Source organism: Anomaloglossus baeobatrachus, chromosome 4, assembly GCF_048569485.1.
Source record: "Anomaloglossus baeobatrachus isolate aAnoBae1 chromosome 4, aAnoBae1.hap1, whole genome shotgun sequence".
Classification (NCBI taxonomy): Eukaryota; Metazoa; Chordata; class Amphibia; order Anura; family Aromobatidae; genus Anomaloglossus; species Anomaloglossus baeobatrachus.
The window spans coordinates 518,810,437-518,925,797 of record NC_134356.1 but is presented as its reverse complement, the minus strand read 5'-3'; the positions used below and the strand labels follow the sequence as shown (position 1 = coordinate 518,925,797).

The window sequence follows — 115,361 nt, the reverse complement described above, 5'->3', positions numbered from 1 at the left end:
AGTTGTGTACTTGTTAAATGGTTATCTAGCTCCATTATAACCTGAGTATATCACATATTAATTTCACCTTTTGCTACTCTAATTGGAACAGCCTACATCATCATAAAGTTACTGAAGTGCTGATCAAAATATATATATATATATATATGAGACACGTATTTTTTTTTTCCTTCTATATCTCCACTGCATTGTGGGGATATGCACATTTTCCTTTTTACCAATGGGATGTTATCAGACATGTCTTCAGGATGGGGGGGGTTGTGCTTTTTTCCCCTCTATAAAGCTGTTCAATAATGTGTGCAGTGTCATGCAACTTTAAGGGAAAAAGTCTTTTAAAGGGAATCTGTCACTAGGTTTTTGCTACCACCCATCTGAGAGCAGCATAATGTAGGGACAGAGACTTGATTCCAGTGATGTGTCACTTACTGAGCTGTTTGCTGTCGTTTTGATAAAATCAATGTTTTCTCTGCTGCAGATCTAGCAGTTATACAGAGCTCAGAAATATACTGCACTACCTGGCAGCACACCAAGTAGCCCTCTAATGGTAATCTACTGCTGATTTAAACAGTGATTTTATCAAAACTACACTAAGTTATGCTGCTCTCAGATTAGGTGGTAAAAACCTGGTGACCTATAACCTTAAAGTTCTTCAGGCACTTTATGATGAGGTACATAGTTCAAATCAAAAAGTAGTGAAAAGTCCTCTTTTAGAAACTGTGCTTTTAACTGACAGATGAGGATGACTCAAGAACTTTATTTTAGCCAGAAATGCTCTTTGAAGAAATTTACTGGTCAATACAGGTGATATATGTGTGTGTATAATGGCTTTGCATCCATATATATCTACCGGACTAAGTTGTAAGATAGACCAATCAGTAACTACTCACAGAACCCAATTGAAAGAAAAAACTATCTTAAACTCAATAATAATGAAACCTAGTGATTAAAAAAAATAACAAAAGGTTTATTGGATAGAAGATATGGTGTGCAATGGACTAACAAAAAAAGGAAAAGGGCGCACACCGCACCACACGTAAACTATTCTATAGATCTGGATATAGGCAGTACCAGAGTGAGATGCAGGTTGCAGTTATATGGTAAATACAATGCATATGGGGCAACAGGACCCCCTGGGTAGGTGGCGCCCACCCCTATGCTTGTTTCGGCAGTGCCTTAATGAGGATTGGGCGCCACCTACCCAGGGAGTCCTTGTTGCCCCATAGGCATTGTATTTACTATATTACTACATTACTTGTATCCAATTAAGCTTTTGTTATTTCGGTACACTTGGTTGCATTATTACTAACTTCAGGATTGTTTTTTCTTTCAATTGGGTCCCAAGAAGAAATTTTAGAACTTTTTCCACCTTTTTAATATAACCTATAATCTACAGTATCCAAATTCATTGAGACACAAACTGAAATCAGGGGGAAATAAAAATAACAAAGATATAAAATATTTTTCTAGTAAACATTTTTTGACATTTTCTTAGTTCCATTTTACAGCTAAAGCTATGGTCCATAAACCACCATCAACAATGGGATCTCTTTGTGTTGTAAGTATAGATGAGCGGTCCAGTGGACATTCGGTTCGGTGGGTCCATAGGGACTTTAGATTAAGTTCTATTTTGGGACCCATACTTGACCCAAACCCCAATGGAAGTCAGGAAGTCACTAATTGCAAAAGTTCGAGTCTCCGACCACATGTAGCCAGCCATAAACAGATCACTTCCAGGGGTGAGTGGGTGGGATGCTTCTTCTTTTTTTTTTTTTCTTATAATGTTTGGTGCACACTACATCCAATTGCGCTGTTATTACCCCCTTTGTGAGCCGTTCCAACACCGCAAGCATCTCGCACTAGGCTGAGCACCAAGCGTACCCGAGCACAGTGATTATTTTTTTTTGTAAAGTCTGTATTTGGTATGAACAAGGAACCTCAGGTTCGCTCATTTCTACTTGTGAGCTGTTAGGAGAATTCAAAAAAATTCCAAGGCTTTACATCAGCACTTCACAACAAACAGTCCACGGCTGCATGCAGCACGCCAGGGGATCTTGTGTGGCCTGCGGCGATCTTCCTGCATTCAACTACAGTACAGACCTAAAGTTTGGACACACCTCATTCAAAGAGTTTTCTTTATTGTCGTGACTCTAAAAATTGTAGATTCACATTGAAGGCATCAAAACTATGCATTAAAATATGTGGAATGAAATACTTAAAGTGTGAAACAACTCAAAATATGTCTTATATTCTAGATTCTTCAAAGTAGCCACCTTTTGCTTTGATTACTGCTTTGCACACTCTTGGCATTCTCTTGATGAGCTTCAAGAGGTAGTCACCGGAAATGGTCTTCCAACAGTCTTGAAGGAGTTCCCAGAGATGCTTAGCACTTGTTGGCCTTTTTGCCTTCACTCTGCGGTCCAGCTCACCCCAAACCATCTCGATTGGGTTCAGGTCTGGTGACTGTGGAGACCAGGTCATCTGGCTTTACACCCCATCACTCTCCTTCTTAGTCGAATAGCCCTTACACAGCCTGGAGGTGTGTTTGGGGTCATTGTCCTGTTGAAAAATAAATGATGGTCCAAATAAACACAAACCGGATGGAATAGCATGCCGCTGCAAGATGCTGTGGTAGGTATTCTGGTTCTGTATGCCTTCAATTTTGAATAAATTCACAACAGTGTCACCAGCAAAGCACCCCCACACCATCACACCTCCTCCTCCATGCTTCACGGTGGGAACCAGGCATGTAGAATCCATCCGTTCACCTTTTCTACAAAGACACGGTGGTTGGATCCAAAGATCTCAAATTTGGACTCCTCAGACCAAAGCACAGCTTTCTACTGATCTAATGTCCATTCCTTGTGTTCTTTAGCCCAAACAAGTCTCTTCTGCTTGTTGCCTGTCCTTAGCAGTGGTTTGCTAGCAGCTATTTTACCATGAATGCCTGCTGCACAAAGTCTCCTCTTAATAGTTGTTCTAGAGATGAGAAGGTGTGTCCAAACTTTTGGTCTGTACTGTATATTTACGTCTTACGGAACACTGCAGAGATGGGCTGAGCTGAAGAGCGCTGATCAGGTCTCCACCTCAACGTCCAACGGCGTGAATCACATTACAGACCTCATCATGCTGCTCCTGTCGACGCAGTGCCGCAGTTAAAGTTGAATAGTTAGCGCTCCATGGATGAGCTAAAGATTAAGTCATATTTTGTAGGTTGAGAAAGGAAAAGAAAAGCACTTTGTGTGAACCGGCTGAGAAGAATAGGATACCCTCAGCTTGTTGGAGAGGCTCACCTGATGGGGTTGTGCTTGCCAGACACAATGCTTGTATGCACAAAGAAGAAAATCCACCGGGCTGCTGCTCCGATCGCCAGACCAATTTCAGGGCACGGGACCATGATGAAATCCAGATAAGAGTAGAGACAGAGATGCCAGTGCCCTGTCGCAGGGATAATACGCAGGGTAAAGAGTTCAGATTTATGCCGTTAAAACAATGCATTTCTGAGACTATCCGTCCCCTTCATCAGGTATGTGAGACAGACAGACTAGTCACACTTTTACCCTCACAAGATTTCATGAACAGAAAGAGAAAAACATTCTGTACAAACAAAAAAAAAAGTTAATTATACAGTACATATAAAAATATATACATATAAATAACTATCATATATTAAAAAGGTAGTGCTGTAAAAATATTCAATACTACACCAAAAATGTACTATTAAACTTCATTTCTAGAACCAAAAAATTAGTAATTTTGTTCAGACCTTCCTGGGATAATGTGGATAGTTTGAAAATTGAAAATGATTCCCTGTTTATTAGTTTTTGAAACCTATTAAAACATTTATAAGAGATCTACTTTAAAATAATTAATCGTACGCCCTCAGGATTTTTTTTGGGTGTGTGTGAAAATCATCATACCTGATGAAGGTCATGGATCGCCATAGAAAGGCGTTGTTTTAACTGAATAAATCTGAATTCTTTACCACCCTGCCTATTATTCCTGCACAGCAGTCTCTACTCTTATCTGGATATTTATTGTAGGTGGGGGTTGTTTTGCTTTGGAGATGGGGCAGTAGTGAGAGCTGGGGGACATTTTGGACTGGTGAGGGGCAGTTTGGAGATGTGGGTGCGTGGAAGGACAGCATGAAGTTGTGGGAACACGGAGGGACAGTATGGAGCTGTGGGAGCTTGGGGTAACATGAACTTGTGGGGGCATGAGGGGACAGTATATATTGGTCGGAACATGGGGGGCATTATGGACTGGTGGGAACATACAGGGCAGTATTGAGAAGGGATCGATGGGGGGGGAACACTGAGGATGGGGACAGCACAAGGGAGGACAGTCTGGAGACCATTGTTCGCAAGGGGCTTTGTAATGGTACTATTATTTCTAAAGGCACGGTGTCAAAGTGTGGCAGAAGATTGTAAAAGGAATTCTGTAGAATTGAGCTCTGGGCATGAAATCTCATCATGGCATCTCCATCTGCATAGAGACAAAAGGGATGAGTATGATCTCAATCAGAACATGTCGCCTATAAGGCACCTGAATGTAAATGATTATTTGTGATATTACCTGCATGTCATCACTTTTGTGGTTCATGTATGGTTCACAGTCTGGTGATGGCTAATAACACCAACTCCCAGTATCTCCTTATCATTAAGGACATACTGGGAGTTTTAGGTTCATGTGATACAAATGCATATGGGGCTGACCTGACATTGCAATTGATTTCGGTACTAAGCTTGTTGATGTATTCAAGTACTGATTGTAGTTTTGGTGCTATTTTTCTTTACTGAGGGTGGTTCTTCTGTGGCAGTCATGTGTTGACTGTGGTTCTGGTGTTGCATTTGAGTACTGACTATGTTTCTGGTGGTCCATTTGTATACTGACGGTGGTTGTGGTGTTGCATTGATGTACTGACGGTGGTTGTGGTGTTGCATTCATGTACTGACTGTGGTTGTCTTCTTGCATTCATGTACTGACTGTGGTTTGTGGTGTTGCATTCATGTACTGACAGTGGTTCTGAGGCTGTATTCTAATCTTTCACACATATAGCAATCCATAACTGGTCAGATGCTATATTACAACTCAAAAATCCTCAAAACTTGGTATTTTGAGATTGATAAGCATCTGTAGAGTTTCTGCTCCAAAAACCATGAAAGATAGTGTTTGACTTTTTTTTTTTGCGCAGCAGTACATAAAAAGATGTGTACTCCTGCATTAAATATACCATGAAACACTGTGAAAATGGTAATCAAAAATGTGTTAAATTGGCACAACCGTGACATTAACTAGAACTGGATCTCCCTCAAAAATTGATAGAAAGGCACGTGAAAAATTGGTTAGGGAGGCAGCTAAGTGGCCTACAGTAACATTTAAAGGAGATGCAGGATTTTTTGGCAAATACTAGTGGTGTACTACATGCGAAAAGTCTCCTGTATTCTTTATATGTTTTGTTTATAGGGTAAAATGGTACAAAGAACACTATCGAAGCCCAGCGATATTTTGCCTAAATCTACATAGTCTGCCAAAAGCATGTGGGGAAACTTATGGTCTGGGGAAACCAAGGTTGAAATTTTTTTTCGTCATCATTCCAAAAAGTATGGTTGACTCAAAGCATGTCACCAAAGAACATCATACCCACAGTAAAACATGGTGGAGGCAGAATTATATTTTCAAACCTGGAACTTGGGCTTTTGGTCAAGGTGGAGGGAATTGTGAACAGTTCCAAATATCGGTCAATTTTGCAACAAAACCTTCAGATCTCTGCTACAAAGCTGAAGATGAAGAGGAATTTAACCTTTCAACACAACAATGACCCAAAGCATACCTCCAAATCAGAAATAATGGCTTCAACAGAAGTAAATCAGAGTTTTGGAATGGCCCAGACCTAAACCAATTTGAAAGTCTGTGGGTGACTTGAACATAAGAGCTGCCCTCACAGTCTGACATTTTTAGATTGCTACTGCTAGGAAGAGTGGGCAAATATTGCCAATTCTAGATATATTATGCCGTTAGATGTCTACCCCAAAAGACTGCATGCTGTCATAAATTCAAAGGGTACTTCAACAAAGTATTAAGTTAGAAGTGCATATGTATGCAACCACTTTTTTTTTGTGTTTTGTTCTTTGAAATCTTTCTGGTGGAAAAAGAAAAATAGCATATTTTTCAATTAATTGTACTGATTATGGCTGACCATAAAGGTGGACAAAGTTCTGAAATGATTCTCCTTGGTATAATTTTTTCTTTTACGTGACAGTAACCTGCCATTTTAATGGAGATGTGTAGACTTTATATCCACTGTATCTGTGGGCCCAAAGTTGCAAAATATGAAACTGTGCAATCTACTTTCTATACGGTTTCCTCTTATTTATGTATGCTGATGATGCGTCTATAACAGTGACACATGAGGTGAGTGCAGTGGTCACATTGGTGACTTTACTTTTGACAAAACCTCACTGCTGTGACCACTGATTGGCCCACACTATCTGATGTCACCGAATACATGCTGACATTTTGCCTATAGTGATGATACATGTGGGGTGCAGTATCTGAAGTAGTATTTTCAAATACAAGAGTGGATCGGAAAAAGAAGAATCAGACGCTTCTCCTTCATGATCCGCTCCTGGGTTTGGCTCCATAGAAATAATCCTATGTGCGCACGTTGCGTAATTGCATGCGTCCTGCGTCCCCTGCATAATCTATGGAGATTGTGCAGGAGATGTGCGCACGTGGCATATTAGAGCGCAGTGCTTCGGCTGCTGCCCGAAGCGCTCGTTCTAAGAAGTGACGTCACTTCTTTCGTGCGTTCTGCATGCAGTCCCTGCTCTGTCTATGGGAGGGGCTGGGAGGGGCTACATGCAGAGCACATGAAATCGGCTTTTGTTTCTGCAGCGATTTGAAGCGCACGTGTGCTGTTCAAATCGCTGCAGAAATTTCTGCAGGGCCAGTACGCAACGTGTGCACATAGCCTAAAGCTGCACATGTGCTTCCACATCACAATTTTGCATTGAATATAGTTTGTGTTCAGATTATGATCTTCTTCGATAAGTTACATTTTTGTACCTTTCGTAAAATAGGCTGTAATTTATCTTCTACTCCTGCTAATGTCTGAGTCATCTGTGCTAATAACTATGAATTTCTTTTTGTATATAGCGTCTATGGAAAACTTGCATGCACCAAGTGGTGAACGTGTCCTTAGCCAAATAATTGAGCGCATTCCTTGCCCAACAAACAAAATCAGGTACCTGATTTACTAATGTGAAATGCATGTTCTAATTGGTACAATTCCAGCAGCGACACAGATGGTCAAAGCTATTTATTAAAAGAAATTTGGCTGGATTCTAATTTCTAGTAAAACTGTAAAAATTCTGATAATAGTAGGAATATAGTTGCTTGTTTCATTATTTTTAAACTCTGTTCTATTTCTTAAAAAAATATTTTTCACCAAATCTGTTATGTTGAATTGGACTCGCCATGTAATAGTGGCTGCAGAGCGTAATAAAACTGTTGTTTTGATTTTTTTTTATTTATTTTTTTGTTATTCTGCCATTCTGTTGCAGCGTTATTAGCTGTCAAAGTATTTGACACATAATGAGTTAATTTTTATTAAGTCTAAGTGGGCGTTACCAGAGTTGTTTCACTGGGGGTGTGTACTTCTTCTCCCTGTATGTGTTTGACCAATCGTACGCAAGCACCATCACACAGGAGAAAGCAGAACACAACCCCACAATAGCTCACAACAGGCAGCTCCTGTGTGAGACATGTAAAGACAGACAGTCTGATCTCAGTGCAGAGCGATTACAAGTTGCTAGTCGCACAGCAGACCTGAGTGTCATTGCTAACACCTTTTTGAGCTTTCGTTTTTAATATGAAACAACTAAACACAGCTGTACTGCTCCTCCTTCCCACATTGACTGCCAGGAGATGAAAGCTCAGAAATGCGAGTAACGACACTTGGGTCTGCTGTGTTCACAGCAACTTGTAATCACTGTAGTGGGAGCAGAGCAGGGTGACATTATGTGCATGCTTTGATGTTTTTGTTTTTTAAAGTAAAAATGGACATTTGCATTACTTGCAGCATTTTCAGAACATAGGCATGATATGCAGTGAGTGAAGCTCTGCGCTGTTACATACAGTTTGTATCTCGAGATCATTACAATATATGGAATGCAATGTATTTATAAAATCTACGGAACCTGTCATGTTGATAAAGTGTCTGTGGTTGGTAAAATAGTATTTCAATCTGAACAAAATCTTTAATTGTGTTTTATTATAAAGGTACAGTTTTATCTGGGGATAGGTTACATCAGAGACGAGGCACTTCACAATTATAGGTCTAATACCTGTTGTTATGATAATTATAATGCTCTATATTTCCAATAATAGATGTTACATTTCCTTTTTTTTCAGTGACCTTAACTGTGAAGAAAGTAATGAAGTCGAAGGTGCGGGTGACTGCAGCACACAGTCACTACAAGCTGAAGGTAACTTTCCATGATCTGCTGTGCTTGCAGTGGGCATTGTCTGAAAGCCAGTTTTGTTGTACTCACGTCTTGACTTTACAACCACGAGAAGTTATTCTAATTTAAAAGAAGAGCTGTGGCAGAGTGACACCAACTCTCCAGGGCCATAGAAGAGTTCATTGTTGCAGTAGGAGGAAGGAAATCTTAGTACTCCTGTTAGAACGTACAGTAAATCTAAATGGCACTTCCAAATATCCACTAGGGTATAAAAATATATTGAGGTCATTGTTGTGTAATTTATTTTTTCTTTATCGTTCCTTTGGGAGACCCAGACCATGGATGTTTAGATTCTGCCTCCGGAGGACACACAAAGTACTACACTTAAAAGTGTAGCTCCTGCCTCTGAGCTTATACACCCCCTGGTAGCCAGTCCTAGCCAGTTTATTGCTTTGTGTCAGGAGGCATACATCCACACATGCATTCTCATCTGATTTGTTTGACTTTTGGAAAGAGTTTGAAGAAAAGCGGGTCCATGTCTGGACTCCCGGCATGTCCCTTCTCACCCCACTGTGTCGGCGGTGTTGTTAAGGTTGATTTACAAGGCTGCAGCCTTACATGCCGCGCTCCTTCACCATCCCTTCTGGACTCTGGCTTGAATTGGGAGCCAGCACGGTCTCCATGCCTGGCAGGAGTCCGGTCTCCATCCACAGCCCCTTGAGGATTCTGTTGGATCGGAGCACTCATCCCCAGGGACATGGCCCTGCGTCTCAGCAGCTAAGTACCTGAGACGTTTATGTTGGGGGTCCCGGTTCTTTATTGTAAGGGGAGAGTATGCTGTATGCGATTGTTTTAACTTTTCCGGCGGGTTCTCTAGCTTTTGCCTGAGAACCGCGCCGATGGTGCCTGCTTGGCCTCGCCGCTTAAATTTAGGCCCTGGCTTCGCCGGAGGCCTAGTTTCATTTTCCTGCCCTCGCATGTCACTCATGCAGAGGGACAGGTTCGGCTCCTCCCGGCGGCCGTTCTACACAGGGGAGGGACACTCCCCACTGCTGGGGCGTCCCTCCTTCCCTGCAGGTCTCTATAGCCCTCCAGTTCCCGCTCTTTTATAGGAACGCCCTCTTCTCAGGCAGAGTTCACTCTGCTCTGGGACATCCTGCATTCTGCATATCTGCTGAGGTGCTGTGACTGGGGGACCGGGCTTCGGGATCTGGAGGGCACACAACACCACTCTCAGCGGTCTGGTAAGCCACAGCCGGTCTCCGGTTGTGGACCTCTGTATATACTCTCTGGGGTTCATTCTCTGGCAGAGCTCCCACTCCAGCAGCATGTCTCACACAAGGAGCAAGGCTCCAAAGCCTTATTCTGCATGCACTGCATGTAAGCTCCTGCTGCCTGAGCCGAGCACCTATCCACATTGTGATGTCTGCTCTAACTTGGCGGTGCCACAGCCTGGAGTCTCACCCCCAGTGGTCTCTCAGGCTGCTGCTGCACCTGTGATTGAACCCCCGGCCTGGGTAGAGTCCTTTTCTAGGTCCATATCCGAGTCATTTGCTGAGTCCATGGGGCTTTTGTCCAGGACTTTGATGAATATGCATCAGCCCCCCTCACAGGGTGCCTCTAATACTCTTGACAGAGGACTCCTATCCTCTGACCTCCGTCCATCGGAGCTCACGGAGGATTCATCATCTGATCCCAGACCCCGTCCTTCTAAGAGAAGGCGCAGGGTTTCCTCCCCCTCCCCATCCCACGGCTCTGTCTCAAGAGCTGACTCTCTAGATGAGGAGGATGCCCTCACTGGGGGCTCGGAGGCTATGTATCCCATCAATTTCTCTGAGGGTGACTCAGATCTTAGTGATTTGATTGCTTCTGTTAATTCTGTGCTGGATCTCAATCCGCCAGTGTCAGAGGAGCAACTCTCTTTGCCAGATAAACATCAGTTTACCTCGCCTAAGAGAGTGAAGAGTGTGTTCTTTAACCACTCCAGTTTTCAGACCGCTGTGACCAAACCCAGGGCCTGCCCTGACAAACGCTTTCCAAAGCGTGGTTCTGATGACCGGTTTCCGTTTCCACCTGAGGTGGTCAAGGAGTGGTCTCACTCCCCAAAGGTAGACCCCCGGTGTCTAGGCTCTCAGCCCGGACCGTTGTGTCGGTGGCTGACGGCACCTCACTTAAGGATTCCACTGACCGTCAGATTGACCTTCTGGCCAAATCTGTGTATGAAGCTGCGGGGGCCGCGTTTTCCCTGACTTTTGCAGCAGTGTGGGCTCTCAAAGCCATCTCTGCTTCTCTAGAGGAGATGCATTCCCTCACCAAGGAATCTATGCCTGAGATGGTTACCTTAACTGCTCAGGCTTCAGTTTTTTCATCCTATGCCATGTCTGCCATGCTAGAGGCTGCTCACCGCACTGCGGTGGCTTCAGCTAATTCTCTTGTTATCCGCAGGATTTTGTGGCTTCGAGAGTGGAAGGCAGATGCTTCTTCCAAGAAGTTTCTTGCTGGGCTCCCTTTTGCTGGTTCACGGCTGTTTGCTGAACAGCTGGATGAAATCATTAAAGAAGCTACTGGCGGGAAGAGTACTTCCATGCCACAAACCAAGACCAGGAAACCCGCCCAGGGTAGGAATCAATCGAGGTTTCGTTCCTTTCGTTCCTCCAACTGGTCATCCTCTAAGCCTTCCGCCTCGTCCGCTAACTCAGCCAAGGATCAGAAATCCAACTGGCGCCCAAAAGCGCGTCCGCAGAAGACCGCAGGAGGTTCTGCCACTAAGGCAGCTTCCTCATGACTCTCGGCCTGCTCCAGCCACGTCCTTAGTCGGTGGCAGGCTCTCCCACTTTGGCGATGCTTGGTTAAAGCAAGTCTCCGATCAGTGGGTGAGAGACATCATATCTCACGGCTACAGGATAGAATTCTCTTCCAGCCCTCCAAACAGATTTTTTCTCTCAACTCCCCCCTGCTCCAAGGCCGCCGCCTTCTCGCAGGCCGTGGCGTCCTTGCAGGCAAACGGAGTGATTGTCCCAGTTCCCGCTCAGGAACGGTTCAGAGGTTTTTACTCAAATCTCTTCCTAGTTCCGAAAAAGGACGGTACCTTCCGGCCCATCCTGGATCTCAAGCTTCTCAACAAGCATGTCCGGGTGCGGCATTTTCGCATGGAGTCTCTGCGATCAGTCATTGCCTCTATGACCCAAGGGGAGTTCCTGGCGTCCATCGACATCAGAGATGCCTATCTACATGTGCCAATCGCAGTGTCACATCAGCGTTGGTTACGTTTTGCGATAGGAGAGGATCATTTCCAATTCGTGGCTCTCCCCTTCGGGTTAGCCACGGCCCCTCGGGTATTCACCAAGCTCATGGCGGCAGTGATTGCGGTCCTGCACCTCCAGGGGTTAGCAGTGCTTCCTTATCTGGACGACCTTCTGGTCAAGGGTACATCCAGCGCAGACTGTCAGCGGAGTGTTTCGCTCACTCTCGCCACCCTAGCCCAATTCGGGTGGATTGTCAATCTTCCCAAATCCACTCTGACTCCAACCCAGAGTCTCACGTACCTAGGGATGCAGTTCGAGACTTTGCCGGCACTTGTGAAGTTGCCCTTAGACAAACAGCTGTCACTCCGGTTGGCGGTGCGCTCTCTCCTGAGGCCCCGCCGTTATACCCTCAGGCGTCTGATGCAGGTGCTGGGTCAAATGGTGGCCTCCATGGAGGCGGTTCCCTTTGCCCAGTTCCATCTGCGTCCTCTGCAGCTGGACATTCTCCGCTGTTGGGACAAGCGGCCTTCCTCCTTACAGAGGTTAGTGGCTCTGTCCCAACGGACCAGGAGCTCTCTTCAGTGGTGGCTTCGACCCCTCTCCCTGTCTCAAGGGCGCTCCTTCCTGACTCCGTCCTGGGTGATTCTCACCACGGATGCCAGCTTATCCGGCTGGGGAGCGGTACATCTCCACCACAGAGCTCAGGGCACTTGGACTCCGTCCGAGTCAGCCCTTTCAATCAATGTGCTGGAAACCAGAGCTGTGCTTCTAGCTCTCCTAGCCTTTCACCACCTGTTGGCAGGCAGGCACATTCGAGTCCAGTCAGACAACTCGACAGCGGTTGCCTACATCAATCACCAAGGCGGGACACGCAGCCGCCTGGCAATGTTGGAGGTCCAACGCATTCTTCAATGGGCGGAGGACTCCAAGTCCACCATATCCGCAGTCCACATCCCTGGCGTAGAAAACTGGGAGGCAGATTATCTCAGCCGTCAATCCGTGGACGGTGGCGAGTGGTCCCTGCACCCGGCAGTGTTTCAGTCAATCTGCCGCAAGTGGGGCACTCCGGACGTGGACCTAATGGCATCCCGTCACAACAACAAGGTTCCAGTTTACGTGGCTCGCTCCCACGATCCTCAGGCCTTCGTCGCGGACGCTCTGGTTCAAGACTGGTCCCAGTTTCGTCTGTCCTACGTGTTTCCCCCTCTAGCTCTCTTGCCCAGAGTCCTGCGCAAGATCAGAATGGAGGGCCGTCGAGTCATCCTCATTGCGCCGGACTGGCCCAGGCGAGTTTGGTATCCGGACCTGCTCCAACTGTCCGTGGAGATGCCGTGGCATCTTCCGGACCGTCCAGACCTGCTCTCGCAAGGTCCGTTTTTCCGCCCGAATTCTGCGGCACTCAAATTGACGGCGTGGCTCTTGAGTCCTGGATTTTGACGGCTTCTGGTATTCCTCCTGAAGTCATCTCCACTATGACTCGGGCCCGTAAGTCTTCCTCCGTCAAGATCTATCACAGGACTTGGAAAATTTTCCTGTCCTGGTGTCGCTCTTCCGGCCATTCTCCTTGGCCATTCTCGTTGCCGACCCTTCTGTCTTTTTTACAGTCCGGTCTGCAGCTAGGACTGTCCCTCAACTCTCTCAAGGGACAAGTCTCAGCTCTATCAGTGCTGTTCCAGTGGCGTCTCGCCCGGCTGGCTCAGGTCCGCACCTTCATGCAGGTGCGTCTCACATCATTCCGCCTTATCGGAGGCCCTTGGATCCCTGGGACCTTAACTTGGTCCTCACGGTATTGCAGAAACCCCCTTTCGAGCCCCTTAGGGAGGTTTCTTTGTATCGTCTTTCTCAAAAGGTGGCCTTTCTAGTTGCCATAACTTCTCTGAGGAGAGTCTCTGATTTGGCTGCGCTCTCCTCGGAGTCACCTTTTTTTGTTTTTTCACCAAGACAAGGTAGTTCTCCGTCCGACCCCGGACTTTCTTCCTAAGGTGGTCTCTCCCTTCCACCTTAACCAGGATATTTCCTTGCCTTCCTTCTGTCCGGCCCCTGTTCATCGCTTTGAGAAAGCGCTGCATACTCTAGATCTGGTGCGTGCTCTCCGGATCTATGTGTCTCGCACCGCTGCGCTTAGGCGGTGCACCTCTCTTTTTGTGCTAACCACAGGGCGGCGCAAGGGTCTCTCTGCTTCTAAGCCGACCTTGGCCCGTTGGATTAGATCGACCATTTCGGACGCCTACCAGAGTACTCAGGTGCCTCCCCCGCCGGGGATCAAAGCACACTCGACCAGAGCTGTCGGTGCCTCTTGGGCTTTTAGGCACCAGGCTACGGCTCAACAAGTCTGTCAGGCTGCCACTTGGACTAGCCTGCAGACCTTTTCGAAGCACTACCAAGTGCATGCTCATTCTTCGGCAGATGCGAGCTTGGGCAGACGCATCCTTCAGGCGGCTGTCGCCCACTTGTGAAGTTAGGCTCCGCCTACTTCTTAGTTTTTTCTGTTTATTCCCACCCAGGGACAGCTTTGGAACGTCCCATGGTCTGGGTCTCCCAAAGGAACGATAAAGAAAAAGAGAATTTTGTTACTTACCGTAAATTCTTTTTCTTATAGTTCCGTATTGGGAGACCCAGCTCCCTCCCTGTTGCCTGTTGGCAATTTTCTTGTTCCGAGAGTTATCACCGGCTGTTGTCGTGGACAGAGTCTCCGGTTGTTCCGGTTCTTACTCGGTTCTACTTGTGGGTGGCTATTCTCCTTCAGCTTTTGCACTAAACTGGCTAGGACTGGCTCACCAGGGGGTGTATAAGCTCAGAGGGAGGAGCTACACTTTTAAGTGTAGTACTTTGTGTGTCCTCCGGAGGCAGAAGCTAAACACCCATGGTCTGGGTCTCCCAATACGGAACTATAAGAAAAAGAATTTACGGTAAGTAACAAAATTCTCTTTTTTTTCTGTGTGGGGTGGGGGATGATTGATGGGATTATTGACATTTGCTTACGGTTCTAATGTAATATACTGCATGCTGAAATTTAGTAAACCAGCATGGATCTTTGGCAGTATTTCTGTAGAGATGTGGAACCCCTCATAAAACTGTTCTCCTTATTTCTGGCTCCTTTTGTAAAACATAAATATCTGCAGTGAAGAAGTATGTCTCTGATATGGTCTAGGAAGCATAAATCACTTGACGGTTTCCTTTTTAAGGGCAAATTGTGGTGGTATGGAATTAGGTCAAATTCACTTTGAATGGGTAACACATACAGTACATAACCAGTTTCCCCAAAAATAAGACTTACCCCAAAAATAAGCCCTAATAGGACATTTGTTTCTTTTTTTTGAGAATGCTTCAATATAAGCCCTAGTTGCAGTTACATAAGAAGGTATCCAAGCAGCTAAAGGAGTTAAAGAATACAGCAGGACTCTTCATCAAAGAAAGTAGACACCCCCAAAAGAAAGTAGACCACCCCCTCCCACCCCCAAAAAATAAAATGAAAATAAATGCACTCACCAGGCCCCAAAAAATTACAGTTGGAAAGTTGAAAAGTGCCAATGGTGGTTGGGCTCTCCCACACAGATCTGCGTCTCTGTCAGGTCCTTTACTGTTCCAGCTGCATTGCACTGCAGCTCTCACAAACAGATCATGTACCAGTATCACTGCGCAAGTGATACTGCTTCCAGGCACCAGGGGGAGCCAGCCGCTGTAGAACACAGGGAGACCACACAGCGATGCAGATTTGTATGTGAAAGACCATTCACTGGCTAAATCTAATTGTTTGAGGTCTGGTAAGTGTGATTGTTTTAGGGAATGTCTTTCTTTTAGGGGTGACCTTATCAGTACATAGAGAATAATCAATTTAATCAGGTATTGTAAACCTTTGTAAATATGGTATGTATGCATCACTATAGGACTGGTTCTGCCCTATAAGAATAGACAATCAGATAAGAAAATGTGCATCTGAACCAGTAATTGGATGAACACAAAATATTGATGTTATGGAATGTGATTTTATTTTCGGGGAAGCACAGGAAAGAAGGGGCATATTTCTAAAAGCAGGGCATGATCATGGCTCACACTCTATGCATTCTTGCCAGATTCAGGAACATCACAACTGGCATTCGGAGTACTGGAACTATCCCAGAGCCAAGATTTTGAAGGCCAAAGCACAAAGGCGGAAGATGGAATGGTATTACAGGACATAACAAACGCTGAACCTCAGACAACTGAATGTAACCAAGCAGGTATAAGGAATTCTCTTTATTTGTGAAATGCTTCTCCTTGAGTGGAGGTTACCTTAGAATCCAGCTACTGTTTTTCTTTTTCCATCCTCTCTTTGAAGTAGCACTCACTGTTAATAGGAGGGATTGTACTTATAAATGTCTTAAAACGGAGGTTTTGTCCATATTGGGTCTATCTAGTACATATACACTGTGCAGACTATTAGGCAAATGAGTATTTTGATCACATGATAATTTTTATACATGTCATCCTACTCAAAGCTGTATAGGCTTGAGAGCCAACTACCAATTAAGTAAATCAGGTGATGTGCATCTCTGTAATGAGGAGGGGTTTGGTGTAGTGATATCAACACCCTATATAAATGGTCCATACTTATTAGGCAACTTCCTTTCCTTTAGCAAAATGGGTCAGAAGAGAGATTTCACGCGCTCTGAAAAGTCCAAAATTGTGAGATGTCTTGCAGAGGGATGCAGCAGTCTTGAAATTGCCAAACTTTTGAAGCGTGATCACTGAACAATGAAGCGTTTCATGGCAAATAGGCAACAGGGTCGCAAGATGCCTGTTTGGCTTAAAAGGCACAAAATAACTAACCATGAATTGAGGAAAATCAAGCGTTAAGATGCCATTTGCCACCAGTTTGGCCATATTGCAGAGCTGCAACGTTACTGGAGTATCAAAAAGCACAAGGTGTGTCATACTCAGGGACATGGCCAAGGTAAGGAAGGCTGAAAAATGACCACCTTTGAACAAGAAACATAAGATAAAACGTCAAGACTGGGCCAAGAAATATCTTAAGACTGATTTTTCAAAGGTTTTATGGACTGATGAAATGATCAGATTGGAGGCTGCAACTTTAGCTTATTTTGTATGTTTGTTCCTTTACCCCTCAAATAGTGTGTCATGATTATTGTGTATGATCAAGATTTCACTTTTCTCTTTTTTGTTTTTTTGGAACTATCTATGACATTGTACAATGCATACATGTATGTTCTGTACCCTGATTGTGAGGGTTTCTAATCTTATAATTTTGTATTTTCCACATGATGTTGATTAGATTGTTGTCCTTGAAGAAGAACTATTCGGTTCGAAACGTTTGACTATTTCTATGGACTTTCTTTGCACATGAAATAAAAAAACTTTTTCAGCACCATATTGTACCTCTCATACATCCTTTTTTAGTGTGCTGGAGTATGTTTTGTATGATTGACTTTTTTCTCCAGAGCACCTAGTCGTGATAGTGAGCCAGGTTTTATCTTACTCTTCATGAAATGAGAGTGACTCTTGATGGGCCAGAGGCTGGATCAGTAAAGGGCACAGAGCTCCACTCCGACTCAGACGCCAGCAAGGTGGAGATGGGGTACTGGTATGTGCTGGTATAATCAAAGATTAACTTGTGGGACCTTTTCGGGTTGAGGATGGAGTGAAGCTCAACTCCCAGACCTACTGCCAGTTTCTGGAAGGCAACTTATTCAAGCAGTGGTACTGGAAGAAGTCGGTATCGTTCAAGAAAAACATGATTTTCATGCAGGACAATGCTCCATCACATGCATCCAACTACTCCACAGCGTGGCTGGCCAGTAAAGATCTAAAAGATGAAAAAATAATGACATGGCCCCCTTCTTCACCTAATCTGAACCCCATAGAGAACCTGTGGTCCCTCATAAAATGTAAAATCTACCGGGAGGGAAAACAGTACACCTCTCGGAACAGTGTCTGGGAGGCTGTGGTGGCTGCTCCACGCAATGTTGATCGTAAACAGATCAAGAAACTGACAGACTCTATGGATGGTAGGCTGTTGAGTGTTATCATGAAGAAAGGTGGCTATATTGGTCACTAATTTTTGGGGGTTTTATTTTTGCATGTCAGAAATGTTTATTTCTAAATTTTGTGCAGTTATATTGGTTTACCTGGTGAAAATAAACAAGTGAGATGGGAATATATTTGGTTTTTATTAAGTTGCCTAATAATTCTGCACAGTAATAGTTACCTGCACAAACAGATATCCTCCTAAGATCGCAAAATCTAAAAAACCCCACTCCAACTTCCAAAAATATTAGGCTTTAATATTTGAGTCTTTTGGGCTGATTGAGAACATAGGTGTTGATCAATAATAAAAAAAATCGGCTAAAATACAACTTGCCTAATAAGTCTGCACACGGTGTACAAGTGGTACAAATGTGACAAACTGACACTAATAGTGAGAAATATTTTTAGCACATAACAAAGGTGTGAAAAGATGGGAATATATTTGGCTGGGAATTTCTTACACGTAGCTTTAAAATTTTTTTTTTTTTTTTTTTTATTCTTTAAATGGTCCCTGTCGTTTAGCATACTTTGCATAAACTGATAGTGTAAAGGAAAATTGAAATATGCTTTTTGAGAACTACCCACACACTAAACCACGGCTCTCAAACTCTGTTGGGTATGTGTGCCGCACATAGAAAACATTGGAATTTAGGGGACCTCATTCTTTGCAGGATAAAGTGGCGTCTTTAGTGACACAATATATTGTTTTTTTTTTCTATTCACCTTTCAATTTTTTTTTTTTTTTTTTATATTTAACATTATTGCAGCTTTTTCTTTTTAACCTTTGTCCGGCTGAATAGGTACAATTGTAACTATTCCGTTTTAAAATTGCAATACATTTTTTTTTTCCAAAAGCCGTAGAGGGCTGAAATTTTGTGACATCTCTGCAGTTTTGGTCCAGAATATATTGGCCAAATTTCAATAAAATATCTCCACCCCCTTCCGAGATAAGGGGTCGCTGTTAACATTGTAAAATTATGCAGCCTGACGAAGATTAAATTGCATTCATCGTATGATGGGTTATGGTGTAGTTTTATAGCTGGGGTCATTACATATGTGACGATTAAAATGCAATTTTTATTTTAGTTTATACATAAACAGCATTTTTAGTGTCCGAAGTATTTTTTCATGTCTGTTTTTTTTATTTGTTTTAGGCTATGTGCGCACTAGGCGTTTTTTTCACGCTGCGTTTTTATGTGCGTTTTTGTCTAAAAAACGCACCCGCGGCTAAAAAAACGCGGCAAAAACGCATGCGTTTTTGCCGCGATTTGGTGCGTTTTTTGCTGCGTTTTTGCTCACTGCGTTTTTAATCAGTGCACAATGCCATTAAAGATTGTTGATGAAAAAAAAAAAAAAAAAAAAAGGTCTGATGTCATTTCCTTCTTCAAAATGTTCATTGTATGCAGGAGAGCAGACAGCTGCAGAACTAGTGTATGCAGGAGAGCAGACAGCAGCTGCAGAACTACAAGTCTCAGCATCCTCCATTCACTAGTGTATGCAGGAGAGCAGACAGCAGCTGCAGAACTACAAGTCTCAGCATCCTCCATTCACTAGTGTATGGAGGAGAGCAGACAGCAGCTGCAGAACTACAAGTCTCAGCATCCTCCATTCACTAGTGTATGCAGGAGAGCAGACAGCAGCTGCAGAACTACAAGTCTCAGCATCCTCCATTCACTAGTGTATGCAGGAGAGCAGACAGCAGCTGCAGAACTACAAGTCTCAGCATCCTCCATCCAGGACTGTATGCAGTTTTTTGCCCAAAAAGAAAAAAAAATGACGTGGGCTTCGCCATATTTTTGTATGCTAGCCGGGTACAGCAGGCAGGTACGGGCTGCCCCCAACCCCCAGCTGCCTATTTGTACCCGGCTGGGAACCAAAAATATAGAGAAGCCCTTTTTTTTTAATTATTTCATGAAATAATTAAAAAAAAAAATGACGTGAGCTTCGCCTACTTTTTGAGTCCAGCCAGGTACAACTAGGCAGCTGGGGATTGGAATCCACAGTGCAGGGTGCCCATGCTTTCTGGGCACCCCCACTGCGAATTGCAGTCCGCAGCCACCCCAGAAAATGGCGCTTTCATAGAAGCGCCATCTTCTGGCGCTGTATCCAACTCTTCCAGCTGCCCTGAAGCCGGGTGGCGAGCTAGGTAATAATGGGGTTAGGGCTAGCTGTATAGCTGGCCCTAAGCCCGAAATTCATGGTGTCACGCCAATATTAGACATGGCCACCATGAATTTCTAGTAATGATAAAAAAAAAACACAACACAGAGAAAAATATTTTTATTAGAAATAAAACACAACACAATTAGTGACTCCATCTTTATTGAAATAAACCCCCCTCTGCTGTAATCCTGGGTCAGGGTCCCGCGCCGTCCAATCCGGATCCAATATCATCTGATCGGTTTGCTGGAAGGCAAAGCGATCAGATGATGTGTCAGGATCAAGTGCCTGAATTACATCACACATCAGCTGATTGTATAAAAGCCGATTATACAATCAGCTGATGCATCAGTAGAAAAAAAAAAAAAAAATAATACTCACTTATGTGCTGTGGTGATTACCGGCAGCTCCTGGAGCGATCGATTGGACAGGAGTCTGATCCTATACGATCGCTGCCGGAGCTGCCGGTAATCAGCTGATGAAGTCCCCTGACGGCAGGATCAGCTGATAGCCGGCCGGGCGCGAAAAAGCCGGCGACACCGCGATCAGCTGATGCGTCAGGTGACTGCATCAGGTGATCAGCGCCAGGTCCTGCAAGCAAGGTCCTGCCCCGGGGAGACTGCACACAGCCAGAGCGGCGGGACCGGGAGGAGCTGGGAGCGGGCATGGCACCGGGACCCTGCGGACAGGTGAGTATATGACATTTTTTTTTTTCTACTGTTCACTTTGGTTTTCGCCGCTGCCTCCACCTCCCGCCCAGACATGGCGCCGCACGGAGCTGACATGCACAGGACGGGAGGTGGACGCAGCGGTGACGGTACCGGGAGGATTCCTGCTTCTGTGTTTACCAACAGAAGGAATCCTCTTCCTGTACACGTCACTGTAGTGGCCACCCCTTGCGTTTATAGCTGCGTTTTTAGTCATAGAAACGCGGCTATATGCGTTATTCATTGCGTTTTTAACATCTCATTGAATTCAATGAGTGAAAAACGCAGTGGAAAACGCAGAAATAATTGACATGCTGCGTTTTTGTGGTCACCACAAAAACGCAGCTAAAAAAAAACGCTGTGTGAGGACAGCACTTCTGAAAACCCATTGACATTGCTGGGGAAGCAATGTCACTGCGTTTTCAGCACAAAAACGCGGTAAAAAACGCCGCTAAAAACGCGGCAAAAACGCCTAGTGCGCACATAGCCTAACAACTCTCTCTGCCACATGATTGGCCTCATACAGTAATATTGTCTTACAATGAGCACTATATAGTAATTCTGGCCAACATCTTATAGTAATGTCCCCCATCTTGTAGCAATGTCCCACATCATGATCCATATCTTGCAGTAATGTGCCTTATCCTGGTCCCCTACTGGTAGTAATGTCCCTATTCTAGCCCTAATCTTGTTGTAATGTGCTCCATCCTGGTCCCCTTCTTGTTGAAATGTGCCTCATGCTTGTCCCTTTCATGTAGTAATGTCCCCATCCTAGTCCTTCTTTCATCTTGTTGTAATTTGCCCCATTCTGGTCCCACTGTTGTAGTGATGTTCCCCATCCTGATCCCCTTCCTGTAGTAATGTTCCCATCCTGGTCCCATTTTTACAGTTAATGTTCCCATCCTGGTCCATGTCTTGTAGTAATGTCCCCTATTGTGCCACTGTTCAAATACAGATAATAAAAAAGATTTTTCTCACCTGTCCTCCATTCTGTCAGCGTCCTCTTTTCTTCACAGCTGAGACGCCGCATTGCAGTAAAGTCATATGCCACCACGCCGTACATCAGCTGTTGGCTTCCGATTGACCAGTGGTTGGCATTGTGGTACAGAGAGCTGTGGTACAGAGACCTTGTCTTTGCACCACTATAACTGTTGATTGAATGTTTGTCCAAGGACGCACATTCAACTGAAATAAAGCTCTGATGTTGGTGGCCTCCTGTACCTTGACCACAATCATCAAGAGGTCTACGTTGCCTGTGGACCACATGAAACATCAAGGACCGCATGCAGCCTACATGCCACATGTTTGAGACCCCTGCACTAAACCATCACTACCTGTACTCCTTAATCACTAACAAGAGGAGCACAGTGAGAGAAGATAGCTGAGGGGAGATACTGAGAGGCCATGCTGCAGCTTTTAACAGGTGTTTTGACTTCACCCCAGAACTGGAATCACAGTTACATGGCTCAGTATTGCTGTTTATATGATGTCCACACTGCTGCTACAGGAGCAGGAATCCCTAATTTGACTTTAACCCCTTCAGCCCCCGGGCACTTTCCGTTTTTGCGTTTTTGTTTTTTGCTCCCCTTCTTCCGAGAGGCGTAACTTTTTTATTTTTCCATCAATCTTGCCATATGAGGGATTTTTTTTTTTGCGGGACGAGTTGTACTTTTAAATGAAACCATAAGTTTTACCATATAGTGTACTGGAAAACGGCAAAAAAATTCCAAGTGCGGAAAAAATTGCAAAAAAACTGGGATCGTACAATAGTTTTTGGGATATTTTATTCACCGTGTTCACTATATGGTAAAACTGAGGTATCTATGTGATGCCTCAGGTCGGTGCGAGTTTGTAGACACCAAACATGTATAGGTTTACTTGTATCTAAGGGGTTAAAAAAAATTCACAAGCTTGTCCAAAAAACGTGGCGCACGTTTTGCGCCATTTTCCAAAACCCGTAGCGTTCTCATTTTTCAGGATCTGAGGCTGTGATGGCTTATCTTTTGCGTCTTGACCTGACGTTCTTAACGGTACCATTTTTGCGCAGATGCTACGTTTTGATCGCCTGTTATTGCATCTTGCGCAAAATTTGCGGCGACCAAAAACGTAATTTTGGCGTTTGGAATTTTTTTGCCGCTACGCCGTTTACTGATCAGATTAATTGATTTTATATTTTGATAGATCGGGCATTTCTGAACGTGGCGATACCAAATATGTGTGTATTTTTTATTTTTTTAACCCTTTAATTTTCAATGGTGTGAAAGGGGGGTGATTTGAACTGTTTTAGGTTTTTTTTTATTTTTTTTAATTTTTTAAAACATTTTTTTTTACTTTTTTTTTTATTTTACTAGTCCTCCTAGGGGGCTATAGCGATCAGCAATCCGATCGCTCTATCTGCAGATCTCAGCTACAGAGCTGAGAACTGCAGATTTGCTGCTTCACTTTCAATGCCGGCTGTACTCCGGCATTGAGAGGAAGTGAGTCATGTTAGCTACAGGCGTCATCACATGACCCTCTGCTACCATGGCAACCGCCGAAAGTCACGTGATCATGTCACGTGACTTCCGGTGGGGGCGGGGTAAGTGACTGTCATGGCGGCGCCCATATACATATCGCTGCCAAGATTTTGGCAGCGAAATGTAAGGGGTTAATCGCTTCCACCCGCGGCTAGCAGGCACACGTCAGCTGTTGATAACAGCTGATATGTGCACGGATCGCCGCTGCCTGCCGGCGGCAGGGGGCGGGGCTTACCGGCACACGATCCATGACGTACCCAGTACGTCATGGGTCGTTAAGGGGTTAAGGAAAATAACAGCAGCTCGTCTTCACCTACTGGCTTATAAAAAAATTGAAATAGACAAAGACTACAAATGGCAAAAGTGATGAAAAATGTAGGTTACAAGTCATATAATGGCCAGAAATAATTGTTGTTAAACTGAAACAACAGGTTGTCTTTGGTACGGATCTCTCGTAAGGTTCACAGTATGAACTGTATGCAGTATTAAATAAATGTCTGACACCTGATGCGGCCGGTGTACATAACTTGAAAATCCATGTCAGACTTTCTGTATAATCCTTTTTTAACCGTTTTCCTGATGTGATCGAATGAACACAGCCTTAGAAATATTATGTCTTATGCTAATTAAAAACTATAATTAACATTATATCTTAATGATTTTATATCTTAATGATTTAGAACATTGATTTCTTCTCTTTCAGCATTGCATGAGATTGGTGCTCAGACTAAAGAGAGTGCGAGTGTGGCAGAACACCTATTAGAAGATGAGCTCAAACGGTATTTTTAAGTTTTCTTTCTTTTCTTTCATTATACAGAGATTCCTCGGTTTTCTTTGATAATCCATCCGACTACAATCCGTGAAATCCCAAACCAATGAAAACCGAGGCAATTTATTTCAATAGGATTCAATGTAAATCCAAGTAATTTGTTTTAGATACTCCAAAATACATACAAAAAAACAAATTTTTGGGGGGAATAAAGATAAGAAATAAATATTAATATAAAAGGAATATTAAATATAAAATACTAATGTAAAGGATAGATACATCTTAAATTTTAAATAGTTTATTGATTTTCACAGCAACCAAATTTCAGCGCAGTCAGAAAGCACAAATGTTAGATGTTAACACACAGCATTACAACTCAAGTGCCACAAGATGAGTAAAAAAAGATATAAAGTCAAATCAAAAAAGAATTTCTGTTGTAGCCCATTGTGGCAGTTGTCAGGTATAATCAATACAAAAAAAAAGAGACTTCTAAGAAGAGGAGAGACCAGAAATTGAGAAAAGAGAAAGGGAGGAGTTAGGGATAAGAATCCACGGGGGTCACCTAAAACCGAACAGGTCCATAAAAGGAGAGCGAAGAGCCACTGAAGGTAGCCCACGAAAAGGGCCTCCCCCAGAGGTGGGCTCATGCCACCAAATTAAAACTGGGGCCAGCCAAGTAAGATTCCCAGTAAAACCATTTTGTGGCTGTGGCTTCTACATCGTCACGAGATTGGGCCAGAATCCTCTTCGTCCGGTAGATCACATCCACCAAGGATAGATACATTTTATCTTATATTTGTTACATACGTTTTGAAACTGATAAGCGGGGTGATACTCACACATCGCTACACAGAGCAGGAGAATTTGTGGATCACCCTTTATTGTTGCAAAATTAGCAGCGTTGTCACGTGGCCATGCAGACAAAAAACAACGAAAATGAGTCAAATTTTCAGTGGAAAAGGTAAATGAAAACTGACCAACGATAACAAACGTCAACGAAAACCGAGGTACCATTGTACTGGGAAAATATACCATAAATAGGCCTCAGCTACTACCATACATTTTTTTTTTTTTTTTTTTTTAAATAAAGAAACACTGCCGCCCTCACATACCTAAACTCAATTAGTTACCATGGCATAATTTCATTTGCCTAAATATTTTTTTTCCTCTAGTGTTCTCCTAGTCTATGCATAGGGACCAATGCATGTATATAGGATTTAAATATTTTTGGAATGGAAAACATGGTAACATCGGCTTTATCTTGTCTTTGAGTCTGAAAAATGCACACGGAAAAACTATTCTCTGGGTTGATTTGGGATGCAGAATTAGAATTCTGTAGGATTTTAGGAGGCTTGGGAAACCTGACAGGTTCCCTGTAAACTAAGTTGTAAATTAAGAAGTCTGTCTTTTCAGACAACAGGAGGAGAGCAGTGCTGTGGAGACCTCGAACAACCAAATAAAGGAAGAAATGTGCATAGATCTAAAGCCTGAGGAAAAAGAGCAACTGAGCAACCAAGACATAGAGGCTAATGTGGACTCATCCTGTATAAATATGGAGAAGGAAGAAGATATGGATACATCAGAACTTGTCTCTAGTCAGGAAGACTTATTTGGTCAGCCCAGTAATTCAGGTAAGGAAACTGAGAAAAGAAATAAGAAGATGGAATCCACTGTGTTACAGGTCATAACATTTAAATGGCATCTGTCACCCCTAAAACTCCAATTAAACAAAACTACTTCTGAATTGCTAGTTTTTGTTTTTGTTGCATCCCAAAAATATGAATAGAGGAAAATCAAAAAAATATTATGTGCCCGAAAATGGTACCAATAAAAAAAAAAAAGTCAACTCATCCTGCAGAAAGCAAGAACTTACCCAAATCTTTCTGCAGAAATATTGAAAAAATTACAGCTCTTGAAATAAGGTGGTGCAGCTGCAAAAAAACAACTTTTTTGTGAGTTTTATAGTTGCCCAAAAAATCCCAAAACATAAATGGGATAGCTGTAATCGCATCATCTCAACTTATACCACACGGTGAACGTCGTACAAAATAAAGCCAATTCTTGAACTGCTGTTGATTTTTTTTTCTTTCTGCCTCCCAAAGATCGCAGTAAGCCTCAGCTCAAATTTATTCTGCGCTCTACATTGGGGTTATAGTGTAAATCTCTGAAATACGTGATTCAGACAGAACCCCATTTACTATAATGAGGCAGATGGAGACACTTTGAACTCTTTGGCTTATAATCCAGCCGTGCGCACCTTTTTAGACGTACATAAAAGAAGTCGATCACCTCTTGTGCCCATCTTAAAAGCCAGACACTTCTGAACAGAAGTCACACAGAATCCAGAGTATTTCTGGTGCCTCATTTGTGAATGGATCTGTCAGGGTTTTATCTAAATCACGTATTTTGTAGATTTAAATGGAAACCCAAATATAAGTGCTCAGTGTAGAGAATGAGATGGATGAAAACTGATCCAAAATGTTCTGTACACCAAAATGCCATCAATAAAAGCTACTCAACCCACAAAAAATAAGTCCCCACCCAGGTTTGGCATCTGTTAACAGAAATCTAGGGAATTTCCACGTTACTGGTAGCACAAAGCACTGGAAAAGCACTATGGCTTCTCGTCCCTCATAAGAAATTCCGCTAAATCTGCTCTCTCAAATCCAAATGACTCCCTTTCTACTGAGCCCCGCAGTGTGCCTTAGGCTATGTGCCCACAAGACAACGTACCCGCGGACTTTGCCGCAGGTTTACCACAACTGCTGGCCAGAATCCGCAGCTATCCATTGCTGCGGGATTCGAGCATTTTTGTTGCGGTAAACCTGCGAGACAAGTGCGGAAATACCTGCGGAAGTCCCGGCCTCTATCTCCATAGTGGAAAGGCGGGACATCCGCAGGTATTTCCGCGTGAGTAATTGACATGCAGTTATGTGCAGCTGCGGGAAATCCGCAGCATTTTCCGCAGCCGCACATACCGCAGCATTGATACATCCGTCTGTACTTGCGTAAACCTGCGGATTTATCTGGAAAATCCAGATAAATCCGCAGGTTTTCTGCGGCAAAATCTGCGGGTACGTTGTCCCGTGGGAACATAGCCTAAAACCATAATTAGCATCCACATATTTGGCATTTCTGTAGTGAGGAGAACCCCTTCTGGTCACATGGGTATCACCTCTCATCACAGGTCCTGCAAGTAAAAATTTAAATCAACTGCATAATACTTATGCTAATTTTAACAGGGGGAGGAGATAACTCTGAATACCCACAGATATTCTCTGATCCTTAGCTGCTGTCACTCAAGAAGCTGATGATTTTATAAACTTTACTTTCTTGGATTTCAAAACCTAAACATCCGCGCTGACCACTACAGGTATGTATAGAATCAGCCTGATAAAGCCAATGTCAGTATAGCACTGCTTTAGGTTATATACGAAAATCCTGGTGATTGGTTCCCTTTTAATAAAAATGTGCATCAAAATGGTACTCAAAAAATCTCAAATTTGTTGCGCCCAAAACAAGCCCTCATACACCACTGTTCATCAAAAAAGAAAGTTACAGCTCTGAGTATTGCGACTGAAAAATGATTATATAAAATCAATTTTACTGTATCATTGAAGCAAAACATAACATTTATAAATCAGCTTTTTCTGTAATCATACCTACCAGGAGAATAAAGCTGTCCTATCACTAATGCCTCAAAAAAATAAAATAAGAACTATACTTGCACTGCTGTCTATTTCTTCATCTTACCTCCCAAAATTTGTAGTAAGGCTCGGTTGACTCTTATCCTGCGCTCTCTGCTGAGCACTTAGCTTGGGGTTTTCGTATAAATCCCCAAACTGTGATTCAGACAAAAGCACCATTGGAACCACTCCTTCTAAGGCCTAAGCCAAACGGCATGAAAATCGGAGCGAGTGGAATGCAATAAAACATCGCATTCCACTCGGACCAATATTACTCTATGAGCCAGCACCCATGAGCGATTATTTTCTCAGCCCTAATCGGACCGAGAAAACAGTTGCAGCATGCTGTGGGTGCAATGCGATCCTTGTTTCTCTCGCACCCATTCAAGTCTATGGGGCGAGAGAAAAATCGCACTGCACTCGCAGTACACCGGTGTAATGCGAGTGCAGAGCGAGAATGGCAATAGCCGGCAACGGAGGAGAATGAGATAAAGCCCTCTCCTCCGCAGCGGCGGCCCGCCCCTCCTCAGCGCTGATCCCGCCCCTCCTCCGTGCCGGCCAGCCCCACTCAGCTGTGGTCTGATTGGTCTGATCGGACCTCAGTCGCAATGACACTCTGCTCCCGCTGTGCTGCCAGCGGGAGCCAAGTGTCATGCGAGGATCACAGTAGTCCCCGTGTGGCCTCGGCCTAATGACTGAGATGGAGACATTTTGGACTCAGTCTGGTCTCTGTTCTGGCCTACCAATGTCCCACCAGTTTAGACATCTTTTTTTTTTTTTTTATGCACTATTGTTGAACAACCACAGTTCTGTGCACGCCTACTAAGATGGACACCATCGGAACAGATGCCAAACGGAGTCCTAAGTGTCTCCATCTGCCTCATTAGAGTGAGTGGTTCCATCTTGGGTTCAGTCTGCATCACATTTTTGGGTGATTTGCATGGAAATGCCAACACAAGTGCTCAGCGTAGAAGTCAAGAATGTGATCTCATCCTTATACTGAAAGCGATCAAAAATGTTCTGTAACACAAAATGTTACTAATAAAATCATTAACGTATCCCACACAAACCAAGCCTCCACTCAGGCATGTCATCTGCCACTGAAACTATATGGAGAACTTGTTACTGTAGAACAAAGACTCTGGAAAAGTGTTATAGTTCCCACCCTTCAAATAAAATCCAATGAAGTCTGCGCTCTCAAATCCGAATGAGCCCCCCCCTGTGCCTAAACCGCTGTAAGTAACCACATATGAGGTATTATTTTAGTGGGGAAAGCACACTCAACAATTTACGGGGTGCGTGTCTCCAGAAGCTGAGCACAATGTATGGGGCTCCTACACTCTATGGGGGCACAATGTATGTGCACTCAATGAAGTTTCCACTATGGGGTCACTTGTTGGGGTTTCTGCTGATCTGGCACCTCAGGGGCTCGACTAATGGAGGCCACAATTATGATGCATAACAAATTCTTATATCTATTATCTCCTGTTACCCTTTTGTGTGAATTAAAATTTTGAGGCTAAAGTAAAATTCTAGCAAAAAACACTGTTTTTCATTTTCACAGACCAATCTAATAAAATTCTGTGTAGTCCGTGGGTTGAAAAATTATTCAACACACCAATAGATGAATTTATTATAGGGTTTAGTTTACAAAATGGGGTCACATGGGGGTGTTTCTACATTTTTGGCACCTTGGGGCTCTGCAAATGCAACACCTTGTCCAAATTTGCTTTCCAAAAACTGAATAGCGCTGTTCACTTTCTAAGCACTGCCATGTGCCATCACTGTGTTCAGGAGAAATTGAATAAAAAATTATGAGGTCCGTTTTCTCCTGTTATCCATTGTCAAAATTACAAATTTGGGAATAAAAGTACATTTTCACAAAAAAAAATATATCCATCATTTTCACATCCACATTTTAAAAAGTTCTGTGAACTACCTATGGGTTCAAAATGCTCAACACCCTCCTACATAAATTCCTTGATGAGTCTAGTTTTCGAAATTGGGTAACATCGGGATTTCTGATGTTTTGGTACCTCAGGAGATCTGTAAATGCGCATGGTGCCCGCCATCAATTTCAGCCAAATTTTGTATTGCAAAATTCAAATATTGTTCCTTCCATTCCAAGCCCTCCCATTTGTACAACCAGAACTTTTTGACTATATGTTTGATAACCAATGTTATTTTATGGGGCAATTTTGATGTGGAATTTTCTTTGTCGCTCCATTGGGAGACCCAGACAATTGGGTGTATAGCTATTGCCTCTGGAGGCCACACAAAGTATTACACTTAAAAGTGTAAGGCCCCTCCCCTTCTGGCTATACACCCCCAGTGGGATCACTGGCTCACCAGTTTTGTGCTTTGTGCGAAGGAGGCAACACATCCACGCATAGCTCCACTTTTTAGTCAGCAGCAGCTGCTGACTATGTCGGATGGAAGAAAAGAGGACACATATAGTGTCCCCAGCATGCTCCCTTCTCACCCCACTGTATGTCGGAGGTGTTTGTAAGGTTGAGGTACCCATTGCGGGTACGGCGGCAGGAGCCCACATGCTGATTCCTTCCCCATCCCTTTTTACAGGGCTCTGGGTGAAGTGGGATTTACCGGTCTCCAGGCACTGAGACCGTGCTCCATCTACAGCCCCTGGAGAAGATGCTGGATGGAGCGGAGTACATCAGGGACATGGCCCTGCTTCCTCAAGGTACTCTGTGTCCCCGTGCATTTGGCGCTCACACCGCAGCATGCTGGGTGTTGTAGTGCGCCGGGGGACATCAGCGCTGCGGCGCCTGTGCCATGGCCTCATTCAGCTTTGCTGAAGCAGGCTCACTTATGGGAATTGGTCGCGCCGGCCGCTGGGACTGCGGCGCGGCTGGCACTTGTAGTGCGCCGGGGACTTCAGCGCGGCCTGCGCTTTTACGGCGGCCGCGCTGATAACTAGAGTCCCCGGCTTTTGCGGCCTGCTTCCGTTCGTTCCCGCCCCCAGACCTGCCAGTCAGGAGAGGGGCGGGACGCTGGCCACTTCCAGGAATCGGTCGCGCCGGCCGCTGGCAGCGGCGCGGCTGGCACTTGTGGTGCGCCGGGGACTTCAGCGCGGCCCGCGCTTTTACGGCGGCCGCGCTAATAACTAGAGTCCCCGGCTTTTGCGGCCTGCTTCCGTTCGTTCCCGCCCCCAGACCTGCCAGTCAGGAGAGGGGCGGGACGCTGGCCACTTCTATGAATCGGTCGCGCCGGCCGCTGGAACTGCGGCGCGGCTGGCACTTGTGGTGCGCCGGGGACTTCAGCGCGGCCCGCGCTTTTACGGCGGCCGCGCTGTTAACTCGAGTCCCCGGCTTCTGGGCCTAGTCTCCCTTCGTTACCGCCCACAGCCCTGACAGTCAGGGTAGGGGCGTGACGCTGCATAGAGCAGAGCTGAGAGCTGGAGTATGTTTTGCATACTCCACCCCTCTCACTGTGTGCACTGTGAATCCGGATTCCCGCACTTTCTCAGGCACGCCCACGGCTTCCTTCTCTACAAGGACACCGGCAGCCATTAGTGTCAGTTTCTGTACGATACAGAGACAAGTGTGGAAGACCCTGGCATTCTGATAGTCACACAATCGCTGTAACATGCGTTAAGCAGCACCTGTGGTGCTAACCCCACTAGTGCAGAAGTGCACTTATAGATATGCTTGTACTATATACATTGCACTGTTTGGTCGCATGTTGTATATACCCTCCTGGATTATGCGGAGGAGTTATCAGCATATTCTCTGTGTAAAACAAAGGTGCAGAACCACATGTTTTTCTATACAGCTGGTACAGCATGTACGGCTATACGGCCGGCAGGTACATAGACTCCCATTGTATGCACTAATGGCCAGGGGATGAGGACGGTGTCTGCAGTATTTACTGACAGTTTTTCTGAGACTATGGCTATGATACTAGAAGCCTAGCAGTCCGGACATGTCTCTCACAATATGGGCACTGTTGAATCATTGATCCATGGCCCCCCTCAGTGTGAATAACTAACAGCTCCGGGAATGTCACACGCATCCCAGAGTCACGGCTCTGCACGGACGTCAGTCCCAGACAGCCTAAGTGGGCTCGCTATGAGCGGCCTCGGTTTCATCAGGGTCCTAACAGAAGGACTCGCTGTGTAATGAGGCGGAAGTAGCGGCTCAGGATTCTGATCCTGAGACCGCTCTCAATCTGGATACACCTGCTCGTGACGCCATAGTAAATAATCTTATAGCGTCCATCTATAGAATGTGGGTTATTTCTCACAGCTCCTCCAGTGGAGGAGTCAGCTTCACGTATTTTTCTGGACCACTCTGCCTTCAGAGAGGCAGTCCAGGAACACCACGCTTATCCAGATATGCGCTTCTCCAAACGGCTTAGGATACACGTTATCCCTGTCCCCTGACTTGGTCAAGGACTGGACCCAATGTCCCGAGCGGCATCCTCCAATCTCCAGGCTTGTAGCTAGATCCATAGTTGCAGTGGGAGATGGAACTGCAAACTCAAAGATGCCACTGACAGACAGATGGATCTCTGGTCGAAAGCCATCTATGAGGCTGTCGGCGCACCGTTGGCTCCGGCATTCTCTCCCTTGGGGCACTCCAAGCTATTTCAGCTTGTCTTACACAGATTGACACGGTTACACGTACATCTGTGCCGCAGGTGGCATCCTTAACCTCTCAAATGTCTGCATTTGTTTCTTACGCGAGACCGACTGTTTGGTGAGCGTTGGATGTAACCATCAAACAGTCCAGGGGTAAGGATTCATCCTTTCCTCAGCCCGGACACAACAAACCCCAACAGAGCAAGAGGCAGTCGGGGTTTTCGGCCTTTTCGAGGCTAGGGCAGGTCCCATTTTTCCTCGTCCAATGTGGACTCAAAAGGATCAGAGGAGCTAAGATTCTTAGCGGGCTCAGTCTCGCCCAAAAAAGCGACAGTCTGAAAACCCGCTTCCAAGGCGGCTTCCTCATGACTTGCGGCCTCGGTCGGTAGCAGGCTCTCCCGCCTTGGCGATATTTAGCTGCCATAGGTCAATGACCATTGAGTGTGAGACATTCTGTCTCACGGGTACAGGATAGAGCTCACTTCTCGTCCTCCAACTCGATTCTTCAGAATTTCTCCACCTCCCGGCCGGGCCGCTGCTCTTCTGCAAACAGGGTGCACTCTATAGGCAGAAAGAGTGATGACCCCCGTTCCTCTTCAGGAACAAGGTCACGGTTTTTACCCCAAATTCTTGGCGGTACCTATAACAACGGGCCGTTCCGTCCCGTTCTGGATCTAAGAAGGCTCAGCAAGCTCGTGGACACCAGGCGGTTCCGGATGGAATCCCTCCGCCATGTCATCGCCTCAAGGTCCCAAGGATATTTCCTAGCATCATTAGGCATCAAGGATGCTTATCCACACGTGCCGATTGATCCAGAGCACTAGCGTTTCTACGCTTCGTTATAGGAGACGAACACCCTCTGTTCGTAGCTCTACCTTCCGGCTAGCGACAGTCCAACTGGTCTTCGCCAAGGTCAGGGCAGCAGTAGTCACAGTCCTGCACTCTCAGGGTCACTCTGTGGTCCCGTATTTAGACGATCTACTTGTCAAGGCACTCTCTTAGGAAACATGCCAACACTGCCCGAACGTTGCGCTGGAGACTCTCTAGAGTTTTGGGTGGATCATCAACTTTTTAAAGTCAGATCCGACCCCGACCCTATCGATAACATATCTAGGCATAGAGTTTCTTACTCTCTCAGCGATAGTGAAGCTGCCGCTAGACAAACAGCATTCACTACGGGCTGCAAGCTCTTCTTTAAGAACCAGTCGCACACATTGAGACGCCTCATGCACTTCCTACGTAAGATGGTAGCAATGGAGGCAGTTCCTTTCGCGCAGTTTTACTGCGTCCACTACAATGGGACATTCTCCGCCAATGGGACGAGGAGTCGACGTCCCTCAACAGAGTCGTCGTTCTTTCTCAGGCGGCCAAGGAATCTCTACGGTGGTGGCTTCTTCTCACCTCTTGGTCAAAAAGAAGGTCCTTCCTATCCCCGTCCTGGGCGATAGTTACGACAGACGCGAGTCTATCAGGGTGGGGAGCAGTTTTTCTCCACTACAGCGCTCAGGGTACGTGGACTCAGCAAGAGTCCACTCTTCAGATCAATGTTCTTGAACACAGAGCAGTGTATCTTGCCCTACAATCCTTCCAACAGCGGCTGGAAAGCAAGCATATCCGACTTCAGTCGGACAGCTCCACAGCGGTGGCATACATCAACCACCAAGGAAGAACGCGCAACCGGCAAGCCTTCCAGGAAGTCCGGCAGGTTCTGATGTGGGTGGAAGACACGGCATCCACCATATCCACAATTCACATCCCAAGTGTGGAAACTAGGAAGCTGACTTCCTAAGTCGCTGAGGTGTGGCCGAAAGAGTATGGTCTCCTCACCCGGACGGGTTTCAGGAGATCTGGCGCCGCTGACAGAGGCCGGACGTCGATCTAATGGCGTCACGGCACAACAACAATGTGCCAGCTTCATGGCACGGTTTCACAATCATCGAGCTCTGGCGGCAAACGCCTTAGTTCAGCATTGGTCGCAGTTCCAGCTACCTTAGGTGCCACCTCTGGCATTGTTGCCCAGAGTACTGCGCTAGATCAAGACCGCCTGCGGCCGCGCCATCCTCGTCACTACAAATTGGCCGAGGATGTTGTGGTACTCGGTTCTGTGGTGCCTCACGGTAGGCTAACCGGGGGCACTACCAGACCAATCAGACTGGCTGTCTCAAGGGCCATTCTTCCATTTGAATCTACGGCCCTCAACCGGATGGTGTGGCATTGAGTCCTGGAACCTAGTGTCGTCAGGATTACCTCAGGACGTGGTTGCCACCATGAGACAGGCTAGCATACCAACGTCCGCCAAGATTGACCACAGGACGTGGAAGATGTTCTTATCTCGGTGCTCGGCGCAGGGTGTTTCTCCCTGGCCGGTTGCATCGTCTATGTTTCCTTCCTTCCTGCAATCTAGGTAGGAAAATGGGTTGTCGCTCAGTTCCCTTTAGGGACAAGTCTCAGCGCTATCTGTATTTTTTCAGAAACGACGACTTCCTCAGGTACGCACGTTCCTACGGGGAGTTTGTCTTCTCAGCACTCCGTACAAGCGGCCGTTAGAGCCCTGAGATCTGAACAAGGTTCTAATTGCTCTCCAGATGCCGCCTTTCGAGCCTTTGAAGGATGTCTCCCTTCCCGTTTTTCACGGGAAGTGGCCTTCTAGTAACGGTCTCGTCTCTTAGGAGAGTTTCCGAGCTAGCAACGCTCTCATACAAACTCCCTTCCTGGTCCTTCACCAGGACAGGGTAGTTCTGCGTCCGGTTCCGGAATTTCTCCCTAAGGTGGTATCCCATTTTCATATCAATCAGGATATCACCTCACCTTCTTTGTGTCCTCGTCCAGTCCATCAATTTCAGAAAGATTTGCATCTGTTGGTTCTGGTGAGAGCACTCAGGTTCTACTTCCCGCATGGCGCTCCTGCGCCACCCGGATGCACTCTTTGTCCTTGTCGCTGGTCGGCGTAAACAGTCGCAAGCTTCCAGATCCACCCTTGCTCGGGGGCTCGAGGAACCAATTCTTGAAACCTACAGTTCTACTGGGCTTCTGGTTCTCTCAAGGCCGAAGGCCCATTCTACCAGAGCCGTGGGTGCATCCTGGGCATTACGGCACCAGGCTACGGCTCAGCAGGTGTGTCAGGCACCCACCTGGTCGAGTCTACTTACTTTTACCAAGCATTATCAGATGCATACCTACGCTTCGGCAGACGCCAGCCTAGGTAGATAAGTCATTCAGGCGGCGGTTGGCCACCTGTAGGAGAGGGCCGTTTGACGGCCCTATCATGAGGTATTCTTTTACCCACCCAGGGATTGCTTTTGGACATCCCAATTGTCTGGGTCTCCCAATGGAGCGACAAAGAAGAAGGGAATTTTGTTTACTTACCGTAAATTCCTTTTCTTCTAGCTCCAATTGGGAGACCCAGCACCCGCCCTGTTTTCTCGGGGTTTTTCTGTTTTTTCGGGTACACATGTTGTTCATGTGGTATGGTTCAGTTCTCCGATGTTTCCTCGGATTGAATTGGTCTTTAAACCAGTTATTGGCTTTCCTCCTTCTTGCTTTGGCACTAAAACTGGTGAGCCAGTGATCCCACTGGGGGTGTATAGCCAGAAGGGGAGGGGCCTTACACTTTTAAGTGTAATACTTTGTGTGGCCTCCAGAGGCAATAGCTATACACCCAATTGTCTGGGTCTCCCAATTGGAGCTAGAAGAAAAGGAATTTACGGTAAGTAAACAAAATTCCCTTCTTTGAGAGTTGGCAATGACTATGTATACTTGGCTGGGCTCCTGCAGTGTCCATGCGGCTGTGCATAGCCACTGTTAAGCATTGGCTATCACAATATGACAATCTGCTGTTTTCTACCGTTGCACGGACACCGCAGCTGCACTCACTAGCCTTTGGCCACATCAAGCGTGCCCTGAAGACACCTCATTTGCATATGAAATTGTATGGTTTTCCATTTATTTTTTTGTTATGGCAACTAAATCTACAAAACTGTGTAAGTAGTTTAAAGGGAACAAATAACCAAGATTTTCGTATATAACCTAAAGCCAGTGCTATACTGGCACTATCAGGCTGATTCTATACACACCTGTAGTGGTCAGCTCGGATGTTTAGGTTTTGAAATCCAAGAAAGTAAAGTTTATAAAATCGACAGCTGCTTGAGTGACAGCAGCTGAGGATCAGCTAATATCTGGGGGGGAAATTGATATACTCTTTCACTTCCAGGGCCTGTGGTGAGGTCATACCCATGTGACCAGAAGGGGCAGGGCCACAGCCAACAAAGCAATAGGAACATTTTCCTATTGGCTGAGGCCCCGCCCCTTCTGGTCACATGGGTATGACCTCACCACAGGCCCTGGAAGTGAGAAGCTACATCTATCCCCCCCCCCTTCCCCCTTCCTTTAATTAGCGGTTTGGCAGTGACAGACACTCTTTTTGAGGGAACCTATTACTAGGATTTTCCCTTATAAGCTGCAGCCACCACCAGTGAGCCCTTATATACGGCATTCTAGAATACTGTATATAAGAGCCCATGCTGCGCTGTATAACGTAAACCATCTTTATTATACGCCATGCTGGCCGCTAAGGTCTGAGGGGCGTCGTTGCTCTCGGATCCGGCGTCTCCTCTCTTCCTTCCATCTCTGTCCTACATCACCCACACTGAGACCTCGATGGCGCTCCTGCACATGTGCACTTTGATCTGCCATGCTGAGGGCAGGGCAAAGTACTGTAATGCACAGGCGCGAGGAAAGGTGAAAGACCGCCCGTGTATGTGCACTACAATACTTAAAGATGACAGCATGTGCCTAGTCTTTTATGATCATTTTAGGTGTATTCTCGGCTCTACCTAATTGCGGTATATTTTTGTCTTGAAAATCTCAGCATTTGATTTTTACAGTGCACCCTCAGTAACGACAATCCATTCAATGTTGATACTATGTAAGGCTTTGTGCGCACGTTGCGTAATTACATGCTGTTACGCTGCGTTCTGCACCGCAGCATAAAAGCATGCATCCTGCGTCCCCAGCACAATCTATGTAGATTGTGAAAATTCCATCCGCAGGTTGCGTTTTGCATGCTGCCAAAACGCTGCGTTCTGAAAAGCAACATGTCACTTTCATGCGCTTTGGATGCTGTTCGAACTCTGTCTATGGGAGAGGCTGCATCCAGAGCGCATGAAATCTGCACTTATTGTGCTGAAACACTGCATCCATTATGCAGTGTTTCTGCAGCGATTTGAAGCGCACATGCACTGCCCAATCGCTGCAGAATTTACAGCGTGGACACTACGCAACGTGCGCACATAGCCTAATGCCTGGTGCAGGCTCTGAGATAACACTGACTGCCTGGGCTTTTCTTTGTTGATTAGCGCCCTCTATCGTGCATCTCATCCTCGGATGCTACACTTGGTACAATACATAGTAACTTTGCCTAGAGTGTCCCTTTATGACAGAGGGTTCATATTACAGACGCATACTCCCAATACTCTGCGGTATGGTTATATAAGCTTGAGAAAGCTCCATAATTATGACTTTGTGTTTATTGCTTTTCCTAATTAGATTCTCATATCAGTCCTGTTGTAAACAAGATTATCTCTACTCCAGCGGACTCTCTGCGCCTCCTGCACTTTTCAGGACAGGCCACCCCTGCACCTGTGAATGAGTAAGTATGTGTTCTTTATTTTATGCCCAGGCTTCTTTTAGTAGACACTTGCCTTCCATTGCCAGTACCTAGTGTCATACTCTTCTAATATGGATGCAATGGTCATTGCTGGTTACAGTGTGCTAGCTTCATGCTCCATCACCTCTGAGACTGCCTGAAGCCATGCACAATGACGTACCTGTTTCAGGTGACTGTTCAGCGTAAGCTGTGCCGTCTGTCTACATGACATGTGTAAAGCGAAGGATTGATTGAGACTTGGGGAAGGGTCTTCAGTTATGATTCACAAACTAATTTATCATAGAAAGATAATTGAGCCATGAAATTGCATGAGTTTTTTCAGAGTGCATGGCACAGTTTTTTTTGTTCTTGTCACGGTTTTCTTTTTTATGGGGGAAGGATTATGCCTGCCTTTTGTGAAAATGCAAGTGATGACAATCTATATGGTGCTGCAAAATACATTGATGTTACTGTATATAAGGGGGATTCATAAATACATGGCTTAGTTGAAAAAAAAAATGCATAACTTCTCTTAATTGCAATTTTAAAATGACATAACCTTTTCTGCTAAAACTCAGCACATACACTTGTCAAAGTTAATACTGATTTCCATAGCAACAGAATTTATTTTTGTCTGCTAGAAGTGTTTAAGGCCAATTATCTACCAACAGCTCCTCACGTATTGATAAATTGGGAACATCTTTAACTGAGGGCGTTCTAGCTTATTCACCAATGGGTGGGCAAAAAATTGTGCCAGTCCTTGGAAATCGGCCCAATACCACTTAACAAAATCAGTCAGTAGGATCAGCCTTCCTGAGCCCTATATAAGTATGTAGGTTATAAGAAGCTGAATGAAGTGATGCTTTGATATATGCAATTCGATTGCCTTATTGTAGAGAAATTCATGGTTTTTTTGCTTAGATCTTAACAGCTCATTTACATACAGTTACCGTGTTTCCCCGATAGTAAGACACCCCCGATTGTAAGACGTAGTGGGGGTTTTGGGGGGGTCGGCTAATGTAAGACGTACCCCGAAAGTAAGACGTAGTAAAAATGTATTTATTTATTTTTTTTCTTCTTTACAGTACAGTTACAGCGGCCGAGCGCTCAGCTGAGAGCCCTGACATGCCGGCGGCAAAGCGCTCAGCTGAGCGCCCTGACTTGCCCGGCGGCAAAGCGCTCAGCTGAGCGCCCTAACATGCCGCCGGCATGTGACAGCTCTCAGCTGAGAGCCCTGACATGCCGGCGGCAAGCGCTCAGCTGAGCGCCCTGACTTGCCGGCGGCAGAGCGCTCAGCTGAGAGCTGATACATGCCGGCGGTCGGGCGCTCAGCTGAGCGCCCTGACATGCCGGCGGCTTAGCGCTCAGCTGAGAGCTGACACATGCCGGCGGTCTGGCGCTCAGCTGAACGCCCTGACATGCCGGCGCCTGAGCACTCAGCTGAGAGCTGACACATGCCAGCGGTCGGGCGCTCAGCTGAACGCCCTGACATGCCGGCGGCTGAGCGCTCGGCTACCGAGAAATGTTGAAATGTTGCAGTAATGTTGTCCATGATCCATCAGGACCATGGACAACATACAAAATCACGCAGCCGCAGTGCCCTCATGTGCAGCCGCTGGTGGTTAAGTTTCCTTAACTTGCGGTACACTTAGGGCGCAATCGTGGCAAGTCCCCCATACGGTACATTGCATGGAGACTTGCTGCGATTGCTGTGGGATTTTTTCCAATATAAGACATACCCCGAAAGTAAGACATAGTGGCACTTTTGGGGGTAAAAAGAATGTAAGACACTGTCTTACTTTCGGGGAAACACGGTAGGTCCAGAAATATTTGGACAGTGACACAAGTTTTGTTATTTTAGCTGTTTACAAAAACATGTTCAGAAATACAATTATATATATAATATGGGCTGAAAGTGCACACTGCCAGCTGCAATATGAGAGTTTTCACATCCAAATCGGAGAAAGGCTTTAGGAATCATAGCTCTGTAATGCATAGCCTCCTCTTTTTCAAGGGACCAAAAGTAATTGGACAAGGGACTCTAAGGGCTGCAATTAACTCTGAAGGCGTCTCCCTCGTTAACATGTAATCAATGTAGTTAAAAGGTCTGGGGTTGATTACAGGTGTGTGGTTTTGCATTTGGAAGCTGTTGCTGTGACCAGACAACATGCGGTCTAAGGAACTCTCAATTGAGGTGAAGCAGAACATCCTGAGGCTGAAAAAAAAGAAAAAATCCATCAGAGAGATAGCAGACATGTTGGAGTAGCAAAATCAACAGTCGGGTACATTCTGAGAAAAAAGGAATTGACTGGTGAGCTTGGGAACTCAAAAAGGCCTGGGCGTCCACGGATGACAACAGTGGTGGATGATCGCCGCATACTTTCTTTGGTGAAGAAGAACCCGTTCACAACATCAACTGAAGTCCAGAACACTCTCAGTGAAGTAGGTGTATCTGTCTCTAAGTCAACAGTAAAGAGAAGACTCCATGAAAGTAAATACAAAGGGTTCACATCTAGATGCAAACCATTCATCAATTCCAAAAATAGACAGGCCAGAGTTAAATTTGCTGAAAAACACCTCATGAAGCCAGCTCAGTTCTGGAAAAGTATTCTATGGACAGATGAGACAAAGATCAACCTGTACCAGAATGATGGGAAGAAAAAAGTTTGGAGAAGAAAGGGAACGGCACATGATCCAAGGCACACCACATCCTCTGTAAAACATGGTGGAGGCAACGTGATGGCATGGGCATGCATGGCTTTCAATGGCACTGGGTCACTTGTGTTTATTGATGACATAACAGCAGACAAGAGTAGCCGGATGAATTCTGAAGTGTACCGGGATATACTTTCAGCCCAGATTCAGCCAAATGCCGCAAAGTTGATCGGACGGTGCTTCATAGTACAAATGGACAATGACCCCAAGCATACAGCCAAAGCTACCCAGGAGTTCATGAGTGCAAAAAAGTGGAACATTCTGCAATGGCCAAGTCAATCACCAGATCTTAACCCAATTGAGCATGCATTTCACTTGCTCAAATCCAGACTTAAGACGGAAAGACCCACAAACAAGCAAGACCTGAAGGCTGCGGCTGTAAAGGCCTGGCAAAGCATTAAGAAGGAGGAAACCCAGCGTTTGGTGATGTCCATGGGTTCCAGACTTAAGGCAGTGATTGCCTCCAAAGGATTCGCAACAAAATATTGAAAATAAAAATATTTTGTTTGGGTTTGGTTTATTTGTCCAATTACTTTTGACCTCCTAAAATGTGGAGTGTTTGTAAAGAAATGTGTACAATTCCTACAATTTCTATCAGATATTTTTGTTCAAACCTTCAAATTAAATGTTACAATCTGCACTTGAATTCTGTTGTAGAGGTTTCATTTCAAATCCAATGTGGTGGCATGCAGAGCCCAACTCGCGAAAATTGTGTCACTGTCCAAATATTTCTGGACCTAACTGTATATGTGCCGGACACTGAGACTCTGCCTCCAGAGTTCATATTTAATAAAAGGGGACATTACCAGTGTGAGATCTGTAAGGCTAAGAACACCCAACCGGCTTTTCTGCCGTTTGTCGGATCCGGCGCGCTCCCGTACAGACTATACAGTACAGTGGCTGCGCTGCAACTTCCTGGTCACATGCTCCGGTCACATGACAGCACGTGACCGGAGCTTGTCGCGCAGCCACTGTACTGTATAGACTATATTACAAAATTTCAGGGTAACAGATGGAATAAAGAAAAGTTTTTTCAGGCCACTCCAAAAGTACATATAATTCAAAGAACGGGATAGGAGTATTAAAGGGCCATACATGATACTAAGAGTAAATATAAAGACTCCTTGTGATAAAAAATAACAAGTTTATTTCAAATTCACAATAGACAAGGAGACAACATTATAGTAATTAGAAAAAGTGCATAAGTGCAGGAAAATGGTTCCAGAGAAAGTTCCCAGACCATGGGCCCCTGCCATAATAGATACAAATCACTGGGTCAGCAGTAATCCCTTAGCGTTTAAAGAATTAATTCATTAGAAATACATAAATATATTGCCGCTTACCCATCAGAAAAGGTGCAAAAGTGCTAGGCAAATGCCAAGGCAGGGGACCAGTGCAGGAGAAGGAAGCCCCCTTCCTGGTCACATGCTCCGGTCACATGACAGCATGTGACCGTAGCTTGTCGCTCAGCCACTGTACTGTATAGACTGTACGGGAGCGCGCCGGATCCGACAAACTACAGAAAAGCCGGATGTGTGTTCGTAGCCTAACACAGTACAGAAGAGCTAAACTTTTGTCCTCTTCTTCCAAACACATTTACTACAGCTCTCACTGCTCTGCTGTATTGTAACACTGGGTACATGTGAGATAGAAGCTGAAGCACCATGATAGGAGAACTGCAGTTGTGTTTAAAAGGAATCTATCACTAGGTTTTTACTACCTCATCAGATAGCAGTATAATGTAGAAAAAGAAACCCTGAATTCAACTATGTATCACTTAGTTTATTGGGACACAATCTGAGTTTTCAGATATTGTATGTAGCAAGAGGTCAGAAGTCTGACCATACTCATACCCGGCTCCTTATGTACATTTTCTATAGACCCTGAACTGCTTATAACAGGCTTGTCTAGCAAGCACATGCCATGTAGTTCAGGCAATAAGGACCTGATGATAAAACCTTCATTATAATTAACAGCACACAGTTTGATAAAGGACATATTGCTAAATTCACTGTTCTAACCCCACATTATGCTGTCTTCAGATTACATAGCAAAGATTCCTTGTACTGGTCTCCTTTATCACTCTGCAGTGAGATCAGAAGATCTGACTGTCAGTCATTACATATCACACTAGTAACGCCCCCTGGAGGCCCATAAAGACGGCTTAGGTGGGTTGAACCTATTGACAGATTCCCTTTAAGACTGGAATTGCTCAGGCTAGTCTTAATGATTTTGGCTTAATGAACTCCAAGACCTTCAGTATGTGTCAAATGCCACTTGAATTTGGCTCCTTTTCATTGTGTTGTGTAGCCACACCATGCCCCCTCCCCAGAAGCAAGCAACTAGGTTCACATTTCCGTTGTTTTGCATCAGTCACAATCTGCCGCTCTGATAAACAACGCAATCCGTTTGGCGGATTCCGTTGTTTCCCATAGACTTATATGAGTGGCGGATTGTAACTGATCCCCTTGTGTTGCATCCTCCGCCCGACTGATCAGTCGTGGAACAACTGACCTTCGGGCGGCAGGAACACAGAGTGTAATGTTTTTTGAGCAGCGGAATCCTTAGGATTTCGCTGCACATGCGCTCTCTCTCGGCGGCCGAACGATCAGCTGATCGCCTGGCAGCCGCCTTCTGAATGATCAGCTGATCACCCGGCGGCCGGCTGCTGCGAGCAATCAGCTGATCACCCGGCGGCCGGCTGCTGTGAGCGATCAGCTGATCACCCGGCGGCCGGCTGCTGTGAGCGATCAGCTGATCACCCGGTGGCCGGCTGCTGTGAGCGATCAGCTGATCACCCGGCGGCCGGCTGCTGTGAGCGATCAGCTGATCACCCGGCGGCCGGCTGCTGTGAGCGATCAGCTGATCATCCGGCGGCCGGCTGCTGTGAGCGATCAGCTGATCTCCCGGCGGCCGGCTGCTGTGAGCGATCAGCTGATCTCCCGGCCATTTGTTGCTGTGAGCGATCAGCTGATCTCCCGGCCATTTGCTGCTGTGAGCGATCAGCTGATCTCCCGGCCATTTGCTGCTGTGAGCGATCAGCTGATCTCCTGGCCATTTGCTGCTGTGAGCGATCAGCTGATCTCCCGGCCGCCGGCTGCTGTGAGCGATCAGCTGATCTCCCGGCCGCCGGCTGCTGTGAGCGATCAGCTGGTCACCCGGCGGCCGGCTGCTGTGAGCGATCAGCTGATCACCCGGCGGCCGGCTACTGTGAGCGATCAGCTGATCTCCTGGCCATTTGCTGCTGTGAGCGATCAGCTGATCACCCGGCGGCCGGCTTCTGCGAGCGATCAGCTGATCACCCGGCCGCCGGCTGCTGTGAGCGATCAGCTGGTCACCCGGCGGCCGGCTGCTGTGAGCGATCAGCTGATCACCCGGCGGCCGGCTACTGTGAGCGATCAGCTGATCACCCGGCGGCCGGCTGCTGTGAGCGATCAGCTGATCTCCCGGCCATTTGTTGCTGTGAGCGATCAGCTGATCTCCCGGCCATTTGCTGCTGTGAGCGATCAGCTGATCTCCTGGCCATTTGCTGCTGTGAGCGATCAGCTGATCTCCTGGCCATTTGCTGCTGTGAGCGATCAGCTGATCTCCCGGCCGCCGGCTGCTGTGAGCGATCAGCTGATCTCCCGGCCGCCGGCTGCTGTGAGCGATCAGCTGATCTCCCGGCGGCCGGCTGCTGTGAGCGATCAGCTGATCACCCGGCGGCCGGCTACTGTGAGCGATCAGCTGATCTCCTGGCCATTTGCTGCTGTGAGCGATCAGCTGATCACCCGGCGGCCGGCTTCTGCGAGCGATCAGCTGATCACCCGGCCGCCGGCTGCTGTGAGCGATCAGCTGGTCACCCGGCGGCCGGCTGCTGTGAGCGATCAGCTGATCACCCGGCGGCCGGCTACTGTGAGCGATCAGCTGATCACCTGGCGGCCGGCTGCTGTGAGCGATCAGCTGATCTCCCGGCCATTTGTTGCTGTGAGCGATCAGCTGATCTCCCGGCCATTTGCTGCTGTGAGCGATCAGCTGATCTCCTGGCCATTTGCTGCTGTGAGCGATCAGCTGATCTCCTGGCCATTTGCTGCTGTGAGCGATCAGCTGATCTCCCGGCCGCCGGCTGCTGTGAGCGATCAGCTGATCTCCCGGCCGCCGGCTGCTGTGAGCGATCAGCTGATCACCCGGCGGCCGGCTGCTGTGAGCGATCAGCTGATCACCCGGCGGCCGGCTACTGTGAGCGATCAGCTGATCACCCGGCGGCCGGCTGCTGTGAGCGATCAGCTGATCACCCGGCGGCCGGCTGCTGTGAGCGATCAGCTGATCACCCGGCGGCCGGCTGCTGTGAGCGATCAGCTGATCACCCGGCGGCCGGCTGCTGTGAGCGATCAGCTGATCACCCGGCGGCCGGCTGCTGTGAGCGATCAGCTGATCACCCGGCGGCCGGCTGCTGTGAGCGATCAGCTGATCACCCGGCGGCCGGCTGCTGTGAGCGATCAGTTGATCACCCGGCAGCCGGCTGCTGTGAGCGATCAGTTGATCACCCGGCGGCCGGCTGCTGTGAACGATCAGCTGATCTCCCGGCCATTTGCTGCTGTGAGCGATCAGCTGATCTCCCGGCCATTTGCTGCTGTGAGCGATCAGCTGATCTCCCGGCCATTTGCTGCTGTGAGCGATCAGCTGATCTCCCGGCCATTTGCTGCTGTGAGCGATCAGCTGATCTCCTGGCCATTTGCTGCTGTGAGCGATCAGCTGATCACCCGGCGGCCGGCTTCTGCGAGCGATCAGCTGATCACCCGGCGGCCGGCTTCTGCGAGCGATCAGCTGATCACCCGGCCGCCGGCTGCTGTGAGCGATCAGCTGGTCACCCGGCGGCCGGCTTCTGTGAGCGATCAGCTGATCACCCGGCGGCCGGCTACTGTGAGCGATCAGCTGATCACCCGGCGGCCGGCTGCTGTGAGCGATCAGCTGATCACCCGGCGGCCGGCTGCTGTGAGCGATCAGCTGATCACCCGGTGGCCGGCTGCTGTGAGCGATCAGCTGATCTCCCGGCCGCCGGCTTTTGAGAGCGATCAGCTGATCTCCCGGCCGCCGGCTTTTGAGAGCGATCAGCTGATCGTTCACACTAGCCGGCCGCCGAGAGATCAGCTGATCGCTCGGTCGGCTATTGTGAACGATCAGCTGATCATTCTCTCGCTGTCGTTTTACAACGGAATCCGCTTTCTAATTACAATTCTTGTCATCTGTTGTACAACGCATCAGTCACAAGCGTCAAGTAACGCATGTGACTGATGCAAAACAACGGAAATGTGAACCTAGCCTAAGATGACCATATCTGTGGAGAAAACGCCAAAAGTTGTGCATGTTTTGCACAGCTTCACATTGCGCAAATATTTTGAACTTTTCAAAGTGTTTTACACTTCAAAACTGGCATTATTACTTTTGATGAATCAGCTCTTATATGTATTCCCAAAAATGCTATAGTGTAACAGCTGTATGTATGTTTTCCTTTCCTTGTGTAGAGGCTCCTCTGATCCAGTTCCCCAATCTCCAGAAGCTATCCAGACTACACCCATCATCCTACCCACCTCCCCCACAGAGCAAGAAAAAGAAGGTAATCATCGTCTGTCTCTATGGCAAAAGTTGGAGTCGTTTTTTCCTGTAAAAGGGACATTTTCTTTCTACATTTAGCATGTACATTGGTAATGCTCTTAAAAAAACCAAACGAGGTTTTAGGGTTCTACTGTCAGACAGAGGGCATAAATTTATGTCATTAGCTTTTCAATGGCTTTTTCTGGTATATCCATTATATGAATGCCTCTCTAGTCCGTGGACAATGGATACACTAACAAGAGTCTGTCACTAACTTTTGCCACCTAATCTCTGGGCAGCATGACTTAGAGGCAGAGACCCTGATTCCAGTGATATTTTACTTTATTGGGCAGATTGCTGTAGTTATAATTAAAATTACTAATTTATCAGCCGGATATTATCCACTGATTGGCAGCTTTCTGCGTATGCAGAGTGTAGACTTAAGGCTGCCAGTGGTATGGGCAAGGTTATACAGAGCTCAGCATTCAGAGAACTGGTAGAACTACAGTAGAGAAAAAAGTGATTTTATCAAAATTTCAACAAGCAGCCCTGTAAGTGACACATCGCTAGAATCTGGGTCTTTGCCACTACATTATGCTGCTCTCAGAATATCAAAATCCTGGTGAAAGATTCCCTTTAAATGAATGTTTGAGAGTGGCATTTATTACCCATAGACTTTATTGGCATTTGTTTAATACATATGCCATAGTGGCTCTATCTGTTAAATGAATTTCATTGTACTCTATGGGTAGCAGCTCCACTGTTTTAGGCATCCGTCACAGCCTTTGTCTCTTTCGAATCTTTCCTGGAAAGTGGCCTTTCTAGTGGCCAACACCTCCATCAGGAGAGTGTCCGAGCTTGCTGCTCTCTCCTGTCGGTCACCATTTCTGGTTTTCCACCAGGACAAGGTGCTATTACGCCTGCCTCCCTCCTTTTTGCCTAAGGTGGTGTTTCCCTTTCATCTGAATGAAGAGATTGTGCTCCCGTCCTCGCACAGCCTGGAGAATTCCTTACACACACTGGACCTGGTTCGCTCCCTCAGAACATACACATCAAGAACTGCGCCTTTTCGCAAATCAGATGTGCTGTTCGTCCTTTCTCTAGCACCCAAAAGAGGAATGCCTGCTGCCAAGGCCACGATTGCAAGATGGATCCGAGCGACCATATCGGAGGCCTAGAGGATCAGGAACAGGTCCCCTCCGCAGGGAGTGAAGGCACATTCACCCCGCGCGGTTTGAGTGTCTTGGGCGATCAGGCATCGGCCACGCAGGTCTGCAGGGCCGCCACTTGGTCTAGCCTACATACTTTTGCTAGGTTTTACCAGGTACACACCCAGGCTTCGGTTGACACCGGCCTGGGGAGAAGGTTTTGCAGGCAGCAGTCTTACACCTCTAAAGGCCCCGTTACACGCAACGACATCGCTAACGAGATGTCGCTGGGGTCACGGAATTCGTGACGCACATCCGGCCTCGTTAGCGACGTCGTTGCATGTGACCCCTACGAGCGACTGCTAACGATCCCAAATACTCACTAAATCATTGATTGTTGGCACGTTGTTCATTTTCAAAATATCGTTGCTTGTTCTGGACGCAGGTTGTTCGTCGTTCCTGAGGCAGCACACATCGCTATGTGTGACACCCCAGGAACGACGAACAGCGTTCCTGCGTCCTCCAGCAATGAGGTGGGAGTGACGTTCATGCGGCTGCTCTCCGCCCCTCCGCTTCTATTGGTCGCCTGGTGTGAGACGTCGCTGTGACACCGCACGAACCGCCCCCTTAAAAAAGAGGTTGTTCGCCGGCCACAGCGACGTCGTTAGGAAGGTAAGTTCGTGTGACGCGTACCTGCGATATTGTTCACCACGGGCAGCGACGGGGGCGGGTGCGATCGCTAGCGATGTCGCTGCGTGTAAAGCAGCCTTTAGGGTGGTGCGATTTTCATGCGTTAGACACTCTCACAAAGGGAGCTGTCTATTCTTACAACGTTAGTGATTCCCACGCAGGGACTGCTTTTGGATGTCCCACGGTTCTGTCTCTCCCAATGACATGAAAGAGAAAGAGGGATTTTTGTGTACTTACCGTAAAATCTTTCTCTGAGTCTTCATTGGGGGACACGGCTCCCACCCTGATTGTTTGTTTGGTTTCTACACTTTGCCTACGTGTTGCTGTGGGCTTTGTCCCGAATCACATATAGCCGGATTACATGTGATTGGTTATTATCTTGACTTATGGAGCTAATATCTTTTTGTCTACTTACTGTCAGCCTCCTAGTGACAGCAGCATACACCCACGGTTCTGTGTCCCCCAATGAAACGAAAGAGAAATTGTTATATATATATACACTAGCTGTACTACCCGGCTTCGCCCGGGTTAATAACTGCTGTTAACAAAATAGAATGTATTAACAAAAATTAATTCTGCACACAAAAACCACAAAACAAATAGATATAAATGTAATTATTAAAAGGCAAAAACTAAGCTAATAGAAGCATTTCACAACATATATTTCAACACCACAGATATTCCACACAGATTTAACATCCTATGACCTCACACATACTGAGTGTCCTTTGTTGCCTATATTAACCAATCAGAGCTCAGATTAATTAACTGTAGCAAAATAGAAGCTAAGCTGTGATTGGTTGCTATTGGCAGCCTGATAAATCTCCAGGCAACAGAAAGCCCTCCCCCCTGACAGTATACATTAGCTCACACATACACATAATAGACAGGTGATGTGACTGACAGCTGCCGCATTTCCTATGTGGTACATTTGTTGTTCTTGTAGTTTGGCTGCTTATTAATCAGATTTTTATTTTTGAAGGAGAATACCAGACTTGTGTGTGTTTAGGGCGATTATGTGGCGAGGTTGGTGTATGTGTGGTGAGATGTGTGCTGAGGGTGTTATATGTGTTCAAGCACGTGGTAGTGTGTGGTGCATTTTGTGTGTGTGCTCATATCCCCGAGTGTGGTGAGTATCCCATGTCGGGGCCCCACCTTAGCAGCTGTACGGTATATACTCTTTGGGGCCATCGCTCTCATTCTTTAAGTCCCCCTTGTTCACATCTGGCAGCTGTCAATTTGCCCCCAACACTTTTCGTTTCACTTTTTCCCCATTATGTAAATAGGGGCAACATTGATTGGTAAATTGGAACACGTGGGGTTAAAATTTCTCCTCACAACATAGCACCCGGCGCTGCCCGGGATAGTAACTGTCTCTCTGTTTCTCTCCCATTCTCTGTCTGTCTCCCCCTCTGTATATATCTCTGTGTGTCTCTCTCTCTCTCTATGTCTTTGTCTGTCTGTCTCTTTCCCTGTCTGTCTCTTTCTCCGTCTGTCTCAATCTCTTTCCCTGTCTGTCTGTTTCTTACCCTGTCTGTGTCTGCCTCTTTCCCTGTCTGTGTCTGTCTCTTTCCCTGTCTGCATTGTGACACGCCAACATTCCATATAAGGGCGTGGCTGCTCATTCTTCTGAAGTTCTGGCTGCACTGTGGCTCCCAGCTCCATTCGATTTAATGGAGGCAGGTTTTTTGGCGAATAACTGTAAAGAGCGGGGTTAAAATTTCCCCTCGAAACATAGCCTATGACGCTCTCGGGGTCCAGAAGTGTGAGTGTGCAAAATTTTGTGGCTGTAGCTACGACGGTGCGGATGCCAGTCCCGGACATACACACACACACGCACACACATTCAGCTTCATATATATATACAGTTAGGTCCAGAAATATTTGGACAGTGACACAAGTTTTGTTATTTTAGCTGTTTACAAAAACATGTTCAGAAATACAATTATATATATAATATGGGCTGAAAGTGCACACTCCCAGCTGCAATATGAGAGTTTTCACATCCAAATCGGAGAAAGGGTTTAGGAATCATAGCTCTGTAATGCATAGCCTCCTCTTTTTCAAGGGACCAAAAGTAATTGGACAAGGGACTCTTAAGGGCTGCAATTCACTCTGAAGGCGTCTCCCTCGTTAACCTGTAATCAATGAAGTAGTTAAAAGGTCTGGGGTTGATTACAGGTGTGTGGTTTTGCATTTGGAAGCTGTTGCTGTGACCAGACAACATGTGGTCTAAGGAACTGTCAATTGAGGTGAAGCAGAACATCCTGAGGCTGAAAAAAAAAGAAAAAATCCATCAGAGAGATAGCAGACATGCTTGGAGTAGCAAAATCAACAGTCGGGTACATTCTGAGAAAAAAGGAATTGACTGGTGAGCTTGGGAACTAAAAAAGGCCTGGGCGTCCACGGATGACAACAGTGGTGGATGATCGCCGCATACTTTCTTTGGTGAAGAAGAACCCGTTCACGACATCAACTGAAGTCCAGAACACTCTCAGTGAAGTAGGTGTATCTGTCTCTAAGTCAACAGTAAAGAGAAGACTCCATGAAAGTAAATACAAAGGGTTCACATCTAGATGCAAACCATTCATCAATTCCAAAAATAGACAGGCCAGAGTTAAATTTGCTGAAAAACACCTCATAAAGCCAGCTCAGTTCTGGAAAAGTATTCTATTGACAGATGAGACCAAGATCAACCTGTACCAGAATGATGGGAAGAAAAAAGTTTGGAGAAGAAAGGGAACGGCACATGATCCAAGGCACACCACATCCTCTGTAAAACATGGTGGAGGCAACGTGATGGCATGGGCATGCATGGCTTTCAATGGCACTGGGTCACTTGTGTTTATTGATGACATAACAGCAGACAAGAGTAGCCGGATGAATTCTGAAGTGTACCGGGATATACTTTCAGCCCAGTTTCAGTCAAATGCTTCAAAGTTGATCGGACGGCGCTTCATAGTACAGATGGACAATGACCCCAAGCATACAGCCAAAGCTACCCAGGAGTTCATGAGTGCAAAAAAGTGGAACATTCTGCAATGGCCAAGTCAATCACCAGATCTTAACCCAATTGAGCATGCATTTCACTTGCTCAAATCCAGACTTAAGACGGAAAGACCCACAAACAAGCAAGACCTGAAGGCTGCGGCTGTAAAGGCCTGGCAAAGCATTAAGAAGGAGGAAACCCAGCGTTTGGTGATGTCCATGGGTTCCAGACTTAAGGCAGTGATTGCCTCCAAAGGATTCGCAACAAAATATTGAAAATAAAAATATTTTGTTTGGGTTTGGTTTATTTGTCCAATTACTTTTGACCTCCTAAAATGTGGAGTGTTTGTAAAGAAATGTGTACAATTCCTACAATTTCTATCAGATATTTTTGTTCAAACCTTCAAATTAAACGTTATAATCTGCACTTGAATTCTGTTGTAGAGGTTTCATTTCAAATCCAATGTGGTGACATGCAGAGCCCAACTCGCGAAAATTGTGTCACTGTCCAAATATTTCTGGACCTAACTGTATATATATATATATATATATATATATATATATATATATATATATATATATATATATATATATATATATATATATATATATATATATATATATATATATATATATATATATATATATATATTACACATACACACACAGCTCTGGCAAAAGTTAAGAGACCACTTCTAAATTTTAAATATTTCTGAATTTTCTGTTTATAGGTATATTTTGGAGTAAAATGTAAATTGTTTTTTGTTCTATAAACTACTGACATGTCTCCGAATTTTCAAGCAAAACGTTTATTTTCTGGAAATGAGAAGTGGTCAAAACAACAAAAAAAAAACTGCATTGCTTTCAGACCTCAGATAATGCAAAGAAAACAAGTTTATAATCATTTAGAAACAACAGTAATAATGTTTTACCACAGTAAAAATTCAGAAATCAATATTTTGTGGAATAACCATGATTTTTAGTTGAAATCGAAGTTTATTATAAATATTGTAGAACATGACAATGATTATGTAATTTCTCAATATAACAACAATGCTCTACATGTAAATGAAAATCAATTTAGATAATGCAGTATTGTCGTAATAATCACAGCAACTAAGTAATGAAATAGGTTACCGCTATGAACCACAGTAAACTTCAAAAGAAAAGAAACAAAAAAATTGGATCAGCAGAAAAAGAAAAAAAAAACATACACAAAGAAAAAGCATAGGAAGGGAAGGGAGATACACTTGGACATGAGAGGGAAGTTCAGAGGGATAGATTGAGTTGAAGGGGGAAAACGCTTCTCATCCAACCCAGGAGGCCCCCTCCCCAGTGCGGCAGTGCCACAGACATCTCAACTCAGTCATCATCAGTTAACCAGGCATCCGGGTCTGGGGAGTCCCTAAAAAGGATCCAAGTGGACCAAGAATCAAGGACCTTACCCGAAGTATCAGTGGTCTGTCCCACAAGTTCCTGCATTCAGAGTATGTCTTTCATCTCTGTCAGCAGGTCCGCCCTGGAAGGGACTTGGGTCTGCTTCCAAAATCTGGGAATCAGCTGCCTCGCTGCCGCTAAGACATGACGTAACAAACCCCTTTTAAACTGTGAGATTGAAAGATTGCAGAGCTACAGAAGAGCAAGCTCAGGAGAAGGGGTGATCCTATATGTCGAGATCAGGTCAATGAGGTCAAATGCTGCCCTCCAAAAAGCTTTAATATGTTCACAGGTCCACCATATGTGTATGTACGAACCTCTTGTAAGCATCTCCAGCAGGTGTCTGGGGTCGAGGGGAACATCACATGAACAGCCGATGGGCACCTATACCATCTGTATAAAATCTTGTACCCCCTCTCCTGTGTCAGAGAGCACATGGAAGACCTCTGCGTGAAGAGCAAGATCTTAGCCCTATCTTCTTGAAGCAGAGGTCTACCCAGGTCGGCCTCCCATCTTGAGAAGAAATTGGGAGGCTCCACTCGAGCAGTCCGACCCTCCAGGAAAATCTTGTATAATAAGGAAACAGTGTGTTCTGGAGGGTCCTTCCTGACGCAGAGAGCCTCCTTAGGTGTGAGCGGCCTAAAGATGTTCTCTGGAGGCGACAGTGAGCGCATATAACTCTGTAGTTGCTTATAAAAGAACCAAGCACCCGGAGGTAGTCCAGAGCCCTGGAGGAATTCGCTAAACTGGATAATTGAGGATGCCGAGCAGAAGTCCGATATCTCCGGGGATTCGGAATAACCATGATTTTTAATCGCAGCTTTCATGTGTCTTGGCATGCTTTTCACCAGTTTTTCACACTGCTTTTGGGTGACCTTATGCCACTCCTGGTTCAAAAATGTAAGCAGTTCCTCTTTGTTTGATGGCTTGTGACTAGCCATCTTCCTCTTGATTAAATTCCAGAGGTTTTCAATGTAGTTCACGTCTGGAGATTGGGCTGGCCATGAAAGGTCCTTCATCCACACATTGATTGACCTAGGTGTGTGGCATGGCGCATTGTCCTGCTGGAAGAACCAGTCTTCAGAGTTGGGGAACGTTGACTGAGCAGAAGGAAGCAACTATTTTTCCAGCATAACCTTGAATATGGTTTAATTCATACATCCTTCGAAAAGATGTTTGTTGAATTTTCTTTACCTAATTTTGAGCTTTGCCCAACACCTGGTCGTCTAATGGTTAGAGGGAGACCTGGAGAGGCGTACAAGCCACAGTGTCTTGCACCCACTATGAAATTTGGTGGAGGATCGGTGATGATCTGGGGATGCTTCAGCAAGGCTGGAATTGGGCAGGTTAATCTTTGCGAAGGACATGTGAATCAAGCCGCATACAAGGTTATCCTAGGAAAACAGTTGCTTCCTTCTGCTCAGGCAATATATAATAATATATGGCCCAAGGTATGAACATCTTAACTAAGCACTGTTCAATCTATCATTCAAAAATGGCACAACTGCAAACATCCCTAGCAAGGAGAGCACTAATTAGAGCAGCAGCCAAAGGGCACATGGTCACTGTGGAGGAGATGCAGAGATCCACAGCTCAGATGGGAGAATAAGCCAATAGAATAGGTACAGTATTATCAAACTAAAATGGAAGTTTTTGGGCTCTATGCAAAATGATATGTGTGATGGAAAAGTGACACTGCACATCAGTCAGAAAACACCATCCCCACCGCCAAACATGGTGGTGGCAGTATCATGTTGTGGGGAGGCTTTTCTTCAGCAGGAACAGAGAAGCTGGTCAAAATTGATAGGAAGATGGATGGAGCTAAATTTAGGGCAATCCTGTAGGGAACCCTGTTAGAGACTGCAAAACACTTGTGATTGGGGCATAGGCTCAGCTTCCAGCAGGACAACAACCATCAACCTACTGCCAGAGCTTCAATGAAATTGTTTAGATCAAAGTATATTAATGTGTGTGAATGGCCCAGTCACAGTTCAGACCTAAATCCCATTGAGAATATCTGGGAAGATAGAAAAATTGCCGTTCAGACACCTCCGTCCAATCTCTCAGAGCTAGGGCTATTTTGCAAAAAATAATGGGCAAAAAATGTCGGCCTCTAGATATGCAAAGCTGGTAGAGACATACCCAAAAAGCCCAAAAGATGTGCAGCAGAAATTGCAGCGATAGGGGGTTCTAAAAAGTAAAACTAAAGAAGGTTGAATACAAATGTACATCACAATTTTCAGATTTATATTTTTAAATTACATAGAAAACTATGGATCATTTCATTTACACTTTACAAATACTTGATACTTAGAGTTGGTATATCACATACAATCCAATAAAATACACTTAAGTTTGTGTGAGTAACATGAGAAAAATGTGGAAAAGTTCACAGGTTATGAATATATTTCCAAGGCACTGTATATATTCGAGGTCAAGAATGCAATATGAACATGGCCACATTTGATCATCTGATCACTTCAGCTATTGATTTATTCTTACTTATTGCTTCAATTTTATAACAATTTTAGGGCATATACTTGCTAGTTATTATTCTATTTTTAATGCAGATGAAGACATGGATGTAGCTGCATCATCAATAAAGGAGGAGGAAACCACAGAACCTAAAATTGATCCTTGTTTAGCCGTACCTCAAGTATCAACGCCAGTGTGCCAAAATACTCCAGCGTTTGTGCCAGGGTCGTTTGTGGTACCTTCACTGCCGGAGTTTTCTCATGTGAGTATTACACACTATGGAATTGGCTGCTGAGATAGCTGCCATTCGAAAGGGGTCTTTTTAATCTGCTGCTTACTGCTAGACCATGCATCAGAAGAAGTCAAGGTAGTGGGTCTAAAGAGAGAAGCTACCTGAGGATTAATGGAGGGTGGGGTGGACCATGTGGCACAGGGTAAAGTATCTCAAACCTCTTAGAGGAAGACATGTGCCTGTCCTGGTGTTTCTATTCGACAGCAAGATCATCTTCAAGATTTTAGTGGTTTTAAAAGGAGTATGGTTGGGATTGAGGTGTAGGCTCTGCATGTTCTACATCAGATGGAGCTGTTGGAATTAATTGGTCAAGAGAACACTGACAGGTTAGCTGGGTCGGCAAGCACTGCAGTGATAGGTCATAGGTAACCTGTCAGGCCACCATTCTATGGTCCAAAGTCAAAAACCTGACCCATGTAGGGTGTGGGCTCCTTTTCCTGATTGCTATACAAGGGGTTCTGAGTGGGTGAAGGGTTAAGGCGTTGGGCACAGAAGATGGCTGTGAAACATGGTTTAAAGTTTGTCGCAGCTTCATCAAACAAAATAATGGTGGTGTGGGACTGCTTGGTGGGTCTTGCTGGAACAAGGACATTGTGCCTTTAAAAAAAAAAAAACCAAACCACCTAATAGGGCACCTACTAGCATAGAAACTGAGAGTAAAGAGGACAAAATAGGCAAAGGGTCTGTAAAACAGAATTACCAAGGAAAGAAGGATAAAAATGATTGATATTGCAATTACAGAACTCCTAATAAGAGAGGTTATAGTCGTCCTGGCTGAGCCAACACTTTTTTTTTCATTTTTTTTTTTTTACATGTTGTCAAGCCTCCTAGTGCAGGGTGAATACCCAGTCATGTGTCTCTAAATTCTATCAATAGGAGATACGTGTATACAGGAGCCCCTGATCTATATGTTGTATATTTCTTTTGTTGTTCATTTGAGCTCATTGTAGAAATTTGTCAGTAAAATCTGCAATTGATTATGATTCAGTGGTTTCCTTCAGGAGTTACTATTTCACTTATTTATTCATATTTTACAGGATGTGTTTGTACCTACGCCGAGCCTTGAAGACTCTCTTTGCAGAGAGCAAAGTAACCAACTTAATTTGCCTAAAGTTTGTGACGGTCCCGAAGTTCCTAGTCTTAAGTCAGAAAACCTTGAATTGAACACACAATCGTTCCATGAAAACACAGAAGACGAATGTAATTTAATGTTATCCACAAGTGAACTTATGGAAACGGACAGCCCCCAAGACAAAGATATTAGTGGGGCAACACAAATTGAAGAAGATCAACCGGGAACTCCTCTTTGTACAAAGGAGAGTCTTCTCCCAGATGATGCACTGCACGACAAGCAGGATCCTATACATAGGCCGCCCATTGCACTGGCCCAAGAAGATCCTCCCACTAACAGTGAACAATGTGCCGATGTTGGCATTGATGTGAATGACATTAAAGATTGTATTACCCAAAATAATGACTCTATCAGTCAAAATGTCTTGATACCGTCCTTAAATTCAGATGCTTCTTTGAGTATTTTAGATCAAGAAGTATCTGATCACAGGTTAAGTTCAGCTGCTGAGAGTCCTTCTGAGGATGTTGATGAAGTTCCTGAAACTCCGAATGAAGATGCAGACGTTGGGCATCAGAGAGCTGAGTGCACTCTCAATCTTGCTCTTTCAGAGACACAAGCTCAACATCTGGGCTCTGATAAGGTGGATCCATTGGAGACAGATGAAGCCATGGAGGTGGATTCGAGTAGAGATTGCCAAGTTCTTAAAGGGAAATCAGATTTTGAGAATGTCGAGGATCAGCCATCAAATATTTCAGAAAATAAATTTGATTTAAAGCACATAAAGTCCGTGCCTTGTATATTGCCTTTACATTCTGATGTAGCTCCACAAACCGAAAACAATGAGTGTGGAAAATCTGCAGTTGAGGGATCAGAGGTTGGTTCCCCAAGTGCTCAAGAGAATGCGGACGAGCAGAAAGCTACTCTTGATGACGTTTTAGGGAAGCCAAAGCAAATCTGTGACCATATTCAAAGTGAATTAGAAGAGAGGAGGGATTTTGTGCCTGCCGCAAGTGATTGTAAGACGTCATTAGACCTCTCATCATCTCTCCAGCAAGTTCCACATCCTATAGATCACCATGCTGACTTACCTGGAGCTCCAAAGGTAATTCAAGAGCTCTCTACAGAAGAAGAAAATGAAGAGCGATCTGTGCCTGAAACACCAGAATGTGTTATTCAAATAGACCAAGAGTCCAATTTATCTGGACAGGTTGAGGAACACCAGGATTGTATGCTGCCAGATAATTCAGATGATACAAGTGTTAGGGAAAAATTAACCCAAAAATATCCAGACCCACTGGAAAAGGCAGAACATGTTGAAAAGCAAGAAGTTAAAGATAACTGTGGGCTAAGTGAGGAACAAGCAAACAAACAATGCAGCCTTGATGTAGTAGAAGATAGTGAAAATATTCCAGACAGTAGTCCACAACATCCGTTATTAAATGATGTCCCAGATGCTGGAATAAATATTCAGCTAGAACGTCCTAAAACTGAAGTAAAAGATGTATCTGCAAGTGATCAAGAACATCCATCTAAAGCTCCTATACTAGACCTAAGCAAATCCGTCATTGAGAATATTAATGAGATAAGCCCTCAACGTACAGAGAATGTTTCTGAAGATCAGGAAGAGTCTCAGGAGAAACTTGACTTGATATCTCCTCAGAAAACGTCCATGTTTAATAAATGTACTGATGATGCATCTATTGGTCCTTGTGAAGATGAAGGACATGGGCCAGATTCAGAATTCCAGGAAAAAACAGCTGAACAATCTGCACGTAGTCTCTGTGAAAGCTCAAGTGGTAGGTTAATGGTGGACTGTCCCAGTTCTGTTACGGATGCTGATGACTGTGAAATGATTGCTTATATAGCCCCAAATTAATCCCTTATAGTGTACAGATCTAGTCACTACCTACATCAGTCTCTGTCCCCATTGGGTCTCCATACCCCAGCTGAGCAATTTCAGGTGCACAATAATGGATTAATTTGATTCCTATGAAATTGGTATGCTTTTGAAAACTCTATGCAGATTGTATGCGAAACCTAAACCACAGTGATATAAGACAGCAGTGCTAACCACTAAGCTATTATGCTCTTCAATTGTGAGCAACAACTTATAGCTGTTGAAGTATGTAAAATTACAAAAAAAATGGCTGGTCATTAATGTGCAAAAAACCTCAAGTGCACGTGTCTGGGAAAAATCCAATTTCTGCCCACTATGTCTTAAAGCCTCAATTTTTTCACCTGTTTTCCACATTACAGGCTTCATAACTAATTTTCAGTTGTGTATAGTGGAAGGTAAATGGATACTATGATGTCTCCCATTCATATTACTCACAAAGTCTCTATGTAGCATACTCTCAAAAGTAGCTGCCTCATGGATAACATTATACAGCAATACTGAGCAATGTAGCTGTACATCTTCGTGGATCACTGAGGAGTGATTAAAATAATTTGTCAGCAGGTTTTTAAAGTAGAACAGAGAGCCTGATTCCAGGAATGTAGCAAAAAAAGACTCCACAGCACCCTGGTCAAAAAATTGAGCTGCCTGTGGGATCACCACACATTCAGCCACACAGGGACGCATGTCCAAGTCAAGGGATTACTTGATATAACCTACAATAAAAAAGGAGTGACAGCGTCCCATTGGGAGAAATTCCATTCAATTCATCTTTACTCCATTGGTTGAACACTGCAACGTTTCGACCGGTTTGGTCTTCAAGACTGCTTGAATAAGGTTTTCTGCCCCTACATCATGCTGCTCTCAGATTGCATAAGAAAAACCTGTTGACAGATTCCCTTTAAACACTAACAGCAAATCAGCAACACCATCTTCAAAGTATGTGGATGACTTTCTCTCTCACTTGGTGTTCCCTCTTCTTCTACCTCTCTTCCCCAAATACTTCAATGGGCAGCTGTAATCTGATTCCTCAGTGAGCTGGCAGTGTGTTCTCTTGAAGTCAAATTATGTTTTACATTTCTGAAGAAATTGAGTTCAGGAGACAAAGGGAGGAGAAGTGGTTTAAAAGTGAAAAATAAAAAAACAAACTTTTAATTTTTGATGATGTATTACAAAGCTTCCCATATTTACTTGCACTTTTGATTTTTGCACTGTTTAGTTGAAACGATTAGTGTCCATTTGAGCATAGAAAAGGCTTTTAAAATATTGTTAAAGGGGTGGTTCAAAGGCTGAATATTTTTTTTTTTTTTTTACTCCAAATCCCTTTCTATTTAATGCCCTAATCTAAACTAATTTTTAATATGACTGCATTCAAAATTCCCTACCCTGTCCTAACTACACTAACTGTTATTGATTTTGTTTTTCGTGTCTGATGATGCTTCGTTTCAGAATCCCAGTGCATCCTGGGATACACAAACAAAGCGTCATCAGGGGGCAGAGGCTGCTGTCACTGCCACAGCCTCTGCCCCCTTCTGGAACGAAGCATTGCTGTCTCTACTGATCTGAGCCTGCCACACAAAGAGCGCTGTCACTGTGCAAATCGCCCATGAAACATGCGTCACTGATGGAGCTTCGTTTCTGGGAGGGGGCAGAGGCTGTGGCAGTGACTGCAGTCTCTGCCCCCTTATGATGCGTTGTTGCTAGTTGAGTATACTAGCATTCACTGGGATTCTAAAACGAATAGTCAGCAGACAGGAAATAGGTAAAAAAAAATATATAGCAGTTAGATAGTGTGTAGTTAGGAAATTTTTATGGTAGCCATATTAGAAATTAGTTTAGAATGGGGCAATAAATTGGTAGAGATTTAGATTCAAATTTCTTCTGACGATGCCTTTTAAATGATATACTTTTGGCAACCAGGGATATAACAATTTTTAAATTATATACATGTGTTTAAAAGGGATTTGTCATCAGGATTTCACCCCTGAACTATTTATATGTCCATGTAGCTCTCACAGACAAGTCTAGAAAATCCGTTCCTCTGATATCGTTTTCATTGATATGCAAATGCCTATAGTAGATTTGAAGACTCTGTCACTCCCACTCTATTCCCCACCCACTGCCACCTCCTGCTGCTTAACGGGCGGCTTCTGTGCCTGAAGTCACACAGTATAGATGCTGTCATGCAAGCAGGGGGAAGCGGGGCTGGGTGAGGATAGAGCTGGAGTGACAGAGGCTTCAGATCTACAACTAACCCTTAAGTCGTCTTTGCATATTATTCAAACCCTGATTTCTCAGTCACTGAGGAATGGACTTGCCCTTTAACCCCTTCACGACCATGGACGGATATATCCGTCATGGAGCGTGTCCCGTTAAGCCCCGCCCCCTGCCGCGGGCAGGCGGCGGCGGTTGGCACACATCAGCTGTTTTCAACAGCTGACATGTGTGCCTGCTAGCTGCCGGTGGAATCGCTTCCACCCGCGGCCATTAACCCCTTAAATCTTGCTGCCAAAGTCTGGCAGCAAGATCTAAATGCGCACGGCCATGTTTTTTACTTATTGCCGCCCCCACCGGAAGTCATGTGCGTGATCACGTGACTATCGGTGGTTGCCATCGTAGCACAGGGTCATGTGATGACGCCTGCAGCTATGATGTTTCACTTTCGTTTTCCCTCAGCCGAGAACAGAGGGAAAAAGAAAGTGACTGTATCTGCTGTTTACAGCTGTATAGCTGTGATCAGCAGATAGATAATAGCGATCGGATTGCTGATCGCTATAGCCCCCTAGGGGGACTAGTAAAATAAAAAAAAAAAGTTTTAAAAAAATAAAAAAAATAAAAAAAACCTAAAAGTTCAAATCACCCCCCTTTCCCCCCATTGAAAATTAAAGGGTTAAAAAATAAATAAATATACACATATTTGGTATCGCCGCGTTCAGAAATGCCCGATCTATCAAAATATAAAATCAATTAATCTGATTGGAATTTTTTTGCCACTATGCCGTTTACCAAACGCCAAAATTACGTTTTTTGGTCGCTGCAAGTTTTACGCAAAATGCAATAACAGGCGATCAAAACGTAGCATCTGCGCAAAAATGGTACCATTAGAAACGTCCGCTCGAGACGCAAAAAATAAGCAGTCAATGAGCCATAGATCCCAAAAAATAAGAACGCTACGTGTTCCGGAAAATGGCGCAAAACGTGCGCCACTTTTATTGGACAAACTTGTGAATTTTTTTTTAACCCCTTAGATACAAGTAAACGTATACATGTTTGGTGTCTACAAACTCGCACCGACCTCAGGCATCATACCCACACATCAGTTTTACCATATAGTGAACACCGTGAATAAAAGATCCCAAAAACTATTGTGCCATCACACTTTTTTGCAATTTTTTTGCATTTGGAATTTTTTTGCTGTTTTCCAGTACACCATATGGTAAAACTTATAGTTTCATTTAAAAGTACAACTTGTCCCGCAAAAAACAAGCCCTCATATGGCAAGATTGACGGAAAAATAAAAAAGTTACGGCTCTCGGAAGAAGGGGAGCAAAAAACAAAAACGGAAAGTGCCCCGGGGCTCAAGGGGTTAAAGGTATTGATGGACTTGTCTGTGAATTAGTTACATGGTCATATAAATCGTTTGAATGTGAACTGCTTAATGAATATATTTACATTAATGTCTATGTACATGTTGCTTCTATATTGTAGCCCTTATAGAGCCACAGGTAGAATTATATCCAGGTACAGAAATGGTTAGTACAAACAAATATGAGAAGCCTTGTGGTACATATTTTATTATAGAGAAATGCCTGTTTCTCCACTTATCAGGTGCCTACCTTTGTTGTCTCCTAAGCTGATGTTTCAGTCGAAATTAGAGGAGACCACTTTTCAGCTTCACTGACAGGTCAGGTTGTTTCAGCCCATAGAAGTCGTGAAGGGGACGAGATGTGCTTTCTGGTAAGTTTTTCTTTCTTTCCCCGGGGTTGGATTCATTGTTCAGTATGCTGCGCTGCATCTGATGGTGTGCTGCAGAGAGATAGGGGAGTAGGGCTCCATCATGCCTCCGTGTATGGTGTATGGTAGCCAGTATCCCCCTACATTGTAAGCGAGCTTGGGAAAAACGGACACCTAGAGCCTACAAAGGGGAAATCGGATAAGTCATGCACAAGTCATATTATGGGCAAAAATAATCTGGTTCCTCATGTCATGATGGATTATTTTAAAAAGTCAACTACAAAGACAAGTAAACATTAATTGCTTTAGTAAGTGCACCCTTTTCTTTGCCCTTGGCAATCAATAACATAATCCGCTTTCAGGGAAATATATATTAGTAAAGAATACATTAAAAACCTGTAAGTACCTCCATGACTTTTATGAACGCTGCTCCTTTTCTTAATGTTGCAAATGTTAATAATGCACCTAATGACAAGTCCCTTATAAGTTGGTTGTTCCAAATAATTGTCTTATTTGCTGTATTCTAGCATTAACCTTTACTGGTACAATAGCCCACAGTTATTTATCATGTGTGTTTTACCTTCTAGAAACACCGTTCCACTTTACGCTGCCAAAGGAAGGAGACCTGATCCAACCAATAAGTAGTGTTACGCCTCCCATGATTGGCCAGTTGAAACGGGGGCCACGAAGGCATAGTACCCCAATTGGTAACATTCTTACGTTCATTCACAAATAAATAATTGTATGTTCCTTTTATCATCTGAATGCATTCAGCTTGCAGACTTAGTATTATCACACATATAATATGTTGTATAGTATGCCTTCTACTTTAGGCTATTTCTGTACATGGACTTTTTCTAGCACAATAACCAAATTTCACTGTTGTGGTAATTACAGTATTAAAGGGGTTGTCTACTATTAGGACAACCCCTTCTCTTCCCACAGGTTTCCCCTTCAATTAAAATAAAAAAAAAACCTGTAGTCAACTCCATTGCCTGCCCCTTTTGAGCATTGCCAGCGCTTGTGTTCCAGGATCTCACGTGAGGTTATTACGCCACGAGAGCCCCAGGTCCAATCACAGCCGGGTTCTCCGTCCCCACCTTTGGACATATGAGTTAAGCTGCGGCTGTTGCTTACTTTCTGTTGATCACTTCTGTGTCCGAAGGCAGGAACGGAGAAGGTGGTGGTGGTGGTGGTGGTGGTGCTCAACAAGTCGAGGGCAAGGCCAAGTGATATTGGTACATTTCTATCATAATTTAAGTCATTAAAGTGGCCTAAATTACATCAGAAATATATTGTCTCTGCCGGAGCGGACATTTGTCACGGTGACGGTTGGCAACTGAAAAATGCACCACATTTATTAAGAGGTGTACTGCTCTACGTGACTTTGGCCAGTATGTCCATTAACAAGAGTCCAAATGAGCCTGTTTATCTATGTAGTAAGAGCCATAAATGCTCTTCAGGGTCCACTCGTTGTTAAACAGTTTCTCCAGGAGGCCATCAATATAGCAAGGGGGCTGACACTTCTCTCAGTTGTGCTCCACCACCTTCCCGTCGTTACAGGCTTAGCACCGTGCATTTATAGTGGCTGAGCCTGGTATTGCAGTCCTGTTCACTTGGATGACACTTAAGATGTGATAGAAGCTACAAAATGTTCACCACTAATAGGAATGGCTGCTGCAGACCCTTTTTAATAAAAGGCTAGTTGGAAGGGTGTTCAGAAGATGGACCCCCACCAGCCTTAGGTTAACTGTTAGCGAGGATAGGCCATCAGTATTAAGCTCCAGGAATTTTCCTTTAGGGATATGTGTTACATGTAATAGTAGTATGAAAACTTCTAGTTCATGCAGTGTATGTATGTATTAATGTGTGCAAATGGCACGAGGAATTGGCGCCTACAACATTGTGTATAAACCTCAGGTGGAAAGGACTGAGCGCTGTTCTCTGGCAGGTCTACTGACGACTGGCAGGCATCATGATAGAATAACAGGACAGGTACACAATCTACATACATAATTGCCAGTTGCGGATGTAACCATATCCCACAATGCATTGCGACACTGTCAATTGCGCAGCCGCAGTTTGCGCCCACATCATAGCCATGGTAACCAGGAACAGCAGTGCAGGCGAAACCCAAATTGTGGGCTGAGTAAGCACACATTGTCTAACATTGTGCTACCCACACCACATCCAGGTATAACGAGGTATTGGTGTTTTAAATGACTCATTTGCGATGTCACGGAGCAGGAAAGAGGCGTGGCCGAGATGTATTGGAAAGCTAAAACAGTGTGACACATGTCCACTGCTCCTGTCAGCACCACTAAGCATAGACAGATGTTTATTTCACCGCACTCCCAATGCGATAGCATCCGGCCTACTTCTAGTATTTAATAAGCAGATGTCGGTCAGTGAAGTGTTGCCTCTGGCCCCCAGTGCAGTGGTGAGGGGTGTTGAACAACTCCTACTTTGCTGCACTTCTTCCTAAAATCTAATGATCCCCTCGAAGTATAAGTCTTGTATTTTTTCATGTCCACCTAATATATTTTGGCGTCATGTCCTGATTATTGGATTCCTGTCGTTTCAGTTGTTGGAGGCTGTCCAGACAGCACCCTGCCGACCAGCGACGTCACTGCAGAAAGCAATGTAGCCAGCAACAATGTTACCGTGGAGAGCGCCATGGTAACCACAGATGTGTCTGAGGAAAGCGACAAGGGAAATTCTGGTTCTGCCTCCGATGCTGATGGGAAACTGTGCCTGAGAATGAAACTTATCACACCTGTGAATGAGGAGAGCCAAAGCGCCCCACAGTTTAGCCTGGAAAGTAAGCACGCCGCCGTGTATAACCGCACAGGGACCTATTCAATGCTGTGATGTGAATGGAAGGGGTGCAGTACAGCTTGTGCACACTTTAGGATTGTATTAACACATTAGTGACCACTAATATGACTTAAAACTGACCTGAGATATAAGTGAATAGCATCTCCCGACAGGTGAAAACGCCACAGCCGTCAGCTGTATTGTGGCAGACACCCTGCTGGATCAGTCACAATCGGTGCTGGTAGTGACCATGTCCGTTTAACCCCTTAGTTGCTGCTGTTAATAGTGACTATGGCATCAAAATGGTTGAGTGTGGGGGCTCCATCTTTAGCCCCATCGGCATTCTGAGATTGTGTGGTCCTGCTGGTTGCCATGGCAATTAACGCCAAAATAACAACTCAGTCTGTCGACGATAGTGGCCTGTTCAGATGTTAGCTACATTTAGGTGGTAAAACTAACATTTTTCTTTCCTGTCATGCCATTATTTCTTTATCGTTCCTATGGGAGACCCAGACATTGGGTGTATAGCTTCTGCCTCCGGAGGACACACAAAGTACTACACTCAAAAGTGTAGCTCCTCCCTCTGAGCTTATACACCCCCTGGAGAACCAGATCTAGCCAGTTTATCGCTTTGTGTTCAGGAGGCATACATCCACACATGCATTCTCATCTGATTTTTCATTTTTGGAAAGAGTTTGAAGAAAAGCGGGTCCAAGCCTGGACCCCCGGCATGTCCCTTCTCACCCCACTGTGTCGGCGGTGCTGTTAAGGTTGATTCCAAGGTTGGAGCCTTACATGCCGTGCTCCTTCACCATCCCTTCGGGGCTCTGGCTTGAAGTGGGAGCCAGCACGGTTCTCCATGCTTGGCAGGAGACCGGTCTCCATCCGCAGCCCTTCAGGATCCTGCCGGACCGGAGCACTCATCCACAGGGACTTGGAACCCTGCGTCTCAGCAAGCTAAGTACCTGAGACGTTTATATATGGGGGTCCCTTGTACTTTATTGTTGTGGGAGAGTGTGCTGAGTGATTTTTATGACATTTCCGGCGGGTTCTCTGGCTGTCGCCTGAGAACCGCACCAATGGTGCCTGCGCGCCGGCCGCACCGCTCAAATTTAGGCCCCGGCTTCGCCGGAGGCCTACTTTCGGTTTCACTGCCCTCGCATGTCATTCATGCAGAGGGACAGCGCGGCTCCGTCCAGCGGCCGTTCTACAAAGGGGAGAGACACTCCTCACTGGGTACATGTCTCCTCCCCTGTAATTCTCTATGGCCCTCCAGATCCCGCTCTCAGAGTGAGTCCCGCTCCCTCTCTTCGCTCCGGCGGCCATTTTCTCAGCGTTCTTCCCTGCGATCACCACTGGTCTGCAGCATCCCTGCTGAGGTGCTTGGGGGTCCGGGCTTCGGGATCTGGAGGGCACACAAACCGCTCCAGCGGTCTGGTAAGCCAGAACCTCCGGTTGTGGACCTTCTGTATATACTCTCTGGGGGTCATTCTGGCAGAGCCCCCATTCCAGCAGCATGTCTCACACGAGGAGCAAGGCTCCAAAGCTGTATTCAGTATGCACTGCATGTAAGCTCCTACTGCCTGAACCGAGCACCTATCCACATTGTGATGCCTGCTCTAACCTGACGATGCCTCAGCCTGGAATCGTACCCCCAGGGGTCTCTCAGGCTGCTCCGGCTCCTGTGGCTGAACCCCCGGCTTGGGTAGAATCCTTATCTAGGTCTATCTCCCAGTCTTTTGCCGACTCCATGGGACAGCTGTCCAGGACTTTGCTGACCATGCATCAGCCCCCTTCACAGGGTGCCTCTGCTGCTAGGGCTCTCTCAGCGGAGCTCACAGAGGATTCATCATCTGGTCCCAGACCCCGTCCTCCTAAGAGGAGACGCAGGGCTCCATCTCCTTCCTCGTCCCGCGGCTCTGTTTCAGAAGCTGACTCGCGGGACGAGGAGGATGCCTTTACAGGGGGCTCGGAGGCTTCCTCCATGTGCCCCATTGATCTGTCCGAAACCAACTCAGATGTTAGTGATTTGATTGCGTCCATTAATTCTGTACTGGATCTCAATCCGCCAGTATCAGAGGAGCAACCCTCTCTGGCAAAAAAGCACCAGTTTACCTCGCCTAAGAGGACAAAGAGTGTGTTCTTTAACCACTCCAGTTTTCAGGCCACTGTGACCAAGCCTAGGGCCTGTCCTGACAAACGCTTCCCAAAGCGCGGTTCTGATGACCGTTTTCCCTTTCCACCTGAGGTGGTCAAGGAGTGGGCTCATTCACCAAAGGTAGACCCCCCCGGTGTCTAGACTCTCAGCCCGGACCGCTGTATCAGTGGCTGATGGCACCTCTCTTAAGGATTCCACTGACCGCCAGGTCGACCTTCTGGCCAAATCTGTATATGAGGCGGCAGGGGCCTCGTTCTCCCCAACTTTTGCAGCAGTGTGGGCTCTCAAAGCCATCCCTGCTTCTCTGGAGGAGATGCATTCCCTCGCCAGGGAATCTATGCCCGAAATGGTTGCCTTAACTTCCCAAGCTTCAGCTTTTTCATCCTATGCCATGTCTGCCATGCTGGAGGCTTCTCACCGCACTGCGGTGGCTTCAGCTAATTCCCTCGCTATCCGCAGGATCCTGTGGCTTCGAGAGTGGAAGGCAGATGCTTCCTCAAAGAAGTTCCTTGCTGGACTCCCTTTTGCTGGGTCCAGGCTGTTCGGTGAACAGCTGGATGAAATTATTAAGGAGGCTACTGGCGGGAAGAGTACTTCCATGCCACAAACCAAAACCAGGAAACCTGTCCAGGGTAGGAATCAGTCGAGGTTTCGTTCCTTTCGTTCCTCCAACTGGTCGTCCTCTAAGCCCTCGGCCTCATCCACTAACTCAGCCAAGGACCAAAAATCCAGCTGGCGCACAAAAGTGCGTCCGCAGAAGACCGCAGGAGCTGCTGCCACTAAGGCAGCCTCCTCTTGACTATCTGTCCGCGCCAGCAACGTCCTTAGTCGGTGGCAGGCTCTCCCACTTTGGCAACGTGTGGTTTCAACACGTCTCCGATCAGTGGGTGCGGGATATCATCTCCCACGGCTACAGGATAGAATTCTCTTCCAGCCCGCCAAACAGATTTTTTCTCTCAACTCCCCCCTGCTCCAAGGCCGCAGCCTTCTCTCAGGCCGTGGCATCCCTGCAGGCCAACGGAGTAATTGTACTGGTTCCCGCCCGGGAACGGTTCAGAGGTTTCTACTCAAATCTCTTCCTAGTCCCCAAAAAGGACGGTTCTTTCCGGCCCATCCTGGATCTCAAGCTTCTCAACAAGCATGTTCAGGTGCGGCATTTTCGCATGGAGTCTCTGCGGTCAGTCATTGCCTCAATGACCCAAGGGGATTTCCTGGCATCCATCGACATCAGAGATGCCTATCTACATGTGCCAATTGCAGCTTCACACCAGCGTTGGCTACGTTTTGCAATCGGAGAGGAACATTTCCAATTCGTGGCTCTCCCCTTCGGGTTAGCCACGGCCCCTCGTGTATTCACCAAGGTCATGGCAGCAGTGGTTGCGGTTCTGCACCTCCAGGGGTTGGCAGTGATTCCTTACCTGGACGACCTTCTAGTCAAGGCTTCATCCAGCGCAGACTGTCAGCGGAGTGTCTCGCTCACTCTCGCCACTCTAGCCCAATTCGGGTGGCTTGTCAATCTGCCCAAATCCACTCTGAATCCGACCCAGAGGCTCACGTACCTAGGCATTCTCCACTGTTGGGACAAGCGGCCTTCCTCCTTGCACAGGTTAGTGGCTCTGTCGCCACAGACCAGGAGCTCTCTTCAGTGGTGGCTTCGGCCCCTCTCTCTGTCTCAGGGGCGCTCCTTCCTGGCCCCGTCCTGTGTGATCCTCACCACGGATGCCAGTCTATCCGGCTGGGGAGCGGTATGTCCCCACCACCGAGCGCAGGGCACTTGGACTCCGTCCGAGTCAGCCCTCTCGATCAATGTGCTGGAAACCAGAGCTGTGCTTCTAGCTCTCCTAGCCTTTCACCACCTGTTGGCGGGCAAGCACATTCGAGTCCAGTCAGACAACGCGACAGCGGTTGCCTATATCAATCACCAAGGCGGGACACGCAGCCGCCTGGCAATGTTGGAGGTACAACGCATCTTTCAATGGGCGGAGGACTCCAAGTCCACCATATCCGCAGTCCACATCCCAGGCGTGGAAAACTGGGAGGCAGATTATCTCAGCCGTCAAACCGTGGACAGTGGCGAGTGGTCCCTGCATCCGGCAGTGTTTCAGTCAATCTGCCGCAAGTGGGGCTCTCCGGAAGTGGACCTAATGGCATCCCGGCACAACAACAAGGTTCCGGTTTACGTGGCTCGCTCCCACAATCCTCAGGCATTCGCCGCAGACGCTCTGGTTCAAGACTGGTCCCAGTTTCGTCTGTCCTACGTGTTTCGCCCTCTAGCTCTCTTGCCCAGAGTTCTGCGCAAGATCAGAATGGAGGGCCGTCGAGTCATCCTCATTGCTCCGGACTGGCCCAGGAGAGCTTGGTACCCAGACCTGCTCCATCTGTCCGTAGAGGTGCCGTGGCATCTTCCGGACCGTCCAGACCTTCTCTCACAAGGTCCGTTTTTCCGCCAGAATTCTGCGGCTCTCAGATTGACGGCGTGGCTCTTCAGTCCTGGATCTTGACGGCTTCTGGTATCCCCCCTGAAGTCATCTCCACTATGACTCGGGCTCGTAAGTCTTCCTTTGCAAAGATCTATCACAGGACTTGGAAAATTTTCCTGTCCTGGTGTCGCTCTTCCAGCCATCCTCCTTGGCCTTTTTCCTTGCCGACCCTTCTGTCTTTTCTACAGTCCAGTCTGCAGCTGGGACTGTCCCTCAACTCTCTCAAGGGACAAGTCTCGGCTCTGTCAGTGGTGTTCCAGCGGCGTATCGCCCAGCTGGCTCAGGTCCGCACCTTCATGCAAGGTGCGTCTCACATCATTCCGCCTTACCGGCGGCCCTTGGATTCCTGGGACCTCAATTTGGTTCTCACGGCTTTGCAGAAACCCCCTTTGAGCCTCTTAGGGAGGTTTCTTTGTTTCGTCTTTCACAGAAAGTGGTCTTTCTAGTGGCCATAACTTCCCTCAGGAGAGTCTCTGATTTGGCTGCGCTCTCTTCGGAGTCACCTTTTTTGGTTTTTCATCAAGACAAGGTGGTTCTCCGTCCGACTCCGGACTTTCTCCCTAAGGTGGTTTCTCCTTTCCACCTTAACCAGGACATTACCCTACCTTCCTTTTGTCCGGCTCCTGTTCATCGCTTTGAAAAAGCGTTGCATACTCTGGATCTGGTGCGTGCTCTCCGGATCTATGTGTCTCGCACCGCTGCGCTTAGGCGGTGCTCCTCTCTTTTTGTGCTAACCACAGGTCGGCGTAAAGGCCTCTCTGCTTCTAAGCTGACCTTAGCCCGTTGGATTAGGTCGACCATTTCGGATGCCTACCAGTGTTCTCAGGTGCCTCCCCCGCCAGGGATCAGGGCACACTCGACCAGAGCTGTCGGTGCCTCTTGGGCTTTCAGGCACCAGGCTACGGCTCAGCAAGTCTGTCAGGCTGCCACTTGGACTAGCCTGCATACCTTTTCAAAGCACTACCAAGTGCATGCTCATGCTTCGGCAGATGCGAGCTTGGGCAGACGCATCCTTCAGGCGGCTGTCGCCCATTTGTGAAGTTAGGCTCCGCCTACTTCTCAGTTTTTCTGTTTATTCCCACCCATGGACTGCTTTGAGACGTCCCAATGTCTTTGTCTCCCATAGGAACGATAAAGAAAAAGAGAATTTTGTTTACTTACCGTAAATTCTTTTTCTTATAGTTCCGTATTGGGAGACCCAGCACCCTCCCTGTTGCCTGTTGGCAGTTTCTTGTTCCGTGTGTTATCACCGGCTGTTGTTGTGGACAGAGTCTCCGGTTGTTCCGGTTCTTGCTCTGTTTTTACTTGTGGGTGGCTATTCTCCTTCAGCTTTTGCACTAAACTGGCTAGATCTGGTTCTCCAGGGGGTGTATAAGCTCAGAGGGAGGAGCTACACTTTTTTAGTGTAGTACTTTGTGTGTCCTCCGGAGGCAGAAGCTAAACACCCATGGTCTGGGTCTCCCAATACGGAACTATAAGAAAAAGAATTTACGGTAAGTAAACAAAATTCTCTTTTTTGCATTAATTCCTAAAAAAACAGCTGAAGGGTTAATAAACTACATGACCGCAGTGTTGAATATCTGAAGGTGGGTAGTTTTAAAAATAATTTCACTTTGGGGGTTTTCCATTGTACAGGTCCCCAAAATCACTTGAAACTGCAATAATTTCCTAAAAAAGATAGGTTTAGTACATTTCCTTGAAAAAAAATAAAAAATGACTCCTACAGTTTTGAAGCTTCTAACAAAATAAAAGAACGGTTTACAGATTACGCTGATGTAAAGCAGAGATGAGGAAAATGTTATTTATTAATTGTTTTGCATTTGAGTTAATTGGATAACTCAATGTTTAGAAATTTTTGTCAAATTTGTGATTTATTTTTATAAATAAACACAAAACACAGTAACTTAAATTTACCATTATCACAAAATATAATGTGTAAAGAAAAAACAGTCTCAGAATCTCTGGGATATGTTGAAACATTGCAGAGCTAATTCCACATGAATTGACACATGAAATTTGACAAATTTTGCCGTCACTAAGGGGTTAATGCATTTGTAACCATCCAAGTGACTGTTCAGTTCTTGTTATCATGGCTTTTGCTCTGATATCCAAATATATATATATAGCAATATTCAGGTATTCCACTTTGAACCCTGCAGAAAAAGATGTGAGGCTTGTGCACACGTGTTACAGATTATGTTGGTCGTTGGGATCTGAAAGCTTATTTAAGTGTTTTTGGTTGTTTTTGCTTTTCTTTTCTTGTTCAGAACCTCCTGTTGCTGAGAGCACAAATGGAGCAGCCGCTGTGGAGGGGGGAATCACCAGGTAAAGGGATTTGTGTTGCTTTGTAGAGCTATTTGATACAACCATTTCTACAAATCATTTGAGTTTTGAGTCCAGCGTTTTAGATGTTTTTGTCTTTAAAATAACTCTGTTATGACTCAAATTTCTTCTCTTTTGCAAACGCTTATTGACGATGTCCAAATCGGATATAGCTAGTTTACCAGCTAGATTATACAGAGCCATGGGAACAGAATGATGATTAATATGATCACTCTATCCCCATACAGTATCATGTTATCGACAGCACATGGTGATTTTACTGATCTAAACAATCCAATCCCCCAACTCACTTGTCAGATGATCAATGTGATCTTCATACAGACCTGATAGTTGGGAACCAGCATTCTGCCAATTATTGGGTCATAAAACTGAAAAGGGAACCTGTCAAAACGCACTTAACCTGCAGTTCCGGATTTTAATCTGCAGGTTAATGGCATTGTAAAGCTATTCGGCCGCTGCCGTGAAAACGCGACTGCCAGGTAGGAATGAACTTCACTCCTCCTGGCAGCCTGAGGCATTCAGGATTAGATGTCGAGGCTTGTTTCTGCTCAGTACATAGTGAACGCTGTTGTAAGCAGGCCCTGACACACTGCCAGCTATCTCTGCACTGAAGAGCCAGCAGTCATTCAATAAGTCCGGCGCGTGCTTATAGCTGTCCCTCACTATGTACTAACAGTGACTGAAGCCTTGCCACTAAGATTGACAGCCGGAGGCTGCAGAAGGAACCAAGTTAATTTCTTCCAGGTAGCCAGGCTTTCAGTATGGCTGCCAGGCATCTTTAGATCGCTAGTGATGATGAGTGATGATGAGTGATGATGAGTGATGATGAGTGATGATGAGTGATGATGAGTGGTGATGAGTGGTGGTGATGAGTGGTGGTGATGAGTGGTGGTGATGAGTGGTGGTGATGAGTGATGAGCGAGCACTACCATGCTCCGGTGGTTGGTGTTCGTAATGAGCAGTCAGTCTTGAACTTGACTCGTGTACGGAGTATAATCAAAGTCAATGGGGAGCTCGAGCATCTTTCTGGAAGCGTGCTTGAATTTACCATTATACTCTATAAAAAAAAAAAGCCAGAGTATGAGTTAGTATACATGTAGATTGTAAACTCATGTTCACACTGGTTATAAGACATAAAAAAAACCAAAGAACTATTTTTGATCCCATTATACTGCTGTAGATGAGTTGAGCCTGTCTGAGCGTCCGACTGTTCGTTACGCGTACCAACCACCCGAACATGGTAGTGCTCTCTCATAACTACTATTAACCTGTAGATTAGCTCAATTTCTGCAAGTTAATACAGTTTGGGGATATGACAGGTTCAATTTAAAAGGAACCAACCAGCAGGATTTTCATATATAAAGTAAAGCCAGTGCTCTACTGGTGCTAGGATGCTGAATGTAAGCATAGCTTTTGTTCAGAGATTGGATGTTTTATTCCAGAAATATGTGCAAGTAAAGCTCCAGCAATGCACTGCTATTTGATTGATAGGTTAAACAGGGGCGGGGATATGTGGGTCGAGTTTTAGTATTAATTCCCGCCCCTGCATGCCTGGCCTTCCTACCCCTATCACTGTCATAGACGTTAATTCCAGCACAGGCAGATAGAAAGGGGCAGGAATAGATAGCAAGACACCACCCACATAGTACCTTCCTGTTGCACCTGTCAATCACATAGCAGTGCATTGCTGGAACTTTACTTGCACATATTTCTGAAATAAAACATCCAATCTTTGAACAAAAGCTATGCTTACATTCAGCATCCTAGCTCCAGTATAGCACTGGCTTTACTTTATATATGAAAATCCTGCTGGATGTTTCTCTTTAACTTGCTGAAGTGGAGTTTGGAAACAAATTGGATGGAGTGATGTTTTCCAGGGTCAGTGCCTAAATACTGTCCTTCCTTGTGCTTCTGTATATACGTCCATTGGTATTCGTGCTCTGTTGCTGCTGCCACTTTTTGTCCATGTGCCACTGTTGCACATCACCTCATCAATTTCCCAACAGTAAAATGTATTCACTTTAGGACCATGGTTACTAAAAAGGCTTCTTCTCTTATCAGCAACACGAAGAACTCCCCATCAGTATTTATACGTGTTTGTGAAGTCCATCGTGAAGAAGAGTCCAGAAGTCATCAGAGGGCCACTACACCGGTCAGGTAAATATCATAAAACTTAGTACTGCACTCTTTATTTTGGAAATGTATTTATTGGTTTTCATAAAATATCAGGAATAGCTTTGATTGAACATTAATTTTGACCAAATGAAAAAATAACTGTTATGGATGAAATGTAACAGCTTTTCAGGAATAAGTTATTGTTTGTGTTCAAGACAAATAGGAGTATTTCTGACTGTATGAGGCCTCCGCAGTTTCTCTTTGTGTGTTCCTCTGCTTCTCTCCAGCTCCTTCCCGAGGGAAATTGTCCTGCTGTTGTGTTTGCAGTTGTGCCATACTCCTTGTATTTTTGGATGATGGATTGAACAGTGCTCAGTGAGATGTTTAAAGCTTGGGCTATTTTTTATAACCTAACCCTCAATTTACTAATTAGGTGATTTCTGGAGACAATTGGTGACTCAGGGTTTTATTTAGGGGTATCAGGTATTGGGAGGCTGAATACAAATGCACGTCATAATTTTCAGATTTAATGTATTTTTTTGGATTATAAGACGCACTTTTCCTCCCAAAAATTTGAGAGGAAAATGAGGGGTGCATCTTAAAATCCAAATATAGCTTAAAGGAAGGGCTGTCTGTGTGGCGACCGGGTGTCTGTGGCTGCGTGCAGGCAGCTGGGTGCCTGTGGCTGCGTGGGGGCAGCTGGGTGCCTGTCGGTGCCGGCTGCCTCTCTGTCCTGTAGGCCTACTGGCTGCCACTCTGTGCGTGCGGGTGGCTGTGTGGCAGGTGTACCAGTGTGTCAGCAGTCCCAGTTTCAAATGATGGCGCCGGCAGTCAGCACGTGCGCAGATGGAGCTCTTGGATAAGATGCGTATGCTCCGCTCCATGCGCCATCATTTGAACCGAGACCGCGGACAGACTGGGACACTCACCGCTACGGCCTGCCCACCACTCACCCGCTGCTGCTGCCGCTACTGACCCACTGCTGCTGCCACTATTGACCCGCTGCCACCACAGACCCGCCGCGGCTGCCAGCACATCCTCTGCCTCCTGTGACCCCGCTTCACCACCACTGCTGCCCCCCTCCGGTAAGACAACACTGGATTATAAGATGCACCTCATTTTTATTTTTTTTTTACCTTTTTTATCTCTAAATTTGGGGTGCGTTTTATAATCCGGTGCGTCTTATAAAATGGAAAATACAGTACATATTTAAAATATTTAGAAAACAATGTACCATTTCAGTAGAGAGGGTTAAAATAACTGAGAGATCAGGGATGACCCCTCCAGGTAGTCAGGTCCTGCTTCAGTATTGAAATATTTAAGACATTTTTGTATACATTAACCAAAAAAGAATACTCTGATCCATATTAAAGATGCATGAACCTTAACAAGTGTCACCAAAGCAGAGAATAATTTATATAATAGACTCTATTTGTAAGTACCGTAAATCAGTAAATAAAAGGCTACGTGCCAAAAGATTTACAAAAAATGCAAAATTTGTTTTATTAAGCAATGCGATACAAGGACACACAGTGAGTGCAATCAGTGAAAATAAAATCAATAACACACAGACAAAAGACAGGGCAGCTATGCGTGTCAGGATAAAATATCACGCCAAAATCTTGGCTACAAGGGAGATGTAATTAATGGGAGACCAAAAGTGATTGGAAGTGGCACAATACAAAATAGCATGAATGTAAATGTATCTGAGTAAGTTGTACCAAAATCAACCACTAGAGGTCGCACAAGGTTGGGTCACAAATTTAATACAGGACACTGCAAATCACAGCTGAACAGTAGCAGCAATGTGGCACAAATATTATAATAAATATGGGAGTTTGTAATAATACATAAATAATGACCAGAATTGGTCTTTTACACTCTCAAAATTCATCACAAAAAGTCATAAACCATAAACATGCCAGATGTTTCAGTAAATAAGTAATATACCTGCAGTGTGCATATTTATTATAATATTTGTGCCACATTGCTGCTACTGTTCAGCTGTGATTTGCAGTGTAGCCAAGATTTTGGCGTGATATTTTATCCTGACACGCATAGCTGCCCTGTCTTTTGTCTGTGTGTTATTGATTTTATTTTCACTGATTGCACTCACTGTGTGTCCTTGTATCGCATTGCTTAATAAAACAAATTTTGCATTTTTTGTAAATCTTTTGGCACGTAGCCTTTTATTTACTGATTTACGGTACTTACAAATAGAGTCTATTATATAAATTATTTTTGTATACATGTCTGATGTTTTATTTATTTATTTTTTATTTTTATTTTTTACAAATGTGACAATTACCTAAATACATTCGTTTGAAAATGACACAATTCCAAGTTACTGATTAATTTGCCTACTTGTACCCTCAAAATTGTATATGCAGACTGCAGTGTAATTCAGTCTAGCTCTATTGTGCTTCTGTTCAGTAGTTCTCCATTCATTCTGCTAAACCCTCCATAATGTTCTATATTTAATGGCGTTGTCTACTATAGGACAACAGCTGCTTAATCCCTTCAGGGATCCATTTATTATAAAAATAGTAAATCCTCGTCTCCTGCAGCGGCGCTATTTGCAGCAATGTCAGTGCTGCTATGTGTATTTTTTGTATCACGTCTGCTGCAGCCAATCACCAGCCTCTGATCAGCTGCAGTTGATCGATATTTCATCCAAGCGGATGTCTATTCTGAGGAAATAATCTGTAGCCGATCAGCAGTTGCTTATTAGCTGCAACAGATCCGTGACACGACGACAACACGTGACCTGCCGGTTTATCAAATATCCAAAAGAAATGAAGCATTCACAGCCTCCATGATAATCATGTATAACTCTTTAATGTCCCATGACGAATTACCATGTTATTGTAGTATGTAGGGGTAAAAAAAAAGAGATAAATAAGACCCTCCCCTCCTGACGTTTTCCTTTTAAAAATGAAAAAATATATATCCATATTGCTGCACCCTAGGATTCTGATCTATCAAAATATATACAATTAATAGACTTATATTATTAAAAATAAGGAAGGAAAGAGAAAAGAAATTGAAATGCCAGAATTGCATTTTTCACACACCAAGGTTCCCTAAAACGTTGTAGTAAGGAGCAATCAAAACATCACATCTACCTGAAAATGTTATCAATAAAACTTGTCAACTCACCATGCAAAAATCCAGCCGTCACACCGCTCCTTCAACGGGAAAAGCAACACATTACAAGTCTCAGAAAATAACAACAAAAAACTATTTATTTATTTACTAGTTAAAAAGAAAATCCTATACATCATTATTTTCCTTATGGTAAAATGAATGGTGTCATTCAAAACTGCTAAACCGTCATGTCGACTGAAAAATAACGTTTTTTTGTTTTTTGTGCCCCTTGGATGAAGAAGAAAAAATGAAAAATCACCCTAACATTACCTTGGAAATTAATATATAGAGCATTAAAGTATATGTACAACATTCTGGACATATGTGACATATGCTCCGTGCATTGATAAAGATGATCATGGATGCTGTAAATGCATTATTTCTGTAGAATTGAATGTATGGGGTTGAATACTCTTCTTTTTTTTTTTTTTCTTCTCTCTTTCCCCGCATCTGACATAAGGTGGTGCTGTCCTCACCTAATTGAATTTGTATTTCTCAAATCTGGATTTTTAGGGCTTCCATCGACCTCACATTTGCATTCTCATGATATAGCTGTGTGCGATCTGTCTTGCAAGCTCATCTCTTATTTGCTACGGATTTCTGCTGCCTGCTCTTCTTTAGCTGTCCATCAGCTTAATTGGCCCTAAATCTAAGGGGCCCTTTGCACACTACGACATCGCAAGCCGAAGCTGCGATGCCGAGCGCGATAGTCCCCGCCCCCCTCGCAGCTGCGATATCTTGTGATAGCTGCCGTAGCGAATATTATCGCTACGGCAGCTTCACATGCACTTACCTGCCCTGCGACGTTGCTCTGGCCGGCGACCCGCCTCCTTCCTAAGGGGGCGGGTCGTGTGGCGTCACAGCGACGTCACACGGCAGGCGGCCAATAGAAGCGGAGGGGCGGAGATGAGCGGGACGTAACATCCCGCCCACCTTTTTCCTTCCGCATTGTAGACGGGACGCAGGTAGGAGATGTTCCTCGCTCCTGCGACTTCATACACAGCGATGTGTGCTGCCGCAGGAACGAGGAACAACAACGTACCGTCGCTGCAGCCAAAATAATGAAAATGACCGACACTACACCGATCATACGATACCGACGCTTTTGCGCTCGGTAATCGTACTTGAAGCGATTTACACACTCCGATGTCGAGAGCGACGCCGGAAGTGCGTCACTTTCGATTTGACCCCACCGACATCGCACCTGCGATGTCGTAGTGTGCAAAGGGCCCCTAAGACAATAGTCACAATTGTGCCTTTTACCCATAACCCCACCACCACCACCATCCACATTTGTGCAGAGACCTGTCTGTTGAGTTTGATACGTGATCTGGCGTTACAGATGTTGAAAACCAACAGATGCTCTGACACTTGTAGTTTAAGAATGACATTTGCAAAGAAGAAAGAAACTAGATACTGGACCTAATTGGGTTTCATGTAAACCATATAACCAATGAAGTTCTAATATTCCACATTGTGCTGTTTGCAGAGGAAGCCCATTCAAATTTTCCAACAAAGATGATGATGGAACATCTCTTGCTTCACAAAACATGAAAGAAATCTGCAGTGATCCGGTCACAGGTGATCACTCTGTACCAGAAAGTTCTGTCGATGACTTGTCCGGTGATCAGGAGGCCATGGAAACAGAGCACAGTCTGGAGGAAAATCAACATGACCCTGGAAAAGAAGCCACATCCACTCCATCTCCTGCCCAACAGTTGCTGGCAGAGGAACAATTCTCTTTAGGCTTTAGACACAAGGAAGTTCAGACTGTGAATGTAGTAGAACCTCAAACTGTAGTTGTGTCGTCGTCAACCCAGACAGACGCTGTGTCCAGCCCAGCAACAAAGGCTGGAGAAGGGTCTAGTCTCCAAAGTCAAAAAGAAGTGACACAAAATGCAAAACCAGAAGCCAAACAAAAACAGGGAGATGACACAGACTCTGTGCACAGTCAGGTAACATTCGTTGAACTATTCTGCTTGTTTGTTACTTCTTTATGGTGTGATTTTTGTTTCAAGTACTATGGCTTTTCTATTCAAAGAAATCTATTACCCTGATGGGCAGATCTGCTAGAGTGAGGGCCACTGCAGCCTGGCCACTAGTGTGTCATGGTAGACATCCCTGCTATAGTCCCCAGTAGATGAATCAAGTTGTTGTCTTCATGTTTTTTTTTGCTAGGGACTTAGTTTTGGGGGCCTTTGTGCTCCTCTCTGATTTTTGTTAAACAATGCCTTTGTCTCTTGACCATACAGTAGATATACAAAGTTTACAAACCCCTGTTAAAATGTCAGATTTTTGTCATGTAAAAAAAATCATACCAAGAATAATAATTTCAAAACTGTTCAGTTGAGAAAAAAAAATCTTTTTGGGTGGAAAAATAATAATAAGAAGGCCGGGGCCACACGGGGCACTAGTGCGATGCTCGCATGACATACGCTCGCACTCGGCTCGCGCTGGCAGCACAGCAGGAGCCGAGTGTCATGCTAGTATCCTTGCGACTGAGGTCCGACTGTGCGTGCGGACCTCAGCTGCGGGGGGCGGTCCGGCTCTGCAGAGGGGCAGGCTGGCACGGAGGAGGAGAGGGAGGGATTTCTCTCCCTCTCTCCTCTGTAGCCAGCTATTGCGATTCTCGCTCTGCACGCACAGTACACCAGTGTACCGCGAGTGCAGTGCGATTTTTCTCTCGTCCCATTCAGTTGAATGTGTGCGAGAGAAAAGAGTCTCGCATTAAAATCCTAGCATGCTATGATTGCTTTCTCGGTCCGATTAGGGCAGAGAAAATAATCGCTCATGTGCGCTGACACACAGGCTAGAATTGGTCCGAGTGGAATGCGATGTTTTATCGCACTTCACTCCCACCGATTTTCTCGCCGTGTGGCTTAGGCCTAATAATACGTTTTATTTCTATAGCGCCAACATATTCCGCAGCGCATTACAATTCAGAGGGGACATGTACAGACAAGACAATGAACTAAAATAATATGGATCCATAAATATGCACACTTTGAACGTAATACTTTGTTGAAGAGCCCTTTGAATTTATGACAGTATTCAGTCTTTTTGGGTAGGAGTCTGACAACATTGCACATATAGATTTGACAATCTTTGCCCATTCTTCCTTGCAGTAGCGCTCCCAATCTGTCGGGGCATGTCCTGTGTGCCACGCCCTCTTCAGATCACGCACAGATTTTCAAATGGATTCAGGTCTGGGCTCTACCTGGGCCATTTCAAACATTAGATCTTCTGGTTAAGCCATTCTTTTGTTGAATGTGGATTATTTTTAAGGTCATTGTAGGGCTGAAAGGTGAAATTCCTCTCCATCTCTAGTTTTTTAGCACAAGCCTGAAGGTTGTAATGCAGAATTATTGACTAATATTTGGAACTGTTCATAATTCCTTCCACCTTGATTTCAATTTCCAGTTCCAGCTGCTGAAAAATAGCCTCAAAATATAATGCTGCCTCCACCATGCTTCACTGTGTGTATGGTGTTCTTTGGTGACATGCAGTGTTGGGTTTGTGCCAACTATACCTTTTTGTAATTTTAGCCAAAATGTTCAACACTGGTCTCATCAGACCGTAATACATTTTCTTACATGCTTTTGGCAGACTTAATATAGATTTATGTAAAAGATAGCTGTGCTTGGAGGTTGTTCTTTGTAAGAAAATTCTTACATTTTGCCACCAAATCCCAAAGGACAGAAATATGAATAATGCAGTGGATAAATCCCCAGAACTCCTTTAATTTTGCTCTAGACCTCTTTGTAGCCTCCTGGACTAATCATTTTATTTTTTTTTCCAAATATTTTTATGGGATTCTTCATTTTTAGGTAATGTCACTTTTGTACCAAATTTTAAGCCACTTCTTGATGACTGTCTTGACACTGTTCCATGGTATATATAATGCCTTATAAAATATTTCCTACCCTTCTCTTGCCTGATAACATTCAGCAATGAGATACCTTTGCTGTATTGTAAGCTGTTTTCAGACCATGGCTTTGGCAACTAAGAGAATGTCAGTAAAATCCCACTAGAACAGCTAATTTTTATATAGAGTTTATCAGATTCATTGTAAACGATGACAGCTGTGTACTGCCTACTATTTAACATGCGTTTAAATGTGATTGGCTAATTCTGAACACAACCACATCCCCAATTTGAAGAGGGTGCATACTTTTGCCAACCACATTATTTTACAATATTATAGTTTTGTTAGGTTCCCCCCTTCAGCATAATTTCAGTTTTTCTCAATAGATTTGTACAGATCTAAAGTTGGAAAAGGTCTGATATTTATTTTTTGTTTTTATTTTCTTTCCATGACTGAAACCTGGCATTTAACAGGGGTGTTTAGACTTTTTAGATCTAGTGCACATTTAATGAAAATTCCTTCTGACCTAGCTGAGCATGCACTTTTATCTGTAAATCCAAGATCCCGTATCCCTGTTTATGTTTATGTATGTCGGCTATATGTATGTGTTTGTGTCTGTACAATATATCTCCAACATGTATGTGTGTGTGATTGTATATTATAATGTGTGTGTGTATGTATGTATGTGTGTGTGTGTGTGTATATATATATTATATATATAATATATATATATATATATATATAATGTGTATGTATGACATTGAAAATATAAGTGCAAAAAGCTTATTAAACCTCCCGATTATTTTCTTCCCTCTTAAGGGGGAGGATGACTTTGAACCACCTCGCCCTCCTCCTGGACGCAGTGTTCATCGGCACGTCCGCACAGTTCGAGAAGTACGCACCGTAGTCACTCGTGTGATCACAGATGTGTATTACATTGATGGTGCAGAAGTGGAGCGCAAGGTTTTGGAGGTAAACATTTCTGGTTGCCGTGTCTGATTGTTTGGCTTGTACTATTTAGAAAGGTGGAAAGTGCGGTGTCTCTGATAGGAGTGAATATTGTGTCCCCGCTTTATTGTCCCTTGTTAGCATTGATGGAATAGCAGCATATTGCTCTTACTATACAGATCCAACATTTTAGTTAGTGGGACTGCTGGAAATATGTAGTTTTTTCCTAAAAACAAATGATTTTACTCTGTATATTCTCTGCAATGCCCATTTTTTTGCACCTTACTCTTCTTAAAGCAATTTTCTACCTCCATAATTTAAATTACTCAATAAATGCATAGTTACCAAAAGTGGGCACTATGTATTTTAACATTTCAGGTGGAATTACTCTGATTCACAGTCCACCTTTCACCTTTGTAAAATGGCTGGTAGAGGACTCTGTGCACACAGCGCTTTGGTAGCCCTTCCTCTGGGCTGATCCATCCAGGAGCAGAGGAGCATCTCGGACTAAGGCTACTTTCACACATCCGGTTTGAGCCCTGCGGCTCAATCCGGCTGTGAAAACTATGCAACGGATGCGGTGAAAACACCGCATCCTTTGCATCAGTTTTTACATGCGGCCGGTCCGGTTTTTTCCGGTTGCGGCATGCTACTGAGCATGCGCAGTGGAAAATACCGCATGCGGCGACCGGATGCGGTTTTTTCCGCATCGCGCCGCATCCGGCCTCCATAGGGATGCATTGAAAAATGCGCCGCAGCGGCCGGATGCGGCGCGATGCGGTGTTTTTTGCCGGAGCAAAAAACGTTGCAGGGTACGTTCGATCCGGCCGCCGCATCGGCTAAATCTGCCGCATGCGGCAAAAACCGGACCGAACGCAAGCCCCTACGGCACAATGCGGCACTAATGTAAGTCAATGCAAAAAAAAACGCAATCGGCGTTACAAAAGCCGGTTGCGGTTTTTCTGCAGAACGCCGTATTGTGCCGCAGAGCAAAAATCCGGATGTGTGAAAGTACCCTAACGGAGAATAATGTGCATAATCTAGTCTGACACTCTCCCCCTGCTCTTAGATGGAGCATCCCAGAGCAAGGGGAATGTTTCAGACTACCAGAGGTCATTGTGCATAGAGCATTCTGGAAACCATATTATATACATGAAGAGAGGACTTGGAAACTGAGTAACTGCACCCGAAAAATGAAATGCATGGTGTAATCTTAAATTATACATTTATACTGTCTACATTTTTTTATTATGAGATGAAAGATTGTTTTAAGAGACGGCATTAAGGGACAATACAGAACAGACCCTGTGCTCTGAGCCCGGGTTCTATGCAAGAGCTTCATAGGACCTAAACTAGATTGATAAGAGTATTAGGACACCTACATATTACACATATAGAAGGTTCTTCATCCATGGACATCAATGTGGAGTTAGGCCTCAATGTACAGCTATAACAGCTTACACTCTTATGGGAAGGCTTTCTACATGAATTTGGAGTAAAATTTTGGAGTGTCTAGTAGTTTTTACCCATTTATCTAGAAGAGTTTTTGTGACGTCATTCACTGAGGGCCTGGCTCGCAATTTCCATTTTAGTTCAGCCCAAAGGTGTTTGATCAGGTTGAGATCACAGCTCTGTGTGGGTCTTTCAAGTTTTTCCATACCTAGACCTTTATATTGACATTGCATTGTGCAGTGGTACACACTAATACTGGAACAGTAAAAGGACATCCTCGAATCATTCCTGCAAAGTTGGAAGCATTCAACTGTCAAAAATGTCTTGGTATGCTGAAGCATTAAGATTTCTCTTTACTGGAACATTTCTCTTCTTGGAGATGGGAATACCCCTTTTAATCATGAAATATTTAAGACTGATGAAGTTCTATGAAATGACTTGTTAGAAGAGTGGCATCCTAGTACAGGAACACACTTGATTTCCGGGAACTTCTTTAGACTTATTCTTTAGTGTTGAGCAAGTAGTTAACTATTCATACTCGCTATGCTGTTAGAGAGTAGAGTTCGCTACTCGCATATTCGTTACGAGTAGCGGGCACAATGTAAGTCAATGGGAAATACTCACTAAGTAGCGAGTAACCCAAAAGTCGTACTTTTCGCTACTCTCATGAAAAGTACGGCTTTTGGGTTACTTGCTACTTAGCGAGAATATGCGCGTGGCAGACAGTACTCTCTAACAGCATAGCGAGTACAAATAGATAACTACTTGCTCAATACTATTATTCTGTCACAAACTTTAGTAAAGGTAGGCTGCATTACTATGGGGTTGGATCCTATACACATGCGGAAAAGGTGCGGAATGAAAAATCTGAAGTTAATGAATAAGAGTTTTGTCTGAATACATTAACCAGTTCTGGACTGCCCATAGGCTAGAAGTCCAGGACGGTCCCCACGTTCTAATTATGTCAGTGCTGAGTAAGGAGCTACCAGGAGCTTGAGCAGCTACGGTGGTAGGGAGCCGGCTGTCAGACATGGCCAGTTCCACACATAGAAGGAAAACTTGGTTTATTTCCATCTCTGCTTTCTTGAACGTTGTGTACCTGGCTATGAACAAGCGCTTGTTGTTACAAATTAGGAAACTGACAGTGCTTCCTCCTCCAGACCCCAGTCAGCTCTGCTATACAGCCAGGAGATGAATTTCTTCCTTCACTGGGGCTAATATACTATCTCTAATTACAGAGGAAATCGGCAATAACAATAATGTATTTATTTGTTGAAATGCCCTTCAAGACCTTATGGAGGGCACACTGTGTGAAATAAAGAAAAACAAAACTAAAAAAGTCACCACCAGTCCAAATCGCTTTTTGTAGCCCTACCTGTGTTGGAAAAAAAATGTCCAATATATTAAAATTTCTACAGAAAGAACTCTATTTAAAATGGTTTTCAGCAGTAATTTTGTCATAAAAGAAAAAAAAATAATGAAGTGAAAAATTTACACTTACTATTTTTCTTTACATTTTCGTTTGAATTCAGCTTGAAAGAAAAAAGCAACATAAAAATTACGCTCGTATTATGCCCCATATACTGGAAACAAATGATTTGAACAAGAAAAAATTGTAGGGCCATTAAAAGTGCATTTATGATAAAACTCGAAAATGTGCCGGTTAGTCCTGATCTGAATGTATTTCTAATATCTTATGGTTGGTTTGACAAGATGACGGCCTGCATTCGCAGTAACTCTTCAGGTTCCAATATGAAGATCATGTTCGAATTTTTGTTTCCTGTTAGGAGGCTGAGGAGCCGGTAATAGAATGTCACGAATATGAAAATGAAGTGTCCCCTTCCAGGACAGTTGTCTCCTCTTTGACTTCTGGAGATCTTGCAGATATTAGTTCTTTCTCGTCAAAAGCTTCAAGTCTTCAGCGCACCTCTAGTGGAGCAAGCAGTGGCCTTTCTGCTGGGCAGAGCACAAGTGGTAGTTCTGACCGAGGAAGATCTGTAGCCAAAGGAAAAAGTGGCCAGCTGGATGCCGGAGACTTTGCCATGCCAAGCGGAAGAGGAAATGTTGGTAAACTGAGGTAATTGTCCAGTACAGTGACCTAATATTTATTTATTTTAAGTTCATGAAGCCCAACTTTATTACACAGCCATAACATAAATGGTCTTCATTTTTTCTTTTTAGTCCTAGAAAAGTGGCCAACCAGCCAGGGTCATCACCACGGCTAGGCAGACAAATGGGAATGCAAGTGAGTGAGGACGATGCAGATGCACCACTTGGAAACAGACCAGGCGCCAAAGCTCCACTTACACCCCGTGGAAAAGGAAGGAGGGGACGGCCTCCTTTTCGAGGATCTGGATCAAGGTAGCCTCATCTCTTATTTTGCTAGGGAAATAGATCTATGTGCCATCGATTCTTACCTTAACACAATATTAATAAAAACAGTAGGTGGTTCCAAATTACAGAGCTTGCAACAGAATGTCCTACCTAGTGCCTATACAATTGTATCACTCTGCACACAGATTTACAATTCAAACACTTACCAATATGTAAAGATGATATAGTGCCGAACTGCAGTTGATAGTATATTCTGCAAGGCACCTCCAAAGTAACAGTTTAAACAATAGCGAATGTTTGTTTAATACTATCCCTCTGGAAATGGAAGGTGTTTTTTTTGTTTGTTTTTAATAAAGTTTATTCTCATTCAGCCTAGTTATTTCATGTTGTAATATGGTTTTTCTAAAGCATGGTTTATATGATAATGGGATTCCTAAAAGTGGTGTTCAGTCTGGACAACATCTTTCCACATGTTCTTCTGCAGCATATGAACATCACTCTCTGAGTAATATCTCAGCACAGAGTTTTGAAATACATGGCTCCATCTGGCAATCTCGTGAAAATCAAATTGGTGCTGTGCCTATTGTTCCTTATATGATCTTCCTTTTTTGAGAATATATTACAGGATCCAACCCCCAAAAATAAGAGGCCCCAAGACGCAGCCTTCATTTAATACAATAGAGCTAGTAAATTCTATTCCTACATATCCAGTAAGGACTATTGCATCCTAAAACATGTCGGCCGGGAGTTATGTTAGGGCTTGTTCTTTGCATGGGGAGCTACCATTTTTATTGATACTATTTTGGGGTTCTTCCAATGTTTTAATTAGTTTGTACCAAAAAAACCCCATAATGTTGGCATTTTTGATATTTTGTCTGTTTATGTAATTACTGTAGGAGTTAATTTTATTTTTTAATTGACCTGACTTTTATGGATGCGGCGATACCAACTATGTTTGTTTATTTTTACTGGGTAGAAAGTGTTACAATTCGAGTTGCACCTTGAACGCTGACTGAGCTCTGCTATGTTGGTGTAATTGCTGCCTCTACTGCGCTGTGTTCAGTGTAGTTGAATGCACAGAGCTCAGTAGTCGGGGACAAAGTCGTCTCTTCTGCTGAGGCAGCAGTTACACTGAGAAACCAGAGCTCAGTCAGTGTTTAGAGCAGAGGAGCCATGATGATGACTGCTGAGCTTTGATGACTATAAATGGAAGAACATGTCAGCCAGCTTACCAATGTAATACTAATGCCAGGCTACTGAGCTGTTCTCATCACTGGAATAGGTACTGCTGCAGCCCTGATGCCCAGACCTGCTGTCGCTGCTAAAGTGAACAGAACGCAGCAGTCTGTAAGATCTGGACTGGCTATCAGGGCTGCGGAGGTGATTTATTTCAGCAGTAAGAAAAAGTCAATAACCAGGCATTAGTACACTGGTAGACTAGCCAAGTTGTTCTCACAGCCTCTGCCCTAGTGCCTGGACTTGTCCTCACAGCCTCTGCCCTGGTGCCTGGACTTGTCCTCACAGCCTCTGCCCTGGTGCCTGGACTTGTCCTCACAGCCTCTGCCCTGGTGCCTGGACTTGTCCTCACAGCCTCTGCCCTGGTGCCTGGACTTGTCCTCACAGCCTCTGCCCTGGTGCCTGGACTTGTCCTCACAGCCTCTGCCTTGGTGCCTGGACTTGTTCTCTCGCTTTCTGTCCCGGTGTGCGGACCTGTTCTCACGTCATAAGAGATAGTATCAGACACTGATTGCAGCCAAAAAAAATCGAAACTCTGTGTGAATAGTTGTACATTATATTTTTCTGATTCCAGGGATAATACTGGCTCAGCAGCTAATACTCATGGTGAGGACTCCACTGCTGCTGCCATTCCAGATGAAGAACCGTTCACCCGCATAGATGCTGCTCATCCAGAAGCACGGGACAAATCCAGCCCTGGTACACCCATAATGCGTCGCAGTGACTCTCCAGAAATACCATACCAAACTCCATCAAGAAATGAAAGCTTGGACTCCTCATCGGGCAATAGTTTTGTAGGGCTTAGGGTTGTGGCCAAATGGTCCTCCAATGGTTATTTTTATTCAGGCACAATTACCCGAGACGTTGGCGGAGGGAAGTACAAGCTGCTGTTTGATGATGGATATGAATGTGATGTTCTAGGAAAAGACATTCTGTTGTGTGACCCTATTCCTTTGGATACAGAGGTGACGGCCCTCTCTGAGGATGAGTATTTTAGTGCAGGTATGTATTCCAGTAGTAATATAATATTATAAGGCTATCCTGTTGGTTTTTGTATAGGAAGAAAGTAGGAGGCCTCTTACTGTCATTTGGCTAAGTCTGGTGGGGCCTTTACATGATAAATTTAATTTGCTGTAAACCTGAAGTCCCACTGTACCCATGTGCCGTGTGCACCAGGGAGTGTATGGGCACTGTCCAGAGGCATAGATCATATGGAAGTACAGTATTCTCATTCGTAGTTACTCCTTCCCTCTTATGTCATGTTGGGCAGTTTGCTTAAACAGGACATGTAATATAATTTTTTTTTAAAAGAAGACTATAATTAAAATAATAATGGGTGGCATACTCGCCTTCCAATGCCCCCTCGGACCCTGCATAGAAAACACCTGAGGTCTGTGCTATCTCCAGAAGAGATGCCTATTCCTTTAGGAGTCGGACGACCGCTGCGTCCCCTCACCGCTGCAGCCAATCCAAGGTTCTACAGCAGTCCTCTGACCACCAAATGAATTGGGCATTGCTTATGAGAAAGGCGCAGAGCTCCATAGCGGTCTGTGCTGGGTACCATGGGTTCTATGAAGGCAAATAAGCCACCCTTTTTTTTTTTTTTTATTCATATTAAGCGTATTTTTATTGTCTTTTGTTTTTTATTTTTTTTTCCTTAAGTGATTATAATGTGAAGAAACTGACAAGGACAGGAAATTATGGGCCTTTTTTAAGGTCACTATGTAAGTGGAACTTAATATAATTGATTTGGTGCTTGTTTTTCAGGAGTGGTAAAGGCGCACAAGAGAGATTCAGGAGAGCTGTATTACTGTATTGAAAAGGAAGGTCAGAGGAAATGGTACAAAAGGATGGCGGTCATACTCTCTCTAGACCAAGGAAATAAGCTGCGGGAACAGTTCGGACTCGGTCCTTATGAACCTTCAACACCATTAACAAAAGGATCAGACATAAGTCTTGGTAATATTTTCTGTTGCCTTCTAAATGATCTAAAATTCTATATAGAAATCTGATTAGTGCAGATATCTTTTCTTTGTCGCTCTATTGGGAGACCCAGACAATTAGTTTTCATACAATTGGGTGTATAGCTACTGCCTCCGGAGGCCACACAAAGTATTACACTTAAAAGTGTAAGGCCCCTCCCCTTCTGCCTATACACCCCCCGTGGGATCACGGGCTCCTCAGTTTTCATGCTTTGTGCGAAGGAGGTCAGACATCCACGCATAGCTCCACTGTTTAGTCAGCAGCAGCTGCTGACTATGTCGGATGGAAGAAAAGAGGGCCCATACTAGGGCCCCCAGCATGCTCCCTTCTCACCCCACTTTTGTCGGCGGTGTTTGTTAAGGTTGAGGTACCCATTGCGGGTACGGAGGCTGGAGCCCACATGCTGCTTTCCTTCCCCATCCCCTTAGGGCTCTGGGTGAAGTGGGATCTTATCGGTCTCCAGGCACTGAGGCCGTGCTCCATCCACAGCCCCTGGGAATCTGCTGGACATGGAGCGGAGTATCCTCAGGGACATGGCCCTGCTACGTTGAGGTACTCTGTGTCCCCGTGGGGACCGCGCACAGACACACGGCAGCACTGCTGGGTGTGTTAGTGCGCCAGGGATGGCGGCGCTGCCCGCACTGGTGCCATCGCACACTACAGCGTGCTGGGTGTGTTAGAGTATTGGGGGACTGCCGCGCTAACCGCCGCTGCCATTTTTATCTCAGGCGCGTCTGGGACTTGTGGTGCGCCGGGGACTTCCGCGCCGACCAGGGCTTATATGCCGGGCCGCGCTTATCACTCTAGTCCCCGGCTTTTGCGGCCTTCTCTCACTTCGTTACCGCCCACTGGCCTGCCAGTCAGGGTAAGGGCGTGACGCTGCACAGCACGGCAGCGCTGAGAGATGGAGCATGCTTTGCATACTCCACCCCTCTCACTGTACACAGTGTGAGACCGGATTCCCGCACTTTCTGGGGCACACCCACGGCCTCCTCCTCTACACAGGACGCCGGCAGCCATTCATGTCAGTTTTTTCTATGACTGAGAAAAGAGACAAGTTTGGGAAGACCCTGGCAGGGATTCGGGTGGTCACACAAACGCTGTGTGCGGGCGGTAAGCAGCACCTGTGGTGCTGACCCCACTAGTGCCGACATGCACATATAGATATATGCTTGTACGCTATACATTGCACTGTTCGGTCGCACTTTTGTATTTTGGCTATATACCCTCCTTGATTGTTCGGGGGAGATAACAGCATATCGTCTGTGAAAAACAAGAGTGCAGAAGCACAGGTTTTCTATGCAGCCTGTACAGCATGTACGGCTATACTGCCGGCAGGTTCCACGGACCCCAATTGTATGCAATGCACGGCCCTTGTGGAACTTACTCAGCCGGAGTCTCTGCTAATGGTCCAGGTGGTGGGGACGGAGTTTGCAGTATCTACTTCAGACTTTCTGAGACTATGGCTAAGATACTAGAAGCCTTGCAGTCCAGACCGGTCCCTCAGACCATGGGCTCTGTTGATTCATTGCCCCTGGTCCCCCCCCCCCAGTGGGTACAACAAGGTGCTCCTGGAGTGTCTCAGGGATCCCAGGGTGAGGGGTCTGACTCGGACCGCAGTCCCAGACCCCCTAAGCGACCTCGCTGGGGGCATCCCTCGACGTCACAGCATCATTCAGGGTCTCAGCATGGGGACTCTCTCTATGATAAGGCGGAGGTATCTGATCAGGATTCTGATCCTGAGAACGTTCTCTACCTGGATACACCTGACTGTGACACCGTAGTGAACGATCTTACGGCGTCCATCAATCATATGTTGGTTATTTCTCCCTCAGCTCCTACGCCTGAGGAGTCAGCTTCTCAGCAGGAGAAGTTCCGTTTCAGGTTCCCCAAGCGTACATTGAGTACGCTTTCTGGATCACTCTGACTTCAGGGAGGCAGTCCAGAACCACCAGGCTTCTCCAGATATCGTTTTTGCCTTAAGGATACACGTTATCTCTTCCCTTTTGACGTTGTCAAGGGCTGGGTTCAGTGTTCCAATGTGGACCTCCTATCTCCAGCGGCTAAATCCTTAGTTGCAGTGGAAGATATGGCTTCACTCAAAGATGCCACTGACAGACAGATGGAGCTCTGGTTGGAATCCATCTATGAAGCTATTGCCGTGTCTTTGCTCCAGCTTTCGCAGCCGTCTGGGCGCTCCAAGCGGTCTCAGCGGCTCAAGCGCAAATTGAGGCAGTCACACGTATGTCTGCGTCGCAGGCTGCGTCTTTAACATCTCAAACGTCAGCGTTTGCGTCATACGCCATTAATGCTGTCCTGGACTCGGCGAGCCGGAAGGCGGTTGCGACCGACAATTCAGTGGTAATACGCAGAGCCTTGTGGTTGCGGGAATGGAAGGCAGATTCTGCTTCCAAAAAGTGCCTAACCAGTTTGCCATTCTCTGGCGACCGCTTGTTTGGTGAGCGACTGGATGAAATCATCAAACAATCCAAGGGAAAGGATACATCCTTTCCTCAGGCTAAACCGATCATACCCCAACAGAGGAGGGGACAGTCGAGGTTTCGGTCCTTGCGGGGCGCAGGCAGGTCCAATTCTCCTCGTCCAAAAGGCCTCAGAAGGATCAGAGGAACTCCGACGCGTGGCGGTCTAAATCACGCCCTAAAAAGACCGCCGGAGGCGCCGCTACCAAGGCGGCTTCCTCATGGCTTACGGCCTCCTCACACCGCATCCTCGGTCGGTGGCAGGCTCTCCCGCTTTTGCGACACCTGGCTGCCAAAAGTAAAAGACCGTTGGGTGAGAGACATTTTGTCTCACGGTTACAGGATAGAGTTCAGCTCTCGTCCTCCGACTCGATTCTTCAGAACATCTCCGCCTCCCGAGCGAGCCAAGGCTCTGCTGCAGGCGGTGGGCATTCTGAAGGCAGAAGGAGTGGTGGTCCCGGTTCCTCTTCAGCAACAGGGTCACGGTTTCTACTCCAACCTGTTTGTGGTTCCAAAGAAGGACGGGTCCTTCTGTCCTGTTTTGGACCTAAAACTATTCAACAAACACGTAAGGACCAGGCGGTTCCGGATGGAATCCCTCCGCTCCGTCATCGCCTCAATGTTCCAATGAGATTTCCTAGCATCGATCGATATCAGGATGCTTATCTCCACGTACCAATTGCTCCAGAGCATCAGCGCTTCCTGCGCTTCGCCATAGGAGACGAACACCTTCAGTTCGCGGCACTGCCGTTCGGCCTGGCGACAGACCCAAGGGTTTTCACCAAGGTCATGGCTACAGTAGTTGCGGTCCTCCACTCTCAGGGTCACTCAGTGATACCCTACTTAGACGATCTGCTGGTCAAGGCACCCTCTCAAGAGGCATGCCAACACAGCCTCAACGTTACTTTGGAGATTCTCCAGAGTTTCGGGTGGATCATCAATTTTCCAAAGTCAAATCTGACACCGGTCCAATCGCTGACATATCTTGGCATGGAGTTTCTTACTCTTCCAGCGATAGTGAAGCTTCCGCTGGACAAACAGCGGTCACTACAGACAGGGGTACAACACTCCTTCAAGGTCGGTCACACCCCTTGAGGCGCCTCATGCACTTCCTGGGGAAGATGGTGGCAGCAATAGAAGCAGTCACTTTCGCGCAGTTCACCTGCGTCCTCTTCAATGGGACATCCTACGCAAGTGGGACAGGATGCCGACGTCCATAGACAGGAACGTCTCCCTCTCTCAAGCAACCAAAGCTTCCCTTCGGTGGTGGCTTCTTCCCACCTCATTATCGAAAGGGAAATCTTGCCTAACCCCATCCTGGGCGGTGGTCACGACGGACGCGAGTCTGTCAGGGTGGGGAGCGATCTTTCTCCACCACAGGGCTCAGGGTACGTGGACTCAGTAAGAGTCCTCACTTCAGATCAATGTTCTGGAGATCAGGGCAGTGTATCTTGCCCTAAAAGCGTTCCAACAGTGGCTGGAAGGCAGCCAGATCCGAATTCAGTCGGACAACTCCACAGCGGTGGCTTACATCAACCACCAAGGTGGGACACGCAGTCGGCAAGCCTTCCAGGAAGTCCGGCGGATTCTGCTGTGGGTGGAAGCCACAGCACCCACCATATCCGCAGTTCACATCCCGAGCGTAGAAAACTGGGAAGCAGACTTTCTCAGTCGCCAGGGCATGGATGCAGGGGAATGGTCTCTTCACCCGGACGTGTTTCAGGAGATCTGTTGCCGCTGGGGGATGCCGGACGTCGACCTAATGGCGTCTCAGCACAACAACAAGGTCCCGGCATTCATGGCGCGGTCTCACGATCACAGAGCTTTGGCGGCAGACGCCTTCGTTCAGGATTGGTCGCAGTTTCAACTCCCTTATGCGTTCCCACCTCTGGCACTGTTGCCCAGAGTGTTACGCAAGATCAGGTCCGACTGCCGCCGCGCCATCCTCGTCGCTCCAAAATGGCCAACGAGGTCGTGGTACCCGGATCTGTGGCATCTCACGGTAGGCCAACCGGGGGAACTATCAGACCGACCAGACTTGCTGTCTCAAGGGTCGTTTTTTCCCTCAGAATTCTGCGACCCTCAACCTGATGGAGTGGCCATTGAGTCCTGGATCCTAGCATCTGCAGGGTTATCTCAAGGAGTCATTACCACTATGAGACAGGCCAGAAAACACACATCTGCCAAGATCTACCACAGAACGTGGAAGATATTCTTATCTAGGTCCTCTGCTCAGGGAGTTTCTCCCTGGCCAATTGCCTTGCCTACTTTCTTTCCTTCCTGCAATTCGGTTGGAAAAAGGTTGTCGCTCGGTTCCATTAACGGACAAATCTCAGCGCTCTCTGTATTTTTTTCAGAAGCGCCTAGCAAGACTACCTCAGGTACGCACGTTCCTGCAGGGGGTTTGCCGCTTAGTCCTTCCTTACAAACGACTGTTAGAACCCTGTGATTTGAACAGGGTGCTGATGGTTCTGCAGAAACCACCATTCGAGCCTATGAGGGATTTTTCTCTCTCACGCCTTTCGCAGAAAGTGGTTTTCCTAGGAGCAGTCACTTCACTTCGGAGAGTGTCTGTCGGGGCAGCATGGTCGTGAAAAGTCCCCTTCCCGGTGTCTCACCAGGTCAAGGGGTTCTGCGTCCGGTTCCGGAATTTCTCCCTAAGGTGGAATCCCCCCTTTCATCTCAATCAGGGTATCCGTACCCTCTGTTTGTCTTCATCCAGTTCACCAATGTGAAAAGGATTTGCACTTGATTAGATCTGGTGAGAGCACTCAGACTCTTCATCGATCGTACGGCGTCCCTGCGCCGCTCGGAAGCACTCTTGTCCTTGTCGCTAGCCAGCGTAAAGGGTTACAGGCTTCCAAATCAAGACTGGCTCGGTGGTTCAAGGAACCAATTCTCTAGCTTATCGTTCTGCTGGGCTTACGGTTCCCTCAGGGCTGAAGGTCCATTCTACCAGATCGGTGGATGCGTCCTGGGCTTGAGGCACCAGGCTACGGCTCAGCTTGTGTGTCAGGCGGATACCTGGTCCAGCCTCCACACTTTCACGAAACACTGTCAGGTGCATACCTATGCTTCGGCGAATGCCAGCATAGGCAGACGAGTCCTTCAGGTGGCGGTTGCCCACCTGTAGAAAGGGGCCGTTTTACGGCTCTATTACGAGGTATTATTTTACCCACCCAGGGATTGCTTTTGGACATCCCAATTGTCTGGGTCTCCCAATAGAGCGACAAAGAAGAAGGGAATTTTGTTTACTTACCGTAAATTCCTTTTCTTCTAGCTCTAATTGGGAGACCCAGCACCCGCCCCTGTTTTTTTGTATACACATGTTGTTCATGTTGAATGGTTTCAGTTCTCCGATATTCCTTCGGATTGAATTTGCTTAAGCCAGTTTATTGGCTTTCCTCCTTCTTGCTTTTGCACTAAAACTGAGGAGCCCGTGATCCCACGGGGGGTGTATAGGCAGAAGGGGAGGGGCCTTACACTTTTAAGTGTAATACTTTGTGTGGCCTCCGGAGGCAGTAGCTATACACCCAATTGTATGAAAACTAATTGTCTGGGTCTCCCAATTAGAGCTAGAAGAAAAGGAATTTACGGTAAGTAAACAAAATTCCCTTCTTTCTGGTTGTTTTTGTGCAGTTAGACTAGTTATAGGTGTTAGGTGACCAATCCTTCCACAGATGTCTTGGGGTGAAATCTCAATCGTTAGAATTGTTGAAGAAATGTTTGCTCCTGTCACATTTAAATAAAAGGGGCTTACAGACATCCATTTGCTTGATGCGGAAACAACAGACCACATCTGTCTTCATTTTATACAGCTTTTTAGAGTAGTTTGCCATTACCTACAGTTTGTGTGATATTTTGCTCTCTTTCAGATAATCTTGTGGAAGGGAAGCGGAAGCGGAGAAGTAATTTAAGTGTGTCGAGTACTACCACCACCTCCATTTCATCCAGCACAAGTACACCAACTCGGAAAGGATCGGAGACCCCTCGCAGCTCACTGGGTCCACTGTCTGGTAAACGGAAATTGATCAGTGCAGATGATGAAAAGTCTCCAGCTAAACGTGGGCGCAAGTCAATTATAGCAAAGTCTGGTAAGAATTCCTTAGCTTTGAAGTATTTCGTCTGAAATAACATTTATTCAGTTTAACTGCGTTTTTCTTTATCGTTCCTTTGGGAGACCCAGACCATGGGTGTTTAGCTTCAGCCTCCGGAGGACACACAAAGTACTACACTTAAAAGTGTAGCTCCTCCCTCTGAGCTTATACACCCCCTGGTAGCGAGTGCTAGCCAGTTTATTGCTTTGTGTCATGAGACATACATCCACACATGCATTCTCATCTGATTTGTTTGACTTTTGGAAAGTGTTTGAAGAAAAGCGGGTCCATGTCTGGACTCCCGGCATGTCCCTTCTCACCCCACTGTATCGGCGGTGTTGTTAAGGTTGATTTACAAGGCTGCAGCCTTACATGCCGCGCTCCTTCACCATCCCTTCTGGGCTCTGGCTTGAAGTGGGAGCCAGCACGGTCTCCATGCCTGGCAGGAGTCCGGTCTCCATCCACAGCCCCTTGAGGATTCTGTTGGACCGGAGCACTCATCCCCAGGGACATGGCCCTGCGTCTCAGCAGCTAAGTACCTGAGATGTTTATGTTGGGGGTCCCGGTTCTTTATTGTAAGGGGAGAGTATGCTGTATGCGATTGTTTTAACTTTTCCGGCGGGTTCTCTAGCTTTTGCCTGAGAACCGCGCCGATGGTGCCTGCTTGTCGGCCTCGCCGCTTAAATTTAGGCCCTGGCTTCGCCGGAGGCCTAGTTTCATTTTCCTGCCCTCGCATGTCACTCATGCAGAGGGACAGGTTCGGCTCCTCCCGGCGGCCGTTCTACACAGGGGAGGGACACTCCCCACTGCTGGGGCGTCCCTCCTTCCCTACAGGTCTCTATAGCCCTCCAGTTCCCGCTCTTTTATAGGAACGCCCTCTTCTCAGGCAGAGTTCACTCTGCTCTGGGACATCCTGCATTCTGCATCTCTGCTGAGGTGCTGCGACTGGGGGACCGGGCTTCGGGATCTGGAGGGCACACAACACCGCGCTCAGCGGTCTGGTAAGCCACAGCCGGTCTCCGGTTGTTGACCTCTGTATATTCTCCCTGGGGTTCATTCTCTGCAAAGCCCCCACTCCAGCAGCATGTCTCACACGAGGAGCAAGGCTCCAAAGCTTTATGCTGCATGCACTGCATGTAAGCTCCTGCTGCCTGAGCCGAGCATTTATCCACACTGTGATGGTTGCTCTAACTTGGCGGTGCCACACCCTGGAGTCTCACCCCCAGTGGTCTCTCAGGCTGCTGCTGCACCTGTGATTGAACCCCCGGCCTGGGTAGAGTCCTTTTCTAGGTCCATATCCCAGTCATTTGCTGAGTCCATGGGGCTTTTGTCCAGGACTTTGATGAATATGCATCATCCCCCCTCACAGGGTGCCTCTAATACTCTTGACAGAGGACTCCTATCCTCTGATCTCCGTCCATCGGAGCTCACGGAGAATTCATCATCTGATCCCAGACCCCGTCCTTCTAAGAGAAGGCGCAGGGTTTCCTCCCCCTCCCCATCTCACGGCTCTGTCTCAAGAGCTGACTCTCAAGATGAGGAGGGTGCCCTCACTGGGGGCTCGGAGGCTATGTATCCCATCGATTTCTCTGAGGGTGACTCAGATCTTAGTGATTTGATTGCTTCTATTAATTCTGTGCTGGATCTCAATCCGCCAGTGTCAGAGGAGCAACTCTCTTTGGCAGAAAAACATCAGTTTACCTCGCCTAAGAGAGTGAAGAGTGTGTTCTTTAACCACTCCAGTTTTCAGACCGCTGTGACCAAACCCAGGGCCTGCCCTGACAAACGCTTTCCAAAGCGTGGTTCTGATGACCGGTTTCCATTTCCACCTGAGGTGGTCAAGGAGTGGTCTCACTCCCCAAAGGTAGACCCTCCGGTGTCTAGGCTATCAGCCCGGACCGTTGTGTCGGTGGCTGACGGCACCTCACTTAAGGATTCCACTGACCGTCAGATTGACCTTCTGGCCAAATCTGTGTATGAAGCTGCGGGGGCCGCATTTTCCCCGACTTTTGCAGCAGTGTGGGCTCTCAAAGCCATCTCTGCTTCTCTAGAGGAGATGCATTCCCTCACCAAGGAATCTATGCCTGAGATGGTTACCTTAACTGCTCAGGCTTCAGCTTTTTCATCCTATGCCATGTCTGCCATGCTAGAGGCTGCTCACCGCACTGCGGTGGCTTCAGCTAATTCTCTTGTTATCCGCAGGATTTTGTGGCTTCGAGAGTGGAAGGCAGATGCTTCTTCCAAGAAGTTTCTTGCTGGGCTCCCTTTTGCTGGTTCACGGCTGTTTGGTGAACAGCTGGATGAAATCATTAAAGAAGCTACTGGCGGGAAGAGTACTTCCATGCCACAAACCAAGACCAGGAAACCCGCCCAGGGTAGGAATCAATCGAGGTTTCGATCCTTTCGTTCCTCCAACTGGTCATCCTCTAAGCCTTCCGCCTCGTCCGCTAACTCAGGATCAGAAATCCAACTGGCGCCCAAAAGCGCGTCCGCAGAAGACCGCAGGAGGTTCTGCCACTAAGGCAGCTTCCTCATGACTCTCTGCCCGCTCCAGCCACGTCCTTAGTCGGTGGCAGGCTCTCCCACTTTGGCGACGCTTGGTTAAAGCAAGTCTCCGATCAGTGGGTGAGAGACCTCATATCTCATGGCTACAGGATAGAATTCTCTTCCAGCCCTCCAAACAGATTTTTTCTCTCAACTCCCCCCTGCTCGCAGGCCGTGGCGTCCTTGCAGGCAAACGGAGTGATTGTCCCAGTTCCCGCTCAGGAACGGTTCAGAGGTTTTTACTCAAATCTCTTCCTAGTTCCAAAAAAGGACGGTACCTTCCGGCCCATCCTGGATCTCAAGCTTCTCAACAAGCATGTCCGGGTGCGGCATTTTCGCATGGAGTCTCTGCGATCAGTCATTGCCTCTATGACCCAAGGGGAGTTCCTGGTGTCCATCGACATCAGAGATGCCTATCTACATGTGCCAATCGCAGTGTCACATCAGCGTTGGTTACGTTTTGCGATAGGAGAGGATCATTTCCAATTCGTGGCTCTCCCCTTCGGGTTAGCCACGGCCCCTCGGGTATTCACCAAGGTAATGGCGGCAGTGATTGCGGTCCTGCACCTCCAGGGGTTAGCAGTGCTTCCTTATCTGGACGACCTTCTGGTCAAGGGTACATTCAGCGCAGACTGTCAGCGGAGTGTTTCGCTCACTCTCGCCACCCTAGCCCAATTCGGGTGGATTGTCAATCTTCCCAAATCCACTCTGACTCTGACCCAGAGTCTCACGTACCTAGGGATGCAGTTCGAGACTTTGCCGGCACTTGTGAAGCTGCCCTTAGACAAACAGCTTTCACTCCGGTTGGCGGTGCGCTCTCTCCTGAGGCCCCGCCGTTATACCCTCAGGCGTCTGATGCAGGTGCTTGGTCAAATGGTGGCCTCCATGGAGGCGGTTCCCTTTGCCCAGTTCCATCTGCGTCCTCTGCAGCTGGACATTCTCCGCTGTTGGGACAAGCGGCCTTCCTCCTTACACAGGTTAGTGGCTCTGTCGCCATGGACCAGGAGCTCTCTTCAGTGGTGGCTTCGACCCCTCTCCCTGTCCCAAGGGCGCTCCTTCCTGACTCCGTCCTGGGTGATTCTCACCACGGATGCCAGCCTATCCGGCTGGGGAGCGGTACATCTCCACCACAGAGCACAGGGCACTTGGACTCCGTCCGAGTCTGCCCTTTCAATCAATGTGCTGGAAACCAGAGCCGTGCTTCTAGCTCTCCTAGCTTTTCACCACCTGTTTGCGGGCAGGCACATTCGAGTCCAGTCAGACAACGCGACAGCGGTTGCCTACATCAATCACCAAGGCGGGACACGCAGCCGCCTGGCAATGTTGGAGGTCCAACGCATTCTTCAATGGGCGGAGGACTCCAAGTCCACCATATCCGCAGTCCACATCCCTGGCGTAGAAAACTGGGAGGCAGATTATCTCAGCCGTCAATCCGTGGACGGTGGCGAGTGGTCCCTACACCCGGCAGTGTTTCAGTCAATCTGCCGCAAGTGGGGCACTCCGGACGTGGACCTAATGGCATCCCGTCACAACAACAAGGTTCCGGTTTACGTGGCTCGCTCCCACGATCCTCAGGCCTTCGCCGCGGACGCTCTGGTTCAAGACTGGTCCCAGTTTCGTCTGTCCTACGTGTTTTCCCCTCTAGCTCTCTTGCCCAGAGTCCTGCGCAAGATCAGAATGGAGGGCCGTCGAGTCATCCTCATTGCACCGGACTGGCCCAGGCGAGCTTGGTATCCGGATCTGCTCCAACTGTCCGTGGAGATGCCGTGGCATCTTCCGGACCGTCCAGACCTGCTCTCGCAAGGTCCGTTTTTCCGCCCGAATTCTGCGGCACTCAAATTGACGGCGTGGCTCTTGAGTCCTGGATTTTGACGGCTTCTGGTATTCCTCCTGAAGTCATCTCCACTATGACTCGGGCCCGTAAGTCTTCCTCCGTCAAGATCTATCACAGGACTTGGAAAATTTTCCTGTCCTGGTGTCGCTCTTCCGGCCATTCTCCTTGGCCATTCTCGTTGCCGACCCTTCTGTCTTTTTTTTTTTTTTTACAGTCCGGTCTGCAGCTAGGTGGTCTCTCCCTTCCACCTTAACCAGGATATTTCCTTGCCTTCCTTCTGTCCGGCCCCTGTTCATCGCTTTGAGAAAGCGCTGCATACTCTAGATCTGGTGCGTGCTCTCCGGATCTATGTGTCTCGCACCGCTGCACGTAGGCGGTGCACCTCTCTTTTTGTGCTAACCACAGGGCGGCGCAAGGGTCTCTCTGCTTCTAAGCCGACCTTGGCCCGTTGGATTAGATCGACCATTTCGGACGCCTACCAGAGTACTCAGGTGCCTCCCCCGCCGGGGATCAAAGCGCACTCGACCAGAGCTGTCGGTGCCTCTTGGGCTTTTAGGCACCAGGCTACGGCTCAACAAGTCTGTCAGGCTGCCACTTGGACTAGCCTGCATACCTTTTCGAAGCACTACCAAGTGCATGCTCATGCTTCGGCAGATGCGAGCTTGGGCAGACGCATCCTTCAGGCGGCTGTCGCCCACTTGTGAAGTTAGGCTCCGCCTACTTCTTAGTTTTTTCTGTTTATTCCCACCCAGGGACAGCTTTGGAACGTCCCATGGTCTGGGTCTCCCAAAGGAACGATAAAGAAAAAGAGAATTTTGTTACTTACCGTAAATTCTTTTTCTTATAGTTCCGTATTGGGAGACCCAGCTCCCTCCCTGTTGCCTGTTGGCAATTTTTTTGTTCCGTGTGTTATCACCGGCTGTTGTCGTGGACAGAGTCTCCGGTTGTTCCGGTTCTTACTCGGTTCTACTTGTGGGTGACTATTCTCCTTCAGCTTTTGCACTAAACTGGCTAGGACTGGCTACCAGGGGGTGTATAAGCTCAGAGGGAGGAGCTACACTTTTAAGTGTAGTACTTTGTGTGTCCTCCGGAGGCAGAAGCTAAACACCCATGGTCTGGGTCTCCCAATACGGAACTATAAGAAAAAGAATTTACGGTAAGTAACAAAATTCTCTTTTTTCATATGGGCGTCATAGAGGAGGTACCTGTGGTTTTAGACCCCTCCCTGTAAGCCGAAGACCGAGGATTCTACATAAGAGCAGCTATTGCTCTACTATATCCAGCCTGTCTCATACATGGTCGTCCCTTCATTTGAATGATGGCCATGCTCCTTTTCTCACATGGCACTGTTTGCCAGTCTCAATCTATGTGAACCTTTTCTTATCTTAATTCTGCAGTTCACTTTGAAGGGAGTTGCAGAAGCCGCATCTCTTCAATAGTTCTTTGTAGGATATTGGGCTGATTTTATAATCCTAGTTACATTGGACAGACAGGGCATCTAGATGGGTAGTGCAGCCATACAATGTTCTTTATCAGCAGCATCACTTAGTTTTCAATGTTGCTCTACTAGAATACCTAAAGGAATTCGCCAAATTTTTTACTTTTTTTTTTTTTTCATAAAAACACTGCAAAGGTAGTGAAATAAAAAAACAACTACTCGGCTCTTTTCTCCACAGATCTGGTAATAGGTTTTCCGTTTTCTTGTATGTTTTTAGCATGTGACAGCTGCATTCAGTTCTCCCTAGTCAGTCCTGTGTTGTACTGTTGGCATCGTGGTCCCCATCGCTAAACGGTGATGCCAGTAGGGCAGCACTTGACATTTGTGGTCAGTGACTGGCTGCAGCGGTAACATGCTAAGCACTTGTAAACAATTGCTGTAGCACTGCCAAAGTGTCAGTGCCAGATTTGTGTGTGTTGGGGGGTGATATGGGAGAAAAAAGTTGAAGTTTTGTTTTGTGTGGGTTTCTTTGCAACACGCTGTCTGTGGTTAGCACTGTTGCCTTGCAGCACTGAGGTCCTCGGTTCAAACCCCACCACGGACAATATCTGCAAGGAATTTGTATGTGCTCCCCGTGTTTGCTTTGGTTTCCTCCCACACTTCAGAGACATATTGATAGGGAAGGTAGATTATGAGTCCCAAATGGGGACAGATGATGATGATGATATTTTGATATTTGTAAAGTGCTGCAAAATATAACAGCGCTATCCAAGATATGCATAATAAATATATGCAACTGTTTTCCTTTTTTTATATACACTACTTTAAAAGGTATGTACAGTACAGACCAAAAGTTTGGACACACCTTCTCATCTCTAGAACACCTATTACGGGGATACTTTGTGCAGCAGGCCTTCATGGTAAAATAGCTGCTAGGAAACCACTGCTAAATACAGGCAACAAGCAGAAGAGACTTATTTGGGCTAAAGAACACAATGAATAGACATTAGTCCAGTGGAAACCTGTGCTTTGGTCTGAGGAGTCCAAATTTGAGATCTTTGGATCCAACCACCATGTCTTTGTGCGACGCAGAAACGGTGAACGGATGGACTCTACATGCCTTGGTTCCCACCGTGAAGCATGGAGGAGGAGGTGTGACGGTGTGGGGGTGCTTTGCTGGTGACACTGTTGGGGATTTATTCAAAATTGAAGGCATACAGAACCAGCATGCCTACCACAGCATCTTGCAGCGGCGTGTTATTCCATCCGGTTTGCATTTTAGTTGGACCATCATTTATTTTTCAGCAGGACAATGACCCCAAACACACCTTCAGGCTGTGTAAGGGCTATTTGACTAAGGAGGAGAGTAGTGGGGTGCTACGCCAGATGACCTGTCCTCCACAGTCACCAGACCTGAACCCAATCGAGATGGTTTGGGGTGAGCTGGACCGCAGAGTGAAGGCAAAAGGGCCAACAAGTGCTAAGCATCTCTGGGAACTCCTTAAAGACTGTTGGAAGAAGCTCATCAAGAGAATGCCAAGAGTGTGCAAAGCAGTAATCAAAGCAAAAGGTGGCTACTTTGAAGAACCTATAAGGCCTATTTCTTCGGCGCTCCATTGGGAGACCCAGACGATTGGGTGTATAGCACTGCCCTCCGGAGGCCACACAAAGCAATTACACTAAAAAGTGTAAGGCCCCTCCCCTTCTGGCTATACACCCCCAGTGGGATCACTGGCTCACCAGTTTTCTGCTTTGTGCGAAGGAGGTCAGACATCCACGCATAGCTCCACTGTTTAGTCAGCAGTAGCTGCTGACTCTATCGGATGGAAGAAAAGAGAGCCCATATAGGGCCCCCAGCATGCTCCCTTCTCACCCCACTTGCGGTTTGTAAGGTTGAGGTACCCATTGCGGGTACGGAGGCTGGAGCCCACATGCTGCTTTCCTTCCCCATCCCCCTGAGGGGCTCTGTGGAAGTGGGATCTTACCGGCCCCCGAACCCTGAGGCCGAGCTCCATCCACAGACCCAGAGACCCTGCTGGAGGAGCTGAGTACAGTCAGGGACAAGGCCCTGCAACGTTCAGGTACTCTGTGTCCCCGCACAGACAGGCCACGCACACTCCAGGCTTGCTGGGTGTGCTAGTGCGCCGGGGGCACTAGCGCTGCGCGCTCGGGTTAGAGTCACTGCAGCTTAGCTGAGTGATTTTTGTCTTGGGAACTACCGCGCCGGCCGCTCCGGGAGCGGCGGCGCCGCTGGGACTTGTAGTGCGCCGGGGACTCGCGCTGCCCGCGCTTTTACGGCGGAAGCGCTCATAAATCTAGTCCCCGGCTTTTGCGGCCTAGTTACGGTTCGTTCCCGCCCCCACCCTGTCAATCAGGGAAAGGGAGAGACGCTGTGCAATAGGCAGCGCCGAGGGCTGGAGCCTTATTTACATGCTCCAGCCCTCTCACTGGGCACAGTGGGGACGCAAGTTTCCCGCTCTTGGTCTCAACACGCCCAGGGCCCGCCCCTCTCCACAGGACGCCGGCAGCCATTCCTGCATGCAGTCTGGCTGGAGAACGGACACAGGCTCTGGGGGACTCAGACAAGGGACTCTGGCGACCACACACCCGCGTTTATGCGGGCGGTAAGCTGCACATAAGTGCTGGCCCCACTAGTGCCACAGTGTTATTTGGTGCATTTTTTCTCTGTACCATATATATTTATATTGCACTGTACAGTCGCTTCTTGGCTTATACCCTCATTGCTCTGAGGAGACAACAACATGTCATCCGCAAAACGCAAGGGTGCCAAGGCACAGGCGGTACGCACTGCTTGTGCCGCATGTGGGGCTAATCTACCGGCAGGTTCCAATGACCCCCATTGTGTGCAATGTTCAATCCCTGTGCCACTTCGTCAGCCAGAGTCTATGGTAGTAGTGGCCCAGGCAGAGACGCCTGTGAACCCTGCCCCGGTGACGGGGACAGAATTTGCAGTTTTTGCTGATAAGATGTCTGTGACTATGACAAAAATCCTGGAAACCTTGCAGTCCAGGCCAGTTTCTCAGACCATGGACACTGCTGTGTCTATGCTCCCCGGTCCCCCTCAGTTGGAACTAATCCGTACTTCAAGGGGGTCCCAGGCATCACAGGCTGAAGACTCTGACTCGGATGACAGTCCCAGGCAGCCTAAGCGGGCTCGCTGGGAAAGACCCTCGCCGTCATCACACTGGTCAGGGTCTCAGCGAGACGAGGCTCTGTATGAGGAGACAGAGGTGGGTGATCAGGAATCTACTCCTGACACCGCTCTCAATCTAGATACCCCTGATGGTGACGCTATGGTAAATGACCTTATAGCGGCCATCAATAGACTGTTGGATATTTCTCCCCCAGCCCCTTCTGCTGAGGAGGCAGCTGCACAGCAGGAGAAGTTCCAGTTCCGGTATCCTCAGCGTAAATTGAGTACTTTTCTGGACCACTCTGACTTCAGAGAATCAGTCCAGAAACATCATGCTTATCCAGATAAGCGTTTCTCCAAACGTCTTAAGGATACACGTTATCCCTTTCCCCCTGACGTGGTCAAACGCTGGACCCAGTGTCCAAAGGTGGACCCCCCAATCTCCAGGCTTGCGGCTAGGTCCTTAGTTGCAGTGGAAGATGGGGCTTCACTTAAAGATGCCAATGACAGACAGATGGACCTTTGGTTAAAGTCTGTCTATGAAGCTATCGGCGCGTCGTTTGCTCCAGCATTCGCGGCCGTGTGGGCACTCCAAGCTATTTCAGCTGGCCTGGCACAAGTGGACTCTATCATACGTCCAGCAGTGCCGCGAGTAGCGTCCCTAACTTCGCAAATGTCTGCGTTTGCGACTTACGCTATCAACGCTGTCCTGGACTCTACGAGCCGTACCTCAATGGCGTCTGCCAACTCTGTGGTTTTGCGCAGAGCCTTGTGGTTAAAGGAATGGAAAGCAGATTCTGCTTCCAAGAAATGTTTAATCAGCTTGCCACTATCTGGAGACAGACTGTTTGGTGAGCAATTGGCTGAGATCATTAAACAGTCCAAGGGTAAGGACTCCTCCTTACCCCAGCCCAGATCGAGCAAACCTCAACAGAGGAAGTGGCAGTCGAGGTTTCGGTCCTTTCGAGGCTCCAGCAAGACCCAATTCTCCTCGTCCAAAGGGACTCAGAAGGAGCAAAGGAGCTCAGATTCCTGGCGGGCTCATTCACGCCCCAAGAAAACAACCGGAGGAACCGCTTCCAAGGCGGCTGCCTCATGACTTTCGGCCTCATCCCTCCGCATCCTCGGTCGGTGGCAGGCTCTCCCGCTTTTGCGACATTTGGCTGCCACAGGTCAAAGACCGGTGGGTAGCAGACATTTTGTCTCACGGGTACAGGATAGAATTCAGTTCTCATCCTCCGCCTCGGTTCTTCAGAACCTCCCCACATCCCGACCGAGCAAATGCCCTTCTGCAGGCGGTGTGCTCACTAAGAGCAGAAGGAGTGGTGATCCCTGTTCCTCTGCAGGAACAAGGGCAAGGTTTTTACTCCAATCTCTTCGTGGTTCCAAAAAAGGACGGCTCGTTCCGTCCTGTTCTGGACCTAAAGCTGCTCAACAAGCATGTGAACGCCAGGCGGTTCCGGATGGAATCCCTCCGCTCTGTCATTGCCTCAATGTCTCAAGGAGATTTCCTTGCATCAATAGACATCAAAGATGCTTATCTCCACGTGCCGATTGCTACAGAGCACCAACGTTTCCTACGTTTCGTGATAGGAGACGACCATCTCCAGTTCGTAGCTCTGCCATTTGGTCTGGCGACAGCCCCACGGGTTTTCACCAAGGTCATGGCGGCAGTGGTAGCAGTCTTGCATTCTCAGGGACACTCGGTGATCCCTTACTTGGACGATCTACTTGTCAAAGCACCCTCTCAAGAGGCATGCCAACACAGCCTGAATGTTGCGCTGGAGACTCTCCAGACTTTCGGGTGGATCATCAACTTTTCAAAGTCAAACCTGGCACCGGCTCAATCACTAACGTATCTTGGCATGGAGTTTCATACTCTCTCAGCGATAGTGAAGCTTCCGCTGGACAAGCAGCGGTCACTACAGACAGGGGTGCAGTCTCTCCTTCAGGGTCAGTCGCACCCCTTAAGGCGCCTCATGCACTTCCTAGGGAAGATGGTGGCAGCAATGGAGGCAGTCCCGTTCGCGCAGTTTCATCTGCGTCCACTTCAATGGGACATTCTCCGCCAATGGGACGGGAAGACAACTTCCCTAGACAGGAAAGTCTCCCTTTCTCAGACGGCCAAGGATTCTCTGCTATGGTGGCTTCTTCCCACCTCATTATCGCAGGGAAGATCATTCCTGCCCCCATCCTGGGCAGTGGTCACGACAGACGCGAGTCTGTCAGGGTGGGGAGCAGTTTTTCTCCACCACAGGGCTCAAGGGACGTGGACTCAGCAGGAATCCACCCTTCAGATCAATGTTCTGGAGATCAGGGCAGTGTATCTTGCCCTATTAGCCTTCCAGCAGTGGCTGGAAGGAAAACAGATCCGAATTCAGTCGGACAACTCCACAGCGGTGGCATACATCAACCACCAAGGAGGGACACGCAGTCGGCAAGCCTTCCAGGAAGTCAGGCGGATTCTGATGTGGGTAGAGGAAAGAGCATCCACCATATCAGCAGTTCACATCCCGGGCGTAGAAAACTGGGAAGCAGACTTCCTCAGTCGCCAGGGCATGGACGCAGGGGAATGGTCCCTTCACCCGGACGTGTTTCAGGAAATCTGCCGCCGCTGGGGTGTGACGGACGTCGACCTAATGGCGTCTCGGCACAACAACAAGGTCCCGACCTTCATAGCGCGGTCTCGCGATCAAAGAGCTCTGGCGGCAGACGCCTTAGTGCAAGATTGGTCGCAGTTCCGGCTCCCTTATGTGTTTCCACCTCTGGCACTCTTGCCCAGAGTGTTACGCAAGATCAGATCCGATTGCGGCCGCGTCATGCTCGTCGCCCCAGACTGGCCGAGGAGGTCGTGGTACCCGGATCTGTGGCATCTCACGGTCGGCCAACCGTGGGCACTACCAGACCGTCCAGACTTACTGTCCCAAGGGCCGTTTTTCCATCGGAATTCTGCGGCCCTGAACCTGACTGTGTGGCCATTGAGTCCTGGATCCTAGCGTCTTCAGGATTATCCCAAGGGGTCGTGGCCACCATGAGACAGGCTAGGAAGTCCACTTCTGCTAAGATCTACCACAGAACGTGGAAGATTTTCTTATCCTGGTGCTCTGAACAAGGAGTATCTCCCTGGCCATTCGCGTTACCTGTTTTTCTTTCCTTCCTGCAATCTGGGTTGGAAAAGGGCTTGTCGCTCGGCTCCCTTAAAGGGCAAGTCTCGGCACTATCCGTGTTTTTTCAGAAGCGTCTAGCACGACTTTCTCAGGTGCGCACGTTCCTGCAGGGGGTTTGTCATATCGTACCTCCGTACAGGCGGCCGTTAGATCCGTGGGATCTAAACAAGGTCCTTGTTGCTCTCCAGAAGCCGCCCTTCGAGCCTCTGAGGGATGTGTCACTTTCTCGACTCTCACAGAAAGTGGCCTTTCTGGTAGCGGTCACGTCTCTTCGGAGAGTGTCCGAACTAGCAGCGCTGTCATCCAAGGCTCCTTTCCTGGTGTTCCACCAGGACAAGGTAGTGCTGCGCCCCATTCAGGAGTTTCTCCCTAAGGTGGTATCCTCTTTTCATCTTAATCAGGATATCTCCTTGCCTTCCTTTTATCCGCATGCAGTTCATCGGTATGAAAAGGATTTACATTTGTTGGATCTGGTGAGAGCACTCAGAATCTACATTTCCCGCACGGCGCCCCTGCGCCGCTCGGATGCACTCTTTGTCCTTGTCGCTGGTAAGCGCAAAGGGTCGCAGGCTTCCAAAGCCACCCTGGCTCGATGGATCAAAGAACCAATTCTTGAAGCCTACCGTTCTGCTGGGCTTCCGGTTCCATCAGGGCTGAAGGCCCATTCTACCAGAGCCGTGGGTGCGTCCTGGGCATTACGACACCAGGCTACGGCTCAACAGGTGTGCCAGGCAGCCACCTGGTCGAGTCTGCACACTTTCACCAAACATTATCAGGTGCATACCTATGCTTCGGCGGACGCCAGCCTAGGTAGAAGAGTCCTGCAGGCGGCAGTTGCCTCCCCGTAGGGGAGGGCTGTCTTTGCAGCTCTAACATGAGGTATTTCTTTACCCACCCAGGGACAGCTTTTGGACGTCCCAATCGTCTGGGTCTCCCAATGGAGCGCCGAAGAAGAAGGGAATTTTGTTACTTACCGTAAATTCCTTTTCTTCTAGCTCCTATTGGGAGACCCAGCACCCGCCCTGTTGTCCTTCGGGATTTTTGGTTGTTTTTCGGGTACACATGTTGTTCATGTTGAATGGTTTCAGTTCTCCGACGTATCTTCAGAGTGAATTTGTTTAAACCAGTTATTGGCTTTCCTCCTTCTTGCTTTTGCACTAAAACTGGTGAGCCAGTGATCCCACTGGGGGTGTATAGCCAGAAGGGGAGGGGCCTTACACTTTTTAGTGTAATTGCTTTGTGTGGCCTCCGGAGGGCAGTGCTATACACCCAATCGTCTGGGTCTCCCAATAGGAGCTAGAAGAAAAGGAATTGACGGTAAGTAACAAAATTCCCTTCTTTCAGTTGTTTCACACTTTTTTTTAAGTATTTCATTCCACATGTTTTAATTCATAGTTTTGATGTCTTCAATGTGAATCTACAATTTTCAGAGTCCTGAAAATAAAGAAAACTCTTTGAATGAGAAAGTGTGTCCAAACTTTTGGTCTGTACTATCTGTCCTTATATGCTGCTGCTCATTATGTATGCAGTGTATCATGTTTGTAGTGCAGATATGTAATTATCACTTACAGCCGGTATAGTACTCACTCTTCTTACATATGATATTTTTGCTTTAAAAGATGCAGCAAAAGGAGAATTTATGAGCCCGAATGAAAGCGGAGATATCAGTGACCAGACAACCATTGAGGAGTCACATGGACCAATACCACAGAACAAGTTGCTGTTCATGGGCTATTCTGTCTTAATGACAAATGCAACATCCAGTGATAAGCTTAGTAATCGCTTCACATCAAAGGAAATCCCCTCCATCAGCAGTGAAGAGGAAGAAGGTAAGCACAATGTACCTTTTTCATGAGAGGACATTTTGTAGGGAAAATGTGCCATTATTTCTTATATCTCAGCAACCTGACAAGTGATGTACACTTCTTCTCTTTGCAGAATATGTGGAGAGCACACCTTATAATAGACAGTACACGGAGGCACAAATCCAGGCCGGGGGTGGTGAAATCCTGGGTAGTGTCAGTGAAGCACTGGTAGGTGCAACATGTTTATCGTGAGAATAAGTGATTGCCATGTTTTTCTTGTGATTCGTTTACTTTATATGGATCTGTGTTATGTTCGGCAATTAATAATTTCCTACCATCACTAGAGTATGTGCACAACACATGGCTTGGAAATATAATTACAGTGGAACCTTGCTTAACGAGAACAATCCGTTCTGGAAGTGTGCTTGTTAACCAAGTTACTCGTTAGGCAAAGCAAGATTTCCCATAGGAAATCATTGCAATGCAATCAATTTGTTCCACAACGTGTTAAATTTCCCATCCTGGTCCCCTATTCTGTCATTCCACACATGCACAAACACACACAAACATGTACAAACCCACACAAACACACAAGCACGCACGCACACGCTCATATTATATGCTCACCTTACCTTCCGTTCCATTGCCGGTCTCCTGGGACTTGCTGTTCTGCGGTGCGGGCCGTGTATCGGGTTACCATAATGACGAGGGAGGAACTTCCTGCCCAGAGCGCTGACGTCAAAGGCAGAGCCGCTTGCCTCTGATTGGCCAGCGCACTGCCTTTCAGTAGCGGCGACAGAAAGTTCCTGCCTCGTTGCTATGGATGCCGATGCACAGCCTGGAGTGGAGTGGAGTGGAGCGGCGCACTACAGGACCCAGGAGGCCGGCGATGAAACGAAAGGTACACATATTATGTTATATTATATGCTCACCTTACCTTCCGTTCCATCGCAAGCCTCCTGGGTCTTGTAGTTTGCCGCGAGGGCGTCGCGATGTACCCGGGAACTACAAGAACCATGAGACCGGCGGTGGAACGGAAGGTAAGGTGAGCATAATACTGTATGTGCGTGCGTGTGTGTTTGTGCGTACATGTGTGTGTTTGTGTGGACTGCAAATGCAGGTCAGAGTGTGGTGGATGGACTGAACCGGAAGTGTGTGCGGTGACAATTTCGCTCGTACAGCAAAGCTTTCTCGTAAAGCGGGTTACAAATTTACAGAAAGCTTTGCTTGTTAAACGAAATTCTCGTTAAGTGGGTTACTCATTAAGCGAGGTACCACTGTACAAGTGACCTGCTCCTCAGTCCTCGTACTTTTAACCCACACAAGCACAGTGAGAAGTTTGAATTAAATTGCTAGTGAGCGTGTGTGGAAGGGGCAGGAAGCTGCCAACTACAGTTCTGTGAAGTAGGAAACTTGGTCGCTAGCAGGCTGCAGCTGTATATTTATTTCATGATCCTTATGCAACAGATTAATTTTTGCATTGGTTCCTATTGGGGGTCAGTGATCACCATTTTAGTACCTTGTGTAACATTGCCCATTGTATTCATCTTCCCTATAGAGTAAGACGGGGACAAAATGTTTGCTGATTGCGGACCAGCACTGCCGAACCCAGAAGTATTTCCTGTGCCTTGCCAGTGGGATCCCCTGTGTGTCTAACATCTGGGTGCAAGACAGCTGTCATTCAAATGAGTTGCAGAATTTCCACAATTATCTTCTCCCGTCTGGATACAGCCTTCAAGAGGACAGGATCTTGGAATGGTAAAGCATTCATTTTGTGTGTGTGTTTATGTGGAGTCCTCCCTTAATTTATAAGGCTACTGCTTCACTGGTTATATTGGGATTTTACAGGCATGACTCCAGGCATCCTTTTCATGGATTGCGCTTTCTTGTGGTGTCAGACCAACAAGAAACCTTTTTGGAAATGTGGACAGAAATTGTAATGACTGGAGGGGCATCCTCTGCAAAACAGCATAACTCTACAGATCTCGACAAAGGTATGCACTTCTTTAGCATTCAGGCAACATTGTGTGAATGTACAGTAATTGCAGCTTCAATTTAAAGCGCTTTTTGTTTGTTTTTTTCCCCATGTCAGAGATAAATTTTAGGATGGCTCCTGAGGTATACCTCAGACAGAAGACTACAACATATACCAAAGTTTTTTTATACAGTGGGATGCATCGCTAATATGCACTGCCTGCTAAATCATCATATCAGTACAGCTTTCCTGCTTTACGGGAAGGAGGGTCAAAACTGAGGATCACTCATGTTGGTTCCCTTGTCACAATTGGATTCACAGCCATACAGGGTTCTTTACAGTTAGAGCACTCAGACTGTGGAATGCCCTACCGCAAGAGGTAGTAATGGCAGATACTATAACAGCTTTTAAAAAAGGGCTGGATGATTTCCTCAGTCCACACAACATTGTGTTATAAATGACAAAATGTATAATTGGTGGAGGAAGGTTCAACTAGATGGACTTAGGTCTTTCTTTCAACCTATGTAACATGGACAGTTGGGTCACTGGAGCCTCCTCAGGTATTTTTTAAAACGTGCTTTGCTCATCATTTGAGTGTACAGGGGCTAGTCTGGATAATTGTCCCATACATCTACCACCTCACATGAAAGTCTCCAACACTGTCCTGTTTGACGGTGTGTTGTCAGTGTTCCCAGGTTACAGAATAGTGAAATTTCTCCCAGTATCCTGCCTGTCATCAATGCCAGGCGAACAGCATTTAACATAAATCACTTCTCTGCAGTCATATCCATAATGATAATCTGTGGAGGCCTAGGGGACAGCAGTTAGCACTGAGGTCAGGGGCAAGTATTGCAGTGGGGCATCCTCTCCATGCTACAAAACTGCATGGATGGAGCCAAAGGCTAAGTTCACACACTGCGTTTTTTTGACGCTGCGTTTTTGTGCGTTTTTGGCCGCTAAAAACGCACCCGCGTCAAAAAAAGCAGCAAAAAAACGCATGCGTTTTTGGCTGCGTTTTTGATCTCTGCATTTTTCTGCGGTTTTCCAATGCATTGCATGGGGGGAAAACGCAGAAAAACACAGGAAAGAATTGACATGTCCATTTTTTTTTTTTTTTTAAGCTCAAAAACACAGCTTAAAAAAACTGTTTTGTATGCGGACAGCAAAATTGAAAACTCATAGACTTTGCTGGGGAAGCAAAGTCATGCAGTTTTGAGGCCAAAAACGCACCCGAAAAACGCGCAATAACGCCGCGAAAAACGCACTGTGCGCACATAGCCAAACTCCTATTATCGTTATTGATTATGATTAGACCACTTCTGTCACACAGTAATAATGTAGAACATGACTATTTGGCATCCCTGATTATATACATGTAATCAGATAGATAGTTTATTTAAGAGAATATAGAAGAGTGGGTACTCGCGCTGTCCTTCCAGCAGGCAAAATTTGTTTTGGCTGTAGCGATCCTCTGCTGATGCATCATAATTATGACTATGTGACACCTGTACGGACTGCCACACTGCCAGTTATGTAGTATGAATCACTTCTAAAAAAACAAAAACAAAATAATAAAACTTTTAGGTCTGTTTTCGGCTTATAAAGGTGGTGTCACACATAGCGACGACGACGACAACAACGACGTTGCTGCTAAGTCACCATTTTCTGTGACGTAGCAGCGACGTCCCGTCGCTGTCGCTGTGTGTGACATCCAGCAACGACCTGGCCCCTGCTATGAGGTCGCCGGTCGTTGCTGAATGTCCTGCTTTATTTTTTGGACGTTGCGCTCCCACTGTGACGCACACATCGCTGTGTGTGACAGCAAGAGAGCGACGAACTGAAGCGAGCAGGGAGCCGGCTTCTGGCAGCCTGCGGTAAGCTGTAACCACGGTAAACATCGGGTAACCAAGAAGCCCTTTCCTTGGTTACCCGATATTTACCTTAGTTACTAGCGTCCGCCGCTCTCACGCTGCCAGTGCCGGCTCCCTGCACACGTAGCTGGAGTACACATCGGGTAATTAACCCGATGTGTACTCTGGCTAGGAGTGCAGGGAACAGGGAGCCGGCACTGGCAGCATGAGAGCGGCGGACGCTAGTAACTAAGGTAAATATCGGGTAACCAAGAGAAGTGCTTTCCTTGGTTACCCGATATTTACCTTAGTTACGCTTCCACGCGTCGCTGGGGGCTGGTCATTGGTGAGATCTGCCTGTTTGACAGCTCACCAGCGACCATGTAACGACGCAGCAGCGATCCTGATAAGGTCAGATCGCTGGTCGTGATCGCTGCTGCGTCGCTATGTGTGACACCACCTTTAATCTTGTTGACCTCCAACCTGTTATTTAATTTCCCCTATTCTGTGATTAGTGGGATCACTTTCAATAGGAGCGATGAACAAGATTTGTTTCTAAATTGATTAAAAGTTAAACCAACAAAAAATATAAATACAACAAAAAAAAAATGCAAAAAACATGTAAGGTCTCTGCAGTGAGCATTATACAAATTTCCGACTCACCGCTAGTCAGTATGTGGTTCCCGTTTTGTTTAATGTACTAGTGTCACACTCTTACAATTCAAATTTAGCAGGCGTCCTCTACTCACAGTGTGTGGTATTGGGTATGGCAGGATGCACCAGAAAGGAAGCATGTGCCGACTGTAAAGGTGACAGTCACTAATTTGTGGAGCAAAAGCAAGTGTGTTGTTTTTATATTTTTGTTCAGTGTATAAAATATATGTCCTCTTTTTAATTTTATTGCAAATTTATAAACTAAAATAACACTTTTATGTGATACATCCATTTTGCTCTTAACCTACTCTTATTCTGTTTGTCGCTTTCAGATGTTGCTTTGGGTGTTTTTGATGTAGTAGTCACAGATCGATCATGTCCAGAATCCATCCTAAAGTGTGCCCAAGCTCTGGACCTTCCGGTAGTTTCTGCTGAGTGGGTCATTCAGAGTCTCATCCATGGAGTGAAAGTTGGATACGATACCCATCCGAAATACAAACATGACTATGTTTCGAGTTAAGAAGACCACACTACTCTTATTGCCCTTTTTATCAGCTCTTTTATTTTTGCTGCTCTTTGCATTGTGCATACTGTGTTTTAGATAGTTTTAAATAAATGTTTGTGCGGTTTCCCCACCGTTTGCATGTGTTTACTTGTACATAGTTTAAACTGCCGGACTTTTATGACCAAATAAATGTTGAATTTACTTGTTTTAAACATGTTTTCTTCATGCCCATTTTATGTACTGTATATTTGAAAATGGTAAATTTGAAACTTATTAAATTACTGTTTGCAAATCTGTATAGCGAGCATTCATAACCAATGGAAGGGTTAATGTGTCACTACTAGACCATTTAAGTAGGACAATATACAGGTCCGATGCTGAACTGCTGTCTTCATAAAGGTTATGATAAATTTGATGTGAGATGCCACACAGCATTATGTTCATTGCGCTAAAAAACAATACTTTGAAATGCTTCTACCAATTCCAGTGATTATGAATTTATTTATTTTATTTTTTTTCTTTATCGTTCCTTATGGGAGACCCAAACCATGGGTGTATAGCTTCTGCCTCCGGAGGACACACAAAGTACTACACTAAAAGTGTAGCTCCTCCCTCCGAGCATATACACTCCCCGGATGACAAATCCAACCAGTTCAATGCTTTGTGTTCAGGAGGTCACATACACACATGCATCCTCTGATTTTTGATTTTTGATTTCAAAGATTTGGAAGAAAAGCGGGTCCAATCTGGACTCCCGGCATGTCCCTTCTCACCCCACTGTGTCGGCGGTGCTGTTAAGGTTGATTTCAGGGCTGGAGCCTTCACATGCCGCGCTCCTTCGCCATCCCTTGGGGCTCTGGCTTGAAGTGGGAGCCATCACGGTTCTCACTGCTTTGCAGGAGACCGGTCTCCATCCGCAGCCCTGTTC

General features: G+C 46.2%; 1 protein-coding gene across 1 annotated transcript; it reads left to right on the top strand.

Moving 5' to 3' along the window:
• Nucleotides 1-7,155: 7,155 nt before the first annotated feature.
• On the top strand, nt 7,156-114,729 carry TP53BP1 (tumor protein p53 binding protein 1). The gene is made up of 25 exons (XM_075345870.1): nt 7,156-7,243; nt 8,413-8,486; nt 15,781-15,927; nt 23,818-23,893; nt 25,297-25,514; nt 37,714-37,816; nt 46,033-46,124; nt 54,936-55,102; nt 56,170-58,000; nt 62,640-62,759; nt 64,637-64,873; nt 71,775-71,832; nt 73,912-74,007; nt 78,602-79,067; nt 81,797-81,949; nt 85,165-85,454; nt 85,559-85,738; nt 87,522-87,949; nt 88,715-88,906; nt 95,286-95,504; nt 109,264-109,473; nt 109,583-109,677; nt 111,008-111,207; nt 111,298-111,443; nt 114,261-114,729. Exons 1-25 carry the CDS (start codon nt 7,161-7,163, stop codon nt 114,446-114,448), a joined length of 6,069 nt encoding a protein of 2,022 aa, XP_075201985.1. The 5' UTR covers nt 7,156-7,160; the 3' UTR covers nt 114,449-114,729.
• Nucleotides 114,730-115,361: the final 632 nt, after the last annotated feature.

Bases quoted from the DNA above. Each gene is read 5' to 3' on its own strand.
- TP53BP1 (XM_075345870.1), top strand. From the start codon at position 7,161: ATGGAAAACTTGCATGCACCAAGTGGTGAACGTGTCCTTAGCCAAATA. The intron at 46,125-54,935 runs GTAATCATCGTC...TTTTTAATGCAG, and splicing joins CACAGAGCAAGAAAAAGAAG to ATGAAGACATGGATGTAGCT. The intron at 88,907-95,285 runs GTAATATTTTCT...GCTCTCTTTCAG, and splicing joins AGGATCAGACATAAGTCTTG to ATAATCTTGTGGAAGGGAAG.